Here is a 118,397-nt window from a genome sequence, read left to right on the forward strand (position 1 = left end):
TTTTTTGTAAATGATGGAAGGAATAATTTCAACTAAAATTATTATTTATCATTTAGCATAAATTAAAATTATATTTTGTGTGACGCAGACATATGAATGAAAATTTGACGTAGATAAGATGAATTGATAAAATTTAATTTAAGCATAGCAAAAATAAAAAGAATTACGTCACTGTTAATTCACACCCCAAAATTCTTACATAACCTACGCAATGAATGTAAATACTTATTCTACTATACCTCTATCTCCTTCTCTCTCTCTCTCTCTCTCTCTCTCTCTGTCTCCTTTCTCTTCTCTTATTTTTTTAACTCTTTCAATTTTATTCCAAACTATTTCAGCTAATACTTTCTCTCATTTATTTATTTATCTATCTATTCATCTGTCTATCTATCAATCTAACAAATGTATATGTCTGCATGCGTGCATATGCGTGTGCGTTTGCGTGTGCATCTGCGTGAATGGTAATTCTCACTGATAAGTTTACCTTTTTCTTCAATTTTTTTTCTATTCTTATTCCTAGGATTTATCATTCGTTTATTTTTTATTACATTATTTTTCATTGGCTTATTTTTATTAACGATATCAGTAGAATAACAATTCGTTTATTTCTTTTTTTTTTTTTCTTCATTTTTTCATTTATCTCTTTTTCTACAATGTTATTTTGCTTTTTTTTTTTTGATTTTATTGCACACCTTAAATTAAACTTAATTAGGCTTATTTGATTGATAGCTTATTGCGGATTACGCCCACCTAATAAGCGTAATTGCACTTACTTAACAGTTTAGTTTAACGTAATTATGTCAATCTAATATGTGATATTATGATTACACCCACCTATAATAGCTTAGCTTAATTGTGCTTACTTAACAGTTTAATTTAGCGTAATTAAGTTAATCTTATTTTGTGTTTATGCCCATTTAAGGGCTTATTGTGACACTATTTATTAGTAGAAGAAGTGTTAGTAATAATCATTTCTTAGTTATTGGATTTGAGTTAAACCTATGTCAGATATGATCATATTATATTTAACAAATTTTTCCAGTTAAATCTTAATTTTATGTTAATTTTATGAGAAAGGCAGAAATTCAGTTACAAAATTTTTCTTTTACTTATTTTAATTTAGCTAAATGAACTTTTTTTTCATTAATTTACTGAATATACTTGAATACTTTTTGACTTTTATTAAACTAAATCAGGCTTATATCATTTGTCATTTGCATGTTTCTTTTTTCTTTCACAATCTTTTACTGCTTCCTGTTTTCTGATGACGATTTTATCTTCTGCTACTTTATCGTTCTGTTCACAATATTTCAATAATTTTTATTTTCAGATTCCTCGTTTTTCAATATTATTTTGCGATTTCTTTGTTATTACTTCTTCCTTTACGAATGTAGCAATCACTAATGCAAACTGGATCGATAATCTCAAAGAGGTAAATAGAATTTAAAACTAAGGTTTGATTGGAATTCATTGAAATTCTTATGTATTAAAAAAGTGAAAAAAAAAAAGGCCTTGAAAAATCTACTCAAAGATATCAGATTATTTTAAAATATGAGATTAAAAATTTGGAAGCCATAAAAAGATTTTTATGGCTTCCAATTTTTAGCTTTCGGTTGCTAACATTACGCTAGTTTGAATATCATAAACCTATTGCAGTTGAAATAATTGTAAAAAATTTGCAGCTATCATTATGGAAAATCAACAGCAGTCCTATACGACAGCAACAGTAGAAGGTCCTTCAACAGCACCGTTCGGAATAGCATCAGATGCAATCGACGAAGAACGATTAGCCGTCCTTCAACAGGTATCTGTTTTTGTTTGTTAAGGTAAGCTCTAGTTAATAGGACAGTTTGCTTTTAGAGCCCTCTGTCTTACTCTGTGTCATTAAATTAGAAATTAAAATTCGATCATATTAATTGTTCAAATTAAAGCATTTAATATATTAATGATTATTCTTTGTTTTAGACGAATAACTTATACATCTATAATATTATTACTTTATCATTTAACACAGATAACATTTTGAAAAAGATGAGTTCCTCTTATTTTCATGTCATATTTTTTGCGTAATTCGATCATATTAATTGTTCGAATTAAAGCAATGAGTTAAACTTAATATATTAGTAATTATTCTATGTTTTAACGAATAACTTGTAAACTATAATATTATTAATCATTTATAATAGATAACATTTGTAGAGCTCCTATTCTTTTCATGTTATACTCTTTGCTTAGTTATAAATAAGAAAAATAAATATTTTTTTTTCTTTGTATAATAATTATTTCAATTTGAAATTCATTACTACCAAAGTTATCAGCTTTCTGTTTGCAAACTTACCAATAAATTTATTATTTGCAGATTTATCAACAAAAGCAAGTAGAACTCTTGTCACAATATCAGCAAGCACAAACAAACCTTGCCATGCAACACTTTACTTACTTTCAAGCTCTTCAAACATCTCAACAACAAAAGCAGCAGCAGCAACAACAACAACAGCAACAGAAGCAATCTTTGCATGACACCAAAACTTCAGAACAAACAAGTTCCATAAGCACTCTGGATATTTCAGAGGATAGTGATACACAGGTGTCACCTTCCACTAAAGATTGTGCAGGATTGAGAAATAAAAGGTAATTTTGTTATGATGAATTCAACTTGAATTTAACTAGTGGAAAAATGATAAAAAGATTCAAAGATTAATTACTTTCAAAGTGTTTTGAAAGTAAATCTTCAGATCCTATTCTGGTTCCGGACAAACAATTTCTCAGCTAACAAAGGAACGTTTAAAAACAATGATTACTAGTAAAATGAATCGTATTCGCTCTGAAAGTAGCAATGTATCACAAGCAACAACAACAGTTTGGACGACATCTGCTGCATCAAGCACTACAAATTCGGGTATAAAAATTTTTTTTCTTTTCAGTTCTCGTTTTTTTCTATTTTCAGAGGTTAAATGAATGAATGATTTCTTAACTAACATTATTTTTATTTTACTTCTCACTAACTTTTAACATATCTTTATTGGGTAAAATGAAACATGAATGTTGTGGTCATTATCTAGCGCCGGGATTTTGTGGATGTAAAAGAATAGTGCCCAAATGCAATATTTGGAAATGTTATGGTAAGTGAGCTTAAGAAAAAATTTAAAATGGATTATTTCTAAAAATGAATGATTTAATCCATGCATGCATCTTCATCTCATTATTTGGTAACTATTCAATTTTTTGTTTGCTTCCATTTTTTGCTGTCGAAGAAAATTCATTAAATTTTTATTATATATCTTCAATTATATGTGTTACCTATCTATCACTATCTCATGAAATATGATTTATGAAGTAGTAACTAATTTCTTTAATAAAATCTAACCTTAAATTTCGGATCATAAGTGATTAATTTATGTTGGATGTTGTTTCAAGTAATGTAATACTTGCAAAGAAAAAAAAAATTCAGGTAATGTAATATTTGAAAAAATGAACAAATGCTTATAGAAAATATTTATCATCATACAGCATCATGGTCAAGTTGCATGGAAGGTCAAAGCTCACAACAAATGCATACTGCATCTTCAGTACAAACACCGATTGCACTTTCATCACTGCATTTTGAACCGTATTACATTCCTTCAACAATGCATGCGGTGCACGGAACGTTACAACCATCGGATTATCAATTACGTAAAGTAAGCAGTGAACCAAATTTGAAAATGCGAATTCGTGCAAAACTTCTTAATAAAAGTGCTGGTCCATTGCAGTCACAAAGTAGTGCTTTTGCATTCACACAGCGAACCTCTCAAAGGTATTTTTTCTTTAAAACATACATTTTTTTTTTTTTTTTTTTTTTTTTTAAAGCTTGTTTTATTTCATTATAATTTAGTTTGCTTAATTTAAAAAATGATAAAATAATTAGATTGTAGTTGAAATACATCCTTACTATTCATTCTTCCTAATCTATTCAAAATTCTGTTTTAATTTTAAAAGATTGTATAAAATTATTAAAAAGAATTAATATTCATATTATCTGTTTGAAGTATATTTAATTAATTTATAGCGGTGATGCACCAATGGATACTGATCTTGGTGGTAGTACATCATCTGCTGATTCACCTACAACACTATTGGCTGCTTCACCTCATTTAATAATTCCATCGCCATCATTACCAAATCTTACTTCACCAGCCCAAATACCAATGGATATGTCAGCTTTACTTGCACAAGCTTTATATTCCCCATTTTTTTCAATGCCATCACTTATTGCAAGTAATCCATTGCAACCATCATTCTCAATGGTTGATTCAGGACTTAATTCAAATAATACATTAAGTGGTAAGTTAATATTATCATTTTTTCTTTTTTCTAGTAATACTTTTTTGGTTCTTCTGCTCTGTACTTTTTCTTATATTATTCTGTTTCTTTTTTATTTACTTTTTTAAAAACATTTCCTTTTATTTTTGGAGCTAATAAGCTATGTTGTGATTATTTCTTCTCTTTTTATCAGAATATGAAGTTTATATTTTAGAAGGTGCATCACGTAATTTGATGAAATTTGATACTCGAAATCAAAATACACTGTTATCACTCGGTGGTTATCCATCACTGCTGAAACAACAGTTGCGTGATTTGGTACTCAGACGTAAATCTTTAGTTCGTGAAGAACCGGAAGATGATGCAGCGCTTGAGGCGCAACTTTTATCACGCTTACAAAGTGGATCAGTTTTAAGTACACAGTTGAAAACAGGTATTTTGAAAAGGTTAAAAGTTTTACTGTTTATAATTAACAAGTTTTATTGGTATGGAAGACTTATTGTAATTTTAAAAAGTATGTTTTTTTTTTTTTTTTTTAAACTTATATTAAGTTATTATAATTTTAAAAAGTGAGATGTTGGCTAGTGCATTATAGAAGTTACATTACATTAGCGATATTCTAAGTTTGGTTTACTAAAACGAGCAAACTCAGTTCTTCATTCCAGATGATTATAATTTGATTTAAGTGAGTGATTAATATGTAAAAGTGGTAAAGTTTCTCACTTGAATGCTTTAATATCTCAAAAAAATTACAAGAACGCTTTACTTTTGATGTTTAATCCTAATTATTAAAACGTGAGGTGAAAACAATCTATAGGAATTCTTAATTTAACAGTAGTCTGATTTGTATTTGAGTAATTTAATCTGAATTTAAATCTAATAGAAGTTAAATAGCACTCCTAACAACAATTTCCAAGTAGAAAGATTATTTTGCTGAATTATGATAATGTTAATTTTAGGTTTGGTATATGATCTTAAATAGCACTCCTAACAACAGTTTCCAAGTAGAAAGATTATTTTGCTGAATTATGATAATGTTAATTTTAGGTTTGGTATATGATCCTGCAATGGCAAGGCATCAGTGTTTCTGTGGTAATAACAGGAATCACGTGGAACACGGTGAACGTGTGCAATCAATTTGGTCACGATTACAGGAACGTGGTTTGGTTGAAAAGTGTGAACGAGTATTTGCTCGTAAAGCGCCATTGGAAATGTTGAGAACCGTTCATGCTGCAACATATGTTACCTTCTTTGCTGTATCGCCAACGGCTTGCCTCAAGGTAACATATTTTATTCAGCATTTTATTGATCTAAATTCTAAGTAAGATGAAATTAACAAAATCTTATAGTAAGCATACTCTTAATGAGTTCTTTTCTTTTTTTCTTTTTTTTTTTTTGCATTGTCAACTTTACATGTGAAGTTCTATATTCAATTGTTTATGATGACATAATTAAAAAAATATATCTAAACTAGAAGTAATTTCATCCTAAAATAGTATCATTCTAAAATTAAAAGAAAAAAGAGGTATCGTTCTATTTATAGATGGAACCATCACAGTTGCCTGTAAAAAGTTTTGTACAACTTTCTTGTGGTGGTATTGGAGTCGATTCGGATACATATTTCAACGATGCTTCAACACAATTAGCAGCACGTATTGCTGTTGGTTCTTTAGCTGAACTAGCACTGCAGGTGTTTTTTCTTTAAAAATATTTTAATGCATATATATACATTTATGTTTTTAACACTTTATATTCATATATATTCATAATTAAAATAAGTAAATAAGATTAGAAAATTCAATTTTATTTTTATTTCTTAATAGGAGGCCATAAAAGTCATTATTTCTTATTAACATAAAATTCATAAATATATATATTTTTTTCATTTGTCGACATAAATAAAATATAATTTGTAAATTACTAACTAATACAGGTAGCAGAATCAAGACTGCGAAATGGTTTTGCATGCATAAGACCTCCAGGGCATCATGCTGAATATAATCAAGCAATGGGTTTTTGCTTCTTGAATAATGTTGCAATTACAGTCAAATATTTACAGCAGGTATTTAAGAGTAATTCTTTTTTTTTTTTGTATTATAATTAATATAATAATTTTTATATTAATTTTAATTATTTTGAAATCATTAATTTGGCCTTAAAAATTCAAATTTTAGTCACCGTCATACGATCGATGACTTACTACTGGCTTATGAAAGTACTTTTTATTAATGTTGTTTATATATATATATGTATCTATTAATATACGGAGAAGAGTTTTTAAGCGATGTGCCGAACAGTGTTCACGAATAGCAATAATTGATTGGGATGTTCATCATGGCAATGGTACGCAAATTTGCTTTGAAGCTGATCCTTCGGTGCTATATTTATCTCTTCATCGTCATGATAATGGCAATTTTTTTCCGGGTACAGGAGCTGTTACAGAGGTTAGTGATTTTATCATTAAGATTAGTAGGATGAATTTGTTTTGGAATTTCAGTAGAATAATTTTTGCATGGATATTTTGATAGTCATTTCGTTATGTCAGTTTTTTCTTTTTTGGTTTTTTATTATTTTATAGTGAAAAATGAATTTGCAAGCGTACCTACTAAATGTTATTTGTAATAAAGTAGTTATTAATTTTTTTCATACATTTAAATTTCTATAAAGCTAATTATTTTATAGGTAGGTGTTGGATCGGGTAAAGGTTATACGGTGAATATACCATTTTCGGGTGAAATGATGGATGATGCTGACTATTTAGCGGCATGGCGTGTTATTGTTGCGCCTATATTAAATCAATTTAAACCAACATTTATTATTGTTTCAGCTGGCTTTGATGCCGCATGTGGACATCCTCAGGCTCTTGGAGGGTATAATTTTGAAAAAATTTTTTCAAACATTTTATTTGTTAAAAGAAATAAATCTGTGAAACAACGTTGCTAAATAGTTCTAAATAGAATGTTTTACTATTATGCTAAATGCTGTTCAAACTATTTTAGTTTCTTTTTGCAGCTATAATTTATCACCACAGCTGTTTGGTTATTTTACGCTCCAGCTTATGAATTACGCTGGTGGACGTGTTGTACTTGCTTTGGAAGGTGGTTACGATCTTGATACTATATCAGATTCAGCTGAAGAATGTGTTAAGGTAGCTTTTATTTCACCTATTTCGATTTTTAGTTAAAAAAATATTTTGCTCATTCGAATTTAGTATTAAAAAAAAAAAAAAAAAAAAACTTCTGGTTCATTTTTCGCTTCCTCTTGGTATATATGTATAATATATTATATATTCTTCTAGTAAGTTTTGGAGAGAGCAGAATTTTTTATTACTGGGATTTTTTTTTATTTTCTTTTTCAATTAAATTAAAATTTTCTTATATATATATTAAAGTTGTTTCTTAATATTAAAGGCATTATGTGGTGAAAGTCCTGAGACAGCCGGCAAATTAAGTGATGAAGCTTTGAATGCATTTCCTAAACAAAGTGCACAGGAAACAATACAAAAGGTTTAGTAACTTATGAGCTTTATTTATTTTTTTCTTTGTATTTTTACCAAAAGAAGTTTTTTTGTTATCATTGTGATAAAACTGATTACTTGTGTATACTTAAAATATATTGTATATTGAAACTAGTATGAAAATGTTTTTGCATGCTCTTTTTTGATTTAATATTAGATACATCCATTTTCTATTTGCATATTTAAGGTAATCGCTATTCATAAAAAGTATTGGCCATCGCTAACAGCAGCACAGGGCATTAGTAGCAGTGAACTTCAGTGGCAAGCAGTGGCACAAAAATTTGCTTCACTGTCTGTTTGAGTGAAGAAGTGTTTCTTTCGATATGTTGTTCAGGTTTCATTTTTCAAATTTTCAGAAGTATGTTCAATTTTTTTTTCTTTTTGTCATCTGTAATGTGACTTTCACTATTTGAATATATTTAGCAAAATCATTTATTTAAAATAAAACTGCAAATCAAACTTAAAGATTGACATGGAAGGAAAAATTCAGGTTTTTGTAGTAATTAAACTGTAACCAAATGCATTCTTGACTTTTCATTAACACTTCTTAGGAATATAGAGGAATTAAAAAAAAAAAAAAAAATAGGGAACGCATAACCCATGCTCTTCATTTATCAGGACATTTTTTCTTTGTTCAAAAAAATTGCGCTCAAGTCATCAATTAATTTAAGAATTTACAATTTTTTAAAATTTAATTTAAAACTCTATTTATTTTTCTAAAATAAATTATTGCGAATGATAGTTCTAATAGATCTCACGTAAATGAGGGTTATACTGAAAGCCGATATGGCTTAATGGTATTTGATAGCGCTGTTTATCTATCATAAACTTTCTAACTTTTGTCTCATTTTTGTAACAGTTTTTGGTTTTTGTATTGTTGAGATGGATATTTCTGTGCATTTATTTTTCCAGTAAAAAACATCTTTTTTTTCAACTTTTGCCTAAATTTTGCTTCACTATAAACTCACAATCGAAATTTGTAATTTTTTTTTTGAAATAACATTTATTATTTGAGGTTAAAGAAATCGAAACTTGTCAGTAATTTGAAAAAAAAAGTGTGCATTTTAATGTAATCCCACTTTCTTTGTATATGTTTTCCATCTGATTACAAAACGTTATTTTTGTTATGGTGTTGGTTGCACAACGAATGTTGTTAACGAGAAAAGGAGGAAATGTCTTTCACTCCTGTTTCGGTAATCATTAATTTTTCGATAATCATTGATCATTAATTGCTATAAAAAAAATTTTTTTTTCTTTTTTTAAAAAAAAAATGAGTTAAGCGTTAAAACTAATCGAGAAAAGTGGTATTATAATTGATTGTTTATTTAAATTTGATAGCTAATTTGTAATTTCATTTTTAATGAGATGAGTAGGGAAAAAAACTGACAAATTTGTGATAACTTTTAGTCTCTTTGTCCACGGATGATAAGCGGGTGTATGTCTATTCACATAACAGTTATAATAATGCATTTATTTGGATACTATTACTTGTTTGAAAATTGCTTTTCTGTTTTATTTCTCACTAATAATATGAATAATATGACTGAATTATAAAAATTTTCATTTGTAATCAGTGATAAAAGTAATGCTAAAGTTTCGTATTGATAAGCAATGATGATTTGTTTTCTTAGTTCAATTATGATAGAACATTGGAACTTTTTATTCTCCTTCCATTCCAGAACAAAATGATAATAAATAAAGCACTGTATGTTAAAAACAATTTTATAATTGGTCAATAACTGTAACCAAAGAACAAATTTATACATTCTTTAGCGAAACTTTACCAAAAAAAAAAGTACTAAATGCAACATTTTTCTTTTTTTTTTCCTGATAGAAAGTGCTAATTTAAGTTAAAAGAAACTTTAAAAGCAAGAGTTTACTTCTTTCTAACTCTTTCAATCCCTATGAAATCTAGAACATAACAAATTTATATCAAAATTATACACTTATAATGCTTCAATCAAAATATAAGAAGTTATCAATTATTTTCTATTGTGACATTAAGTGATTATTGTAAATTTATGAATAAGAAGGTATACGGAAATGAAGTAGTTGATACAAATTTTTTCCTCTTGATCAATTTTTGATGTTTGTTAAACAAAGCAAAATTTTTTTATTAATGTTTTGCTGTCGAAAAATAAAGGTAGAACAAAAAGTAATTATAATTATGTAGAAAATGATAACTGACCCAGAAAAAAAAATTTTTTTAGAATTATTCAACTGCTCCAAATTTAATTTTCAGTTAGGAAATTAGGAAAAAAAAGTTGGCATCGACTTTTATGCTTTAAAAATTGTTTTTCTCCGAACTGAAGTGAGAATATAGTAAAAATCATTGATAGATGTGAATGAACAATGAGATATTAGTGACAAGATAGCAATATCAGTAAATGTTAAAGAGAATGAAACAATAACTAATGAAATCAGATTATTAACTAAGGTAGTATGATTAACTATTTAATAATTGCATTGATTATTTAATACCATAACTTATATTTCACTAAATGATAATATTATTAATTCTAATTGACATTTTTATTTAACTTTCTGAATCATAATTCATTTGGGAGCTAATGAATATTTTCATGTAATAATTATATTAATGAAGATAATGATTTAAAATACATTTTGCTATATTAATGAAAGGAATGATTTAAAATGCATTTTTTAGGATGATTTAAAATACATAGTAATTATATTAGTGACGAAAATGATTTAAAATGTATTATATATGTATATAAATCAGAATGCTTGAAAAACAGAACTGCTTTGAAGAAATAATTAATTTACCTACCTAGTAGGTAAATTATATAAAATTTTTCTCCAGCTCATTCATTTACAATGAAATATTTTAAACTTAAAAGTTAATATTCGAGAGTTTAAAAATCAAAAATGACGAAATACAGTTTTTTGCAGCTGCTCTATCACTGAATCAGTGGAAATTATTTTTATATTCAATTTATCGAGCTGATAAGATTGATTAATAGTGATAATAAAGTAATGGTGGTAATTATGGCAAAAAATAATTTAAAGTACTGTGAATTGCAGGTTTTTTTCCTTTTTATAATAAATAAAAAGATAGAAAAGAAATCAGATATTGGTTGATTGCTCAATTATCAATCACATTAATGCAATATAAGGTATTCTGTGACAAAATGTAGTTTCGTGATGAAAGAAATCGCATAATCAAAGCTACAGAATTATAATTCATACAGAAAACACGACGGAAATGACAGTTTTAAAGAAATAATGTTTCCATAATTTGAAAAAAGCTTTAAAAAAGAAAACAAAAAAAACAAAATATTCATTAAAGTTTACAAAGCCCAAAAAATGTTAATTACCAAAAAAAATATGTTTAATAATAGGAATACTTGCTGATTCTCCCATACCTTCCTGTAATTTGCCGGTCTTGCATGTAAAAATAAAGAAAGACATCTTGTCGGTAGAAATATATTTTACCCGCAGAAATATTTCATAGATGATTCTATTCTCATATGATTTTTTTAGTTCAATCTATGCGCAACTTCAAACGTTTACTTTTTTTTCCGATTAATTTTACGATTAATTATATGTTTCGGATGCTGCCAAATTGGTCATTATTTCATTTAATCTAACAAAGAGTTTATGCTATGAAACATCGGCTAAAAATGATTGAGGAAAAAACTTATCTGAAAATTTAAAATTTTAAAGAAATTTTATTTTGAAAAGCAATTATTTACTCAAAATTTTTTATCAATATTATGAGAAATAAGAAAAAGACGTTAAAAAAATTGAAATAATTTTACTACATTAATATATTGTTGTAATTACGAAATTTTTTTAAGAAAAAAATGAGGATATAAATTATTGAGTAGAAGATAATAAATGATGAATTGAACTTGAAAAGCTATCAATAAAATAATTAATCTTTGTTTATCCAAATTAAACAATGACAATTGTTTTGTGATAATTTTGAAATTCTTTTAGTCAAATGACAATGATTTATTTGTAATAGTTTAAAATACTGCGAACATCTTTCGATCAAATTGCAAAATTTGTTTATAATTACAAATTATCGCAAACAATTGCACCGCCTAAAGGAAGAACATTTTGATAATAATTATTATTATCAATAACACTAACTTTCACTCTTCCTCTCTCTATCTCCCTCTCTCTCTCTCTTTCTTTGTCTCTTGATTAACAACAATTATTTGTTGCAGTCATTTAATAACAATTTTAATTGACCCAAATCCAATTCATTTGCGGAACTACAAAAAGACAATGAACTTACTCACTAATTATCTCTAACAAGGATATTCTTTAATTTTGCTCAATAAATAAATCTTATAATGAATAAATCTTTCTTTATTTTTTTCATTTTAAATATCAGAAAATTTTCAAATTCAATGAAAAAAAAGTTTTCAATGAAAATTTTCGTTTAAACAAAAAAAAAAAAAAAAGAATTCCATTATAAAACATTTTATGTTTTACTAAATTTTTCTTTGCAATCATTGAGCAAATATTTTTTTTTATTTGTCTTTTTTTAATTTCTTTTTTAAAAATTAAATTATATTTGGCAAAATTCTGCAATATTCATTGGGAATTTTCTAAAAATTATTCCTCAACATTGGATAATTTAAAAATTTTTCCCAAAATTCATGTTATAGTGCTACTGTAATATTTATAATTAAATTTATGTAAAATCTTTGAATCGTAATTTGAAAAAAATATATTGCTGATAAAATACGAGCAAATTATTACTATTATTATTATTTATTATTTATTATTATTATTAATATTATTATTATACATTTATGCTATTAATAGCATATTTTTTATAGCTTATATTGTAAAACTTTTTCATATTGAAATCATACGACAACGCTTATTTATAAAACTTTATGAGAAATCTAAAAGAAAAGAAAAAATAAAAAATAAAATACAAATAAATAAATAAATGCTTTTTAAAAAATATTCTTAAAATATGAATATCATTTGTTTACATTTTTCCCTTTAATTCATATTTTCTTATTGATATAACATAAGAAATTATTCATTTTGCTTTAAAATGCTTCCTTCTAACATTTAGCTTCAAAATAACTTTTAACATTCATTGTCCTGATATTATTAATTTTAAAAATTTTCTTATCAAAAATTATAACAAATTACTATTCATATTATTTGTATCTTATCGGCAATTGATTTCAGTTTTAATACTATTTCGAAAAATTAAAATAATTTCCATTATTTTGATTAATCAGATACAAATGAACTTATATTAATATAATCTAGCATTAAATTTTATTATTAGTTGTACAATATTCTAAATGTTGTAATTCGAAATTATTTTTGAAAAAATAATATATTTCATTATTCATTTATTAAATGTAACACTTTTTATCAACTTCCATTTCGTTAAATTAATAAAATAAGAAAGCAACGATTTTTTTTGATAAATAAAGAATTCATTTCATTTGTTGCCTTATTTTTGATTATCAATGATCAGAAACTTATGCTTTAAGAAAAAAAAAAACTTATCAAATAGGTTCAACATAATTTCGGCCTTCTACAAATGATAATATAATGTTTTAAAATAACAATTTCTTAAAATTAATGCTACAAATAGATGAAACATTGTAATTTGTTTTTTTTTTTCCTTGTTAGATAAAAATAAATGCTAAAGTAATAAGCAAAATACTTCGTTCTATTTTGCTATTGCATAAAACTCTAGGTTAGATAATTATCAATGATCTTGCTTTAGTTGAAAAATGAAATTATTTCATTAGTCGTTAAATTTTTAGACTAATAATTAGAGATTAAAATAGAATATAATTGTACTTTAAAATTAGAGATTGAAGTAGAATATAACTAATAATTAAAGATTGAAATGATAATTAAATTTTAATTGAATATGATTGTTTTTAGTTGTGATAATTTTTTGCTGTACAAAAATGAATTTGAACATTATTCTTATATTTTCCATCATTTTTATTATAAGTCTAAATGCTTGTGGACCATCTGCATTATTAGATCCTAATGGTAAGTTTTTCTTTTTTTTTCTTTTTATGTTTGAGATTCTGATTAATTTATTTTTCAAATAATTTTTATATAATATTTACTAAATAAATCATTGATCTTATCATTTTTTATCTTTCATTTCTTTTTTTCAAATTATATTTTATAAAAAAATCATTAATTTGTCACTAATCTTTTACTAATCACATTATCACTATCATCATTTTATTCTATTTATTATACTTGCAATTAGTGAAAAAAGAAAAACAAAACCTAAAAAATACAGAAGCAAAATGAAAAAAAATTCAAAACAATTATTTTGCATTTTAAAAATTGTGTTCCTCTTTTTTTATTTAAGAAATCTTTTAAATTTTTAAAAAGAATTTTTTTTTCCAAATTTTGTTTAATAATCCTTTGAAATATAACAAAGCCAATTTTTTTCTCACACAATACTGCTTTTGTTTACGATTTTTCTTCTCTTTTCTTTTCACTTAGGTTTTTTCAAAAAAAAATTTTTAACCATTTATGCAAATTGCTATTTTGCAGCGTGTCGAAAATGCAAACAATTCGAAACAAATTTAATAATAAAGAACTCTACTAGTATATTTGTGGAAAATATTACCCTGTCATATGGGCAAAATAATGATGGATGTAATTTTGCAGTGCTACAATGCTCAAATCCTACAGCAAGAGAAATTACAATACAGGTAAATTCGAGTGAATAAATTAATTATATTTAGATGTAAACATATATAACTGTAAGTATTGATGAATTTAATTAAATAAAGATTTAAGTTTTAATTATTTTTAGTGGTATGGTCCATCTGGTACAAATATTGGAGCAACTGGTGCAGTGCAAAATACTCAACAAGCAATTGGTTTAATTACTTGTAATGAAAATTCACAATGGATTTCGACAGAAATTGGTGTCATACGAATTGTTGAAACAGCAACATGTGAATATACACGATAATTAAATGTTTATTATTATGTTTTTTTTTTTAAAAAAAATGTTATAATTTGAAATTTTTAAATGATTGAAAGATGACATTGCTATTTTTAAAAAATTTACATTTAAATTAAGAATGATATGTTTTTAATTTAAGGATGATAATTTTAATGCGTGACAATTTCATTTAAAGACTAATTATCAACTTTCACCGTTATTCTTTTTCTTTTTTTTCCTTTCTTTAAAAAGAAGCAATATTGATGTTATTTTAAAATGAATTTAAACCTATATTTGTGAGTAAAATATATAAAACTATAAAATTCACTCATACACACTTATTTGAAAGTAACGAATAAAAAAATTTTTTTAAAGTAACCGTGAAAAAAAAAAAAAAAAACTCGTAAATATAGATTTAGATTAAATTTGAACAAAATTGATTGAATTCAACTTGAAGGAAACAACACTACAAGAATTTAAGCAAGCGCAGTTTTCATTGTAAATACTTGTCAATGTGAATAACCTAATGTATGCAGATAATTGTTGTGAAATTTCTACTGGAAATGATAAATCACAATACAATATATTATTGAGCAGGAATATTATCATTCATCTTAATTTTCATTTTATTTATAGCTAACGAATTTACGTAGCATTTAATTACTATAATCAATTTTGTCAAAAATACTCAAAATACTATTAACTGTTTATAAATTTATTTCAACAATTCATTTTTCATTTTCTTTTTTTTTTTTTTTTTTTTTTTTTTTTCGTATTTTCTTTAAATTGTTGCAGTAATTACAAATATAATAATATCCAAAAAATTAGATGCAAAATTTTTTTTATTAAATTTTAATCAAATGATTGTTATCACTTTGCAATTGCTATCCTTGATTTACCTATTGTTACTCTGCTCACTTCGTTCATTTCCATACGATCGTCCGTTTTGCATTGATCTTTATCGTCGCTAATGTGAATTCCTATAATTATGAACAAAATATTTAAGAAAATATTAATTCTATGCATAAAATAATCACATAATCAAAGACAGTAGTAGTTAATAATTATTAATCAACAATGATTAATTATTTTACATTATATAATAAAAGTTTAAACATTTGAATAACAAGTTGGTAAGTTCTGGTATAATAATCGATAATGATTGATCAGCAATGGTCGATTGTTTTACATCATATAACAGATCTTCAGATATATGAACAACAGTTATTGACAAATTATTGATAAGTTGTCGATATTTCAGTAACTTATTTAAACATAAATAAATATAATAAACATAAAATAATGAAATAAAATTATAAATAATAAGTTGATTAGTTATTCTGATATAATAGTCGAGCGTTATCATATCAGCAGTGATCGATTATTTTACATTATATAATTATAACATATTACTAATCTTAATCATTTATTCGCAGCTACATTTCTAGTTATGAAATTTGTTTTGTTTTCTTTTATCTGATTTAATTTTATCATGAGAACATCTCTGTTTAGAACTTTTATCATTTTGAGATGATAAAATGTTAGTTATATTAAACATAAAGCATCCAATTTACCCATTACATAATTTAAAAAAGTTGCGTTTTTATAAATAAATAATGAATGAGTACCAAGTGATAAATGGTAGAACCAAGCACCAAATGCTGCGCCAGCAAATGGAACAAAGATTGGTATCAAAAACCATTTATAATTTCGATAGCTGAAATGAAAGTAAAAAGTAAAAAAGATAGCTGAAACTAAAAAAAGGAATGAATTAGAATTTAAATGTAAGTTTAAAAAAAAGTAGAATTTAAATGGAGAAAAGAGAAGAAAAAAAAACGAAGGCACTTATATTTGGATTTCTTAAATTTGTTATAAAAAAAGTTTCATATAGATTAAAATTTTTTTCTTTTGTAATGGAAATGTTTTTTATGTTCTTGCCTGTGCAATTGTAGAAAACAATGAGAAAATCATGAATCACTGTTAAGTTATCTTTCATGAAATACAATATTACTTATTACTAAATGTTACTAAAATCTAAGTATTGATTAATCTGAAATTTTACATTTTTTTGGTAAATTAAAAAACAAACCTGAAAACATCCCAACCATAACCAACAGTGAATGCTACAAGTTTCGGCCCGAGATCTCTTGCCGGATTAATTTCGCCACCTGCATTTGCCGTAACACATACAGCAATTAAAATAATTGAAAAGATCAGAACTACCGGTTGCACCGCTGGTGGAATTTTATTTCGTGGATCAGTAAACATTATCACACAGAATGCTAAGAGTGCTGTGCCAACAAACTACAAATATTCATATAAAAATGACAATTTTTTAATTTATATTTCAAAATTCAAAAAAAAAAAATTGAAAAAAACTTTTGCATTTTTTGAAAAAAATAAATTGCAGAAAATGATAGAAGTACCAAAAAATTACATAATTTTATAAAAATAAAACAATAATAAAAAAAAAATAGAATAGTGCTAATATGCATTTGCTTTTCAATATGATAAATATTGCTGATGAAATATGACTAATAGGAAAGAATTTAATCCATATTCTTGGAAAAATAGTACAAAAATTAAAATAATAACAACATTGATAATAACATTGCTTTATATTTGATATGAAAATTGGATGATATGAATATGATATATTAGTACTTCATAAGTTTATATTTTGTTTGATTCGAAATAATAATAGGAAAAAGAGAAGAATAAAGAATTAAGAAGGAACCTGATCAAAGATGCAACCAGAAATGCTCAAATAATCTTGTGGCCATGGAACAAATATTCCAATTGTTGCTCGTGGACCAATAATTTGACGCTCACCGCCGTCAAAATGATTTATTCCATCTTAAAAAAAGGAAAGAAGGAAAAAGTCAAATAACTTTTAAATAACAAATAGTAAATTTTTAATTATTTTACAAATCACAATTATTAAAATTACTATTGATTATTACTATTATAAGCACTATTAAAATTAAAATGAAATAATTGATATAATTAATATTATTAAAACTAATGGGGAACAACTGATATAATTTTTAAGAAGAAAGTAAAAAAAAAAAAAAAAAACACGAATTTCCAAAAAAAAGTTCTATAATATTAAATTTTTTTAAAAAAAATTGACGATTTTGAAAAAGAATGGAAAATTCTAGTATGAAATATTTGAAATTCTAGTATTTTTAATACAAATTATTATTAAGAACTGTTTTTTCCCTCTTTAACTTGCTTTTGCTAAATAAATTAAAACATAATATGATATTAAAAAGATTTATAAAACTCTTTATTTAGTTGTTTTTTAGTTGATTAATTCTATTTAACATTCAGTATGATCAAAATGATTGATTTTATCTTTAAAAAAAATTTTCCACAATTACTTCTTTTTTTAAAAAATTATAAATAAAAAAATTATCATTAAAATTTCTTGTTAAAAAATATAAAAAATATAAACTAAATATATAAGAAAAACAATGTATAAACATTTCAATGTATAAACAAGTCTTTAGGTAATAATTTTTTTTTAATGTTACCATCTGCTTATTATTTTGATATCTCATTACTTTAATGTTTATCATTTGCTTATCATCGTGATGTTACATTTTATATGATCCTATAATCACTGCAATATAATGATTTTATTATCAGTAAATCATAAAATGATAATTACCATAATAGAGGAAAAAAGTGACCAAACTACCAGCAAATGCGCCAGATATTTGAGCAATTGAATACATTATGAATCTAAACACTGATATATGGCCACAAAGATAAAATGCAAACGATATTGCTGGATTCATATGACCACCTGCAATAATTTCAAAAATTTAATTGCCATCAAATTCTATTACAATTATTAAATGATAAAAATAACCCAATATTACATTCAAATAAAATTAATCACTAAGAGTACAAAATTATTTATTATTTTCTCTTATAGAAGCTATGTAAATAATTTAACATATGTATTTAAAAGAAATTAATTATATGAAGTAAAATTAAAGTTTACTATAATTAATATTAACCTAATAAAATCAATTTAAAAAAATCAAATTAAAAGTAAAAAAAAAATAAATTTCTAACAAATAAATTTTATAATTGTTATTTGGAATTAATTTTTGAAATTTATTAAAGTCAACAAAATTATTTATTATACTTATTTATTATACGATTTGATATATTTAAAATGAGACATAAAAGATATCAGAATATGTCTAAATTTTACTACATTAATTAAAATGTTTAAATTGTAATATTTTATGAAACTGTACCTGATAAATGACCAGCTGCATATGCACCAAGGCCAATTGCTAAAGCCCATCCAAGGACTACGCAAATTTTGCAATTAGCACCTTCGAGTAGATTAACTGCATTTGTCGATGTCCCAGCAAACTAAATAACAATTACTATTGTAATAATAATAATAATAATAATAATAATAATGTTAATAATAATAATGATAATAATAACAGTATTAATAATAATGATAATAATAGGAAGAAGAAGATGAAGCATAAGATTAATAGTGATAATAATAATAAAGTAATAATCAACAATTGGTAATAGAAATGTAATAATAACAAAATAATTTTTTAATTGTTTATGACTAGTTAATTTATTACTGTAGTAACAACAGTAATAATAAAGTAATAATCAATGATTGACGAAAATTTTGAATGAAATAAATGAAAGATTAGGTATTATAATTGAAATTTATTTCAATTATATTTATTAAATTATTCAAAATTAAAGAAATTTATTTATCTGCTAAGAAAAAATGATAATAAATATAAACGAACCGTCGTAGGATTCATTTCAATTATAATTTGATTTGGATTATTTATGAAAAGAAAGAAATGATATAAAAGACAAATGATAGAATTTGTAATTTTTTTCTGATTTTTTTAATGACTAAGTTTTGAGCATAATATTATAAAATAGATTGCTGGAATATTTTTGAAAATAAATTTTGAAGTTTTTTCTTCGTTTTTTTTTTTTTTTTTTAAAGGTGAGATTTTCATTTTGTTTTTTAATCTTATTGCTATATCAAAAGCGAAAAAGAAAGAAGGAAAAAAGAAAGAAACAAACTTAGACATAAACGAAATACTATTGATGAAATGAAAAAAATAGGTTTCTAGAAAATTTATTTTTTAGAAAATAACTTTTTTTTCTTTGAAAGCGTGAAATAAGACATTTCTACTTCTAAAAGAGTTATCGTGCCTCACAAAATTTTATCATCCAAATATAAGTATTTTTTTGATTTTTTTTTTTTTTTTGGAAAGATGTGAAATTTAAAGTTATATTAAATAATTGGAATAACAAAAAAAAAAAGAGGAAAAATAAGTAACAGATGGATTAATAGCAATCATTTAATATAAGAAATTTACGATTCACTGAACAAACAAAATACAAATACAATATATTAACAATTCATGTTAATATATAAATGTATGACAATTTTTTCTTTTGCGTTGTTTGTTAAAAAAAAAAAAAAAAAAAAATTCGTTAATAATTTATTAAAAATAGTCAGATGGAAAATTTCTACCACAAAAAAAGCAGTACTGGTGAATTCCGACAGAATACATCGCATCAAATCATTGCGAATTCGTAATTTATTTCGTACTATGGTAACATTATCCATTATAATTAGTATTCAAAATTATAGTGGTTTAATTTTGTTTTATTCTGAAAATCAAAAATTATTTCCTCTTAATTTCCAGGAAAAAAAAATTAACACTAAAAATTAAATTTACTCTTAGGAGATATGAATTTGATTTAATTTGTTAAAACAAATTAAATTTTTTTTTTGGTATGATATCACATACAAGAAGATTTCCTCTCTCTATCTTCCTCTTTCTCTCCCTTTCTGCCTTTCCTCTCTTTACCTTTCTATTGTTAATGGAATCAAAAATGTAATTTCTATTAATGACAATTAAACAAACTTCTCAACTTAATATATATATTATAAAATTCTTTTGTGATTCAAATTAATTTATAACCAAAATTTTTCACAAGTTTTTTTAGTGATATTAAATAAATAATGTAAAAATTAATAAACGCGCTTTTCTATTTTCTGCAAATTAAATGCCACTAAAAGAAACGAAGAAAATAAACAAACAAATAAGCAACATTATAAATAAGAAACATAAATTTTAAAAAATAACAAAACAAAACAAAAAAAGTTTCTTTCTTTAAAATAACGCTGCAAAAAATATATACCTTTTATAGCCAACAAAAAAATAGAAAAAAAAGCAAAAAAAAAAAGAAGGAAAAAGTTGTTTCGAAAGATAATAATTAATTATGACCGGTTATTAGCAGAAATGTTTTAAAATTGTTACTTAATGTTACAGAACGACGAAGATGAAATGAATAAATAAATAAACTAAACAGGTAATGTTGTCATCTCTTTTTTTATTTTTCATTTCTTTTCATTTTTATTATTTAAAAAAAAAATTGGAAACTGATTACTGTTCTGTTCGAACTGGTTTAATTTCTTTCAACGTTCCATTCATTCCTGTTCATCCCATCAATCCATAATTTTTCTTTTTTTTTTTTCTATTTATTAAATCAGCTGCTGTGTAATGAACAAAAAAAAAAGAAAAACGAAAAAAAATTCCCGATAACTTTTTTCTTTTTATATCAAAAAAATAAAAAAAGTGAAATTAAAATATTAATAATATCTTAAAAATTATCATTGATGTTTTTTAACACAATTTCTATTTCTATTATGTTTTTATTGATAATAACTGATAAATACAAAATAAAAATTAAAATTTCGGGTAATTAATTACTTGTTCGTAATATAGAATATTTATGATTATTTGTTTGATTGTTTATTTGTTTGTCGGTCATTAGTCAACTTTAGATTTATTGTCTTATTTTTGCTTTTCCGAATTCATTATTAACACTGTTCAAAGAATGGTAATTTACTAAATTTCGAGGAGATTAATAACCACAAGAAAAAATATTAATTAAATTACCTTTGTTTTTCTTTTTTTTTTAATTTTCTTTTCTCCATCACTAATAGATTTATCATTATTGGAATTTATCACAAAATTAGTTAATCAAGTTGTATCCAGCATTAGCATAGTTCATCATAATGAAATATTCAATAATTAATAGAATATAGGAAAAATTATGAAAAGTCATTTTAAGTAAATTTACCTGGATTTTTTTTAGTTTTGTAAATAAGCACGATATCTTTTTTTTTTTTAAAAAAAAAGCTTTTTTAAAAAAGCCAAGTTGCTTGTTCTTTGGATATCGACCGATAAATCACCATGTATTTTTATTCATGATAATTGTTTATCAGCTGCTGATAAGACAAGTAATATGCTCCTAATGTCTATAAGTTATTGATAAGATAAACAATAAGTTTTGAATGGAGGAACTGATGAGTATTTTCTTTTTTATAATTGAGATTAAGATTTTACAAAATTAATTTAAGAAATATATTTGAAATATTTTTTGATATTTCTCGAAAAAAACAAGAATTACAGTATACAATGATAAATTTATCTCTTATCATTGTCGTTCATTGTTTCTTAAACAATTGCAATTGACCACTTGTTTTATTAATTGCTCTCTCTGAAGCAAAACATTCAGTTCCGAATATTTTATTAATTATAATAATTGAAGAGAAAAGAGAAAAATAAATGAGCTATTTTATATAATATTATTAGATCATTTTTAATTCATTATAATTTTTTTTTTTTTTTTTTTTTATAGAATTCTAATTTATCCACAGGTGGAAGCTATCTTTTAGCATGTTTATGCTGTCGCATCACTGTATGAACATTTTTCATTTTAAATTTTAAAAGAAAAAGAGGTGACAAAACGAAACGAACATGAAATAACTAAAAAATGAAATAAACCACAGAAATAAAAAGAAATAAATAAATGAATAAAAAATATTGTATGGCGAATGTTTATTACAATAAAAGGAAGGCGAAAATTGCTTATATTTTTTTAGTATATTTGAATATAACTTTTTTTTTAACATAAAAATTTAAAAAACATTTCATTTTAACATTTATTGTTGTCATCAAATATTTGTTGACTAAATAATAAGTGCAATTAAATTTAAAAATTGTATTTACCTATAAAAAATCAATCCTTTCTGCCTTTTCGCTTTTTTTTATGTAAAAATATTAAAAAGAGTAAGAGCAAATTTTTTTTTTAATTATTGCAAGATTTAAATTAGTGATGAGTATTCTAGTGATAATCTTTTTCTCAATGATAATTTCATTTTTGTTGATTTCGCTTTGTTAATTTGAATTTTTACCACTATTTTGTTTTTTTTAAATGATATTTTTTTCTTAATGAAAAATTCACTTCACTAATTTAAGTTTTTATCACTAATTTGTTTGTTTTTTTTTTTCTTTTTTTTTGAGACAGCAATATATGCTATACAATCTTTATGCATTTTGCTGCTTCCAATAATGATTATTTCAACATACACCGCTTATGGCTTACAATTAATGCCTTATCAAATTTAATACATATTATCATTCTGCTTGTGTGGATATTTTAGCATTTTTTGCAATAATGAAACAGTGGGACTTTTCTCTATTTCAGTTGTAAGTTTAAATTTTGTAAATTGATTGTAAGTTTAATTTTAATAAAATTCAGCTTAAAATTATTAAATTAGTTTAGAATTGAAGCTGAAGAAAAAAAAAAGACTAGTTAATAATGCAAAAAAAAAAAAAAATATTAACTTGATATTTAATATATTCTTGATGTCTAATATATATATATATATATATATGTATATATATATATATCAAATATTCAACATATGTTAAAATATTTAATACATATCAATTTTTTACTTTATGCAAAAATGTGATAATTACTTATTAATTAACTTTTATTTATATAATGTTTAATATACGTAAAATGCTAAATTTATTCATTAAATAACTTTTACTAATCTAGTATTTGACATGTATCAATATAATACATTAAAGTATGAAATTAATTCACTAATTAAAGAATGAAAATTTTTACTTTACAAGATTTTAAATTAAGATTAATTTTTTTTTCTAGTTTTTATCTTCTCAAAAATAGCAGATTCTTCTGAATCATTTTTCATTAACAATATGTCAATCATGCATTTATTACAAAATTGCACAAAATGTAATTTGTGATGACGAATGGATTTGGTGTTTGAAAATGTTGGGAGTACGAGATGATATACGTGAGATGTTTACTTCAATGACAATCGAATGTACTGGAAGGAATGCATAACTTCATGAAATATTCTCGTAATTCGTTCTAAAACGAAAAAATGGAACAAAAAAAGAAATCATTTTATAACAAAGTAGCAAAATAATAAAATCATCTATGATAATTGATAATTTTGATCAAAAAGGATAAATCAGTTTGACATTATCGTTTCTTTTTTTTACATTCAGTTCTACAAACAACTTTTTAGCAGTTTACATTGATAAATAATTTACAACAATAAAACAGTACTTTTTCAATGATAAATATAATTAGCACAAAAATATAAACGAAAAGAATAAAGGTATTTGAAAAAAAAAAAGACTAAATATGAAATTTTTTTTGAAATTTAGACATCCAGTATCGGATTACCAATTCTTCTATTTCGTCTTCATCTGTTTTCGTGATGGTGAAAGTATGTTTTATTCATGTTTACATTTTTGACAATATTCATTAATGAAACAATTATGAAAATTACCTAAAACTTTAAATGTCTTTTTAAATTTTAGAAATTGTCATTGTAAAATTTTTCTGGTTAACTAAAAATTTCGTTTTTCTTTAAGCTTTTTTTTTTTTACTTTTTTTTTTACTTTTTTTTTTTTTTTTTGAAAAATTACTATAATTTAATAAAACAACTTATTTATGTTTTACTATATTATCAAATAGTCTAATTATGATTATTTATATACTTGCGCTGGTTATTTCAGTACGATGGTGAAAATATATGATTGGTTTAAAGAAAGTAAAATTTTGATGAATAACTTGCAATTACTATAAAGAATTTTTAATTTATTCTATTATATTTGAGGTTTTTTAATTTCTCTCTCTCTCTTTTCTTAATTCACTTTTATAGGATAAAAAATTAAAACCCCACTAAATTGCTATAAAATTAATGAACTGAAATTTAATTGGTTATTGTAGCCTCAAAGATCAAAAAATTAATGTTTAAACGTTCTTTCATCAATTGAATTAATTGATGACAGTAATTAAATTTTGTTTAATGTTTCAAAACCTGAAATAATCTGTTTACATATTTCGTAATATATCGTTATTGAATGCAATGCAATTTTTTTTCATAATTAAAATTAATTTTTCAAACATTTTCTTTTTTTTTCTCAACCTTTCTATTGTTAATTCAGCATATTTGATTTAAAAAAAAAAAAAAGTAAATAAATAAAAATATGATATAAATAATCTAGCTATTAGTTACATTATAGTAATCCGTTGATAAACAATAATTATTTCTATAACAAATATTTTTATTTGAATAAAGATTTCCAAATTACCTAATTTAAGAAAAAATATTTTAAATGAAATATTTTAAATAAAAGATATCGATAAGTTATTAACATTTACAGTTTCATAGTTAGTGATATAAGAAAAGTATATAAGTAAAATTATTATATTTAATGGAGTAATTTAAGACAAAAAATGGTCGTAATTTTTTCAAATTATTAGTGGATTAGGATAAGATAAAATAAGCAAAATTATTTAAAAACTATCCCAAACAATTTATTAATTGACAAACAATTTAGGAATATTTGATTGTAACAGTAATTAAAATGAATTCATTATCTGAATTGATTTTGAAAAAAGATTTTTCAGTTTTATTTCGATTTAAAAAAAAAAAAAAATTGAAACAATCAAGACTTAATCGTTCTAATCCTTCATATATTTTCAAATGATATATCATAAATTTCATTCAATATATTTTTTTTTTTTTCATGTCACATTTTCTTCAACTTTTGTTATCAATGGATTTATTGATTCGCTTTATTTTATAATCTGTAACAATTTTTATTTATTCCAATTTATACCACTTTAGTTTCTTTCACAACATATTACTACAAAAAAAAAAAAAAATTTTTTTTCCATTCTTTCTCTCTCTTTCTATCTCATTTACTCATCGAAATAATTCATCACAATTTAACATAATGTGTTGATAAAAAATAAAAAAAAAATGTTCCGCTGGTAATACAATTTTACTTTTAATGACTAATTAAATTAATAATACAGTAAAGTAAATGTACTGTTACCAAAATGTTTCACTTCATTTGCTCAATTTACAATTCATCATTTTAAAAGGAATAATTTAAAAAAAGAAAAAAAAAAAGTCATTACAATCGATGACAGTATTTAGTAGAAGAGAGAGGAAGAGAGAAAGAGGGAGAGAGGAAAAAATGAAAAAAAGAAAGTCATTTTTCAAATCAAATATTCATCATCAAAATTTATTTAATGATCAGTAAAAAAGAAAAAAAATATCGGACAATCATTTGTGCAATTTTAATTTAGAATGGATAATAATAAACCCTTATATTCCTAAAACATTAAATTATATTTTCTGCTTTCAAATAATATGATTAAATATACAATCTTTTTTCTTCTTTCAGTTATTTTATTTTTAAAGCTTTCAGTTTTTTTTTTTTTCTAAATTAGTTTATAATTTTGATGTATATAATGTAATTTCTTTTATAACGCAATTTCTTTTGTTTTTTAAATTAGTACAATAATGTAATAATGATGAATGGTAATACGTATCATTGAAATATATTATTTGAAGGAAATTGATGAAAATACTTCGATATTATCAATTATTATTGTTTTCTTATATCAAAATAATGACTCTTTAACTGATATCAGTAACTTTTGATGAAACTACAAATATTGCTGCATTTATTAATTAGCATATGATCATATGTTAATTTAAGATGAATGATGTAATAACATATTCAATACTCATTAATTTTAACGAAAAATATTTCATTTATTTGATTACTTTTGTTTCTAAGACTAATTAATTAATTACGATATTATTTGTAATATATTTATATTAAATTTAAATTTATACAAACTACAAACACTTATGAACTCATACTTTTAAAAAATAAAAAAAAAATACAAAGTATCTAATGCATGTAGTAATTGTAATATATAAAATGAATTTATTTTGAACGAATTAAACGATAACCAATCACCCTAAATGATATTAAAATAAAACCTCAAAACAAAAAAAAAAGCATAGGAAATGCAAGTTATTTATAGTTATACATGTTGCTTTCTGAAGTTTTCAAGACTTTTTAAAGAATTTTATATTGATCCAAAAAAGCATAACCATTACTTGTAATTTTAATATGATTCTGAAGTTATTTAATATTATACAAATTCAAGTAAACTATTAATCCTTTTTTATTTTTTTTAAAAAAAGATAACCATAAGAATAATTTTTAATGTGTAAGTGTAATTTCCTTAAAAAAAGCTAAAATAAATTCTTATTTTTCCATTTATTGTTATATGTAGAGCTTTTCTATTAAACAATTCATAAATTCTTTATTCCAAATAAAAAACAAAAATAAATCTGAACAAATTAAATTCTATTTAGAAATGCATTCAATAATACAAGTGTTACTTATGTTAACAATTTCATTAAAAAAAAAAAAAAAAAAAAACGAAATGAATCCTATAGAATTGAATAATTTTCTAATTAAATAAAATATCGAATAAGACAAATACTGCTAAGGAAATAAGGACTACATTATACGATCAAAATCATATACCATTCATATAGTATTTAATACAGAACGGTACATATTTTTTAATTTTTTATTTTTATCCAATGTAAGAAGAACGAGAACTGTTAATTAATAAAATAATTATCTAATCAACAAACAAGGTATTTTTGCACAATAATTTTATTTCTTTAGACTATTTCTTCATAATTTTCTCTTGCTAATTTATCATCAATTACATATATTTTAAGCTACAATGAAATTAAAAAAATTGAAAGAAATACAATATCTGTGATAAAATATGCAAAGAATATATGCATCCATTGAAAGTCAAACTGAAGAAAGGAGAAAAAATAAGATTAAGAATCATTTTCAAAAATGAGTATTTCCTACATAATAATTATATAACCATTAATGATATATCAATATTTGACACTATCAAAGAGTATGCTTATTTTAATTCTAAAAAACAAGATTTTTGAACATCAAAAGTTGAGATTTTTTTCTCAATACTATATCAAAATGTGTAACTCTTTGCATAAGATATACTCCACTTTTTTTAAAAGACCTTTCCAGATTAGTGAAAAAGCTGAATATTTAATTTCAATCAATAATATCGATAAATCTGTTAATCCTTATTACTACAGTTTTTTAACCAAACCTTCATATTTTTTGCATCGTTGCAACCACATATGCTTCAATAAGTATACTGCCACTGTAAAAATTATCATTTAATTAATATCATCTAAACAATAGCAGTTTTTTTTTTTTGAAAAAGAATCATAGACAAAATAATTTCAGCTCACTATGATATAAAATTTAAATTAAATAATAAGTTTCATGTCGAAGAGCTTAAATCTGTCATAAATTAATAGTGAACTTTTGCGTATATTCAACACTTTGGAAAACATTTTTAGTGCTGTAAAGAGATGAGATAATAAATGAAATGCGTTTGAAATTGATCAAATATGAATAAACATTGAATAAACAAGAAAGAACTAACAAATCATTAATGATTAATAATAATTTACAACAAATTCGAGCTTTTGAAAGTTACGAGTTATATTATTATTATTATTAATTACAAAGTAATCTAAGACTGTTAGCACTATTTTTGATTAAAATAACAAATTTCAATTGCTAATTTTCACCAGTTTGGTAGCAAATACAGCTTCCTTTGAATAATTATGATTAATGCAAAAGAAAACGTACCAAAAGGAAACACAAGTAGAAAAAAGATGCCAAGAGCAAAACTAAAATTAAAGCCAATATTTGTAGCATTAGGTAGTTTAATACTATATTTTCCAGTTTCATAATAATAAGGAATAGATCGATACATCGTTACACCTGAAAAAATGATGAAATTCATTAGACATTATTTATTTTTCATTTTACTATTTGCTTTTTCTGTTGACACAAAGAAGAAAAAACTTTCCAATAATATAAAATAAACTGAAGTTTGGAATATCTCAAAAACATTGTTCAACACTCTGATTTGTTAATAACAAATGTCAAAGTGTAGGAATTTGAAGCTACTATATCTTTAAAAAATTTCTTCAGCAAATAGAAAAAAAAAAAAAAAAATCAAAAAATCTGAACGATTTATGCTATTCTCATTGTATCCAACCATATTCTGCGGCTAATTTACTAATATGCCAGAAAAAATTAAATTCAATGTTTTCACCTACGATACCTATAAACAAACATCCCAAAAATGTTCGGTGAAGGATAAACATAATAAAGAAGCTTTTAGAGACGGTTTTACAAAATGCCGAGATTAAATACTGTAAACTAGTCAATAACAATAATCGAATCAATGATATGCAATCAAAGATAGAAATGCTGAATTGATTGCAAGCTTATGATAAATTAATGAAATATAAAATTACCTTCAAGAAGTAAACCAACTGGATAAAGTAATATCCATGCATTGTATCGTAACCATGTAAGCAATGGAATTTCAATTTTTAAACTGCTTGCCGCATAGTATGGATATCTAAAAAGTAAACATTTGTTTAGTTGAATCAAAAAATTCTTCTATTAACATTAAAAAAAATGGATGTCTATGTCGAGAAATTTTAGTATCGCAAAACTCTGAAATATTGAAAATAAAAATATAAATGAAAATTAAAAAAAAAAAAAGTTGGGGGTAGGAAATACGGTTAGTGAATCCTTCGAAAATAATACTTATACATAAACTCTTTGTTTTAAGCATGTTTATACGTACACTCTTTGTTTTACAGTAAACTTTTTATACATTGTTTCCAACAATGTTTATAGTTTCTACCTAATGTTTCTACGAAAATCATTTTATGATTTCGGCTGTTAATAAGGAATTTTGATACTTAAATCTTTTTAAATTTCCTAATTGATATTTAAGCCTTACATTAATTCCTCCATTCCGTGTTTACGTTATGACTGTTACTATCCTTGAAGACTAAGAAAGAATAAATTTTATTATACTGCTATTTCTGTTAATAAAGAATTTACTTCATATCAAAAAAATCTCTCTAAAGTAAGCAATTCTTTCCCAAATAATATAAAATTCATACAGTATTACTGTTTTGCCCGCTTAATCTTACTAAGATCGACAATTTTTTAATTAATTTTTAATTTGTGTTTAACAGTGAAAACTTTCCTGACATATCGTAAACGTCCCAGGTATGTAATAGATAAAATCCCTTATACTTTTAAAAAAAATCATGAAAAAACTTAGAAGAAAATAGACAAAGAACCAAAATATTCATACTGAAACATAATGTCTACTCATAGGATAGAATTTTCTTTTTTTATAAAAGAAACAAACCGGAAAATTTCAATCGAAAAATATGCAATTATTAAAATGAAAGTTGTTGATGAAGTTTGCACATCTGGACAGCCATCAATAATATATATGAATACTAAACGTCCACAAACCTATCAGAATTAAAAATACACATATTAAGAATTAAGTATTGAAGAAAATATTTAAGAAAAATATTAAGAAATAAAATTTTCATTTTAGTAATAACAATAGTATTATTTCATCTATAGTAATTTTGACTATTCCTTAAAATAAGAAAATATTAGTAATAAATATAAAGCGTATTTTAACCTGTATAAGTCCAACTCGATAACTACCTTTTGTATAGCCCATCAGTGCATGTGCAACATCCATTAGCTGTAAAACTGTTGCAATTTTTATAATGTTGGCATTATTTTGCCAGAATGAATTGTAATATGCTGAAAATAAATTTTTTAAAATTTCATACTTATGCATTAACAAAAAAGTACTATATTGAGATGAAGATAACTTTGTATAGCAATAGGTATTTATATAATTCATCGAAAAATTTTTATAAATCATCAAAATTTTTAATAAAAAAATATCACACCTAAGTTTTAATATATATTTCTTTGAACATATTTCTCTACTAATTGATGTAAAAAATAGGTTTACCATTTCCAATAGTGAAGAAACTGAAGACTAAAGTGAACAATAAGTATACATGAAGTATAAATAATGTTATGTTATATGCACAAAGGTACTGAATCAGCAAATGATTGCATTTTTTAGCGAATTGTTTTACTGAAATGAAATTCATAAATTTTTGATGAAATTTTTCTTTTCTTTAGCTATATAATAACAAAAAATAAACATTCTTTTAAACTAATGATAATAGAATCACAATAAGCAAAAAATTATGACCATCATTGATAAAATCCGTTTTCGTTTTTGACTTAGTGCGGCATTCATTTAAAATACGCTGTGTTATTGCATCCATCTGCGCTTCCGGTGTGCGCTATAAATACTTGAATTTGCAACAAAAATCTGAAGTTCATGACTTAATAAAAAATAATGGAATCAATTTCCTAATACATCACAATAAAGAATAAATACATACTGCATTCATACTTATCATTTCATACTCGTCTTCTGTATCACTTCCATCTGGATCTTGGAATCGATCAAAATCGATCTTAAAAAAATTACACTACCAGTATATAGCACTCAATAAAGTAGAAAATTTAAAGAAAGCAAATTTTCTACTTTTTCCGCTTCCTTTGTAATTAATTTAGAATTAATTCAAAGCTGTAATTTGAACTGAAATACAAAAGAAAAAACTTAACGCTTAACTTCTTTCCTTTAACCAAAATTCCACTGAAACTTTAAAATATATTTTTTACAATTCTGTATGTTCCATACGAAAACAAAGTATAAAGCATACTAGAGTACAAAAAATAATATACAAAAGCACAAAAAAATACAAAATTTGCCTACTCGAAGCCAAGAATATCGACTACCATCATTAAGAATAGTAGGCCACCACATAACATTCGTTTTTTTCAAAACATACAACAATTTGTTTCCACCTCCTTGACCAGCCTAAAATTTGCAAATAAGATTGCTGTTAGAGAACTAAGCTATCAAATTGCAATTAATAATATTTTCTTTTACTTTTTCCTTTGTCAAATAATATAGGAATAAATAAATGATATAATAAATACAAGAAAAATCTCAGGTTTTAAGAATTATAAGGATTATTTTAAATTTTAAGAATTTTGAGAATAAAAAAAAATTACTTTTTCCAGCTCAACATCTGCAAATAATGATAACTGAAATGAATATTCACATCGACCATGTGCACCAACTCCAGTAGCACGAAATTCAAAAGAGTTGCCCGTTATTGCATAACTAACATCCTGAAAATAATTTTGATAAATAATTCCACCCAAATTATAAATAAAAATGATTTCATAATTTGAAAAAAGATTATGAAAAAAAGATGCGAATCAAGTATTAATCTATCATATCTTAAATAAAATAAAATAAAAAAGAAGGAAAACATGTTTCTGTCTCATCGAATCATATAATGTTCACTTCTTCAAATTAATAATAAATCAAAGAGATCAAATCTAGCATAAATGATAATCTGTTGATATTTGAAAAAAAGAATAGAAAAAAGAAAAAAAGATGATTGATCATATAAGATTTTGTATTTAAAGGTAAAAAAGAAATGAAAAGATAAAATCTAACCCATGAATCTTTTAAATCAATCGTTAGGAAAAGTAATCTTTCGTCTTGTGCCCAATAAACAAACGGACGTCGCGTCGTCATTGTCATTGATTCAGCGGTGAAAATATCTGAATATAAAACGAAAATAAACTGAAAATAAGCGAAAAGACCAAAACACTTGTACATTTTTGTAAAATTCTAATAAACTTTTATTTAAATCATAAACTGAAATATAATGGAAAAATGAATAAAACTTATCATACAATTAAGAATCGATTACCAAACGCATAATTAAGCAAATTTTTAGAAATCATTTTAAAACACACAGTGATATTTTAAAACAAAACCAAAAAAAACTCCCAACAGGAACGACGAATGAAATTCATGGATTTTGCTGATTTTAGCAATTTAAACGTTAACCGTTCACGTGAACCTTTCCCACCGTTTCTATTTTCATTTATTTTTTTAACTTAATGCTATTTTACGTTTTTCATTTTATTTCATTTTTTTTTTCTCATAAATGAATTCCATTAATTTGACGCTATTTCTCAAATTTGATAATTTTAATCATTATTATTTGTAAAATATACTCTTTGATTCAGTTTGATTGATAAATTATTCGCTAAATAGATCATTTTGTTATGATATTTATTATTTAGTTAATTTATATAAATTTCTTAAACATTACAGCATTTCTTATCTTTAATAGATCATTTTTGTTTTTTTCTTTCTTTTTTTTTTTTTTTTTACTGGTAACTTTTTCGTTGTTACCGCAATTATTATTTTCAATTTTCATGCAAATATTTCATTTGCATGATTTGATCAGATTTTTAAAGCATTATATCTTAGACAAAAAATCATTTATATCATTTATCATATATTTTCATACAGTGGTAATTTAATTGATAATGCAGTAGTATGTCTTATGTAATTTATATATACATATGAAATTATTACACCTAATTTTTTTAAACTGAAAAACGTTAAAAGAATTCCTTCGAGTTATAAGGCAATTATTTCACTGATGTATATTATCAATTTTTAAGCTGTTAAAAATTCGAAAAAAAAAATTTTAAACAAAAAAAAAAAATTAAACAAATTTAAAAAATTTGTTTAAAGCTTTTATCACTTTGACTGATGAAAAGAATAAAAATTTTCACAGTAAAAAAATTAGTATTCTTTTTTCTCTTTCTGACTAGATGCCTTTTCCATTGTAACTAGATGATTTGATTAATTATTGGATTATTTCACATTGATAAATTTAACTGATAAAAATTAAAACAATTCATTCCTAACTATAATGGAATTATTTCACTAATATTTCAATTCTTGTAAATACTTGTAATTATTTCAGTTATGAATGTTATCATTTAATACTATGATTGATTATACTATGTAATTTCATTTCATTTATCCGAAGGTTTTTATCTAAAGCCTTCTTCGCTTAACATAACGTCAATAATAATTACCACTTCTCAATTACGTTTATGCTTGCAATCACGTTTTAAAAAAATTCAAATCGATTGATAATGGAATATTTGAATAAGTATTTTTTTTTTATTGTGAAGCTAAAGAATTTGGTAAACAAAACTAAATTCTTTAACTTCATAAAAAGTTTTCCAGCCAAAAAAAGATTAATAAAAAATTAATCTTTTTTTGGCTGGAAAACTTTTTATTTTGCAAAATATATAAGCACTTAAAGTCTTTATTTTGTTTTTTTTTTTCTTTTCCTATAATTAAAACATTTAGTTTATATTAAAAAATTTTTTCCTTTTATTTACAGTACTTTCTTAAAAAATATTCGATGAATTTCGAAATTCGTCTTTTTTTTGGCGGAAAGATTAGCTCGAAAATTTTAGTATGAATGAATAATTTTGCGATAATTAATATTAGATAAGTCTTCAAATTCCTTTCCTGATTTGTCACTTTACTTAGGTCTTTTTGTTAAAGAATTTACAAGAAATGAATGGATGATGTTTTATTTAAAATATTATGTAATCTTCAAATTATTGCATACAATTCTAGATAACACTATTCTGGTTAATGATGATTAAACTATTGATTATTTTAAGTCATTTCTTACTTATACATACATATATCAATATTTATGAATACAATTCATTACGTAACTCAATATGATAAGCACGAATGTAAACTTTTAATGATTTTATTGATGAAATTATTTATTACTGTTTAAAATCAAATTTTAATCTTGAATTTTTTGAAATTTAAAAGAAATATTTCAATCCTAACTTAGAAATGTTAATATTAACAATTATTCTCACTCTTTTCACTTCGCCCGTTTTTTTTCTCTTTCTGTTATTGATTAATATACCATACAAATAATAGCAATATGTTAGATATTATGCATACTTTTTTGTATTTCACATTTAATTTACATTACAAAATTTACAAGCGATTCAATACAAATGCTATTTTTCGAAAATTTTTGCTGTTTATATAGAATTTAAAGAATTTAATTACTAGTTTTCAGGTACAGATCTTTTGAGTTTTCGAGAAATTATTGTAAATGCTTTAGCAGCAAAAAAAAAACAAAAGAAAAAAACAAATAAATAAAAATAAAATCATGTCGATTAAAAAAACTTGAAAAGATCATCGAGTAAAATAGATAGCGATAATTTATCATTCTAATATTTATATCATTTCATGTTATTTTATGATAATGCATGTTACAAAAAACTTTATTTTATCTTTTCTTTTTCATTAAATTATTGAATAAATAAACTGTATTAAATTATAAGCTTAAGAGTTTTACATTTATTAATATAATATTGATATTATATAAAAGATAGAAGCATTTTCCATTTTTTTTTTTTTTTTTTTTTATTTAAATGAAATTCATCTTTTCTGAAATATTTTAATGATTGCATACAGTGATTGCAACAAATGAACGATAAATTTTACTAATTACATTGGTGAATAGGATGGATGAGTATTTCGATAATAATTAATAACAATAACAATAATAATAATAATAAATAATGTCAATTATGGCTGCAAAGAATTAACGATTAAAATTGAAATTTTTGCAGAAGCACAATTGAGAATAGATTAATGAAGATGTGAATTTTATGAGTGTTAAAGAATTGTAAATTACAGCTATAAAATTAACACCTAAAGTTGAAATTAAATTAAATTGAAATTTTTGCAGGGATATAAATGAAAATAGTAAATGCATAGATGATAAATGTTAAAGTTGAAGAAGAATTTAGTGAATTATATGTATAATTTACTTCAAATAAATATATCTGTGCGTGAAGTAATAATATCATACTGGGAAGGTTACTTGGAGCATTTTTTGAGCTATTTTGTTTACCCTTACGGACAATATAAAAGTGTAGGAAATGAGTAGTATGGTGGAAAGGCATAAAACTGAGATAGCACTTATTGGTTGTTGTGTGAGTCTTATTTTAAAGATATGTTAGGCGCTTATATTGGGTTATGTTTTTGGAACTCTTTTCAGGTTACTGTAGAACTACTATTATAAATGGATTCTACCTGTATGTCGCTTGTTTAATGACTTTACACGTTTTTGCAACTTGGCCCGTTTCACCTATTTTGCAGCTTTACCTATTTTGTATTTGACGTGTCTTTTGCGTGATATGTCATAAAGTTCGGGTGATTTTATTATAGTTTTTCTTAATTTTTTTTTTTTTTTTTTTGAATTTGAGTGATATTTGGTTTTTTTTTAATTGAAACGTTTTTTTGTCTTCTTTAAAATATAATTTTTTGAGTGATATGTTGATATTTGGTTTTTTTTTTAATTGAAACGTTTTTTTGTCTTCTTTAAAATATAATTTCAGAATTAAAGTAGTACAATTTTTAAGGGACAATTACAAATTGCGAGTGGAAATAGCATAGTTTGCAAGGAATAATTGTGAAGGGTTTACAAGAGAAATTGCTAACTCATCTTAATATTAACTTCTGAAATAGATCAAGTTTGTATATATTTTTGTATATATCTTTTTTGATTTTGTATATGTTTTAATTATGAATTTAGAGTAGTACCTTTAACATGTTTCTAGAAAGTGTTCTTCGTTATGCTGTGAATTGTATAAGACAGGTAGTACTGTGAAGTGATTAAATTATTTGTAGAATTTAATTTATGGAATTAAACACGGAATTTTTTTTTCTTTTTGGAATTAGACTGTATTAAGCCTTCTAATGTGATTGACACTTTGCTGAATGATTTGCTAACCTTTTCCATACCACGAAGATTTGATTCCATTAATAAACTAAAAAGATAAATGATATTATGCATTTAAACAATTCGAATTTGATATTTTCAAATTAAAATAACAAAATGGAGTAGTGGGAATTGTTTCAACTATAAGTGATGGAAGCATTACGATGAAAATGGTAGTATTTGGCTGTAAAAAGAGATAGAGGAATCGATTGCAACTAACTGACATTTTCTGTTGTGGAATTGATTCTTTCTTTTCTCTTTATTTGCATATTTTATTCAACATTTTTTTATCATATCTTTTGATGTTTTTAGAATTTTTAGCAAAAAGTTGTTACTAAATTAGCTGATATTCGATATCATTTGGATGATTTTTTTTTTATCATTTTGAAGCACAATTTGAATTTTTTTTCTTTGCTACTAATTATGGATATTGTAAATAAATTTGAATTAAAAAGTTCTGATTGCATTAGTGTTTTTTTTTTCTTTAAAAAAAAAGAAATATATATATATATATAGGTTAAAAATACGACAATGATTATAAAAAAATATTGATTTGTTAGAATTATAAATAATAGTTTTCAGACATAAATCTCGACATTTTCTGATACACTTTGTAATGGTTAAATTCATGTTAGTTTTCGATTTGAACGGTGATACGAAGGACAAAAGAATGCAGTTATTGTAGAGAAGCATTTCACTCGTAAAAATATGATTTTTTTTTTTCTTTTTTTATTGAAGGCGTGATTGTGAATTGTGTGATTGGTAGTGTGCATACGGTCGATGGGGATGGATGATAATGGCTGTAGTGCTTGAAGGAAGGAATTCTTCCTTCTTTCATTTCATTTGTTCATAAAGTTTCTTCTTTTTTATGTTAATAAATAATATAATTATTACTGTAAGATTTGAAAAATTGGCTTGTTTATAACTCAGAAGATTTTCTTTGTTTTTTCTTCGCTTTGCAAAATATACCCATTAAATTATAGTTCGTTTTTTAGATGAAAAATGATTTTATTCTGTTTACACTTTTTTTTTCGATTTTGCTATACATTGTATTATCAAAAAATCTTGTTAAAAAATAAGCGGAAATATTCCTTGAGGATTATTTTTCTGAGAATTAGTTTGCTTTTTTAGGAAAAAAAGGGAAGGTTTTTTTTTAGTAGAAAAAAAGAAATTAAGAAGTCAAATTAACAGTGTTATGAAATTTAACTTTAAACATGCCTTAGTTATAGAATAAGGTCCGTTTTTAAGCTGAAGACATTACAAGAATGTTGTCTTTAAATTATATACTTTTTTGTAAGTGAAGTATGAAGGAAAAAGGAGTGAAGATTGATAGAAAAGAGGATAACTATTGGAGATATTTGTACTAGAAATTTTGTTATCTTTTCTTTTTTTATTTGTTATGTCTTCCTCAGCCTTTTATTGAGATATTTGTTTGTTAGCTTCCCCGAAAAAATTAAATCTTTTTTAAACTTGTCAAAATCATCTTCTTGTTCTTATTTAGTATTTAATAGTATTTGCAAAGCAATGCTTATTTGCTTTTTAATGTATTTTTGAATTCAGTTTGTTGTATGACTCATTCTTTATTTTTTAATTTAATATTCGGATGATAAATAACTATTAAATAGTATTATAATACTTTGATATTGTAAGTTTTAACTTTATCTGTTAATTTTATTAGGTAAAAGATTAGGCTAATTTTTTTGAATAGGAAATGTCTTTTTTTTTTTTTTTTTTTTTGTAATTGTCCAAGGTTTTTATTTCCTGTATTTAAAATGTTCAAACATATCACACTAATGTATTGAGATATCTGTATGTTAATCTCCTTAAAAGCTGTCGATCATTTCCAAGTTCTAACAGTTTTCTGTTATTATTTTTTTCAGTAAACCAGTCTAAGTGCTGATGATTTTATTATTTGAAATACCATTTCAGAAAAATAATATTTTGGTGTTGTGGTAGAATAGAACTATAAGAATTCGTCTATTTTTTGAGTTTTATAAGTAGTGAAGTTTTATTGCATTGATCAAATAGTGTATGTAGTTCTGCAATAATGAAAATATGGCTCTTTCTAAATTTTTTAAAAGAATATTGTGTTCTTTGAAATATTGCTGTATTTGTTGACGCGATCTTTTATACTGTTGCTTTACTACTTGTTTATTTTAGCTACAGTTCAGGTGAGACAAATTAGATTTGTCGTGAAGACTGAGGAAGCGAGAGTGTAACTTGGAAATTGGCTGAACGCTGAAAACGATGACAGCATTTCCAGGGCAATCGGCAGGTTTTTTTGGCATTTTTTTTTTTTTGATATAGGTTATCATTTGGCCATAATTAATTGGGTTTGTATTTACATATTTTATATAGTTAAATTTCTTTTTCTATACAGAAGAATATGGATTTACTCAGTAAGTATATTGATGAATTTATGGAACAACTTTTATCTTTTTTATCCTTTTATTTCAAAAAAGCTTAGAGAATAGTTATCAAATTTTTATTTTGTTGTCTGCATATGTGTCTTCTTATGAATAAGTATTACGAACTAGCTTTCTGTGATGTTTCTATCTAGTAGTATATATATACTACTAGATAGAACATATATATATATATATATATGTCTGAAAGTAAAAGATAAAAATATTAAAGGTACATATAATTAGTCCATAATTCTTCAATGCATTTTTCGGCTTGGAACTTTGCATGCCTTTTTTTTTTGGTGTATTTTTTTGCGCTGATATTCGATTAGAGCTTTAATTTTTCTAATTTTTTGGCTTTCTAATTTTCTTGCGCTACTGTTAATTTATTTTTGGTCAGGAAATTGAAAACTGTTTAATATTATGAAGGAATTGCTATGTTTATAGTAATTCGTAAGGCTTTATTCTTGGTCGGTTTTTTAATAGTTACTGAAAGATAATTTGATATGTTCGGTAGACAAATTCAAATTCTTAAATCCGAATGCTTCAACTAATACAGTTACTTTCTTGCTATAGGATTAGTTGGCTGTTGAGCAATTAAGACGTAATTTTGAATATATATCTGGAAATGAGGAAAACATGTGGAATGTTGAATAAGAGACGTAACAAGAAAACATATACTACATTTTTTTTTTTTTTTTTTAGAAAAACATATATTTATTGGAATATTAAATTTACGGACAAATTAAAATTCATCTATTTTTTCAAGTATCCTTAAATTAAGATTGCCTAAATTTTTTGGTTGTTAAATAAACAGTATATATACTTCGTGTGAGAATATGTAAAAGAGATAATTTCATAATATTGTCGCAAAATCATGGACAAAGTGTACATTATTTTTCCGTTAATTTTAAGGACTGAACTAATTTTGAAAAATTAAAGAATTTTTTTTTTACTAATTTATTATTTGCTTTTTTTTATTATGAGTTATGTTATATTCTTTTTAGTATGACTGCGATACTAGAGCACTTCAACTTCACATATAAACGTTTATATGTGACTAATATGAATTTGTTAAATTTGTCCTTATATACCTTTTCACTTTCAATACAGAAAAGAAGGAAAACCCATCATCACCTCTCAGGTATGAAAGAAATGTACACTCTATGATGTAATACTAGAAAATGAAAGAAAAAATATATACATATTAGTTAACTAGGAATTTACAAGGTATACGAAATTTGGGTCGAAATTGTGGCATTTAATTTTGTCAGTTTATCATAGCTTACCATATAGTTGAATCATGCTCCATCATGATATAGACAAATAAATTTGGAATGTAACAATTTATTTTAACATTCTTTTTTTTTTTATTTTTATTGAATTGACAAAAATTTAAAAGATGATAGCGTAGCAATCGTTTGCTAATGACTGTGTGTGTGTGTTCATATCAATTTACTGCCTTTTTTTTTTTTATTTAATCAAATAGCAGTCATATTAATCATTTATTTACTTATTTGTCTATTTATCCGTTGAGAAAATGGTGCCAAAATTCTCTGGTACTGTTTTTGATTTTTTTTTTTTTTTTTTTTTTTTTTGTTTTTTTACATTTAATATAGCATTTACGAAAGAAAAAAAGCGATAAGAAGGACAAAGTAACATCTTTTAATGTCGTTTTTATTGTTGGTAAGCTGAGCAAAATTAAACGAATGTGAAAAACTTTGAACTTATTTCGTTCAATAGGACAAAAAAGTGTTTCAAAAAGTAGTCATAATAAATAAAGGATTTTAATCATCCTATTGATATATATAAGTATATATAAAAAATTAAATTTTGAAGTATTTAGAAATAATGATGAGTAAATTGCAAAATGTAATTGTAAATTGGTTGCACATTTAAAAGAATTGACTCCCATCTGTCATTGATTTGAAAATTAAAAAAAGAAAAGAAGCTTTAAAGTTCTTTTATCTACTATTCTTGAAACTTTGCAGATACACAATTTAAATCGAAAAAGAAAATAATTTGTGTTTGCATTTTTGTTCACTCACTGACTCCTCTATTATGTCGTTTATTGTCATTTATAGCTAAAAAAGACTCTCTGTTCTTTGGTACTCGCATTAGCTAATATTACTTATTAGTTTTTTTTTTGCTTATTAGTACTTAATATTAATTATTAGTTTTCATGATTGATGAAGAGAAAGAAACTCGAGCCATGTATATGATGTGCTCTAGCATGAAATTTGTCTTCATAGAGATATCAGTGATAATAAAGACTAAAGATTTTAATTCCTCGTAGAATGTACTTTTTTAATGAAGTTTAATCAATACTAGAGAATTACACATAGTTTTTTTTTTCTTTTTGGAAAAATGAAATTTGCGTTAGATTAGATTTTTCTTATAAATTACGTGAAAGTTGTGTTTCATTATGTGCAACAAACTAAAATTTATAAATCATTTTTGAGTTTATGTACAAGTTTAGTGAAAAAAAAAAAAAAAAAAAACCATGAAGAATATTTGTTTTAATCTAATCTGACTGCTTATATTATTTGAAGCTATTATTTTCATATTATTGGGAAAGTCATATGCATAGCAATAAAATGAAAATGAATTTTTAGTGTTTGTTTTTTTCATCCTATGAAAAGATCAGACCGACATTAGAGCAGTTGATAAATTATTATTGATAACGGTATTAAAGTGATGAGAAGAGAAAAAGAAATACTTAATTGATATAACATTCTTAATTTTTGTAAATATACTACACATTTTGATAAATCAAACTTTGTTCTTCTCGATATAATTTTCGAAAATGAGAAGTATGGTATAGATAGTAGCAGTTGATAGTAGACTGTATAGAATATGTAAATTTTACTGGTTTGTTTTCTAAATTGTATTTAATTTTTTATTATTTTCATTTCTGACTTAAGCTTTTTCCTTCTCCCTCTGTCTCTTCTTTTTCAGTAAAAATCAATATAAAATTAAGAAATAAATATTGTTTTGGAGAGTGTCTTGCTGTGATTTGATTCTAAATTGGGAAAGATATTTTTTTAGTAAACACTGATAGTTGAGATGTATAAATAGTGAATAAATTTTGAAATAGTAGAAGCTGTGTAGTTAACATAGTATTAAATTCTTATGAGGAATTTTTGAGAGAATAGTGATATTTGAATTTCTGTGTCAGTAGAACATTTATTATCATTATGTGGTTGAGAACAAACAGTTAGTATTGGTGTTTATTAGCATTGTTTATTAAAAACCAAAGATCTTTCTTACCATAATTAAATTTTAATTCCAATTGGAAATATTTAAAGCATGTATTCTGGGCATTTATCTCAATTCAATGATGTTATTGTTTCTTTTAGACTTTTCTATTTTGAAAAACTGCTCATTAAAAATTTAGCTGAAATATCTTGTTTCTGCTCATATATTGTTTCATACATTTGAAAATTGGATATGTGTTTGCTAAAACAAAATTAACTGAGTAAATTAATTTGCCGAAATGATGAGTTTAGGAGCGGAGGTTTTTTTTTTTTTTTCATTTTCATCCTTTTTAAATAAATATAATATTCTTTTGACATCTTTCACAGCATTTTCAATTTTTGAATTTATTTGCTTATTACATTGTTGCTATCATGAATTTGCGCAACTTTCCCGAAATACTCTTCGTTATTTTTTTGCTTATGCTAATATTCTAAATGTAAGAAGCTAATTAACCCATGTTATTTCTATTTGCATCTATTTTTGATTTAATTGAAATTCTATAGGAACTTTTGCTAAATTTAAGCGTAACAGGTTGATACTTGAGTACAATTTATGTTTAAATCAATTTTAAGTTTAATACAAAAACCTGCAATTCATTTGCTCTCTCTTTCTCTCTCCCTCTCCTGCAGTAAGTATTTGTGAATTCTAATCGCTTCATTTTTTCAATCTTTTTGATTGTTACCTTTTCAAAGTGTCACTTATTGCATTTCTCCTTTTATTTATTTATATTTCATTAGCTACTATTATCAATAGCAATAGTATATATTATGCAGATGATTCAAAGTATTTCGAAAGGAAGTGAATCCGTCATATTTGTTTACATTCCATAACTTCGTCACTGTTGTGTTGACTTGATTTGTTAGACATCAAATTACAAATCTCTTCGCCATTTACTATCTTTTATATCTCAACTTTTTCTTTTTTCTTTGAGAATATTAAGATTCGCCTGGGTTGTTTTTTTTTTTTTTTTTTCGTTAAGTTTTTTAAATAAATTCGAGTGTACTTGAAAAAAATGAATGCAACAATTTATAAGTTTGAAACATACAATAAATATTAAATTAAGTATTTTTACTTGATGTTTTCCGGAATGCTGAATCAAATTATATAATTATTGCAGCGAAATGTATTGCAATCATATGCGGAGTACAATAAATGGGATTGAGTTGCACCACCTGTATTCATAAATCTTTTAAAGTCTGTTTATCTAATTCTCTTTTCCTCATTTGACATTTTTGTTGATGATAGCCATAAAATTTGTCCTATAATCTGATCGAATTTGTAACACTGCTCAAAGCCTTAACTTAATACCTATTATTAATATATTTGAACAACACTAACTGATGGATATGCATTTCAGTCTTTTTTTTTTTTTTTTTTTTTGATTTATTCTTTTATTTATACTCCAATTATATTCGTTATATAATCGTATATTCAAGTATATTTAAGATTTACGATATGATTTAAAAGAATGTAGGTATCTTTTTTTTTACTCTTCATAAAAGAAGTTTGTTAAATCTTCGTACAAAAAAGAACTGCGTAGTTTTAAGTGTTATGATGTTTGATTGCAGACCATTCCGAAATTAGACATTTGTCAAAATATATTTTTAAAAATATGCTTGAAAATTGAACACCACTTTCAAATATGCAAAAATGAGGAAGTGATAGAAGTGCTCATTTATTTTCTTTTAGTTTGTAAATAGCTATAATTTTTTGAATGAATGAAATAACTGGCTTTTAACCGTATGAAATGTAGCTGCGATAGTTTTTTTTCTGATGACTCTACCGATTAAAGAAATTATTCAAATTGATAAAAAAAGATTATATTAAATTTATATTTTTAAATTTTCATTTGTTTGATAACAAAATGAAGTTCATTATTGCAGAAACTTGATCCCGAATATTTGTTTACACGTCAGGAAAAAATTGGACGTGGCTCATTTGGCGAAGTTTTCAAAGGAATTGATAATCGTACTGGACAGGTCTGTAAAATTTATTATGTTTTTAAATTGATATATTTGTGGTATAGTTCAACATTTCCTAGCTGCTAAGAGATAGTCGAAGGTTAGGGAAATTTGAAAGAATTTGAGTCAATATTGTTAAGTAAGTATTAATTTAAGTCAGTATATGAGCTCTGGGTTTTATCTTGCAGGTAGTTGCAATAAAAATAATTGACTTGGAGAAAGCTGAAGATGAAATTGAGGACATACAACAAGAAATTATGGTACTTAGTCAATGTGATTCACCATATGTCACGAAATACTACGGATCGTATTTGAAAGTTGGTTCGATTATTTCTTTCCGTGGGAAAGATCTACTTCAATTTCCTGAATTTTTTCTTTTGACCGATGATATTCGTAAATGATATCAGTGCAAAAGTACTACTAAAATAGTAAAAGATTCTGGGAAATTAGTGCCGTAGTTGAGGTTAACTTTGAAAATTAGACTGAATTTATGTGGTGTCAAGGAATATTTTATTCTCTTAATGTTTTCTTTTCTAATGAACGTTTATCAGTTGTTGCCATAGATATGAAAAGGTTTCATATTTTAAGTCTGAGATATTTTTAACATTAAACTTTAAAGTACAATGCAGTGTTAATAGACTCTGTTGCATTGATAAAAAAGATGAACTTACCTTGGTATCATTATTATAACATTTTATTTGACTGCAGATGATAAAAGTTTATTGTAGGAATCCAAACTATGGATAATAATGGAATATTTGGGTGGTGGTTCAGCATTAGATTTAACAAAATGTGGTAAATTAGAAGAAGGTCATATTGCTGTAATTCTGCGCGAAATATTGAAAGGTTTAGAGTATCTCCATTCTGAACGGAAAATTCATCGTGATATTAAAGGTTCGATTTTTCATTAATTTATTTTTTTTTAAGCCTTTTTTTTTTCTTTCTGATATAAAAATACTATAATGCAAGCTTTGGAAGTAATTATTTGGTGCTACACTGTAAATAATTTAGAGTCGTTTTCGTGGAGTGAAGCTTAAGAATCCTGTGAAATAGTAAATAACTACGTTTATATCAAAGTGTACGGACATGTATGAATTACTCATAACTGTAACACTGCTAACTCCATTCACTTTTGTGTGATACTTTGTTCTCTGACGAAAAAAAATTTCTGAAATCTTTTCAGAAAAATCTTTCCAAAAAAAACGAAAACTTTTTTCTGAAATTTGTATAACTTTGATTATCTAGAGCTTATCTTTTTTATTCATTCATTCCATATTGAGATTATAATTCATTGATGTCATCATTGTACAAATGATGAATTGCTTTTTTTTATCACTATAAAACTTTAAGATTGTAAATTTTTGAGAAAAAAAAAAATGGATAGCATGGAAATTTGGGGTAAAAAAATTGAGGATTTTACGAGGAACAGCTAACTTTTTATTATATTTGTACGTTATGTTAATCATTTTTTTTTTTTTTTGAATTAAAGAAAAATTCCCTATGAATATTAGTAGTAATTTAAGCAACTGGAACTGAAAAACTGTGAACATCTCTTTGAACATTTTTTCTTTTCACGTAATAGTAAATGCACTTTTAACACGAAATAACTTGAATTAGGTAAGTAACCTTTAATCATTTACCATGAAATGATCTTATGGGTGTGTATTTATTTATTTATTTTTTTAATGATGTTTCATTTTAGTAGGATAGTTTAGCAAATATCTATTTAATTGTACGCAATGATGAGATTATTTTATTGGTACTTTTAATATAGCCAAATTTGTCAGGACCAATACAACATTAGGAATCATCCAACAAATTCCATTCTGATAACCTTAGAAAAGCATTTTAATAGTTTTCATAAAATAATTTCTCTGCAGTTAATGTTCGGATCCCATATCATTCAGAATATATAGTTTTTGTTTTTATAGAACAAAAATCGACGTCACTTTCAGATCCGTTAATATATCAATGAAATAAATCTTTTTTAGCAATTTGAACTTTTTCCAAAAATCATTTAAACATCAGTACTTATTCTTCATGATTATTTGTTCATTATCTCATAAAAATAAATTTGCTCAGGGACAGGAGGAGATAATTGAGGTAACTAACTTACTTTTGGTATACCGATTTTCATGTATCTCTTTATAAGTAACCTTGTCATTATGTGCAATGTTCTTGGTAAAGCAAATTTTAAAAAGTTTTAGTTGAAAAAGCTTACTTTTCTTTTTCCAGCTGCAAATGTTTTACTGTCCGAAAATGGTGATGTAAAAGTAGCAGATTTTGGTGTCGCAGGGCAGCTAACAGAAACGGTGAAAAAACGAATTACATTTGTGGGGACACCATTTTGGATGGCACCTGAAGTGATCCGGCAAGCTTCTTATGATTTCAAGGTTTAGTTTTTAGCTTACCATTCGTCCAGTTTTCTTTCTTTTCTGACCGCTTTTTCATTTTGTTGTAATGGATCGATTTTTATTATTATGAAATGGGGTTTTAAAAAAATCTTTTCACATCTAATTTCTTGCCTTCTAGTTTTAGTATTCTTGAAGATTTAGGATTTGGTTAGTGTCCTTTTTATGTTAGTTGTTTGACAGATGTAATATCTTGTAAATCATTTCGGGTCATTCTCGAGTTTATTTAACTAAAGTTAAATTAAATTTTGCTAATTAATGTCTTATTTTTAGGCAGATATTTGGAGTTTAGGCATTACAGCCATAGAACTAGCGAATGGTGAACCACCACATTCAGACTTGCATCCAATGCGTGTATTATTTTTGATACCCAAAAATCCTCCACCACAACTAAATGGATCTCACTGGTCTCGTCTGTTCAAGGATTTCGTCGAATTATGTTTGAATAAAGATCCAGAAAATGTTAGTTGCTGTTGTGCATGTCATAATTAATCTTGTATAGGAAAAATAATGATAGTTGATGACATTATCCATTTATTCAGTGGTGGTTTGTTGTAGAATCTCATATACTTTAAAAATCCATTTAATTTATGGTAGTTAAGTAGAAATGTTAGTTCAATAATATAAAATTTATTTTACTTGAATTTGCAGATTTTCAAAGTTTATTTTAGAGACCTTCTGCAAAAGAGTTACTGAAGCATCCATTCATTCGAAGAGCAAAGAAAAATTCAATTCTAATGGATTTGATTGAGCGGAGTGCGGACTATAAAGCAAGACTTGGACCAAGTAGCGATTCAGACCAAGATGAAGAAGTTGATAGTAGTGGCGGGTACATGATTTAGAACTTTTTTTTTCTTTTTTTGAACTTTCTTTTTCTTATCTCAATTTAAGAGAGTTCTTTTGAAGATATCAGTTATTGTTATCTTCTGTTTGTCTTTTTTTTATCGCTGTTTCTTTTTGAACATAGAATAATGTTATGACGATCAAGTCTTAATAGCAAAGAGAATTTTATTCTTAATATTAAAATTTCAAATTCAATCATTTTTCGGTTTTTTTTTTTATGCATAACATTTGATTATTAATTTTTAAAGAACCGATTGGGTGTTTAATACGATAAAAACACCACAATGTACAAATGATGTTATGGATGACCAAAATACTGTACGACTGAAGAGTGATACTACAAGACCATCCTTACCATTATCTTATTTATCGCGAACTCAAGAAATAAGCCCAAATTCTACAATTATTAATAGAAATAATGATTCTGTACGTTATTCTCATTTTAATCTGATTGATCATATTGGAGCTTTTATTTTTTATGTTTTATCTCTAAATTTTATAATTTTTATTGTGAATAATATGCATTTGTATAAGAATTACTAGAGCTCTTAATTAGTAATTTCGCTTCTATTCGTTGCATATCATCGTTCAGGTTCTTTCTTGGAAGATTATGATATTAATTACCAAATATTTTCTTTTATTATTGTTTTCTCTCACAGCATTATTTGGAAAAGTTTGTTTACCAATTTTATTTTTCTATTTCATATAGTAATGGTTTTTTTTTTCTTTTTTTTTTTATAGAGTGTAGCGCAAGTAGCACATGAACTTCGCCAGACATCATTACGTCCAACAAGTTCTTCTACTTCTTACACTAACTATTCATCACCAGTTTATGCTAATACGGGTTCATTCACAAATGATGTCAAAGTGGCACATAATGGTAATGCTACAACGATAGCCGTTTCATCACCAACAAGTTCACCTGTTTGTTTTATTTTAATTTTCAAACTTTTTTCAAGCGGTTAAAAAAATCTTTCCTTATAGTTTCAATTATATATATCTTGTTTTGATAGGTATTGCTTTTACTGATTATGTTTTGATTTGGGGGGGGGGGGGGGGCGGATAAGATATTGGATAGCAGTTGTAATTACTAGTTTCATAACTTCTGTTTCTTATTTAAGTAAGTACCTAGTTTGGTGGATTATATATATATATATATATGAAACAATAATTTGAGTACTTTAGACCTCATCATTAATTCGCCATTCGTTTGCAATCAATGATACTTCGAATATGCAAGGAGCAGTACAACGTGGTCGTGATATGTCCTCACATACTAGCAATGCATCAAACATTCGTACTGCTTACCGAACATCATCAGTTCATCAGAGTAATCATCTTTCAACACAAATGAATGAACCATTATATGAGCAACCAAAGAGAAAGGTATTTGCTTTAATATTTTACCAGTTTATTTATTTTTTTTTTTCTGATATTTAGAATTTATAGCTTGTTTAAGATAATTAGAAAAACTGTCGTTCACCCAGATAATGTGATTTGTAGAATATAAAGTTATTTGCATTAATGAATAAGCTGCAAATTAAGGAATACATTTATAATTGTATTTATTTTTTAATTATCTAAATAATTCAGATTATTTTGTTTCATTAAAACAATGCTACTAAGCACAGTTTTGAAGGGTGTCTTGGAATATACATTACTGCCAGCTTTGGATAGATTAGCACGTACTCGTCATTCGGGTACTGATTTGAATGCTGTAGCTGCAGCTTTCAAAGAAGCTGAAAAGAATTGTCCTGGTATATGTGACGAATTTTTGGTTGAATTACTAACTGCTGTTGCATATCCTCAGGCAACTGAATCTGAATTGCAAGCAGCTGTTGATCGTTTAACTGCGTAAGTTCATTTTATACTTAATTCTTTCTATAGAGTTGATGAAAATAATTGTCATAAAGTTTTAAAATTTTTTCAATTATTATCAAACTGGCAAGCATAAATTTTAGATCTGACTAACTTTCAAGGACAGAGAGCGTTAATTTTAAACTACTTGATATCTCTACTTTTTTTATGTGATGAAATTTATTTTAGAACATATTGGAATGAGATTTAATATATATATCTTGTACTAAGCTCACAGAATATTGTACTAAGTATATCTTGTACTAAGCTCACAGAAGATTATAACATTATAGATGTATGTTTTAATTTGTTTATTTTAGGCGATCACTGTGAAGATCTCCGTTGATTAATTGGAGTGTTAATTGTTGGTCTTACTAAATAATGCATTAGCGTGTAATTATATTAATTTTCAATTTGTGTTAATTTAGGCGCCACCACTTTGTTCTTTCTATAATTGTTATCTTTCTTTTTATTCATGATGATCAGACTTATGCTTTTGATGAATAAATTTAATCTATAAATTCGTTACAGCGATTTGTATACTTCTGTTGGAATTAAAAATATTACCATGCCGCTAATAAATCAAAATCATTGATAAATATTCCTTTCATCAAATTGAAAAAAAAAAAAAAAAAAGTTAAAGGAAATGATGCTTGATAGAGAATTATAGAAAAAGACTGAAGTCTTGATGATTTCATACCTAAAAGCCGAAAAAAAAAAAATTGGTTGTCATACGATTTTTCTTTTTTTTTGCTGAAGTAGTGTTTGTTTCACAATTTCTAATTCTAAAATACGTGCCATGAAAATTTTTACTATTCTGAAAAATTTATCTCAATTTGTAAAGAAAGTTATGTCCATAATTATTCTTAATTATTACTTTCATTAAGAAGTGCGATATTGTCCAATATTCCGTTTTCATATTTGCTAAAGTCGGTGCCCATTTAATCAAACACTTTTTATTTGGCTGAATCTATTAACAGCCTATTTTACCTTTCTGTTTGTTACTGAAATGTTTTGAAACACACAAGAAATACCCTAAAACAAAAAAGTACGAAAAGCTTATAGGTGGAGTCTTTTAAATTTCTTAATTTACTCAAAAAAAGTTCTTTCAAACTCGATTTTTGCATTCACTTCGTAAAGCTGTGATGAAATTTCTACAAAAAGAACCAAACTTTCTTCAGCTTCTTTTCACTCCCAAATCCGAATTTTACTGTTCGTTATATTTATGTGAATTTTTTGTTTCTCATATGACACACAGTATTTATTTTTTGCATTTTAAATGGTATCATTTTTATTAAAAATGAATAGTTATATGTTATTCAAAGATTATGACAAGAATTAAATACTGTTATGCAAATTCAAGAAGTTACATTGATAAGGAATCCAGATTTAATTTATTTAAAGTTATTATTTTAGATCATTTCAGAGCCAAATATTCCGATTTTCTGAAAGTAATAATACTTCAATGAATAATCTCTATTTAAACTGTTTGCATAATAAGTGTTTCTTTACTACAAAGTACTTTGGAAATAAGATTTTATTATGGAAATCTCTTAAAATTTTGGAAAGTTATAGCAGATAATAAAATGTAATGAATTCGTAAAAAATATTCAGGTTGTAGAAGTGGGATATTATACCTAATTTATGCTCTAAAATTAATTTTAACATCGAAAAACATGTCAAAATATTCCACAATTTAACTGTAGTACTGCAAAACATTTTATTGGGGAGAAAGTATTTGCTATGGAATATATACCCGACAACAATGAACATACGAATAGGAACAGAAAAATTTCTTAATATTTCTAGAAAGAAAAACCAGAATATATTATAAAATATGAATGGATAATAATAGTAAGAGTAATATAGTAGTCACAATAATAATGATAATGGTAATAATTAATCTAACAATGATAATAATAAAATAATGGTAATAATATAATAATAATAATCTGCTTATAAAATAATTTTTTTGTTTATTAAAAAAAACAAAAAGGATTAAATAGATGAAAAAGACATGAAATTGTTTCTTTTTCCACAGAAATTTAATAACAAAAAATTTACATTCACGTTTTCAATTTGCTTCTTCCTAATGCAGCATAAAAGTACTATTTGTAAAATGTTCCTAATTTGTATTAAATATCAGTATGATTTATTTGCTTCCTCTTATTCCTTTGATTTATTTGCTTTCTCATTTCTCAAAATATTCTAACATCAAATAATTTAGACTTAAATATAAAACCTTATTTAAAACCCGCAAAATTTGTGCTAAAATATTTGGAAGTATAAAATTAAAAAAGAAAGATTAAATTCTTAGACCGCCAACATCATCATTATAATGCTCAATACGATGAATATTACGTGTCCGAAATAAACTGCACAATTCATCTACCAATGTTTCATGACGAAATGATACACGAATATCAGGTACGTTAGTACGTGAAATATCATTTCCCAATACACCTTCCTCTTTATAATTTGGTCCTAACCAGTGTACTTTCACCTAAAATTCATTTTTTTTTTTTGTTTTTTTTTTTTTTTTTATGACCAGAAATCATAAATTATTCAAATGATGGAAATAACAAAATTAAAATGTAAAAAAAAAAAAGAAAACTTGGAAATATCTAGGATGACAAGCTTGCCTTATCCTCAAAACCACTTTGTAATACACTATTTCGAGCTAATTCACACATATCACAACTGCTGAGTTTCCAAACTTGCGCAGCAATGCTATATTCTTCCATTAGCGCTTCCTAAATGAATAACTGACAGTCATTTTTATAATATCATTTAAAATGATAAAATTATTTCTTAGAATTTTAGGCTGTAATTTAACTCCATATCGTTTTGCATTCATTTAATAAAGAAAGAAGAAAAAGAGGTAAAAAGGAAATTATAAAATTTGAAATAAATATTTGCCTTGGTAAAATGAAACTGCAAAGGATCATCTGTTGATAGTGATACATTTAGGCCTTTCATATGAAATTCTGGTAATGGATTTCGATGATAACTGATAAATAATGAATTATTACTAAGTGGTGACATTGCAATTCCAATTTGCGATAGATAAAATAAATACTGTAAAACAGGTACCTGGAATTTTTTTTTTTTTTCGAAACAAAGTGAGTTATGAACAAAAAAATCAATTTTGAATTCTAAAACTTAAAAATATGAAGCAATAGCTAACTTTACGAAGTAATAGACCATGTGCAATGCTTTCAGATGTCAAATAACCCGTGACAAGATGGCTTACGTGTCCAGCTTCACCACAATGTGGTCGTAGTGAAAAGGTATTTAAGCCACGTTCTCTAAAATAGCTCATTCTTAGATTAAAACTTTGATTAACTCAGTTTATTGAGCTAAAAAAGTACGAAAAATTCTGTATGATGAGGATAGAAAAAATACACCACCATTCAATAGAAAGAAAGAGAGGGGAGAGAGAGAAAAGAAGCCAAGAATAAATGAAATAAGAGCTAATCTGAAGAATAAATGAAATAAATAGCTTAAATTAGTAATAGCTGAAATTTTGGAAAGGATAATTTGAGCTTTTGAAAACTATTAAAATGAAAAAAAATCCCACTTGAAGAATTATGGCAGAAATAAGAATATATATATATACTAACGTTTTGGTTTACAATAGAAATAAAATAAATTAACAAGAAAAAAAGTAGCTTACCGTCTTAATGCATTGAGTGCTACTAAATTTGCATACATATAAAATAAATAATAGTCATATGATGGATTTTCAGCATCGCAGTAATCTTTCGGCTCCGGTGTTAAGCGATCAAACTGCAATATTAGAAAACACTTTAACCCAATTTTACATATTTCAATAATTTTGTTTCTTATAACATTCCTATTTCATCCCATCGTTTCTTTAGGTTCAAATGAAAGAGGTTGTAATTAGCTGGAAAAAAAAACTGCAATTATAGTTATGTTTAATTACAGAAAATTAAACAACAAATAAAATAGTAATAAAGAAAGACAATGACAAATATCAAATGTACATTTCATATGACTTCATTGAGATGAATTTTAAAATTAAGTAATTAATATTTATCGCATTCTCATTAAAGAAATAAAACATAACATTAAAAGATATTATTTTATGACAAAATAAGTTAGGCATAGAATAAATAGCACTATAAATTGGTTTTTGATTATCAATTTTTTTTCCAACGTATCGTTTACTTACTTTTATATGTTCAAGTTTACTTTCATCATCGACAGAATCAATGCCAGAAATTTGCTGCAAAAATCGGAAAAGATGTGGATGAGACTCTGGATTATTAGTCACTTCAAAAAGTGGTGTAAAAATATTATCCAACATTTCATCGAAATTTCTGACCATTTTCTTTGAGCGATAAACATCACTAAAATATGTTTAAGCACTAAGAATTTAATCCAGAATTTTGCAAAAAAACTAGAAAATACAGAAGATTATAAGTTAAGTTTTTTTTTTTTTTTTGTGATTTAATTTTTGAATATCTGCTCCTCTAATTTATTATAATAAAAGTTAGAATATGCTTTATTTAAATTAATAAGATAATAAGAAGCAGTAAAAACAAACTATAAACGAGGTATCTGAATTAACCATCGTGCATTCACTGAATAAACATCATTTTCAATTGCCCATTTAGCCAACTTATCCCATTCCTCTTTATTATGTCCATAAATTGACAAGCGTGGTTCAGCATGTTGATACTTACTATCTTCCAAATCAGATAAAACCTCCTCAAACAATATTTAAACTCATACCTTTATAGACCAAAAATTTGAAAAACAATTTCTTTTTTTTTTTAAGAAAACATAAATTAAATTAAGATGTAAATTACTTAAAGCAAATTTCATGAATTACAAATATGAGAAAAAAAACTATGACAATTAACTTCATTGAATAACATTGAAAAATTATTAGGGTAAAATGGAAAATAACTCACTTTTAAAACATCAGCAAAATATTTCCCACCAACGTAGTTATCAGTTTTGATGAAAATTTCACGTAACGTACTTTCACCAACAGGATTATATTTGGTGTTAAATTTATCAAAACGATGAAAAGTATTTCGATCTGCATGCACATCTAACATATCAACTGATAAATCATAAGCACTAATGCCAAGACCTGATAAAAAATAAATAAATAGTGAAATGCGGAAAAGAAAAATGGATGATATTGTATCAATCTTATGAAAAAATACTTAGCATTTTAAAATACCATGCCTACTTCTTCATTATGTATAAAGATGAGACCAATAAATGTAAGCAAAAAATACTACTAAAAAAAAAAAAAAAAAATGGCTTCAAAAAGGGGAAAAAATTAACACTGAAATTACTGTTGTTTTTATTTAATATATAAATAAAAGAAAAATTATATCCTTAAATAAATATCTAAAGACTTAAAAGAGTATCAAATTAAAATTAAAAAAACCGCCAAATTTATGATAAGCAAGAATGTAAGCAACTAAAATCAAATTTGAAAGTAGTCAGAAGATTTTCCAAAAACAAACCCTCGAAAACTTGCTCCAAAGTAATTTTCATACCATTCTGAAAAAAAAGAGAAAAACTATTCTTCATAATGCAAACAAAGCAAAGAAATTTTAAAATCTCAGTTGCTTTAACTAAATCTTAACTTCATATCCCCTAAGTAATTTTAATTTGAAACCTTCCAGTTCAAAATATCATCTTAATTAAACTAAATGACCACGTATTAGCATATCAGTAATAGCTAACAAGAACTAGAGAAAAAAAATGAACCCTTTCCAAAACTACTGTATCCTTTTCTGTTTTCATCTTTTTTTTAATAAAACGTAGCAAATGTTTTTGATTCATCGAACTAGCAGCATGTATATGTGTATCAACCTGCAATTTTATTAAATTAAATTCATTAGTATTGATTAAGAAAGGTATAAGAAAGGTAAAAATTATAACTTTATGTGTTTATGACTTAATTTTCTAAACACTTGCCTTTCTAATATTATAAAAATCACGATGTGGCACAGATTTCTGTTCATGTTGCTCTCGAAGTTCATTCATCAATGTGTGTAATTGGAACTTATTTTGCAAGAAGCACAATCGTCGATAGCAAAAACTTTTTCTAAAAATGATAACTCTACATGAGATTATCATGGCTATCACTTATCAGATCGATTACAGCTTAGTAAAACCATAAGTGATAAGTAAATACAAATAATTATAGAATTATAATAGGAAGTAACAATTTATTATATTATTAATTGAAGCAGCTTTAATTCAAAAATAGAATGCCATTTATGAAAATCCTTTGAAAACTTTTTTTTTTTTTTTAAGAAAGAAATAGACTAATAATTAAAAAAGAAAACTGAGCCAATATTTTAATCCTTTAATTTCTTAAGTATCACATGATAATGAAATTTATAGCACTGTCTAATAAAATCAATCTGACAAAAATACCTTTTTTTTTAGGACACAAGAAAAAATCGTCGTTTTAAATGAGAGATAAAAAAAGAATTAAGAAATTTTAAGAACAGAATGTCTAAACAAAACGAAATTAGTTTTTACTTACAGCGGTCCATTTACAATCATTACTGAAAGCCTTTCTAAATCTCTTAAAAATTTCTCCTTTGAAATATATGCATGTCGAAACTGATGTGGTACTTCTTCATCTTTATCTAGAATTTCCACCTGCAATTTTCTTTTTTTCGTTGTTGTTGAAATCTTCAATTCTTCAAATATACCATTAATTAATTTGGCAGCAAAATTATACCTATTAAAAAAACCAAATAACTATTAATAATTTAAAGAAAAACAACTTACCATGCCACGATTTCGTTTCAATATATAAGTTTTTTCATATTTTGGTAATGGTATATTTAAACCCCAATGGTCTTCTGGTGGAAGAGGTGGATTATATGATGTTTGTGCAGCTGAAAATTAGAAAATTATTTCATTAGTTTCTTCACTGAATCAAACTTTTATCTTCAAAATGCATTAGTTAAAATAATTCAAATTAAATGCATGCAAGCAAAAGATAGGATTTCATCTAAATTTAGACGCCCAAATGAATAGTAAACGTGTAAAATATCTTGAATAATATTCCAAAAAATAAAAAAAAAAAGCCACAATAACCAGAAAATAAATTAATCGATGATTTGCATATTATGAAATGATTATTCAACATTTATGAATATTGCTATCATATAGCTCAATTAAATTTGCATATGAAATAAAAACATACTAGTTCATTCGGACATCTGAATAATAAGCTTAGGAAACCATCGCTTTAAGAATGATATATCTAACAGAAATGCATTCCAGTGAAGAAAAAGTAAAATTACAACAAACTGTTAATATAAAAGGAAATAAAACATTACTCGCCACTGGTCAATAGTATTTGGTCAAATTTAGCATATTCTTTTATATCAATAATTTGTTTTTTAAACATTTTGTAATTTATCAATCAGTCTTCATGGCATATAAATAACAAAAGTTGGCTAATATCAAAATATGAAGATGACGCATTTCTAAATTCAAAATTATTTTAGACAAATATACCATCAAAAGTATTACTGCTATTGTACCACGAAAAATGGTAAATCTAAGTTCCTAGTTTCTTTAAAATTTTTTTTTATTACATCCTAGTTTCTTTAAATTTAAACAAACTAAGGTAAGCAATATAACATCAAAAAGTGCACACTGAATTCACCAGACAAGAGTCATTGTGAGTGTAATTTAAAAAAAAATTAATATTATAAAACAGGAAAAGTTGAATGAGATAAAGGACAAAAAGCAATTTCAAAATTTTAGATGAAAAAAAGAATCAAAGAAAAAAGATAAAATTTGAAAAAAAACAAAAACAATTATTATTAAAAGATTTGCTAAACTATAAACTGTAATAAGTCAAATTTAATGAGAAGAAAAACAGCGAGTTAGTTCAAAAATACTACTCTAAAACACACTTTTCTAGTACAAAACTCTAAATGTTATCCTAACATATTAAAACTTTAATGTTATGATATCATATAAATAACTCACTTTTTTTCTTCCTTTCCTTCTTCAATCTTTCCTTTTATTTTTCTTGCTATTTTTGTTAGGTAATTTTATTTGTTTTAATTTAGATACATAATAATCCATTCCTATATTGTTTTCGTTAAAAATACAAGAAAAATAATATTTGACGTTTTGTTCTCAAGAAAATAATAATCTATATTTATAGATATAAATCGACTGAACAAAGGATTTGATCCGAAATTTAAAAAAAAAAAAAAAAAGAAAAGAAAAAGAAAAAAAGATTGCAATTTATATGTTAGCCAAAAAAAAACCCCAATTCATGCTGTTACTTCTTATAAATCACTAAAATCTTTTTTATTTTTCTAACCTAAATTATATTTATTACCTTCCGGATGCCTCTCCTTATCCAATGCTGCTGACATAGCATCTTTTGAGACGTCATGTGAAGACTCTTAAAATTTGCAAAAACTTAAAAAAAAAAAAGAAAAGGAAAAGAAAAAATTTAATAGTGCTAATCATATTAATAGCAGTAACAAGAAAACAATTATAAAAAATGATAAGAAAGTACATTACAACCAATAATTAAGAAATTCAATTGTAAAGCAACTATATTATAAGAAAAAAAAAAAGAAAGAAAAATTAAAAGCAATATCGAAATAAAGAACAAGATGAGGGAGAAAGGAAAAGAGAATGAAATAAGATCTAAACTAATTAAAAAAAACCTACATAAAATTCCAGCTGAATTTTGCAATTGAACATGACAGCATAAATTGTAATGCATTTGAAAAAAAAAAAAAAAAAAAAAGAACTGAATCATTATCTTTTTAAAAAGAAAAGAATAAGTAGTTGATGCAATTGAAGTGTTTTTTAAAAATTGACTAAAGCTTTGGTTTATTAGTTGCATCATTTTCCCTCACTCTTAAATATCTAATTATGATATAATGAAAGCTCTACAATTTAAAACTTAAAACTATGTGATTTGCTGTTAAACGATTATACATAAACAGCTGACTTGTATGAACTTCAAAAAAGAAAAACTTTTTTATAAATTACAGCGTATGAAATAAATCTAAACGCAGGGAAATTACAAAGCTTAAAAAGTAAACGGTGTGCTCTTAACAAAATGAATTTATATGCGTCTTAGGTTTGAAAAAAAAGTATGTATATATAATAATATTATTACAAAACAAACTCATTTCGATGTTTTTTCGTCGATATTTTGGCAAATTTTTCGGATAGTAACCAGCGAGAAAATTTTTGGTTGTTAACGGAAATTGATTTCCAATACGCTCCATATATTCCTTACGTAGCATCAGTGCTTCAGTTAATTCCCGGGCCGATTCTTTTAAATCTTCCAGTGGTACCTGAAAAAAGAAATTCAAGTTCATCCATTAATTTATACAGAAGCAAACTTCAACATTACAAGTAAATACACCTTACATTGCTAAATTTTCATTCTTCTTTCATATTTCATTCGCTTAAAACTGTCAACAACAACAAAAAAATCAAATATGGAAAATGAAATTTTGATAAGTAAAAAATAAAAAAATAGAGTTCTTTCTTTTTTTTAAATTTTAATCAAACCCCAGAAAGCTCTTCTCCGGTTACGGCCATTCGTTGATAATTAACATCAACAGCATCTCGGAATGTATACATTTCAACATGTTGTGGTGATCGAGCACGAAGCTCCAGATTTTCATCCATTCCATTTAACAATCCGAGTGAATTAATTTGTAGAAGTGAAGAATCACCATCATGTTGCGCTGATTCCATTCGAGCTCTACAAAATAAGAAACGAAAATAGTGATCATTAGTTTGATTTCTATTTCAAAGATGCATAGAAAATTTTACCCTCCATTTAAATTTTCAACATTATCAATTACTAATTTCAGATGTACAAGAAAAGCATTTTTGCTCTCATCTAAATAATTCATATTTCAATTGCAAATCTCAAGTTAATATTTTCATGTGTTTTAGTATATTTCAAATAATACTGCAACTACTATTAACGATTAGGTTTATATATACTAGTTAAGTATATAAAAAAGTATACTAATAATAATTATGTTAATAATATAATATTGATACTATAAAAAGAATGGTTATCAAGATAAAATCAGTAAAAATAGCAGTAATGATAATTAGATAGTATTAATAAGAAAAAATTCTATGTATGAATTCTGAATTGAGGATATTAAAATGACAAAATTTCAACAGCTTAAAATCTCCACTAGATTGTACATGAATTAATGCAAATTAGTGATGATCGAATTATCTTATTCTTTTCGTTTATCTTTTAGAAAAAGATATATATTATACTAACTCTCAAATTATGATTCAAAATGATCGTAATGGATAGAAGTGAAATGTTTAACGGTAATAATAAAATATCTATGAACAAGCATTCGAAATAATAAAGAAGCAAAAAATGGTAACAACGAGCAAAATGCACGATTAATATTAGATGATGGAAAAACGAAGAAACAGAAATGATGACGCAAATATATATAATTTAAACAGGTATAATTCATTCAACTCCTATAAAATGGTCAATTTATTTATTTGGGATATTATTTTAATCTAAGCATATTTTAGTTTAGAATGAATAATAAATTTAATCATTAAATATTTTTTCGGTGCAAAATTATTGAACACTTTGCATAAAATGTATGCAATTAAGAAATATATACATATAATAAAACATTTCAGATAAAACTAGATCAAAATTAATTAGATTAAAATAACAGTCATGCAATGCGCTAACAATGAATAGTGATTAGCAAATGGTTGACCTTAAAGATAATAAAAACATAAATTATTTAAAATAAGAAGGCACCATTTTGTACGATTGCATCTAGCATGCATATCACAACAATTGTAAGATGCAGTTGCACTAAACGATCGAAAAGTATCGCATTTTGTCCCATACAATATTTCACATTCATCGAAATATCATATAATAAAATCAAATTTAGTGCATTCATTCGTTTATTACACTATTATTGGCAATATCAGTTGAACAATGAAATAAAATTAAAAAAAAAAATTAACGAGTAAATTATGACTCACTGCAAAGAATGACGACGTAATTTTCCAGAATTTCGACACCTGTAAATTTAATTAACAAAGAGGTTAGTTTTGTTATTGTAACAAATATATGAATAATGATTACCTGCATGTTATCCACTTTACTTAATTTGTACAGTATATGGAAAAAAAAAAGCGAAAGGTTAATGAAGTTTAGAAAAAAGTGTAGCAGAATCTATATACTGATTTTTTCTTTTTTTTTTTTTTTTGCTCTTTGTTTTTATCAGCTTAAAAAAATTTGATGCTTTGAACAGATTATCAAACGAAGTTTAAGTTAACAGTTTTTAAATCATATTGATTATCAATAAGTATGCAGTTTCATGATACTATTAATAACAAAATGTCGCCATATTGAGGTCATTCAGAAAGATGTCCTATTGAAGCAATAATTGAGGTTAACCTGCTTAACTTACAATAATTTCTAGCAAATAAATTTCTTACAGATTGGAAAGTTGTAAAAATGGTAAATTAGTAATTAAATGACCGCCTTTTATTGAACCTTTTCTTGCATTCGATTGTAAAATTCGATACTAGCCTTTTGCTTCTTCAATACAAAGCTAGAACTAAAAACAAAACAATTCCAAGGTGATTTGAAAAGAAGTAAACTATATCGTTTAAAAACTAGTTTTTAGATTGCTTAAATTAGTTAAATTAGTGAGCTCTATTCATCTCTGACTTTATTAAATCCATCGTCTGGATTAAGTAGAAGCATTTTTTCCATCATCATTTGTTTGAGAAGTTTGTTCATTTGTATAAAGTTCCAAATAAAGTTAAAAATAAATAAGATACAAACAAGCAAAAAGAAAATGAACGAAATTTTCTTGCCATATTGATGAAATACTTTTAAACTGGTGAACTTAATTAGAGAAGCAAAAGTAACATATATTTCTGGACAGAAAAAGTGAACTTCTTAATGAAAGCATCACAAGAATAATTAATTCATAAGTATGCTAAGAGCTAGAAATACCTATTTGTAAGCTGTCGATGAATTGCATCTTTACTTTCTTTTACTTCAATCGGATATTGCGAAATTTCAAAAGGAGGTGAAACCATATGATGATCGGAATCTTCCATAAATCCTACTTGAAATGGACCACAATCGAGGACATCTGAATCGACTGTTTCTGTAAAAAAACTGTCTCTAGAAACAAAATCCGCAAAAATAAAATTTATCAAGCAAAGATATTATTTAAGACATTTGAATTATTGTTTAATAAATAAAGCTATATGCATATATAGAATAACTACTCACTAATTCGGCATTCTAATTTAATCATTCATTTATCAACTAATCTATCATTTACATACAGGTTATAATGTAGTAGAATTTTTGCTATGTTAATTAAAGAAAAAAAATTAACTAACTAGGTTAGACTGGATATCTAAGATTTATTTTTTTAATGTGCTAGAAAAAAAAGGACACACATACAGATTTCATTCTCATTAAAAAAAAATAAACAAAATACCATAATTTAACTACAATAAATAATACTTTCCTTAATGTAGCAAAATGAATAAAATAATTAATAACGATAATCTTAATGTTTCAAAAAAAAAAAAAAAAAAAACAGTAGTTGTAATATGAAGAAAATGAAAAAAAAAAAATAAACTTTTTTTTTCCTTCTGATAAAAATATATGAATGAAAATGAAATGAAATTAAAAACAAAAAATAAATAAATAAATAAAAAATAAACTTACTTAATGTATTAGCCAGAAATGATGTTAACTGTCCATCCATTGTTTGTGATAATTTTGAAATATCTTGTGATGACTGTTGTTGTTGCTGTTGTGTGCTAACAATCTCTTCCGAGAATTGATCACAAATTGTTGCTTTTTCTTCTGCTACTATTGTTGTTGTTACTGCTGTTGCTGCTACTGCTACACTATCATCATTATCAACAACAACATTATCAATATTATCACTATCATCATCAACATTACTATCATCATTACTACTATTATTATCAATAATAGTATTATTTGCAATAAGAAATATATTAGTATCAGCTGTAGAAGGCGAGAAAAAATTGACTGATGGTGGTGTGCCAAATAAACCACTTAGGGGACATTTCCGATGTGCTGATGACATTTATCAACCACTGTCTATTGATCAATAATAATCACAGAATATTCAATCGTTTAATATGCCTTTGCTGTAATAATAAATTACAAATGTAATTTTAATTTAGTTAACGAATGCATATTACATCAATGAATTTTAAGCGTTAATTTCGCTATCAATCGATTTGTAGCAAAAATGAACGAGGTCGAACATTACATTAATGGTAATAGTGCAATTAAAGGAAAAATTATTGATTAAATAATTTGCTGAATAATTTACCTGTATACTCCATCTTAATTATTGTATTACTTTCACTCTCTTTTTTTTGCTCAGAAGAATTGATGAAATTAAAAATGGAGGGACACTGCGACATGCCTAAATATGATTGAAAGAATGAGAGAGAGAGAAAGAAAGAAGGAGAGAGAGAATGGAAATAATGGAGAGAGTGGAAAAGCGAGGGAGAAAGAGGGAGAAAGAGAGAGAAAGAATTATAGAAATTAATGATGAAAACGACAAAAACAACAATAACAACGGTGACAATAACGAAGATGAAATTTGAAAAATGGAAAGAAGACAAATCTGCTATAATGAACCGAAAGTAATATTATTCGCTTATTCCTTCTTTACTGGTTAAATCTTTTTCACTTAGACTAATTGTGAAAATACTTTTTTTCGATTGTGAAAAATAGTATTTTCGATGAGAAAATTAAGTATGAATGTACAAATAATGAAATTATCTTCCTCCGATCAAATTACTAAGAAGTAAGTTAAGCAAGCAAACCTGATCTGATTAATATTCGCTACACGAATTAAGCAAGCAGGTCTGATCTGATTTAAAACAAGCAAGCAGATGTGATTTGATTGATATTTGATGAAACTATTATGCAAGATAAGCAAGCAGATGTGATCTGGCTGGTATCTGGTCAAATTACTACGGGAATCCGTGACTAATTGTTATTGCATATTTCTTTATCGTAACAATGAGCTGTATAACTGTCACTCATGTCAATGACCCTATTTTCAATGATGATCTGTTCCAGAAGTACACATCAATCCATTATCCTGTCAATCATTAGTCATCACCGATGCTGTTTTATTCGTACACATTGAATTAGATCAATTTCATAAGTTAACATTAGCTGACAAATACATTTGTAAACATTTCTTCTTAGTCCAAAATTATTAATTTTTTCTTTTTAAACTGTGCAATGTGATGGCTAATTACTTTTGTTATAAAAATTTATCAGCCATTTCTTATCATCTTATTAAAATCATTTCAATTAAAATATTTAGAACGATGACATGTGATAATTTGTCAAGTATTATATTATGTTAAAGAAAGCTATAACTTTAAAATAAAATATTGCTTAGCTAAAATCTATAATACTGGAATCACTAATATGTGTTCTTGTCCTTACTTTAATTTCTTTGAAATTTTTATAATGTAGCCTAGTTTACTCTAGTCCAGTTTTGTCTAATTTATTAACTATTTATTTATTTATAGTTATCATATAATAAGTATATATATAACTAGTGGGTATTAAACATTTTCTGATTTAAAATTTACTCTACTAAGATGTTGGTTGATTTTTACAGATGAATAAGATGAATATTGGACATATTTCCCTGATGAATTTTCATCATTTGTCCTATGACTTCTTGACACTGCTTTTATCATTATTTATACCTATAGCACTTCATTATTAAATATTATTTGGATTATTGCAAAAAGAGAATAAAAACAAGAAAAGATTGATTATAATATATCAGCATCAGCAAAAATGAAACTTCATAAAATGAAAAAACGAAATTAAAATCTGATGCAAAACATTTCAAAGTTTTCAATTCAGTCGAAAATTACAGTTTTATCGATTTACAATGTTTTATTTCGTTTTTTTTTTTTTTTTTTTTTTTTTAATGACGGCTTTTTATGGCATGCGCTAAAATTATAAATATATGGAAAAAAATTATGCAATGTCTTAGAATTGGAAAGTTAATTAGATGTTATAATATTGAAAAGTCATATTTTAGAATTTTAATTATTTACTATTTGCATTTAAGCGATAAAATTACTGTTAATAATAAAAGTAGGCCTTATAACAAATGAGTAAGTTTAAAGCAAATTCCATGGAAAATCAAACATAGTAAAAAAGTTTATTAAACAAATTAATTTGAAAACAAAGTTACAATTAATCATTATAGCTCTTAATCATTTCTAATTACACTAAAAACCACTGAAAAAAATTTTCACAAATAAATACAAACTAAATTAAAATTGGAAAAAAGAAAAAACGGAAATTTCAAACAACAAAAAATCGTTCAACAACTGCCACACAACAAATTTACCAAAAAAAAGGAACGATAAAAAGCATTTTGTAGAAAAAATGATGGAACAATTCTTTTGCAAATTCGGACGCAAAAAAAAAAAGTTGTGAAATTACATTTTGCAAAAAAAAAAGAGTTTTCATTCTGTCCCTCGTTTCTTTTTCGCTTTTCTTTTACCGTTTCTTTCATCCTTCCTGTTATCAAATCATTGATAAATTAAATTTTGCAAATGATAATCGTTAGATCAAAAAGAAAAAATCTTTAATTGATAGGAAATAACATTTTATTAAATTAAATTGTAGGTTATATCAATTAAATTATTGGAAATAAATTTTTTTGGAAAGAAAATCCTGAATGTTTTTAATTATTAATATAAAATTATGATATAAATTAATTTCTGTTTAAAATTATTGAAAACTAACAATTATTTTATAAATAAGTGATTTATACTATATGTTTCAATTTATTTTACTGAAATATCAGATTTGGCTTATTTTAATTTTTTCTATTTCTGCGTTTTTCCAATAAAAATTAGTTCTTTTTTTTTTAATTTTATCAATTTATTGTTACTGAATTGTTTTTTTTATTGTAAACAAAATTGCTATTAGTTATAGCATATTGCGCTATTGCATCAAATTTTTAAATAAATTTTACTCTTCAAATCAGTGATTAATAATAATCCTTCGTTCCTGTAATTTTAGATCAATCGAAATAACTGCATAAAAAGAGACAGATGGAAAGGAAGACGGAGATAGGAAAATACTGTTTTTTTTTTTTTAAGAAAAGGCCTAAAGTTTAAAAAAAACATTAAAAAAAACTTTCGATATGTTTTGAAAAGAAAAATTAGATTTAAACAAAATTGCTGAGTTGTGCAGAAATGATATTAGACGACAATAAAATGCAATTGAAGGAGTAGAAAGACGAAAGAAGAAAGAAAATTAAAAGGAAAAGGAAAAAGATAAAAAAAGCGAAAGGATTTGTCTTTGATGTAACAATCACATTGGAAATAAAAGTTCATTTTCCTTTAGCAGTTTATCCCAACTATAAATTGTCCTTGTTGTCATCGTTGTTCCCTAGCAACAATGAATAGCATGTTATGATAATAATAATATATGAATGTGAAGACAAATGCATATTATTCTCATATGACAAGTGATTTAGAATTTTGTTTTAAATGGTGATTATTTTATTGATAATAATAGTATTTTTATATGTAATAACAACAATAATTATGATAATTTATTAATGTTATATTTAATATTATTGATAAATTGGAGTGAAATTTTTTTTTCGAAAAAAATATAATTATATGTAATAATCAATTAAACTAATATAAAATTATCACTAGACCTTAAGCTTGCCTTTAAATGATTAGAAATTTTGAATTAATAATGAATGAGAATAATGTTATAATTTTAATTTGAGGGAATATTACTTGTTAAATGTTAAATATTAAAATTAAGCAATAAACGGAAAAATCGCGTTGAAAAAAAGAATTTGAAATGAAATAAATTTATTTGACTATCTTTGTAAGTGCAGTATTTTTCCCATTTTTTCATTGCCCTATAAATTTTCCTTCTTTTTCCTCTTTTTTCTACCTTAATGAAGTTCATTAATTATCAATGGCATTTCAGAAAATGAAAGTGAAATTCCAATACTTCTTAAATATCGAACTTTTGCACAAACGAAGAATAATCTATAAGTACATAAATGATTAAATAAAATGTAAATAGTTATTTCGAAAAAAAAAAATTATTTGTGAAGGAGAAAGAGGAGATTGTGAAAAATGAAAAATGGATGAAATCTGAAGATCTTAGAGAAGAGATGACACAAAAAAAGAAAAAAGCAAAAAATAAATAAGGAAAGAAAGAAAAAAGAAGCGAAACAAAACAAGACGAAATGAAACAAAAAAAAAAAAAAAATCGAAGTGGTAGATGTTCGGATAAATTTTGATAAACAATTTAAGCATTGTGGAATTCTCTCAGTCTTTTCTATCAATGTATTGTAAATAAAATGAATGTAAAATATGCAAAAATCTTTAAAATATAAAAATAATTCTATCAATAAAATTAAACAAAAGAAAATTAATAATATAAAAGCTAACATTTATGCATTAAATTTTAATCAGCACTTTGAATTGATCAAATTAAGTGTTTGTTTCTTTTTTCTTTTTTTTTTTTCTCTTTCCTTTCACAAATATTATTCATTTATTATTTGCATTATTTATTTCCTCGATATTTTTAGCAAATTAAAAAAAAAAAAAAAAATGATATTATTTAAAATATCATCAATTTGATAAATTATATGGTATTAAATTGCATGATCTGGAAATAAATAATTTATCGATTTGCATTGAAATAGATTGGAAAAGCTATCACCAAATAAATATTGTCTTTTACTTATTCTTTTATTTTTTTAAGCTTTTATTTAAGCATTTATTTTTTACACGCATAATCTTAAGCTTTTATAGAAGCTTTTATTGTCTTCTGCTAATCACTTCATTACAATTATTATATTTTGCTTATTCAAATGATTGAAGTGCGCAATTTCATCTATTAATTTCCAATATTTTGGATTAAAAAACATTCCTTACATTTCATTAAAATGTCTTGGTTTCAGGCAGAAAACAAAATAAAATAAGAAAAGAAAAAGAAAAGGGGAAAAGGAAACGATGAAAAATATTGCTATCTTCTACTTTCATATAATTTTTTTACTAAGCGTAAGTTTAAATGAAAAATTTTCTTACAATCAAAAAATTATCAAAATTTGTTCTCAAATAATTAATTAATCTTAAATAATTACATTATTGATGATACATGCATAATCGGATTAAAAGTTAGGTATAATAAATTTTACAATGAAATTATTAATTAAGAACTATCAAAAGATTTAAAAATTTTTCATTGTTCATTTTTTTAAGAAATAACTTTTTATTAGAATTCAGTTCATTTTATAGTTTAAAAAAATCTTAAAATTAATTATAACGAAAATCTCTCGAATTCTACAGCAAAAAATGATACCTTAATTTATTCTTTTAACATTATTAACATAAGTGCACGTGTTGTTCCATAATTAATTTTAGTAAACATAAAATTTACCAATGAATTTTGCCCATTACTTTCTTTCATTCTTTCTCTCTTCCTTTCACTCTTCCTTTTCCCCATTCTCTGTATGCATTCTCTTTTTTTGAGAGAAAGAGAGAAGTGAATTCACCTGTTTTAAAGATCTCATATGCCGTCAAATATATCAAAGGTCCTAAAGGTCCACGAGGCGATCCTGGGCCACCAGGTAAACCAGGTGTTGTAGGACCTAAAGGTCCTCAAGGAATGACCGGAAAACCGGGCATGAAAGGCCCTCGAGGTCCAAAGGGCAATCCCGACAAGGTGAACTGATCTTAAGGTAAGCATACTTTCACTGATCCTCATAATCCTCTTAATCACTGATGAAAAAAAAAAAACAATAATAAAAGAAAAAACAATTTCAGGAAATGAAATTTTCATCCTCCTTTCAAAAAATAAAGAATAAAAAAAGGAGAAACTTCTATTTGATTTTTCACAAGAAATGCACAAAAATCGGTTTCCATTTTTTTTCTGATCATCATAAAGTAAAGTATTGACTGCTAATTTAGTAATGTTATCAGTGTTATCAAACATACATCGTTAATTATTTTTTTCTTCAAAAAATCTTTTTTTTTTTTTTTTTCAGGAACAGAAAGAAATAAGCTAATAACAGCCAATGGAAATAGAATTTTAATAAGTTTTATGATATTATTGTCAGCATTTATTCATATCTTTTGCTAATAATTTTTTTTTCTATTATTATGAAATAATGGTTATCCACAAATAAAAATTCATCTAATCGTTGTAATCTAATTAATGAAGCCAGAAAAGAGCGAAATTTTAGTAATTTCGTAATACTTATATAATTTTTCTTTTTTTTTTAATAACTCTTATTTTCTTAATATAGTTATTTCTTTCACTTTAACAATTTTAATAACTTTTATGCTATTATCAATTAATATCAATTTCTTCTTCTTTTGCTTCCAATTTTTTCTTTTTTTTTGTCATCAAATATTATCGATTGATAAGGAACCGCTACAACAGATCATAATAATTACTTGACTCCTTTCCCATGATGATTGCTTTTCCTTTCTCAATGTCACTACTCACTCAAAAAATCGGTCATTTCAACTTGTTGTTCCAAACATCTTTGTTCTGTTAAAGGATCAGTTCGAATTTACTCATCATTTTTTCAAATACTTTTATTGCACAAATTAAATTAATTCATTCGTGTATTGTAACAGTAATGTTAGCTGTCCTAGCACATGTGTTAAAAACGGAAAAACGGAACCAAATCAGTTTTCATAATTTTAATACAAACCGTTTCCCACTGAACAACTTTTATTAGTTTAATAAGCAAATGTCGTAGGAAAAAAAATTATGCATCGATAATACAGCAAGAAGTTTCCTTCAAACATTCTCATCTTTTTCGATAACAAGAAATTTGCATTCCGGTATTCACTTGTTACCTTCCTCTCTCTCAAACAATCGTTTTTTTTTTTTTTTTTTTTCAATTTTTATTTTATCGTTAATTATTATCATATCATAACATTATATGACTTAATACCCAACAGCAAAAGTTGATAATTTTAAAATTAATAAGCAATCAAGTGATTCAGACGAATAATCATTTCACAAAGATCAAACGAATGAAATTGACCCGAGATGAATAATAAGTAAAAGTGATACCACCATTGTGAATACACCTGAAATATTGATGTTTTCTACAAATTGTACTTTAATAACGCAGCAATAATTTCAGACTATTCGGCTCTCTAATTTTCAGTTTTTTAATGGGATCGAATGAAACCATCAACAGATGAAAGGCAAAATTGTTATTTTTCTGCTTTTGTAAAGTTTAGACAAACCATATGATAGTGGTATAGAGTGATCACCAGGAGGACCGGGATCACCTCTAGGCCCTTGTTTTCCACGTAGCCCAGGATCACCTCGAGGACCCTGAGGACCGCGTGGCCCAGGTGATCCTGGTGGTCCAACGTCACCATCATCTCCAATGAATTCTTTTGGTACAGAAGGAATACCTTCTGTAATGTTCGTTTGACCGGTTCCATTGCTGGGAATTACAAAATCTAGCGATCCGCTGATCTTCTCGGTGGTTTCTGGTGCAACATTAGTCACCACAATTTCAGATTCCATTAATTCGGTAACCCCTTCTGTAGTTACCCGATTCACCCAGGTGTTCTGACACGACGTCGGTTAATCGAATTATGTAATCTTCGGATTCACTGATCCGTTTTGTTGTTTCGGATGAGGTTTTGGTGGTCTGAGTTATAAAACCTTCTGGTTTTGTTGTTTCGGATGAGGTTTTGGTGGTCGATTTTTTCTGTTAGTTACCGGTTTTTTGTCGAAATTTTGGTTTCCCGTGCTTACTGGTGTATTGGTGTCTGCGATTTCAGATTCTACCGATTTGGTAATCTTTTTTCTAGTATCTGATTCGCCAACCTTTCCCGCTTCTGGAGATTCGATAACCGTTTCTGTGGTTTTTGAGGTTTCACTGATCTTTACTTCAGAGCGTTTATACCTCGAAATTTGCCGCTTCGTATCGAAAGCATTAAATTGCATAAAATGCTCAATAAGCATTGACATTTTATGAAAAGTTGTACGAGTGCAAAAGACAAAAGCAATACCAAATGAATTTGTATAGATGGTGTCTGTCAAAAGGTAATGTAATTATCTCCATAGTCAACTATTTCTATAGTTCGTACAACTTTTCATAAAATTTTATATATAGGACTTTGTTGAACAAAAATTTAAGAAATTAAATAGGAAATTTATTGGTTTCTTTATCAATTACCACTTGTATTTTTCAAAACCATCTTTATTGGAGGGGGAAATGGTCGAACTTTTAATTAAATGTTCTTTTAGGAACTTTGATGCAGAAGTTTGGAAGGAATGGTTTGGAGGAATTGTTGGGAAGATTTTTTCAACTGCCAGCTAAATTAAATGTAATTCATACCTGATGTGAGAGTATCAGTGATATCAGCCTACAAAATATCACTTATCAGTTGAAACAAAAATAAATGATAAATTTGAATAATAAATGATAGTGAAATCATTTTGAAACGAATTCTCACCTTTACCATCATCGCTATTAAAAGAGCGGTTATAATAATGGCAGAAGTTTGTTTCGTATCCTTTATTATTCTGCAATTTATTTCTGGTAAAATTGTTTAAAAAGAAAACTGAAATTAAAAAAAAGCTTGCAGAAAGCAAGTCCAATTTGAGAAAATCTCAGACGTATTCCTCATTTGACCATATGGCGCTTTCTGGAATTAACTTTTCGGATAACGGAAAGTTGAGATTTTGTCTAACTTTACTTATACAAGTCCTTGGCAACTAATGAAAAGGGAAAATATGTTGAAAATTTTAACAACCAGAATAGAAATTTTAAACTTTTACTGACTCGCACATTTCACAGGTAAAAAGCAATTTGGAAGATATTGGTTCCAGCAATAATATGCTGTAAATAAACATGTTTTCAATTAAAAGACTTAAACTCTTTCAAAAGATAAAGACAAGAGAAAATAGGAGATTTAATCTCACGGAATATCATGTTATGTCAAGTTCACTTTCCCCTTTATTTTTCCCCATCACTCTTACTTAATCTATCAAATAGGATTAGAATTTCATAGATTCAACAAATCCAACCTTTTGGCTTTACGTGAAAGCATCAAAATGATGTGCGATAGCATTTAGCATTGACTTAAAATGTCTGTTGCATGTTTAATGCAAAATGATGAATGCATGCCATGCAACAGTGATGTTTATAATTTTTTTCTTGCATTTGCAAATTTATCATTGTATATACGCTTAAATAGTAATACATTTTGCATGCATTTGTGCAAATTATTTTATTAATTATTTTATCAAAAAATATTTTTCCTTTTTTTCTTATATCACAGATATCAATCAAGTTTTCATACTTCATCTACGCATAGCTCATCTTATGCTTATATAATTGTTAAACATTATGATTTACTAACAGACGGATGCTTTTCACTAATTGCGCTTAATCATTCACTTTGCACTAATTAAGCTTAGTTATTATTCACAGCTCAGTAATTAATTCTGAATAATTAAAAAAGTTGTAAAAATGAATTATTGAATAAACTATACCGCTTAAAAGATAGTAGTCTGTTCTATCCTTGGATTATCTCCAGTTTTAGTGCTGTTACTTTTGCTGGAACTTTCAAACCGCTTACAGTATGCGTAGTATAATCCTAAAGGGTTGAAGTGTTGGTATTGCGAAGAGATTTCTGGTGCGTTGGGGTGGGTGTTGTGCCATTCCTGGGGGTGATTCGCTTTGAGTTTATTGCATTTGCTGGAAATATTTCGGATATGGGATAGTTTCAGAAGTTGAACTGTCATAACTGTATGAGAATATGAATAAGTGCATTCAATTCGAGGTGTGATTTGTCTTTTATTAATCTTTCAGCTGATCGTTTCAAGTTTGGAAGTGTTTTTATTTAAGGGTCCTTTAAGGGTCGAGTAAAGTAAAGAGTATAAAATATGGCTCGTGGACCAAAGCGACATTTAAAGCGCCTTGCAGCACCGAAACATTGGATGTTAGATAAGCTTGGAGGTATGGTGTCTTCTTTTAATCATTTTTTTTCTTCAAAACCTTTTCTTCATACATAAATGTTTTGTCATTAAGTATGTTATGCAGAAGAAAGTAATAGTTAAGTCCAGATATTACTGGACATTAAATGACCTGCATGTTGAACTACTTTCTAATGATCTATGTGGATTGCGCTTAGACATGTCAAAAATAATGTGAATCAGTCTAGCAGAAAAGACTCAACTATGCGTAGATATAGATGCACATAGTTGAGTCTTTCCTGCTAGGTTGTTTTATTACCATCGAGCTGAAATGACGTTGAATATTCAGTCATATTCCGATGACCCATGTTAATTGTGCAGTTTTATCATGATCTGGGAATGTGCAAGTAATTGTACTTATAATGATATATAAATCGTTACTTTCACTATTAATAAGTCAAGAGAATTAATCGCATTTCCATTTAGTGTAAAATCCTCTCGAAAACTTTTCAATGATATTAGTATGTGGTTGTAATATATTGTTTCGTAACGGTAATTCGATGGGATATCTAAAGTGTTGATGGTCGATTGTCAGTCTCTCTGTTTGGAGGGCAAATCGTTCAGGTTCAGTTCCGTTGTGAAAAAATGAGAAAAAATTGAAATGCAGCAGTTAGTGATGAAGTTAATGGAATTACCGTTTGATACAAGCATGATAAATATTTCGCGGCACTTTCTGAAATTGCTGCCTTGGAAATTTCACAGGTTTTATCCTCAAATAATCGTATGACTTGAAATGTGAAAAAGCTACTTGGACAAGGAAAGAGTCAGACAAGTTCTCATTTGCAATGTAATCTAAGAGATACATTGGAAACTGATGATCATTTGCTTGAAGAATTAGTCTTTATACTGAAATGAATTTTTACAGGTGTTTTTGCTCCCAGACCAAGGTGTGGACCACATAAATTGCGTGAATCGCTCCCGTTGATATTGTTTTTGCGTAATCGACTAAAGTATGCACTGACATATAATGAAGCGCGCATGATTTGCAAACAGCGTTTAATCAAAGTCGATGGAAAGGTGCGAACAGATATGCGCTTTCCTGCAGGATTCATGGGTATATATTTATCCTAGTATTTAGTTTTCATTACAGAACATTTATTTTAGATTCTTATATTAAGACTGGATGAGTGTCACATTATATAATGTGGGATATGTTCAGATGGCACATTACTGTTTAATCATTTCAGATGCTTGATTAAGAGTGACAGATTTATCTTGTTTTGTTGAATATTTTTAGATGTAATCAGGATCGAGAAGACAAACGAGACTTTTCGCTTGTTGTATGACGCAAAAGGACGATATGCTACCCATCGTATCACAGAACAGGAAGGAAATATTAAACTGTGCAAAATAGTGAAAAAATGCGTTGGGCCAAAAGGCGTACCTTTTATTGTTACCCACGATGCTCGAACCATTCGTTATCCAGATCCTCATGTTAAGGTTAGCTGTCTTATTTTGCGGTTTCAAAAAAAAAAAAAGAAAAAATACATGCTATTAGCAATATTGCATTAATAATTAAGTTTTGTAAATACATTATCCGTGCTTGTTAAGCGATGGAACATTAGCTTAAATTTAGCTTTGGGAATCAAAAGATTTGTGATCTTTTTGTGCAATTTTTATCGGTTTCCTAATTATTCAGGCGGCCTTGCCATTGAAATTGTCTCTTTGATCTTCTGTGGTATTATTAAGGTTGCTGGTAATTAGATTTTACACATTTTTTCATCCTTTTATCCCTAAAACTTTTTGTTTAGCGTTTTGCCACTTTTCCAAAATTTCAGGTAAATGACACAATAGTGGTGGATATTGCAACCGGTAAAATGAGTGATTACGTTAAATTCGACCAAGGTAATTTGTGCATGGTAACAGGTGGACGTAACATGGGTCGTGTAGGCATTGTTGGACATCGTGAGAAGCATCCGGGCTCATTTGATATTGTGCACATTAAAGATGCTGCTGATCATTCGTTTGCCACTCGGTAAGTGTAGGAGGACAATCCGGAAAAAATTACTTGTGTCTTTTGAATGAAATAGCTAAGAAAATTTTGAGGTTACAAAAAAAATGGAATTTCTAAAATTCTCTAAGTTCATCACACGCTTTGTTTGCGAAGCACAACATATCCCTCCATAGAGCTGATTAAAGAAGGCCGGGGCCTGGTTGGCATAACCACCGGTCCAGGTTAGTTTTTTTTTTCTTAATAATAGTATGCTTGCGAACAGTATTTCTATTAGGAAATAGACTTCCTTTTGCTGAAGTAGTTTTTAAAATTGATTTCATAATGTTCTGCTAGTTTTCTTTGAACTACTAGTTTGGTTCAGTTTTGTTTTCCAGTTATGCTTGCAAATAATGTTTGCTTCTGCGTACTTTACGCATTATCATACCTCGTGTTTATTTACTTATTTTTTAGGTTAAATAACGTGTTTATTATTGGAAAAGGAACTAAATCTATAGTAAGCTTACCAGGGCCGACGAAAGGTGTCCGTTTGACTATTGCCGAAGAACGGGATCGTCGGCTTGCACAGAAAAGAGCTGCTTAGATCAATTTTGTTGACACTTATGTGATTTAATTGTACTGTTCAATTCGTGATTAAAATACATGTTTGAAATTTCTGCTTCATACAGTTTTATAGCTTTGTCCTACCACTAGTATATTTAATTCCGAGGAGTTGCGCCTTCTAGGCTGAATAAAAACATGTTAGTGTTTATGAAAATAGGAAAATCAAAACAGAAGTACCATAAGAGTTGCATATTGCAATTAATGGAATAGTGGAGTTTGCAGTGTGGTGTATTTCTTAAGATATTCGGAGTTTTCATCCACTTATTCGGTGCGATTCCTCCCAATAATCGTGATGGTACCTTATATGTTGCCGTGATTTTCTTGCGAATAACTTTTGCATTCCATACATTTATATACAATTGGTAACTGTTAAGAAAGCGATCAAAAAAAGTGAGAAAGAAATTATAGTTGAGGAAAGCTGTTCGTGGGGTTGTGGCCTATAATTCCACGCTTGTAAAATGCGCGTAGGTGCAACAGTAACTGATATCTGGAGATCACTACATGGTATTGTCTGTGTACATAAACCACGTGACATGTCACTTACGGCGTTGAGATTACGTCTTATCAATGCAATTTGTGAAGATGCCAACAAGCGTTGCTTACCAATAGAAATACCGGAAATTGAAATGCCAGTTGTTGAGCCTCATCCAATATCACAGGCACCTATTATTGTTGGCTTACGAAAACAACCAAATTATGAGTAAGTGAAGGAAAACATTTTGTTCGTTTATTTAAATTAGTAAATATAATTATTAAATGTTTTCATATAGATAATTAAATAATTTATTAAAGCTATATTTAATTATTTGCATTCTGTAATTTATTTTCTTTCATCATTAATAATGTTATAAAAAATTTATCAGGTCCGATTATCACTCACTCGTTTTATGAGTTATTCGTTATAAATTGTTATAATTTAAAATATGACTCAATTTAATTGCACTATCTCATGTTTATTATGGATTTTTATATTCTTAGTAAGTAATAATAAAAAATTGTGTATTTAAAATTTGATGGAAATTGACAAAATTGAAACAAGTTTACACGCTAATACATTCAAAAACATATTCCATTTTATATCAAAATCTCATTATTTTTGTTTTGCTTTCACAATATTATTAATTTGTTTCAGCTGATTAAACTTTATCAAATGATATTAGTTGTATGTATATGAATAAAATATGTTAAATGAAATTGCTTCAGTTCTTAATATTATCTTTGAAATTTATGACAATTGTAGTATGCTTACATATTACATTTTTAATATTGTTTCAGCTTTCATCCTCTTGTTGTTGGGAAACCATTTCGAAAAGAGGATATTCAAATTGAAGAGTTAGATTATCAGCAACCTGCAAGTTCTGGTCTATGCTGTATGCTTTTATTTCTTTTACATCCTTAGTAAATTGAAAATTGCGAATATCTCTGGAAGTTTCTAATAGCTATATTTTACTTGTTATAAAGAAATTAAATTTTTCACGATAAACATTAAGCATGTTGAAAGTTAATGGATAAGAGATAGAGTTAATTTTTTTTTTAATTACTGTTTGATATATCAATGAACTATCATAGCCTGATTCATTTTGCTTTTTTTTTTATTCCTACCTAATATGTTTTGCAGTGTTTGGCATTAATGACGGCCGCGATATGTTAGAAAGCTTACGTGATCGTATTTGGGTGAACGAATATGTTTTGAAAGGTCAACTAGGTCGTGGAACAGTTCAAAATAAGATTCGAGGAAAAGTAAATCGGGAATGTGACTATGGTCGGGTTTCTTAATGCATTTTTTGTAGTTTTTTTATTCCCAAAAATATTATAAATTATTCCTAAAAAAGCGTTAATGCTTGTTTATAAAGTAATAAGCTATCGTCAGTGCTTATTTGTAGGTAATAAGCTATCGTTAGTGCTTATTTGTAGAGTAATTAGCTATCGTCAGTGCTTATTTGTAAAGTAATTAGCTATTGGTAGATTAGTAAAATAGATAAAACGATAAATTACATTTTGAGCTTTTTTTTTTTTTTTTTTGGAAAATTGTGTGTGACGATGCAGACGTTTGTGACACATATTATGTCGCAATGACTTATTAAGGGTGAACATTTTCAATTTCAGGAAAAATTACTGCTTACCTCTGTTGGATTAGGTTTGAAAAATATTTACCTTTAAATTTTGACCTATTTTAGAGCATATTACTCATCAACACATGTCAAGATTTCTAATGCGATTACAAGCTCATTACAAAAAGTTAGCTTTTGAGCTAGCAAATGTAGATTTAGAAAGCCAAGAAGCATTTGAATTGGCTCGAAAGGTGATTTTTTTTTTTTCGTAATTTATCAAATTTTGTTTTGTTCAATCTCTTTTTGCTTCCTGTTGCAGTTCTTATGAAAAAAAAAAAAAAAAAAAAAAAAATGAAAATGAAATCATATGTTTTTTTAGGGTTTACCAAGGCCTAAAGTTCTTGGTGCACCTGTAATATATTTTATCAAATTGATATACTTTAATTTGCCACATTTTACAATCAATTTGCACTGTGTTTGCAAAGACGACAATTTTTTACAGGATTTCATTAATGAAATTGCATTATCTCTAGGTAAATTTGTTTTTCCTTTCTGAATTTTTAAAAAGAATTCTGCTAATTTCATTTAATTGATTTACAGAAGCATTAAAAGTAATTTTATTTTTGTCACTTTGTTTTGTTGGTCAGATTAAGTGATTTGAAGTTACAGAAACATTAACTTTTAATTACCACTAGATTCTTTAGCTATCAAATGTAGAGTATCTTTTAATGAGCCTATTAATCATTATTACTTGACGTCAAATTTAAAATTTTTCTTTTATATATGCGTAAATTAAGATGTACGGATTTCATTAAGCAATATGTTACATTTTCTATTTACTTTTTATGTTATTTAATATTTAAACATTATATTAGTTAATATTTAAACATGTATTTAAACATAATAGCTAATAATTTAAATTGATATTTAAACATGGTATATATGTTAGTTGAAGATATATGTTAGTTAATATTTAAAACAATCATTTCTGCATTATGATCAAAATTTATAATTCAATATTCTTGCTGTTTTTTTTTCCCTTTTTAACTTTAAACAGTCAAAATTTACAAAAAAAAAAAAAAAAAAAAAAAAAAAAAAGAAACAATTGTTTCTAACAAAGATATTATTAATTAAGGTTCTGTGGCATCATGTCGTCAGTTATTACGAATACAATTAGGACCATTTAATTGTACGCATTCATTACTGGATAAGCATTTTACACTGAAAAATATTTTAAGAAATATGCAACTTTGTGAAAAAATTATCAAATATGATGAGAAAACACCAGATAAAGGGATTGTAAAAGCTACAGCTCAGTCATCTGTTGATGATATACTCAATGATGAATTTATCGAAACGCTTGATGATGAAGAGGAAAATGAAACTATCGATGACTGTTTACGAATTCCATGGGGTAGAACTTATGAGTAATTTTTTTTTTTTTTTTTTTGTTATAAAATGTATGAAATGTTATATTAAGTTATTACTAATTACAATGCTATTTAGTTTATTTACAATTTATCTTAATTTTACATTTATTTGTTAAGTTCATTTTTTTCTTTTTTGTTAATTTTGTTTATATAGCTAATATATTCCGATGATCATATTGTAATGCATAAATTTTCTCATTGTTTTTAATAATGATCGTATGAAATTTTTGAAACGTTATAAACTACGACTTATGATATGTTTTTTATAATCATATAAATAAAGTTTTATTGAAGTGAGTACACTTTTTTGAGACCAATTATATCTTACTGTTTTCCTTTACTAATTAAAAAGCACATAGTTTATTTGAATTTTAAAATAGGTGAGAAATGTTCACATCTAGGCAAATATTATTTGGATTTCTAAAATTTTAGGTATATTGAATAAAGATGCTATTCTTATTGTTGATTACGCATATCACTGGCATAAATAATTGCTATTTTAAATGGAATTAATTTTTGCTAAAAATTATTCAGTCAAATATTGTCTAATTTGTGGATTGTTTTGGATTATCACTTATTATGAATACAGCTTTACTTGCCAATTAAATATTGAATTTTATAGATACAAAAAATTGTTACTTGAATCTTTTTATGCTTTCAGTATTTGAATTCTATAAAATTACCTCTATCACCCATATGCACAGCGCTAATTTTAACTCATAAACAATAAATACATACGATAATCATCTTACAACATTTTGAAAATTAACCTCAAGCTTTTTTTTTTTCTTCTATGGTTATATTATTATTAAATGATTATCATTATCATCAAGAAACGATCGAAAATGTTAGCAGAAAAGGAAGACGAAGTGAAATCTTGAAGCAGTGAAATTTTTCCACAATTTTAAAATATGATCAGTGTAGAAGTAATAATTACTGAATGTATCAACAGAAAACTATTCAGAATCTTTTATATCATTTTTTTTTTTTGTTTTAAAAAAAAACTTTTTGAACAAAGTCAAGATGATATAATACGGTATTTACTTTGTTTTAAAACGAATAATTTTAAAAAATTGCCATTATTTTTTTTTTTTGAAACTTAAAAAAAAACACAACATACCATTTGTAAGTACATAAAAAAGAAAATTCCTAACATTTATATTCATTTATTCATGCAAAATATTTTCAAATACATTTTAGTCTTCCATTAGCAGCCTGCTTTCTATGAATTATCAATTGAAATAAATTAAATTACTGTTGACTTTCAAATATCGATTTTAATTTCGGTATATTTTTCAAGTAATCGGATTTGTGTCATTCAAATGTTTACTTTTTATATCCCTCTATTTACATAATTAGCTTAGAATGGAGAACTTTTTGCTTTTTTCTCTAGAAGCATGCTTTCCTTAAAAAGAACTTATGGCACAAAAATTTGTTGCATCTTTTCTTTACTTCTACTTTTTCTGGAATTATAAACAAATTCCAAACATATTTTAAAATAAATTAAAATTTGCCTATTAATTTAGTGGAAAAAAAAAGTAACAAAGGGAGATCTTATGTTGACAGTTAGTATCATTTCCAGAAAAAAAGATATTACAGTACGGATAGTCGTCAATAAAAAAAAATTGTAGTGGAAAGAGGTAGTATGACGACAGATTAAGGGGAAGAAAAATGATTTGTTAATTTGATTGGTTTCAATTAACTAAATTTTAAACAAGTTTTTTTTTTTTTTTTAATTTAACAGATATTATTCGTTTCTTCTTTCCCATTCGTTGTAACTATTTCAATAAAAACATTTGATATTGTTGCTGGTGTGTGTATATATTCTGTGAATAATGAATATTAATGTATGTTAAATTTCAATTTGAACAGTACAAAATAGATTGTACTGAAATATTTTGAAAGCTCACTCATAATTATGGCAAATAAAATTTGAAATTAAATATATTAAACTTTAACTGCAATTTACTGTCCTCATAATAATCAAATCAAATCAGAAGTTACACTTTCAAATGTTACCAAAATTATATTCTGACTTTTTATAAAATTTCCACCAATGTAAAAAACATTTCATATTTTAGAAAAAAATAACAATGAAAAATGAATGATCCTTACTTCATGTTACTAAAATCAAAAGAAAATAAATACAATTATTTGATCAAAAAATTGTAGTAATTATTAGATAATAATAAAGAAATCTTTTCAATCTTTAAAACTTCAGGAAACAACAGTAAAGATGAATAGTGATAAGATTTTATTAATTAAATTCTGAGCAATCACAAAAAGGAATATGCAAATTTGACACTGATAGAATTTCAAAGCAAAAAAAAATGATTGAACTAGTGTAACATTTAGGGAATGAAAACAAATTCGAGTTATGTTAATATAAATACTGAATGTAAATGATTGAACTACAAAAATAACGAAAATCATAATCATAGGAATATAATATTCAACAAGAAAAACAAGAGGAAAAATGAATGAATGGATTTACCATTATTCTTAAAATGACACACAAATTGGGGCTTTTAGAAAATGGAATTTAAACTATAAAGAATGCAAGAGGCAAGTTTAACTTGAAATATATAATAGTAGAGAAAGCAATTTAACTGAAAGTTTTTTTCTTCTTTTTTTTTGAGCAAGACAGTAACAAATTTTTTAAATTGATTACCTCAAACAATAAAAGCAAAAAAAGAGAAGAAAAAAGCAAAGTTTAATTAAAACGAATACATTCAAAGAGAAAAAGCAACATCATTAGAAATTACCTCAAAAGCAACAACACAGACCATATTATGAAGCTTTATTTAAGGTAATATTAGCTTAGTTTATTTGAAATTTGTAAATCTTATAAATTTAAATTTTAACAAATTAAAGAGGAGCACTACAACTTAGCATGCTTAATTTCACTTTTTTTTACAGTTCATTAATTCATAATTGTACAAATACTAAAATAAATTAAAAAAAAAAAATATTCCCTTTTTTTTAATACTTAGCAAAAGAACAGTAATAAAAAAAGTAATTTATAGACCTAAATTAATTTTAGGTTGATACATTTTAATAATACATTATAACTGGTCTATGGACTAGTGGTTTTCTTCTGAATATTTGTTTCCCCAATTCAAAATGAAATTGAAGCCAAGACAAAGAAATAGAAAAAAAGAAGGAAAATGAATACAAACGAATTCAATGAATGGCAAAAGAATTGACAAAAATTATAGGAACAGTAAAAAATTACACATTAAAAAAACGCTTAAGACCAAAATGAAACATAGTTTTTTCTGAAAAAAAAAAAAAAAAAAAATTAGTGACAATGAAAAAACAAATTCTCTTTGCTGACTAATTCTAAGATAAAAAAGAAAAAAAAAAGACATAATATGGTCGGAAGCATGACCTAATGTCTATTATTCTAATCAACCTTAGCACTGAGTTAAATATTAAGTAAAATCTTGGATCAAATATTGTGATCGAAACTAAACCGATCAATAAATTAGGAGGGATAAATTGCATAAATTTTGAAACATGAACATCTTCCAGAAAAAAAAAAAAAGAAATTTTAGATGAAATGATAGAGCCATATAAAAATCTAAAAATGCTTTAGAAATAATTTTGATTATCTTATTTTTGTGCAAATATCTTAAAGCTATTTTTTTAATAATAATAAAGTGATGCTTAAAAATTATATGCTAAAACTCTATGGATATGTTTAGAGTAAAAAATAACTATTGAGAAAACAATAAGTGGCAGATGCACAAACATTCATAGAATGCAGCACCAAAAGCAACATTTACAATAAGACACCTAAAAATATTCGTTCAAAGTGCTGACAATTAAAGCATACAGAAAAAAAAAAAAAAAAAAGCATAAACAGAAGGTAGTATTTTAGAGTTTTTACTGATTATAAAAAAAAAGAAAAAACATCACCACAAAATAGTTATTAATCGATTTTTAAGCAACTTTAAGGATTTTAGTTTTAGAATATTGCGTAAATTATACAATGCTAACTTATTAAAATTTACTTTATAAATACAATAGAGACAGAAGATACAAAATGTACTACGTTAAATTTTAGTGAACATAAGTTGAGGGAATAAAAATTTTGGTAACCTCTATTAGCTAATGTAATTAATTTGCAAATTATTTTAGATGTAATAGTTAAATAATCCAAACTATCTTTTGTATTTCTAATTGATGCTAAAATGAATGAAGAAAGTCTCCGCACACTATTTTGAAAAAAAATACAGAAGAGAAGAACTGGAAAAACAATAAAATCAAGTCATCACTGGACTGAAAATTTTTGAAATTTAAAAAAAGCTAATATACTACAAATTCTTACTAGACATCTAAATATAAGTAATCACTTCAAAAAAAAAAAAGAGAAAAAAAAAGAAAAGACAAACTAAAATCATAAATTCGTATTTATAAGGCTTCTTTCATTTGGAATTATTACCAGTAAATAGCAATTACTCTATTTTCTTCGTCCTTTTTGTATTATTCTTTACGATTGCATCGATATTTTCAGATGATGCTGCAGAGGATATTTCATTATCTGATTCCTCCCTGATATCATCAATATTACCTTTTACTGATTTAAGTGCTATTTTCATGATTATAATTGTCCAATAAATGTGTAAAATCAGTAAAGAGAGCAACATCAGAGCAAATAATCGTGGGACTATTGGAGGTTGTCGTATATTTTCCCATCGATAATCTGCCTGAAAAGTTTAATCATTGTGCAAATATCATTTCGAATTTATTTAAGTTTACCACATGATTATTACTATATTTGAAATATTTTATTAACACAATGGTTATGACAAATCACACTATAATTCTTCATTTGTTACCGAAAAATTTGTGTGTCAAGAAAATATATGAAAATTTTGCATTCTGTTTGACAAAAAAAAAATCAAATAGAGACTAAATTTATGTGCAAATACATGAAATAAACTACTTATAGAATCAATAACATTAAAAAAAAGTAATTATTTTTACCTGTATTAAAGCAGGAGCGTCGAATAATACCGATCGAATAATGAAAAACGGAAAGTAAATGAGCCGTGTGACAATCCATACCGTCATGAATGTTGCAAAAACACATGTTAAAACCGTTTTCCAACCAGCATATCGACAAAGTTTACCCAATTCACTAAAAAAAAAGTGCTAAGCTGCTTAAGAAATATTAGTTGATGAGTGAATCCTTATCCTGAAGAGAGTTAAAACTTAATTACTTTCATGAACTCAAGTTTTTAAGATATGATTAATAAAAATCAAGTATAGTCATTAGAATATAACCTAGCATTGCAAATTACATCGCGTATTGGTAGTCGATCATCCCTTAGTTGTCATTATTACCGATAAATAATCATTAAGTAAATTTTGTGAATAAATAAAAACTTACAGAAAAACATCAGCGATATCATGGCTAAAAAGAATCAGTGTACCAATTCGAACCATATTCATTACAAAACTTAATGTAAGAAGTAGAATGGTGATTATATGATGAAATGTCATCTGAATAAAATCAGCTCTTCGAATGTCAAATAATACTGAACTAAAAATAGATAGTACGAAGATATTTTTTAAAAAACATTTTGGTGAATATATTTCCAATTCAGAAGCCATTATTAAGGTAGTATGAAAATGCAAAATAAGTGTTTATCATGATTAAGCTGCTAATAATTAAACTTTTACCTTATAATAAGTGAACAGTAAAATGATGTTTCAATTACGTAGTACCACCAAACGTTATTCGTCAACGGATGACGAGGCCAATAACGCCAACATTCCGCGACATCATAAAGCTGAGGCTGATCAGATAAAACATAGAGACCTAAAAAGAAAATCTAAACTGTATATAATTGCATAATATATGGATTAAGATAAAACGCTAATATTCAAAACAAGAATATGAAATTACAAATTGGTAAAATAAGTAACCAACAAATTCGTTTTCAAAATAAGAAAATAATCCATTTTTTCTTTCCCACAGTTGTATATGGTGTTATTACAGCGCAAGTAAATGCAAAAGACAAAATAAAAAAAAAATAATAGAAGGAAAAAAAAGACATGCCGTATAACCAAATACATAAGTAAAACAGAAATCGCCACGCAGATTCTGATACCCGTTTGAATTTTCCTTTATTAGCTTGACAAAAATTTAGATGTGCTTTGATACGTAACCCAAATGGTTCTTTAATCATACCAAATAAACAACCAATTGGTAAAAATACGAAGCATTCAACAGCAAATCTAAGCAATAACAGTAATACACTATATCTGAAAATTTTATTGTTTGTAAACTGCTAGAATAAGATGTAGAGAGTGGTCAGAGTGTAAGTTGAAATGACCATTATAGTGAAAAAATCACTAAATTTGATACCGCAAATGAAATTTGTTAATAGCGTATGTTGTCTTTGCATAAACAGGTATTAAATTAAGAAAATTCTTCCATTGATTTCTTTACACTAAAGAAAAGAAAAAACTGGTAGAATCTTAACAACAGCCTTTAAACTTCAAATATAATAAGATTACGAAAATCTTTAGTTATCAAAGTGAAGTCGTTAGCTTTGACAGGATCTAATATTATTAATAAAAGTCGTTTTAAGACTTCTTTTTCAAACTAAACGTGAGTACGATTTACGGTTTCGAGATTTACGAGAGATACGACTTCAATATTATTAAAGCATTTAAGAGCAAAAAGTGTAGGAAGTTCGACGGACATAAGTCAATTAGTTCGAACAGCAGATGAAGAAAAACAAATGGACAGCAGGTTTTTTTTTTTTTCTTTCTTGAGTATTACATGCTTATGTTATATTAAAGAATTTTAAAGCAAACTTTATTGTATTTAGAAAATTCAAAAGCAAACTTCATAGCATAAGTTAATTGCCAAATATCCGGATAATGAACAGTATCATTAGATTTAAGGTCATTCCAGGTGAAACCTCGTGGAAGCCAATACTTTTCATCCCAAAACATTACTCCGTTCGCCTGAACCGCACTTGATCTACACCAATATTACCTGAAAAATGATTTAACAACCAAAGGACACTAGAAGAAAAACAAAACAAAAAAAAAAGAAAAAAGGGAGGCGTGAAAACGCAACCTGTCAACACTTTCATCCACACTAAACAATTAATTTTAAATGCACATGAATATTACAAAAATTTTAAGTTAAAATTACATTATAATTATAAAAATCTTAACGAAAGAAAAAATTAACTGCGAATAATTGTGAACTAATCTATTAAAACTGTTAATCACTACTGACATGTCCGTGGTAAACAATTTTGATTACATAAGCAGCTGGGTAAAAATGTTCAGAATAAAAAACAAAAACAATACCAACACCGTTTCGTCAATCAAAAACATAAATAACACAAAAACAAGTTTTTTTCTTAAAAAAATACGAAAAACATTCCACATTCCTAATTTTTTTAAAAAAAAAAAAAATGATTAAATCATCCTTATAATTATGACGCATCAATAATGAGCAATCGTTGAAAATAAATGCTATTACAAGGAAACAAAATCGTTCGATAAACATATCAAACTAATGGATTGAGAAGGAATGCACACGTGTAATTCATGAATTATCGCATAATCATCCATCATCAAATTGAATGATTATTTATAAATTTTTCCTCTCTTTTATTTATTCGACCATCATGTTTCCTAAAATCAGTGATGATTCATTAATGATTTATAACTGTTGGCACAAAAGTAGAATTACATTTTATACTAATAAATAGAGAGATCTAACTAAAGCAATTACATGATAATAAATTAGGTATAAAGTTACTAATATTACTATTATTCACATAAAGTTATTATTCTTGAACACAGTAAAAAAAAACATCAAGGTTAGATATAGCAAAATGAAACGTAATCATTACATTAACATAAATTCTTAATGATGCCAGAACTCAATGTAGAAAAATTATGGAAGATCTGTAAAAATGATTTTATACTGAAATTTCTATTTCTAGAATTAAAAGTTATCTAAAATAATTGGACATTACCAGTGTCTTATCATAATATTTGATAGTAAGAAATACTTTTGTGAAATCGATGAAATTAAAATTAACGGTTTAAAGAAGAAATGAAAATTTTTATAAAACTTTAATGGAACTATCATTGATTTCTACCGGATTTAACAATGGAGCAATGTTAGGCTAATAAGGTCATTAATCAGGTGGTAGTAAACATTTTCATAAAACCTAGTCGAAGTGACATAACAGACCATACAGTAGCCCAAAGGGATTGCTACGAATGTTCTCTAAATTGGTAGTGGGAAGTTGCAGTAGGGTCAAGTTTTGTCTGAGGTTTCTCGAAGTGTGGAGGCAGTTATGATTGGTTTCTTATCAAATTTTTGTGATATTGTCGTATTAATAGCTTTTAAGACCATATTTAATTGTCTTTACTACAGTATAATTTATTTTTCTTATGTGTATTTGTATATTTTACATAGGTAATGCCATTGAATGTTTGAAAAAGCTATTATCAGTAACTAATTAATGAAGAATAATTATTTGATTGTCTCTCTCTCTCCCTCTCCTTCCTTCTGCAATAACGAAATAATTGCAGGAGTCTAGACAATTATTATACATTCGACCGGAAATATGGCTGATGTTGCAGTACAAATGAAGGACGAAGAGCAGAAGAAGGTTTTCTTTTTAATGTTTGAATTGCGGAAGTTTAAATTCCTCAATTTATAGGTTATTAAGATTGTTAACCTGGTAAAAGCTTGAGTATTTTACAATAGATATTAAAATTATATTGAATACGATATTTTTTCTATAACTGAAATATTACTGTTGAGGTAGTCAGATGTGAAAGAAAAAAAACTATATATTTGAATAAAGTATCCAGTTTTACTTCTTAATTTTATTTGTCATAAAAATTGTGGTAGATTGATACTATAAACGGAAAATGCAAATTATCATTTGCTAATAATCACGAGATAGCGTAAATGCGGAGATTAGAATTAAGTCCAAAAAACAGTTTGGATTGTTGTGAGTTATTTCTTCTTGTCGCTGCTAACCTATTATATATATATCGTTTTTTAAATTATCATGTAATGGTGAAATGATGAAACAGTTTCTTATTAACACCAGCTATTAGAAGTTTATTTATCACATCATTTACAACATATTGGTTCAGGTAGCAACTGATGACACGTCTTCTGGTTCTTCTGGAAATGAGGCTGGTGATGAAAACGAGCTGAAGGGTTCGGATAATGAAAATGATGAAAATGAGGGCGAAGTTACGGAAGCTCAGAAGAAGGTTGCAGAAGCTGCCGGATTAGCTGATCAGGTCTTTTTTTTTTTTTTGTTTTTCACATTGCCGTTATAGTTTATTCTCATCGTTTCCCTACTCATTTGTTTCGAAACAGTTTAGAATGAAAAATTATTAAGATCTATTTATTCGGTTTCCATATGTTTTTGTAGGTGTCTGGGGACAAAATGAGCAAGCAGTCACGATCAGAAAAGAAGGCGCGTAAATTGTTCAGCAAATTGGGTCTGAAACCGGTCCACAATGTCTCTCGTGTTTGCATTCGAAAATCAAAAAATATTCTTTTTGTTATAAATAAACCGGATGTGTACAAGAGCCCCGGCTCCGATACCTATATTGTTTTTGGTGAAGCTAAGGTGTTATTTAAAAATACTTTAAGATGATTTTTAATCTCTATTTTTAAATTTGATTCCATAATTATTCCACATGACTGCCAAATGTGCTTTAGCTATGAAATAGTACAGATTTGATCTGCATACTTTCTATGCTTCCATAATTGTACAGCTGACAATATTCTGATTAATGTCGTATGTCCTTTGTTTTCAATTTTATTTTTTTTAAAGCTGTTTCAAATACTAGGTCTGAAACCATTATTCATACCGTTTTTATGATTTAAATTTTTCACAGCTCATGATTTCTAGATTGAGGATTTAAGTGAACATGCGCGATTTGCTGCGGCAGAAAGGCTAAAGCCAAATGATACACAGTTAGGTGGTCAAGGTGGACGTATGAATGTTACTCGAGCCCAACAAGAAGAAGAAAGTGGTGATGATGGTGAAGTCGATGCAACTGGTATTGAAGAGAAAGACATTGAACTAGTATGTTTTTTTGCTATTCATTGAAAACTGAATTATCGAGTACGTCAGACAGGGCGGTTTAAAGGTTCTTATTCAAAAGTACCGATTCGTAAGTACGAATTCTATTCGAAAATTTATGTATGATTGAGACTGCCCATTCATTCAGTTTAGCGAATGGTCCTGTAGTTTTACATTGATACTGTTCATAAAAGTATCTGCTTTTCTTCACACTCAGAAAAATGGAGGTGAATATAGCCAGGAATGCATTTGCATTCGTTTGAATGAAATACTGATTTAAAAAATTTTTTGATTCTTTTTTCGACTTAAACATTGTTCCTGTTATTTTCAGGTATGTTCCCAAGCCAATGTATCACGTAATCGAGCTATCAAAGCATTGAAGGAAGCTAACAATGATATTGTCAATGCGATAATGGAGCTAACCATGTAGTATGGTATTGTTCGGGTATTGTATTGATGAAAATATAAATCGATAATTAATGTCCTTCTGTGCCCATGCTTTTCTAAACTATACTTTTCAATCTGAAAATAAAATCTCAATGAATTCCTCCTTTTACTTCTTCATGATACTTAAAAAATTATAGAAAAAAAAAAAAAAAAACGTCACACTCCTATTTAGTAATTTTTTCCATCCATTTGGAGAAATCCCTCAATTATACTGTTGATTTTGAGATTATGCGTGACCAAATTAGGATTAATTGGTCACTAACCATTACCATTGCAGTGCAAACAGTAACATTAGCATACCGACCAGGCTTTAAAAAAATCGTAGACGCGTCCCAAAATCACGCAATTTGATTTTCATTCGAAAAAAAGAGAAATACACCCGAGGTCGAAATCCGCACAGCAGGGAAGAAATCAGTTGTATTGAGAAAAATCAATGCAAGACAAACGTTTAATTCCCAACTTTCATTAAAATGTCAGACACAGAAGTCTTCATATGCATTAAAGATTCCTATTGAAATTTCATCTAAATGAATACAGTCCATGAAATTCCGTGCTAATAAAGACCTTCCTTTCTAACATCACAAGTCACCATACACAGTTCTTACCCTAAACGTTATGGCATAATGTGTCCTCCGATTTTAACGTTCGATATGGAACCTGACAACAAGCCGTAGTTCACTTCCCATGAACATCATGCATCCCGACTGTGAAAACGTGGTCTTACCATACTGGGCTACAAAAATGTGAAACAAAGAGCTTTGTCTATGCTTAACTTTTATAACAACAAATATAGAACAAAAAAAGGAAAGATTTAATAATCGCCACGAGCCAAAATACGACGCTGCTTCTTTTTGGATTCTTTCTTCACTTTACCAATATCATCTGTTGGCTTTGTCACCACTTCCTCTTTCTCTGACAAAATTACTTCCACATGGCATGGCGATGACATATACGCTGGAAATCGACAAATTTAATAAGCATGAATCTCAGTCATTTTGTAATTTGTTAAACTGAATCAGTTACAAAAGCCGCTTTCTAACTGGAATAACATATTAGAGTATTAAAGTAAGTAGTAATTTTGTTGAATTTAATCAGCCATTGTCATTTCAAAACTTGATATCATTTTAGAGCAGTCAAAACGCAGCGAATAAACATTGGATAACATGAAATACGAAATCAATTACTAGAGGGAGAATATTAAAAACATTCAATACTATTCTATTTTTTAAAAAGGAAAATGACTGAAACAGCAAGGAAAAAGAGAATTTAATCGTACAAATTTCACTTTTTTTTTTTTTTTTTGGAAGTCCAGATTTGCATAACTAGTCCCAAAAACACCTTTACTACCAACTAGCCCATAACTACGAAAGGCCATTTTGAGATTTTTTGATAAATATATCAACCAAATTCCATACTAAATTAAAGTTGTTGAAATCTAAGAAAACGAAAGCTAACGATTGATTCTGCCATGGGCACGATATGTTCGTCGACGTACTTTTGGAGCACGCTGCACCTGAATGTGCTCAATTACAAGATGGTCTGTATCCAATCCTTTATACTCAGCATTACTTTCCGCATTTCTAGAAAGAAGTAATTACAAACAGAGTAAAGACTGCACAACAATTTTCCATATAGAACTGTTGATATAGGTAGTATATTTTCCCTGGTAATATATTGTAATCTAACTCTCGGAGTAAATCTACATCACCAAGCTTGATAATTTTATAATTTGATTCTCACTCAAAAGCACCATTTATCCGCATAGCTAAATAAATTGTGAATTACAATCTGTCACTGGAGTATATAAACTTGCTGAAAATATTTCAAAAAAAAAAAAAAACACTGAAAAAGATCTAAAAAAACTACTAACCTCAAAAGTTGCAACAAAAATTCAGCTGATTTCTTAGGCCATCTACCTTGCGTATGTCCCCAGGCTTTCGCTTGTGCTTTACGACCAACACGATGATTAAATTTCCGGAATGGAACAATCTCTTTCTTCTCTTTCACATTCTCCAGGAAACGTATTGCACGTTTTAGGGGCATATGTTTGATAGCTTGAGCCGTTTCATGTGTATTCTTGAAATGTACTCGAAGATCGGAACCACGTGCTTTACACGACTTTGTGCTATTTTCTGGTTGCTTCGAGTAATGTATCTTTCCCATTTCCACTAAATACAACCCACTTCACTTACCTATAATAAATCATTCTTTATAACATGATAATGAGAAAAAAAAACCAGAAATATTAATAATACATTGTCGGACATATAAATTGAAAGAACGACTGCAAAATGTAACTATTCGGAAAGCATCCCTAATTTGACTACAAAAGAAAAAAAGCATATACTATGACAAGCTGGCAATGAAATCGGGAAACTCTTCCACCACTTAAATATATACCAGCCTATACTTCTTGCATGTTTATCACTCTGCTAGCCCGGAATGCAATTTCTTGTCTCTCTGTTGGTGTTGATTGTGAAGATCATTAAATTTGGAGCGATGGATATTTTCTTGACTGAATGGTTGAGTTGAGATGGATTCCGCGGAATTGGATCTGGTTAAGTTGGATTGAATTTAGCTGAGTTGAATTGAATCTGGCTGGTTTGAATTGAATTTGGTTAAGTTGAATTAATTCTGGTTGAGTTGGATTGAATTTAGTTGTGTTGGATTGGATTAAATTGAGTTAGATACGTGTAAAAGCTTTGTTCTCTTATTTGTCATATTGCATGTAAACACTCATGAGACAATGCAATTTATAGGATTGAAAATGAGTCGTATAAATCATCAAAGTAATAGTACCATTACAACTACAGTAGTCGAAGAACCCATCAATACAACGGTTAGTTTCATCATAACTTTTGTTTCTAAATTAAATTCTAAGTTTCCAGTGTTTGTGGAATCAGCATACAGTTTACATTTTTTTTTTAATTTTTGTAAGACTGTAAGAATGGGGATAAGATTGAAGGAATATGTAAGTAATTCTGTTCATGATATGTTATAAATATATTTACATAATTATAGTTTTTTGCATTGATATAATTATAGTTTATAATTTTAGAGACGGTACTATTTGATGGTGCAATGTCTTTTTATTTTTCACTATTTTTGCTGTCTTTTTTTTTTTCTTTTGCTGCATTAAAGTTGTTGTTGGATTACAAGTTACTATAGTAAGTAATTAAGCATCACTCAAAAGATTTGCATTATTTTTCAAAAGATTGAAATTTGTGCTTCTCGGGTCTAAATAGTTTGAAACAGCTGATGGTACAGTTAGACGAATGCGAGTATTGAAGTTCTTATTAGATTATGATTTATTATTTGATCTTTGCTAGGTTATGTTATTGTAGAACACTTTATAATTTTTAATATGAAATAATTGAGTACTGTGTTTTATACTTTTTTATCATTTTTATGACACACATTTATTTTAGATTGCAGTACAACACCTTACTCTCTCTCCAGAATTATCACGTGAACCACGGTAATTTTTCTGTCTCAAAAGATTAGTAGGCTTCAAAAATGAACTTTGAGATCAAATTCAACTAATAGATAAAAGGTAATTTAATCAATTTCATTGTCATATGCTTTTAATTTCAAGCATATCTACAACACGAACGTAATTCTTTGTTGTTGAAAATAATTTATCTTTATAGCGTGCGTTGGTCTGCAGATACAATAGATAATGAATTCTTGGGTAGGTATAAATCGAAATGTTGTTGTATTTACAAGAAACCAAAGAAATGGAATGAAAGTTCTGACAGCGATTCTGATTCTGTATGTTTCTTTCACATTTGCTTACTTACTGTAAGGCTGTTTAAATTTATAATATCATTTGTAAGAACGGTTATTTTTGGTGGTTGAGTGATTATTATAATTAAAATTATTTATGAATCCCTCTCTCAAATGCTCAGTAAATGTATGAATAGCATTTATTGAAAACGATATTTGTTTTTAATCTCTCTTTGCATTTCAATATATTAATCTCTTTCAAAATTCTCATCGCAGAATATTTTGTTAATAGAGAGCCACACTAAAAATTGATATTGAAAAAACTTTTTCCAAAATAAATAAATAATATTTTTTGAAAGATATATATATATATATCATGAGTGCATATGTTTGAACAACACAAATGTTTGATATTTTAGGATTGTGAAACGGAACATTGTCGAGGGCATGTTGAGCAACGTTTTCATCCATTAGGTGGTGGTGATGGAGGAAAATAAATTGGTTTTTAACAAAGAATTTTTCTATTCCAAAATGGGGTCACATCTTATTAATTTACAAATTCTTCTTTTTCGGGATTAAATTTAATGTTAGTTAAGAGAAATTATAGCAGTTCAACTATAAAAGTTTCATAGAACCGGAAAAACGAACAAAAAATATTTTTTGATTTGTGAGGACGTGATTTGGAATTACTGCTTAAGGTGTGAGATGAAATTGAGAGTATGATTAGCTTTTGAAAAGTGATATATCAAATGCTATGTCAGAAATTATTTTAATGACTACTTTAAGGAACTATTGATATAGCTGTTGTAAAAAAGTAGAGCGAAGGATGAGAGTTAAAAAAAATAGCTGTTTGAAGTTTCTCTAACTGTGGTTCACTTGTATGTAATGTATATCATCCCTTTAATAACATTTATTCTGAGAATGATTCAAAAATTATGCAAAATCAGTTCTTTAAATTGCTGTTCGTAATAATCTATAAAATTTTTGATTGCTTTTTAGTTTAACTATAAATTGTTTGGTTATTAAAAAACTTTCTACTACTTCTTGTATGGTAATGATGAAATTTATGTTGTGTAAATCGTTTTTATTTGAAAGCACTCTTCTTTTTGTGCTAATATAAATTCAACAAATATTTCATTATTACTTAATAAGAAAAAAACTTATTTAACGTCAAATATTTCATGTAATATTTTTATGCAAATCATTATGTTGATGAAATGATAAGGATTTTCTTTTTTAACTTTTTTCTCCTTCTCTTTGTCTCTCTCTTCCTTTGTTATCCTTATTTTCTTATTTTTAAATTATTGTAAAGGAAAGTGAGATGTTTAATGCATGAAATATGCATTTATATAGTCATAAAAGAAAATGATAAAAATCCGAAGAGTAATGAATTAAAATTAGCAAATAATAGTGAGTAGTAAATCTTACTTTCCTAATTATAAAGCTTAAAAAAAATTATCAGTAAATTTTGTTTGCAATAAAGTGCAAATGAAATGGCTGAAAGGAATGATTCAAATATTAAATTCGTTTCTTTTTTTCCTTTTCATTACAATAAATTTTATGATTTCATTTTAAAAAACTGTATTATATTATTTTATCATATATTATATGTATATTTTTATTTTTTTTATCATATATTTTGTTATTTTATTTTTATATTGTCTGATTCAAATGTGAATTTTTTTTTAGTTTTAACTCTCATATAAAATCTGTAAGAAGTAAACATTTTCTTCCATGACAAATATTAGGTGCGATTTTAATTATGAAATTATTTGAATTTTGAAATGAATTATATATGACAAGAACTATTTTCTTAATGATTTTAGAATTTTGAAATGTTTAACTGAATTTTAAAATTTTTTGTTGAATAAATTTCTATGTTTTTTGTAAATTTTCCATTTTTTTAATAATTTTTCTCAGTTTTTTGTAAATTTTTATAGAATTTTATAAAACCAATAAGCAATGCAATATTTTTTTTTTTTTAATACAGATGCAAATGTATTTACTATTAATTTGATAATTTATCATTCTTTTTATCAATGAATGTGAAATTTTCACTAAGCAACTCAACTGTATTATTATTAAAATTGCAATAATATTGTTGTAAACAAAAAAAAAAATAATAATTTGCTAAGTAAAATTATGCTTTTTTTTACATGTAAACAATATATATAGCAAAATGCAAGTATATAACAAGTTGCAACTTATAAATGGAAGTATATAGCAAGTTACTGTAACTTGCAAAATACAATTTCCAAGTTGCAACAAAACATAAACAACAATCAAATGAAAATATAAATCGATAACAAACAACGTTACATAATTTAACATTTTCATTTCTCTATCAATAGGTGACACATATACAAGTGACAACCTTTTCTTTTTCATATAATATATTTATAAAAATATTTCAAAGTATATTTTTTTTATTTTATACTTTATTCATAAACAGTTAGATAATAAATATTTGTAAAATTTAATTATAGCAATTGTATAGTATAAATCAACATTATCTTAGCTATTTATAAGCAGTAGTCTAACATAGCTTAATTAAGCTTTTGCTTATATAATAAAATGATAGAAAAAATTTTCATCATTCTTCTAATATCACACATATATATTTGGAAAAAATATCAATTTCAAATGTTTGAAAAAATTTTTAGTAAAATTTTACCATAAAGGATCAATAGTTAATTCGTTGCTATTTTGCAAAAGCCTTAACCTGCATTATGCAGTCATTACTAATATTATGATTGTATAATAAAACCAAATTTTTTATTTTATTTCATTATCATTTTAATATGCTAATTAAAGATATTTTTTTTTTATAAAAAAGTAAAAAAAAATTTTTTTCTCTAAAAAACGAAATGTTATCGTAATTGCTATTTTTTGTAAATACAAATAATAATAATAATTATGGTAAAAATATTATCACAAATATGACAGTGATATAAAATGAATGAATATGACAGTTTTTAGAGAAAAATCTTAACAATGTCTAGCATTAATATGCTATACATTTAATTTATAATTGATTTAGTATTAATTCAGAAATTTAATTTATCATTGATGCCATTTTTCTACATCTACAAATTCAAATTTTATTTCATTCAATTATTACATTCCATTTTTTATTTTGTGCATAATAAAATACGTGAAAAAAGGTATAATAATAATAATAATATTAATAATAACATTCGATTATTAAACCGTGTTATTTTATTACATAATAAGAAAATATATGCATAAAAAAATACATTTATGTTTATTTATTTATAAATTTTTGTTTGTTTTATTTGAAATTAATGAAATGTCACGTAAAATGATCTCTGTAATTGAGGATTAGCATTGATGGAATTAAATTGAATTTCACCATTTTCCTGTTTGATACGTCGATTCTTCCTTATATGAGTATGCTTGTAGCATAAATAAATTTGTGTAATAATAAAACAAGAAATAAACATTAGTAGACCACAGGTCATAAACATGACCACTGCAATAATAATTGATTCAATATCAATACCTATGGAAGTTAATGGTAGTCTTGAATTCATTTCTGAAAAAAAGGTAATGAAATAAAGTGAATTAACAATTAAAATTCGTTTTTCTTTCCTTTTTTTATTTACTGATTATTTCTATTAATGAAAAAAAAAAATTTTTTTTTTCTTTTAAAGTTAAGTATAACAATATTATAGTTTGGTTTATATTTATAAATAGCCTTCATTTGTTAATTACTTGTATTAATGCAAAAGGAAGAAAAATCTTTTTTTAAATTAAGTATAAAAATATTATGGTTTAGCTTATATTTACAAATAATTAATATTTCCGTAATTCAAAAAGAAGAAGGAAGAAATTTTAGATGAAATTTTAGTAAATATTTATTTTTGGAAATTTATTCTAATACTTAAATATGCATTTTGAGATTGTAAAATTATAATCCACTAAATGAAAAATTATAAAACTATATGTATAAATTGTAGTTTATTTAATATCATATTGCACATAACCTATATAATTAAGTGTAATTTTTTTCTTCTTACGTAAAATAATTTCATAAAACTTACTTTACGTGAGAAAAGCGTCAAATCACAATTTGTGCAATAAATACTTTTATGTTTGAGAAGAAATGAGCTGCTGAAAATGTCGTGAAATTTGATGTTTTTTGTATAGCAAAAAAAAAAAGGAAAACTGGTAGTCAACTAATCTCCAATTTTTTTTCTTTTTTTTCACTAATTCATCAAACAAAGCTGTTTGAAAAGAATTCATTTATTTATTTCTGTTAATTTTGTCTATTCCTTAAAAAAGTCATTGATATCATAATAACGATATGCTAATTTCATTGATCAGATTTAAATATAGAAAAAAATTAGTGAAATTCAAAAAATTTAACAAAGAAAAAAGGGTAAAATAATTGAATTATTTAAAGAATATGATTTATAATTGGAACACTGTAATTTAAACAATTTTCAAACAATTTATTGCAGTGTATCATTATGCTATCAAAATATTTTGATATGAATTTACTTGAGTGGTTTCTAAAATGCTTAATCTGATTTCATTTTAAATAAATTGTTTCAAAAAAATAGTAACTTTAAAAACAGCATTCTAAATTGGCATAAAATAAATGAAATATATACTGAAGATAAATTATGATATTTGATATTAATCAAATATATCAATGAATAGTTGAAACGATTCATTATAGATTTGATAGTGTATCAATGTTATTTTAAAATACAAAATTTGAACATGATATATATGATTTAAATTTGAAATTTAACAAGCTAAAAATATGTTTTGATCGAATATAGTTTTGTTATAATTTTAACAATAAATCAAATCAATTAATTAAATACACTTGCGTCATTTCACACGTGTGAAAGCAAGAAAAAAATAGTAAAATGATAATTTTTTTGAATAATGAAATGAAAATGACGAAAAATATAAGAAAATAGAAAATGAAAAGATAATCGAATTTTTTTTTGGATTTTAGTAACATGTCATTTTATGCCAAAATCATTAAGCCAGATTAATTTTTTTTTTTCAGTATAACAAATTTGCATTAGGCATTGTGAAATGATAATGTCATTGTAATTAGCATTTGAATTAATGCTCTTATTGACAAAAAAAAAAAGTTAATTCAATGGATATTCCAATAATTATTATAAAAAATGTCAGAAAAAAAAATAAGAAATAAATTTGTATTATAAATGGAAGAAAATTGGCGAAGTTAAAGTGGGTTTGTTGTGTTATCACTGGAATGACATATTATTTACTGTAATGAGTTTCAAATTAAGTTGAAATGATTTAAAATTTTTATTTTTGGACGCTTCTTAAACGAATTTTTTGCATGAAACATTGTGTATTATACACTGATTAAAATTATTATAAAATAAAATTAAATGATGCAATTTAGTCAGTTCAAAAAAAGGATTTTGTGCGTTTTATTACATATTTCAAACGATTATGACATTTCATTTATCACAAAAATTGTATGTTTCAGTTTACTTTTAGCGATTTTATAATAATATTTTATTTTAAGGAATGTAAAAGTGATTAGAGTAAGAGTAAATACAATGAACAAACATGCTATAAACTTAAACAACTATTATTATCAGCTTACTTTGTTGTGTTTCATTGATTATTTTGAAATCCTCAACAATAATAAATGGTAAGCAAAAACTTGTTTGAACAAAGAACAGTGATAAATAGGTTAAAGAGCAGTTTTTTGGGAGAGCAAAAAAAAAATCCAATTGAACTAAGGCATATCTATCTCCAGAAATACGTATGCTGATAATATTCCGCTGAAGAGAGGAAACCAAATAAACAACAGCGTAAACAACAACAAAAAAAGCAAGACGACAATAACAATAAAAACAATCACTAAAACTAAAAATTATAACATTGTATTATTGTAATAAGAAAGAAATAAATCATTAAAAAAATTACTGCTTAGGAAAAAAAAAATTTAAATTCCTTTTATATTTCTAAACATCATAATACAGTCCATTAAATTGTTTTAGAATATTCAGATAATTCAGTTTGTAATGGAAATATTCAGTTTCCACTTGAAACTCAATAATTTTATTGATGTTTGTAGAATTTTAAAAATTTCATATAAATGTAAAAAATAGTAATCGATTAGACAAATAGATAAATGCTTAGTAAAGTGAGAAAAAAAGAAAGCGAAAGGGAAAATTAAAGTAATGAATGAATGGTAGGATGTGTGATATGATAAGGGATAAGGTAGCTTGTTGAGGAATGAAATGATTTAATGTTGAAATGAAGAAATTTATGTTTTACTAGCTTTCAAGCAATTGCTCTTCCGCTTAAGGTCCACACCTAGTCACTCAATTGTACAGCTATGATAAACAGCTGATACTTTTCATTTCATCTATTTTGTTAGCATTTCACATTTACACAGCAATACTATTAGTAATTTATGTTAGCATAAATTACTAATGAATGAAAATGATTCAAAAAGTAATTAAAATGATCTGAAATGTAATTGAAATAATTCAAAATGTTTAAAATTATTTAAATTTTGAGATTTTTATTATTATTATTATTTTGGTTATTTTTTCTTTTTGTTTTTAGCGAAGTAAAGCAAACAATCAAACAAAGTATCTGTCTGAAAAAAATGAAAACATTTGTGATTAATTTGAATGAAATTAATTAATTACAGGATCAATTTGTTCAAAGTAAAACAATACTTGAAAGGAATCGAAAAAAAAAGTAATTAAAGGAAAATTTTTTCGAAAAATTTAATTTGTTTTTTGATAAAAATTTTAGTAGCTGGAAAAAATTAAACCAAAATTTTTTTAAATGCATGTTAAATTAAATGGTTTAAATGTTTAATCTTCAGCACTTAAATGAAGAGTGAGGAAGTTTACGAGAAAAATTGTCAAATTAAGGTTATAAAAAAAGCAATTAGTCAAAAACAAGCCGTAATTAATTACAGGATCAATATTTGTCTTTTTATTTTATTATTCTTTCAAAGTTATATTTTCAAAAAATATAATTTTAATACGTTTCAAACATTGTTTTTTTTTTTTCAAAAAAAAGTTAGCATTTTTAATTTTTGATAATTTTTTTGAGCAAAATATGAAAGTGAAAACAAAAACAAATTAAAAAAATGACAGAATTGGAAGAGCTCTTTAATTAATTATAATTTATTATGAAATCATTTCTTCATTGAATAACTTTTAATAAGAGACATAAAACTAGAATTGGAAAATTTTTAAATGAATTCTAAAATGAATATAAAATGCAAATGCATGAAATTCCTGGAATTGCTGCTGTAATCAACAAAAGATAAGATATATGATGAGGTTATTTTATCACTTCTCTTATGAAACTGCTTCTGTTTCAGCAGATTAAAGCACAGACGATTTTATATCAAAAGCACATTTAATGTTTTTAACTTCTGCTAAGAAAAAAATGCTTTAAATTTTGTTATTTCAAAATTTTGAATATATGATATAAAACATTTAATTATAAAAAAAAATCTTGCAGTCAAATTTGCTGAAAAACAAAATAGAAAAGAAAAATGAAAAGATAAGTAACAAAATAGATCAGAAAAAAAATTTTTTTAACTTTAACCCATTCATTCTTCTCTTTAACCGATTCCGGAAAAGATTTATAAAAAAGAAACAGGGATATAACATACATTCTCATTTTTTAATTTCCTATTTGATTTGCAAATTCGAAAACAAATCATTTATTCATATGTAAAAGAATAGAGTTACTTAAACATTATACGATTGTTAATTTATAATAAAGATAACAATCAATTAAATCATTTCTGAAATCTGTGCATTTAAAATGACTTAAAATATCCAAATCTGATATACATTACACATTATGCGATTGTAAATTTATTACATGACTTATAATCAAGTTATGGAAGTATTTTTAATTTTTAATTTCCTCTTTGATTTGCAAATTCAAAAACAAATAATTCATTCATATATAAAAGAATATAATTATTTAAACGGTTTATTTCCTATTGCTTTAGCATGAATAGGCTAATCAGGTTGATGAGTTGAAATTTTTTAATTTATGGTTTCTATTAATGGCATGGCAATGTAGTTTGTTTATCAGGAATTTGATGATTATTATTAATTTTAAATAATAAATAATTACTGTTGCTTATAATATTTCATTTACTTTACTTATTCTTTTACGCTTGTGCTTTGTTTTTTCCACTTATTTCTTAACGTACTTCTTCACTTGTTTGTTTAAAACTCTTTTTTATTATTAATCAGTTATTTATGTCTTATATTAATAAATCTATTTATGTTTATTTCGTTATGAACAAATGAATCTTTATGAATTTAAATAACTCTTTTAAAAAAAAAAAATTGCATCCATCCCTTTTTTTTTTTTCAAAAATTTTATTTATCAAAAATATTTGACAATGAAATTTGCATTGCTTTTAGGAAGTTTATTTGGAATCGTTTATCAAAGCTTGCCATCATACACATAATCATATCACTAAATTGTAATTTTTAACTTTAAAAAATTTTGCTGTAATCTTAATTGAATTCTTAATTTGTTTGAATTACTTAATCAATAATTTTCAAGTTTTAAAAATTGAGCTAAATTCTTAACCTGATTAAATTACTTAAGTACAATAACAGGGCAATTAGATGTATTCTGTAACTCTCAAACGAAGTAATATAACAAAAAATCTGGTACTAATATAATTTGTAGTTGCATTTTTCCGAGATATCTTAATGAGAATACTTTAATATTTCACTCATTCCACCGAGATATCTTGATGAGAAGAGCTAAAACTTATTTCAATAAAAAAAGAAAAAGAAATTTTTTTTTGGTAATTCGGAATAACTTAAGTATGGATAACAATTACATCTCATACAAATTCAAAATAACAACAAAGATTAAAAGAAAAATTTAGTGCAATTATGCTTGGAATGTAATTGCATTTAACAATGTCAAATATTTCAAACTGAAATGAAATAACCTTTGATGACCTTAAAAAGATCAAATAGAAGAATTGAGAGTAAAATAGTTAATAGTTGAGTAAATGCAATTTTTATATTAAAATGTTTGAAAGGTAAGTGTTTAAACTTTCTTTCTTTTTTTTTTTCGACAATTATTTTGTTGTTTAATTCTTACAGTTTTGACAATTTTCATTATTTATTATTGTTCTTTTGCGTCCATGATTAGTTATAATAATGATTTAAAATATTAATATTTTGTTTATTTGCATTAATTTGTTAAATGTTTTTTTTTTTTTTTTTTTTTTTTTTTACATTTTCCGACAATTTAGCTATTTCAGTTTAATGTTTAAAATTTCTAATTTTGTAGTTGAAAAACTCGTTCAGTTTGTGAAATTTCTTTTTTTTTTATTCTTTATTTTTCAATGTGTTTTTGTATTTTGTTTTTTTTTCTTGCTTTTCATTATTCTTGATGTGTTTATTTTTTGTCTTTTCAACACTTTTAATTTTTTTCCCGCATTATTCATCAATTTATTTTCATATCACAGAATTATTAAATGAATCAATTCAAATACTTCATATTTTCTCATTTTTTTTATGCTCTAGTCATATTAGCATACGATTGATTGATTGATTGATTTATTATTTGAAGATATCAAAAATTGTGATAGCAATGAAAATTTATGCCAAACGGGCATGCAGCAATCACCAATTATCATTGATGCAAATACAATGGAACGAAAAAATGATTCTAAAAGAATTTTTACTTTTATTGGTTTCAACCATCATAAAATAATTCGTTTTTATACACTCAATTTTGGTCCTACAGAATGTTAGTCTTTTTTATAAGTTATCAAATAAAAATTAACAATTCCTTTTGCACTGTTCGACATAAATTTCTTTTTCTTTTAATTTGATTCATTTACTTAATTTAAGTTATTTAATAAAATTAATAAAAGTTATGATTAGTAACAGTTTTCCATTTATTTTTGACTTTGAAATCAAGTTTAATTACAAATTTAAGCGTTGATTATTGTGAAAATCCCATAGTTTGTGTCAGTTCCTGTTTTAATTCAAATTATTTACTTAATGATATGAATTTTATACAAATTTCTTAATTGATAATAATAATAATATAAATCTGCTGCTTGCTATCTGTTTAATTTATCGATGATTTAAAACCATCCAATTGTAACATTTCTATTAATTTTTTTTCCTAAATTATCGCTGTTGGATGTTAATTTTGCATTACTCAGCAGCAGAGAAAAAAATCAATAAAATTTCATTAGAAAAAAGAGCTAACCAAATGTAATTGAATAACAACGAATAAATAGTAAAAATACATAATACCAAGTGCTTTGTTATCTTTTCAGTAAAAATTTCAAGTTGATAAATTATCATAAATAAAATCAAATATTCGCATATCATTTTTAGTTTATTATCAAAATGTTTTATTGATAGTTTTGCCAAGCATTTTAGTAAGTATCATTGTAAAACAAATGAAAAATATTCTAGAAATTAATAAGAAATAAAAATAAAAGATTTGCTACCTAAACAAATTTAAATTTTAAAATTTCAGTATCGATAACAAGTTTTGATCGTGGACCATGGTTAGAGTATAATGAAAAAACATTTGCTTTGTATAAAATCCGATTCATATTTAAATATGGCATAAAAGGTGGCTTACATCGTTTAATCAATTTTGGCGCAATGGAAAAACCTGTTGGAGAGGTTTGCATTAAATGAAATCTAAATTCATTTTTTATTAAAAATTGTAAAAAATTTTAAATGTTATATAATCTGATAAAATAAAAGAATTATTCTCTTTTGTTGTTTTAAATCATCAGTTTATTAAGATTACATTTCTTCTAACTAGAATTTAGCTTTAAATATAAATGTCTTGACTAGCTATTTACTTAATTTAAATTATTCTATCATTAAGAAGTGCGATTTATTTTGGAATAAATGAATTTAAATATTAATTCATGCTATCTTCTAAAAATATTTAATGATTCATAAGGATTTACTCATTAACTATACCAGATGTTTAGCATCATCAATTCTAACTTTATTTATTAATTAGATATTAATGGAATTTGAACAATGCCATAAAAATCCTAAGGAAAAGAAATATTTTTTCGTTTCAACCATTTTGATTCTTGCTAATCAAACAAAATTGAAAATGGATATCGATATGAGTGGCAAAGAAATAATTAATTTTAATTATATGTTTGATGGTATTCCAATACCAAAATATCCAATTGATAAAAGTTGTTCATTATTAAAAATACTCCTTTATTTTTTTCCATTTCTATTTACTTCTATGATAGAAAAAGAAAAAGAGAGAGGCAGAAAGGAAAAGAGAGATGGCAAAAATATATTAATAGAATCTATATGAATAAAGTAAACTTAAATCAAAAATAAATGAAATGGACTAAAATTGTTTTTTCAAAAAAAGAAAATTGAAAATAATACCTTGAGAAATTAATGATTATGAATTAAATGATTTCTTGGATGGCAAACATTTTCAAGGTTACTAAAAAACAAAACGATAAATGCATTACTGATAAACAAAAATAGAAATGTAAGAAAGTGGAAAGAAATAAATGGAATATTTAATGTATAAAAATTTTTACAAGTTTAGCTATAACTCATACTTTCATTATTATTATTATTATTATTATTATTATTATTATTCCTAATCATTTATTCAGAATTATCGTCCAAAAGGATTCAACTTTTGTTGGATTTAAAACATTTCATACCAAAATCATTTACTGGCGCAATGTCATATGTTGGCTCATTCTTTGAGGGAGATTGTCGAGAAGGAGTAACATATCTGATTTTTGATACTCCAATCGCCATAGAACCTGTTTGTTTATTTTTACTTTCTTTATTTTGATGAGAAATAAATTTAATTTTAACATCTGAAACTGTGGATTAAATTTTTTTTATCGTTTTGTTGACAGTAAACATAATAAAAAATTAAACTATAGTTTAGGTTGAGCATCTAAAAATTTCAAACATTTAAAAAGCTAACAAAATATTGCTGAATGTAGATTATTATTCCTCTGATCTTATTTCAATCAATACGTAAATTATTTATTTCATAATTAATCCTTCGAATTTTTTGAAAGGATAGAAATAAGAATGATTTAATATATTTTTAAAATATATTGAAGATATATTTAAATAATACAGTGATATCAAATGACTTTAGAAGAAGTAGTTATGATTTTTTACAGTTATTTTTTATTTTTTTTTTGAAGAATTTATGCAATACTAACATGACTCTTCTTTTTTTTTGTCTTTTTTCCACTTTCTTTTCACATAGATAATTAAATTTGATAAATCATATTACTGATAATTTTTAGGGATTACATTTGACAAACTTTTACTCTAAAAATATTAATTTAACACGATCAATACAAGATGAACGACAAGCACAGTATTATATGTCACCAAATATTGAATTTGTTGAACGTGACCATGAAAGTAAAAAACTTTGTGAAAGTGTTACAACTCAGATCAGTGATAAAGTTTCTGCAAATGCATATTCAGGTATAGCAAAAAAATAAAGTTTTTTTTGAAACTTATACATTATTAGCTAACAAATTAAATGCAAGTGATAATTATTATTAATTTGAGCAAATTAAAATGCAAATTAAATTAACCGTTTATCTTCAACTAATCACTTTTCTTATATTTTCGTTACATCTCTAAACAATTATCAGGTAATTTATTTCGTTAATCGATTAAACTGCATCATTTTCACTTCATAAATTAAGTAATCAAGAACTTTTTTTCCACACCGAAATGAAATCATAATCAAGAAACAATTAGTATTTAAATAGAAAAAAAAAAAAATCGACTGATTATCTTGCTTAATATATCCTTTATTGCTAACGGCATTAAAAGAAGAAAAAAACTGAAATTCATTAAGTTGAAATTTTCTTTTCTCTTTTCTAATGTTAAATAAGAATTTCGAAAATGGAAGTTTCAGATGACTTCCAAGACTTTTTCGATCAAAAGAGTCTGGATGAAACTATACAACCAAAATTACCAATTGTCGTAGGTGCGGGAAAAGAATCATTCATTTCATCATATTTATTATTACTCATTTTTGCTATTATCGTTTATTTTTTTTAATTTCTAAAATAAAGTAATGTTTCACTTTGTATTCTTGAAAAGAATGTCGACAAAAATTGAAAAATAAACAAAAAAAGGAAGAAAATGCTTATGCAAGGAAGATTATTTTAAGGAGAGGAGAAGAGAGGAGAGAATATAACTTTTTTTTTTCAGTCAATATGAAATGTACTCTAAAGTGTCGTAAGTATTTGATGACATTTTCCATCAAAAACAAATATACAACAAAATCATGTCAGTCTTCCAAATTCTATTTAATTACTATGCAAAACATAAAGGTGATTGAATTACTAATTTGCTGAGTTAATTTAAATAATTAATTAAAGCTAGATAAAATCACTAAACAAATTCATATTTAAGATAATCAAAAAAATTGCAAAAAAAGAAGACTTCTATTGAAATGTTAACAGCTGAAAAACTATCACAATATGCATGGATTAATTAAGTGCCACACGTGTCATCATCCGTTACCACTATCTGCCACCAGTTTTGCAACAAAGCATTTGCCGTACCATCTAGTAGTATAGTAGTAGCAGTGGCAGTAGCTCTTTGGTAATTTCCAGATGGACGGTGTTATGAAGTGATTTGTTTGCTAAAATTCCAATAGGATGTTGTATTGAGATTGAGAGTGTTACAACTGATCTATAGTCTAATTCTTTCTTTTCATCATTTAGGAAAAGTAAAAAATTGATTTCCTCTAAATAATTAAAATTTAAATTATGCAATTAAAATTGATAGGAATAAGGAAACGATTTCAGATATTTTCAGTTTTAATGATCGTATCATTTTATTTTATTATAAAATGCTGATTTGTTTTCTTTCTTTTTCTGCTCACTTGCAGTAGAAATTTTCTAATTTATGTTTTCAAGTTTTTGATGATGTAGAGTATAGTTTGTTATTTGAATTTGAATTTAGTATGATGTTCTTTTTTTTTTGAATTTTTTTTGAATTTTTTGATTAATTTTGATGGATTTTTTTGAATAATAGTATGCTTATATTGCATCACAATTTTATCGTACTACTTTTATCATTAAATTAAATTAGTAATATGGTCGTAACATTTTTTTTTTTCTGGATTATAGTTGTCTGTGTCTGATTTCCATTTTAAATGATGCTCAATTTCATTGAATTTTAATTTTATTTTCAAAGAAAAAATGGATGATTTGGGAAAAAGCGAAAATAACACTGTTGGAGATGTGGAGGCCAATGATCAGAATGATTGGAATGCAGACAGTGCGGGACTGTTTCAGAAATTGGTTTGGGAATACGAATTGAGCCGAGGAAGATGGATCAAATATGATAATGTAGTCAACAAAAAATTAAAGTAATCCTCCATATTACTTTTAGCATACAGATATATTGGATTTGTAGAATATTTAATGTTGACATTGCCATAGAATGTCAAGAGCAAGTATCATCCGCAGTACATTCCATCTGTGGAAATGTATAGTTTTTTGAAAATATCGAATGCAGTACGACTAAAATTGTTCCTTATTCCATAAGTTACCTCTTTTCGTTTCTTTCATTGCTTTTAAATTCTCTAAGAATCTCTGAAAGATGCCTCATCAGCAGCAGAAATATTTCGTTCGCACTTAATTATAACTCAGAAACTACTGTTCCATATCACTTTTCACTAAGATTTGTTTGAAATTAGCTATCATTTAAATTTATCGAAATTAGTAGTTTGTATTATAGTGATAACATAACACATGGTATTACGGAGTTTGAAATGGATGAGTCTAAATTACAAGTTGATTTCAATTCAATGAAACAAAAAAATTTGGATACCGGTTTTGTTCGGTCTATAAGATGCGCCATTCGAAATGACGAAGGTAAATGACCACCAAATCAGTGAAATTTTTCTCTCATAGCTCAAGTTTTAGCATATTTTTGAGAATATATTTATTCGAAAAGCATATTTTGTCGTAGATCTTTATCGTGTTTGGGAATATCTTGATCCGAAAAGACGTTGGCGAAGTGTGGATCCAGTATCTGCCGTTACATTAGAAAATGCCTTCGTTAATGAATCTGGAGATGTTAAAATACTGCTGTCAGGAATGAATTTTGTTGCTGATTTTAACACAAATCTAATCAGAAGTGACGACGGATCGACGGAATATAAAGTGAGTAGAAATCATCTTTTTTTTTTTTTGTTAAATCTTTGTGAAAAAAATTCTTTTATAGATCTATAGAGTTTTTTCTTAGTTAGGAAGTTTCATTAGTAATGTCAAATGCACTGTCAGATTCGTTCGCACATTTCGAATGCGGAGCCATCAATGTCATCAAAACCAGTCCCAAGAGTTGAACGCCTTCGAGCAGCAAAGCGTATTGCAGCACGAACCGATATACCTTCGCTTGAAAGTAAACAAAAGGTTAGCTATGAAGGATTTTAGTATTTGTCTTACAGCTAGTACCATAGACTGTGTAGTTGTACTGAACAAACCTGAAAATGGCACCTATGTACTGCCAAACGATAGTGCAAAAAAAAAAAAAAAATTTGAGTAAAATCGAAATACCTCTCTAAGGTACTACCCTATGATCGATTATTTTTTGCTTAAAAGTGATGCATTTGTTGCACTTTTCAATGCACTATTACATACTTTCCAGAAAGCTTTTTAGTATCATCAAGAAATTTTTTAAAAGGAAGAGTTTTTAGGAGTACGACAATCATTAAATGTGGTCAGTTGTACTCTAACTAAGTTATGAAATCAAAAAAATTTTTTCGAAGTAAAAAATTATTTTATATGTAATAAAATGCGTCCTCAAATGCCTCTATCTTCAGTTTGATGGATCATCGAAATTACAGCCAACAGGGAAGGAGGATGACAGAAATGATACCAATGGAGATGATGATAAGAGTAAGAAACAAAGAAAAAGTCGTAGAAAAGGAAATGCTAATTCTGAAAATCAAAAATCAAATGATTCGAGTACTGGTAGGATGTTTCTGAGGAGCATATCAAATCATTAAGCATTATTAATGATGTGATGAAAGATGTAGGCATATCGAGAAAAAATATGCCTGATTAGCTGTACTTTGAGCGCGATCGCATTGTAGGTGAAATGGAAATTCATTGCGGTTAAAACAGTGCTTAAATGCATATTCTTTTATTTCATTTCTTTAGTTTGTTTGGTTAATAAAATTATTTCAGATAACAAAAGCGATTTAAAAAAAGTTATACTAAAAGGGATTGCGGCTGTAGATCCTGAATGTCATGAGTTAGTTGGCACCACACATGTTTATACTGAATTCAACAATGTTTATGATGCCTTATTGAATCAGGTTGCATAATTGAATTGCTTCTACAATAATATATTGTGTTGGGTCTAGTTTTAAGGAATAAATGATGAAAATGTGAACTAAATTTTTCACTTTCTTAAAGGAATCATTAATTCTTCACTTACTTAGACGGAGCTAATACAGTTTTACAGTTTTTTGTTTCAGACCAGTGCACAATGCAATAAAAATAAATTTTTTATCATACAGTTGTTAGAATCTGATATAGAAAAGCGCTATTGGGTTTGGTTCCGTTGGGGGCGTGTTGGCTACAAAGTTTGTTTTTATGGATTACTTCCGTCATATATGTTTGATTTTCAATTCATGCTTATTTAGTGATATATCAGTGCAGGCGATATCCATTTCTTCATAAATTGATATCATAGTATCTTGAAGTTTCATATCGAGTGAGTTTCATATCACTCGTATCACTCAAAGTTTTTAAGAAAGCTTTGATTTTACACTTGGAATTATATAATTGCTTATTAAGTGATTTCGAAAATCTGGATGAATTTTTCTCTCAGACTGTATGTTCAGGGACAAACTAGTTTGAATCCATGTGGTACGAACTTAACATTAGCAAAGAAATTATTTTGTGACAAGTTCAAGAACAAAACGACAAATGAATGGGCCGAAAGAGCTAATTTTGATAAAATATCTGGCAAATACGACTACTTGCCTGTTTGTTTCTTTAAATAAAACTATGTTCAATGTTTTAAAATAAAGTTTTTAACAATTTGCAAAAGTTCTTTCTGGTTTTAAATAATGTACTGTACTTTTAAGAGTGATTATTCGAAAGTAATAGAGGAGGAAATGAATGAAAATGAAGATAAAGAGAAAAAAGTTAAGTCAAAATTGGATCCCTATTTGCTGCATTTATTAAATATTATTTGTGATATACGAACAATGGAGGAAACGATGACAGAATTGGAATATGATGCTACTAAAGCACCACTAGGTATAACACCTGATTATTTGACTTTTAAGAATTAAATTTTTTATTTTTTTGAATGCCATAGCAGAGCATCTCAATTTTCATTATTTTTCATTATATAACAAACAACATCATACTGTCATCATACTCCATTAATGAATTTGACTATTAACTATTTTTTGCTACATATACTAGTCTTGTAGCTATTGATCGCTTGGTAAGTAAAACAACTGTAAGTAATGTATGAACTGCAGAAATTATATTTTTAGGAAAAGTAACGGATGAACAAATTAAGGCTGGCTACGCAGCGCTAACAAAAATTGAAGAGTATATTAAGAAAAAGGATTTTTCGTCCAATTTTATTGAAACTGTCAATAATTATTACACAAAAATTCCTCATTTTTTTGGGTAATTATTCCATCAGAAATGATACTTCTAAAATTCAGTGCAACAAGTCTGTCAGTAATTTTCACTTACAACACGCATAAGCATTCCAGGACATTACCATCTTTTTTGATTATTTCATTTTCTTTAGACTATGATGGTATTAAAATTCAACATTGAATGTTCAGTGTACTATGAATTATTGAATTCTTCATCACATTTGCAGGATGCGTCAGCCACCAATGATTAAAACAATGGAACAGTTAAAAACTGAAATTAAATTGTTGGAGGCATTAAATGGAATTGGAGTAGCTGTACGAACCTTCAAGAAAGAGGGAGATGTGAATATTCATCCAATTGATCGTCATTACATAAATATGAAATGCGAAATATCACTCCTTAGTGTAAATGATCCTATTTATCAGGTATTTTTATTCAAGTGGCTTTAAAAAAAGATTCAAGACATTAAGTTTAAATCATATTCAACATGGAAGGTGAATGAATCTATATCACTTTCTCACTTAATGAACATCGAATCACCGAATATGTGAAATGGCTTTTCAATTGAAGAAGAAAACAACCCACGAGGACAATATCGCGGTCTTGTTATTTATCTAACAAATATGATATTACAATCTGTATGTCATTTTTTTTTTTCTTTTTATAATAATCCAGCTTGTGGATAATTATCTTCAATGGACACATGCTCCAACACATATTATGTATCAAATACGCATTCGTAATTTATATGCAGTAAATCGAAGCGGAGAACGAGAAGAATTTATGTTCGATATTGGTAACAGGTTTAAATATATATATATTTTAGTTTAGTGTTGAACTAGTCATAAGTTTCATTTTTTTTTCTTCGTTTTGTTATTTATGTTTTGTTATTCTTGCAGTTTTGGAATTCTTAATAGGTATTAAAGCACATTATTACGTTTTAAAATCGTTTGTTAATATGACATTATAACGGAAAAAGCAGCAAAACATTCTATTATTTAGTAATAATTTTCTGTCCATTGCTGTTTTTTTATCTTTTATTTTTTAAAATTTCAGTGCTTTCAAACGTTCCCAGTGAAACAGAAATGAGATTATTTTGCTATTTTCTATAGCTTTGTTGAAAAGCTTGTTTTTATTTTCGTTGAATAATATTTATAGCTCAGATAAAATGTTAGTTTTTTCAAAGGCGGAAATAATTTTTAGGAAGTTATTATGGCATGGATCTCGACTTACAAACTGGTATAGTATTTTATCTCAAGGTCTTCGAATTGCCCCGCTGGAAGCTCCTAAGGTAAACTTTTGAAATTATTTTCTAGAGTTCCATTATTTTTTCCTTCTATTATAACTTAAAGTACGTTTTTAACTTTTGTTTCAGACAGGCTACATGTTTGGTAAGGGTATTTACTTTGCTGATATGTCAACAAAATCAGCCAATTACTGCTATCCACAAGAAAATAAGCCTGGTTTTTTGGTATTGGCACAAGTTGCATTGGGAGAAATGAACGAATTATTACAAGCTGACTTTCAAGCCAGTAAACTTCCTGAAGGAAAGAATAGTACTAAAGGATTAGGTTTAATTGTCCCCGATCCGACTACATATGTCACTTTGTGAGTTTTTTGATTTCTTACCATTATTTTTACTGTTTTTCGCTACAACCCAATTCGGTATTTTTTAAGTTTTAAAATATGGTTTCAGTAGTTTATTTGGCAGTGCAATATGTGCATAATTTGTATAGTATTGTATTCACATCTTCCCCAAAAGTTCAGACTATTTTATGTGATTTGTCTTATGTTTGGACCGTATTTATAATAAATGATTTTACCACTAAATTCTAAATTTCATGATCTATTTGCAGAGACGATTGTGAAGTGCCATGTGGTAAGCCGATCACATTGCAACCAAAAGACACGATATTTTCCCTTGTTTATAACGAATACATTGTTTACGATGTGAAGCAAATTTGGATTCGTTATCTGGTTGAAATTGATTTCATTTTTAACTAGGTTTTGCGTATTTATTCACTTATTTGTTGCTGTCAACTTGTTTGTTTACACCCATTTTATTTAGGTATTATTTTGAAAATTGTTCCATTTATTTCTCGAGTTTTTAGGTATCTCATGTTTTTTGGTCATAGTTTTTTGTATTTCTTTATTTCAAATGGTGTTATTAATTCCAATATTAATGGCCGGATTAAGGAACTAGTGCTTCAATTTACTGATTGCTTAGCATGATTTCGAAAAGGGTCCATACCGAATAGAAAGATCCCATCAATACTAAGATTAAAGATTTATTATTTGAATCGGGGAAGAAAACTGTGTGATGATGACAACTAAAAAAGGTAAAGTTTGTTTCTTTTGAATAAGATATTTCAATAAAATTATAATTTAATGTTCAAATACGATCGATACGACGTCCCGTTTATCTGCTACTTAACTCAAGTGAAGTTCTTGGACAAGGAAATACTGAAAGATATAAATGTGTAATTAATCATCTTAAACATTATGCAAGAAAAGTCTTCATTTGTACTATAAATAATTGTTCAGAATCGTTTGTGTTTGAATAAATTCATTGAATCTTTCTATAGCCTAATTGATAAATGAATTGTTATTTCGAATGAATTTTTTAAATTACTTAGAATGATTTGATTCATTTCGTAGTTTTGGAAATTTCTCGAAACAAAACGAAAATGCTTATCTTACCCGTTATTTTGTTAGCATAAATGATTTCTCTTGCATTTTTCAAATTTCTTCTGTCATTTTATTGAATATAACATTAACTGCATATAATTGTTACGCTTTTTTTCTTTTTTTTTTAAATCACGTAAATATAAAATACCGTACGATCATACGACATGTGATATTGATTATTTCTATAAAGTTATTTTACTACGTCAACAATGCTACTTTCTTGTTTAGCTATTTCGTCTCATGCAGTTAATGAACAAAAATACTTTTTTGTTCAAATATTTTTCTGCTGTCTGAAATTTACAGTTTAACATTGATGAATTATTGAATTATACATATATGTTAATTTTTAGGTGAACTAATGGAAAAAGAAAAAGGAAATATGGCTGATTTTGATGATTTTGGTTTACTAGCACAAATGGCTCGTCGAGAATTAATTCATTTACTTGAATCGATACCTGAAGTAAAAGATTTAGCAGTGGAGTTAAGTTTAATGCGACCATTGGATAAAATAGCATCAATGTCTGTTTTACAAGAACATAACTGCGCTCATGTGCAACAATTTTTGCATCATTCAAATTTAAAATGGAGTGAAAATGCTATACATCGTGTATATATTATACGTCCAACGCTTGCTGCAGCAAAATGTATTGCTGAACATATTTTAGCTGAACCGGAACGAAATTATTCGGTAATATTTGTTCCACAACGTTTGTATATTTGTGAAGAAGAATTTGAGCGTTGTGGTATATATGGTATGATTGATATTCTAGAACTTGAATTACCACTAATCAATATTGATAAGCATTTATTCAGCTTGGAACATCATGAATTTACAATGGCAACATTAGTAGATCATAATTTTATTCATCTTCGTGCAGTTGCTAAATCATTATGGCAATTACAAACACTCTATGGATTAATACCAATTGTTTATGGTATTGGAGAAAATAGTATATATGTAAATAAATTAATGAAAAAATTACACAATGAATTTGGTGAGCCACGTTTATCATCGGATCAATCAATTGATTATCTATTTCTATTCGATCGAAGTTTAGATTTGCCAACTGTTTTTCTTACTGGTTTGACATACGAATCAATGGTACACGATACATTTGGAATAAGTTGTGGTAAAGTGATATTTGGCGATGAAGTAAATAAGCGTATAAAAAATGATAATATAAATCGTTCTAAAATTACCACATTGGATAATAATGATCCAATTTTTTCAGCTGTACGTAATATGCATATGACAGCAGTTTTTCCATTTTTAAGTGCTAAAGCAAAATCTCTTCAAGCAAGTTACGACAAAGGTTCAAATCTTGAACAAGTAAAAGATATGAAAGAATTTGTATCCAATGAATTACGAACACTGAAACAACAGCATAAATTACTAGAATTGCATATTTGCGCTTGTGAAGTGGTTTTGGAGAAATGTAAAGGAATTTCAAGTCGACTTACACTGGAGCATGCATTAATTTCAGGAAATTTTGATCCTAATGAAGTATTAGCATATTTGGAAGATTGTATATGTACTCAACACAATCAATGGCAAATCCTCTTATTAGCATGCTTATGGTCTCTTACACAAAATGGTATACCAACCAAATATTTCAATCAATTTCGAAATCAATATCTCTATGCTTTTGGCCATGAAAACCTTGCAATATTACATTTTCTTGGTATTCAAGGTCTTCTAATTGAGCGTTCTATTCCACAACTAACAACTGTACATAATGTTATACCTATCAAATCTCAGCCTGTATCATCATTTTCTAAGCCTACATTTCAATTTTTAACACGACGTATGGCACTTCTTCCAGGCAATACCGAAACAACAATAAATCTTCGAAATCCTGATCAAATGCGATATGTTTTTTCAGGTGTTTACACACCTATCTTATGTAAAATAGTTAATGATACAATAAATAATGGATGGAATATGGAAGAAATGAAGATAACTTTTGGTGATACAGTTTTCTGTGATCAAAATTGCTCGCCAAATGCAAATCGTCAAACTGATAATCGTATCCGAAAAGTAATTTTAGTATATTTTATTGGTGGTGTAACATATTCGGAAATTGCTGCATTAACTTTACTTGCACAATACAATAATTTACGTATTATTATTGCTACAACAAATATTATTCATCGTGAAAAATTCATTAAAGAACTTGCTAACGTATCTGTTACATCTTTTTCGGAAATGTAAGTGATTATGCTGCTTATATCGGTGATTATTTAATTATTTGTATAACTTCATGTTTTGCAAGTTTAATTACTAGTATTTGTGTTTTTAGATAGTTTAATTTGTTTTAAATTAAAATGAATGAATAATGGTGATTGGTTTGGAGAAAAAAAAAACATTTAAAATGAGGTTTTTACTGCATTTTGACGGTTATTTTGGAATTTTATGCACTGATTTTTTGCATTAATTTGTTTTATCGTATGGATTCATTTTTATTTTGATAAGTCAAGAATGTAGAATGTAAAATATGCGTAATGCTATGCTGATGTATTTTTTAATATAAAATATTTGCTCATTTAAGTTTTAATTCTTTAAAGATATTTGAAATTTACTGTTAATTTTACAACATAAAAAAAGGAATAAAAGTGTAAGAAACTAATTTCAAGTGAGAATTCTTTTTGTATTTTCAACCGTACTAATTTTTTTTTAAATAGGAATTTGGAATTTTAACCTTATTATGCATCATTTTTGTCCGTTTCCCAAATGTATTAGGCATGTTAATATTAAGCATAATTATAGAAAGTTAAGATATTTTGATATTATTCAGAATTGATGTTTGATATAACAAATTATTTCTTCCATGTGATTATTTTGGGAGAAATTAATTTGAATTGAAATTAATTTAAACATGCCAGAAGGATCGGATTTTAATTAATCATTTAATTAATTAATTAATCATGCAGTAAGCATTGATTATTTTATATTTGCTACTATTATGTCAGTGATTTGAATACATAAATTATTTTAAACAAATTATGTTAAAATTTGTATTTTAATTTATGTTTACTCTTCGTGTTTACACGCAATAGTACATCGTATTTTTTACAAATTTTAATTTTTTTTAAATTATTCATTTCAGCAGTTGTTCACTTTTTCTACAGTGTTGCAAAAATCATGTGTTACTAAAAAATCATGGAATTATTTTGGAAAGTGTAGATGAAATTATTTTTAAGAAAAAAAGGAAGCATGAAAATCAAATATGAAGGGAGGAAAATCCGTTTTTCCGTTTTTAGCGGTAGGAATTAATTATAATCCGGATCCGGAGCATTTTTATGGATCACTGGTAAACTGTTTTATTCTATGCAAACTACTAGATAATGAGTAATGATGCGAATTTGAAAGATTTCAAATTTATTAGTCATAAATTTTAGTCATACCAAGAAAAGAAAAGGAAGATTGAGGTCTATGATGTATTTACTTTATTTGTCTTTTAAACCATTCAAGCAGTTTTGATTTGAATTAAAATGCATGAATTTGGCGAGAATTATAAAATTCTTTGAAGTATTAACTTTTTCATTTCCTTCTTCAACTTAATTGAGAAAAAAAAGAATGATGTTAAAGACATTAACATATTTAAACTGTGCATATAGTAGTTAATTTTATACTTTATAATATATTTCTTGAAATAATAATAGACATTTTCATTGATAAAGGATTGGTGAATTTAATTATAGAATGAGGTAGTAAATTGAGATTAAAAGTATTTGCTTATTTAGCTTTATAATTAGATTTGTTTAGAGAAGAAAATAGCTAATGGATTATTAAAGTTAATAACGTTCATTAAATTTTAGATGATACAATTTTGAATATATTCCACATCGCTAAGTTTCTTTTTTTTTTTCTCCAAGAATTGGTAAATTATTAAGAAAAAAAAAAACTAAAAAATGTGTAAGTTGAAAAAAAAAGTGAAATTACTAGGAAGAATGTTATTTCTGTTAGAATAAATCGATCTTGTTTTTAATGGTAATTTTCTAATTTTTTTTTTTTGACAAATCTTATGTTTGAATGATGGTAGCCACACAGTATTTGATTGATCGACTGATTTGAAATTATTGATAGCAATTCTTCGATTTGATTCATTTCTGCCAGATGTTATCCGGTTAGTGTTGTTATCATTTGAAAAACAAAAGTATCAAAATGTTTTTATAAATGAATGTTGGGATTAATAATAGTAGTGGTGGTAGTAGTTAATAGTAGTAATATAAAAAGAAAAAGAAAATATATTTTAAATTTAAACCATTAACATATTTTGTATTTAGTATTTAAAATTTGAAAAAAAGACGATGTTTAAGCTGACTGATATCGCTGCATGTAATGTAAAGTAGCAATATCGTATCATTATTTTTAAGGGAGAATAAAATTATGCTAAAGTGTTTAAAATGTTTCAATTAAAAAAAATTTTTTTTTTTTTTTTGCTACTAAAATTGAACATTGTAAATAAAAACATTTAATTATCATTATAGTGGTGTTTTCTCATTAATAAAGGTAATTTGTTTTTTTTTTTTTATTTGCTTTATTTGGTATTTATTATTCATTTGTCAAATAGAAATGGAATAAAAAGATAATCAGAAATATTTCTTTTTTATATCGATTAATTTTAGAGAGCAGAAATTGTAATGCAATTCCAATTCGAATTATCGATCTCAAAAGTCGATGAAAAGTTGCGAAGGTCGTATCCTTCATTAAATAATTTGTCATTGTTTTTGAATCTTATTTTCTATTCATAGAAATGATCTATTTAATTTTATTTTACCAATTAAATTTTTTTCTTCTTTTTTTGTAAATACTAATGCAAGAAGTGCAATAAAGTTTTTCGTTTTCTTTTTTTTTTTTCTATATAAACTACTATGATAGAAGTTTATTCTGTATTTTAAATATATATATATATATATATTTTAATTCCATCTTATTTCTCATTAACATATTAGTTGACATCTACATTTCTTATAATTAATAATCTTTGAATTATTTAGAAATTCTTTTCATAGAATTCAAACAATAATTCTGTAAATTTTTGTCGAAAAACTACGCTGTAAGATTTTTCCTGATAAAAGTAAATCAATTAAAATTTTATTATTTGATAGTTCATACTTGCGAG

At 25.9% G+C, this 118,397-nt stretch overlaps 18 protein-coding genes and 2 non-coding genes across 25 annotated transcripts; 12 read left to right on the top strand and 8 right to left on the bottom strand.

Annotated features, from left to right (window-relative positions):
* Window positions 1-1,690: 1,690 nt before the first annotated feature.
* Window positions 1,691-8,120, top strand: Bma-hda-4 (Histone deacetylase family protein; the record flags this gene model as incomplete). Of its 2 annotated transcripts, none has more annotated exons than XM_043074755.1 (14): window positions 1,691-1,804; window positions 2,360-2,631; window positions 2,736-2,899; window positions 3,490-3,796; window positions 4,049-4,323; window positions 4,517-4,735; window positions 5,350-5,582; window positions 5,846-5,992; window positions 6,236-6,364; window positions 6,585-6,746; window positions 6,985-7,172; window positions 7,315-7,450; window positions 7,713-7,808; window positions 8,007-8,120. In XM_043074755.1, 14 exons carry the CDS (start codon window positions 1,691-1,693, stop codon window positions 8,118-8,120), a joined length of 2,556 nt encoding a protein of 851 aa, XP_042930689.1. The 2 variants fall into 2 exon arrangements, with proteins under 2 accessions (XP_042930689.1, XP_042930688.1); XM_043074754.1 differs by having other exon boundaries at window positions 3,511-3,796.
* A 5,626-nt stretch (window positions 8,121-13,746) lies between these two features.
* Window positions 13,747-14,783, top strand: Bm17992 (Uncharacterized protein; the record flags this gene model as incomplete). The annotated part of the gene is made up of 3 exons (XM_043074756.1): window positions 13,747-13,834; window positions 14,357-14,517; window positions 14,622-14,783. 3 exons carry the CDS (start codon window positions 13,747-13,749, stop codon window positions 14,781-14,783), a joined length of 411 nt encoding a protein of 136 aa, XP_042930690.1.
* Window positions 14,784-15,626: 843 nt separating this feature from the next.
* Window positions 15,627-20,400, bottom strand: Bma-aqp-3 (Uncharacterized protein; the record flags this gene model as incomplete). The annotated part of the gene is made up of 7 exons (XM_043074757.1): window positions 15,627-15,736; window positions 16,385-16,473; window positions 16,846-17,060; window positions 17,494-17,612; window positions 18,430-18,567; window positions 19,031-19,151; window positions 20,305-20,400. 7 exons carry the CDS (start codon window positions 20,398-20,400, stop codon window positions 15,627-15,629), a joined length of 888 nt encoding a protein of 295 aa, XP_042930691.1.
* Window positions 20,401-28,128: 7,728 nt separating this feature from the next.
* On the bottom strand, window positions 28,129-32,591 carry Bm16897 (Uncharacterized protein; the record flags this gene model as incomplete). Its single annotated transcript, XM_043074758.1, has 11 exons — window positions 28,129-28,202; window positions 28,700-28,834; window positions 29,377-29,483; window positions 30,294-30,403; window positions 30,582-30,709; window positions 30,927-31,055; window positions 31,176-31,269; window positions 31,372-31,446; window positions 31,749-31,853; window positions 32,051-32,170; window positions 32,505-32,591. 11 exons carry the CDS (start codon window positions 32,589-32,591, stop codon window positions 28,129-28,131), a joined length of 1,164 nt encoding a protein of 387 aa, XP_042930692.1.
* Window positions 32,592-38,937: 6,346 nt separating this feature from the next.
* Bma-gck-1 (Germinal center kinase family protein 1, putative) lies at window positions 38,938-49,758 on the top strand (the record flags this gene model as incomplete). Its single annotated transcript, XM_043074759.1, has 12 exons — window positions 38,938-38,961; window positions 44,237-44,332; window positions 44,503-44,631; window positions 45,043-45,208; window positions 46,550-46,707; window positions 46,999-47,187; window positions 47,397-47,554; window positions 47,817-47,994; window positions 48,310-48,492; window positions 48,754-48,954; window positions 49,208-49,422; window positions 49,746-49,758. The coding sequence occupies 12 exons, from the start codon at window positions 38,938-38,940 to the stop codon at window positions 49,756-49,758; spliced, it is 1,710 nt and encodes a 569-aa protein (XP_042930693.1).
* Window positions 49,759-51,730: 1,972 nt separating this feature from the next.
* On the bottom strand, window positions 51,731-62,591 carry Bma-ampd-1 (adenosine monophosphate deaminase, putative; the record flags this gene model as incomplete). 3 transcript variants are annotated; one of them, XM_043074762.1, is made up of 18 exons in its annotated part: window positions 51,731-51,928; window positions 52,068-52,178; window positions 52,345-52,518; window positions 52,613-52,733; window positions 53,102-53,214; window positions 53,621-53,798; window positions 53,996-54,159; window positions 54,366-54,550; window positions 54,936-54,972; window positions 55,183-55,287; window positions 55,393-55,522; window positions 55,970-56,088; window positions 56,221-56,330; window positions 57,800-57,865; window positions 58,607-58,778; window positions 58,999-59,194; window positions 61,469-61,625; window positions 62,201-62,591. In XM_043074762.1, 18 exons carry the CDS (start codon window positions 62,589-62,591, stop codon window positions 51,731-51,733), a joined length of 2,727 nt encoding a protein of 908 aa, XP_042930696.1. The 3 variants fall into 3 exon arrangements, with proteins under 3 accessions (XP_042930696.1, XP_042930695.1, XP_042930694.1); XM_043074761.1 differs by lacking the exon at window positions 57,800-57,865 and adding an exon at window positions 60,484-60,522; XM_043074760.1 differs by lacking the exon at window positions 57,800-57,865.
* Window positions 62,592-67,560: 4,969 nt separating this feature from the next.
* Bm9031 (Uncharacterized protein) lies at window positions 67,561-68,610 on the top strand (the record flags this gene model as incomplete). The annotated part of the gene is made up of 4 exons (XM_043074763.1): window positions 67,561-67,608; window positions 68,114-68,204; window positions 68,273-68,288; window positions 68,595-68,610. The coding sequence occupies 4 exons, from the start codon at window positions 67,561-67,563 to the stop codon at window positions 68,608-68,610; spliced, it is 171 nt and encodes a 56-aa protein (XP_042930697.1).
* A 979-nt stretch (window positions 68,611-69,589) lies between these two features.
* Window positions 69,590-70,555, bottom strand: Bm9030 (tail component encoded by cryptic prophage, putative; the record flags this gene model as incomplete). Its single annotated transcript, XM_043074764.1, has 3 exons — window positions 69,590-69,654; window positions 69,817-70,150; window positions 70,247-70,555. The coding sequence occupies 3 exons, from the start codon at window positions 70,553-70,555 to the stop codon at window positions 69,590-69,592; spliced, it is 708 nt and encodes a 235-aa protein (XP_042930698.1).
* A 353-nt stretch (window positions 70,556-70,908) lies between these two features.
* Bm9029 (Cell wall protein DAN4 precursor, putative) lies at window positions 70,909-71,640 on the bottom strand (the record flags this gene model as incomplete). Its single annotated transcript, XM_043074765.1, has 4 exons — window positions 70,909-70,953; window positions 71,044-71,113; window positions 71,373-71,429; window positions 71,618-71,640. The coding sequence occupies 4 exons, from the start codon at window positions 71,638-71,640 to the stop codon at window positions 70,909-70,911; spliced, it is 195 nt and encodes a 64-aa protein (XP_042930699.1).
* Window positions 71,641-72,478: 838 nt separating this feature from the next.
* Window positions 72,479-75,102, top strand: Bma-rps-4 (40S ribosomal protein S4, putative; the record flags this gene model as incomplete). The annotated part of the gene is made up of 5 exons (XM_001892757.2): window positions 72,479-72,551; window positions 73,434-73,622; window positions 73,806-74,008; window positions 74,347-74,543; window positions 74,973-75,102. 5 exons carry the CDS (start codon window positions 72,479-72,481, stop codon window positions 75,100-75,102), a joined length of 792 nt encoding a protein of 263 aa, XP_001892792.1.
* On the top strand, window positions 72,743-72,823 carry Bma-mir-5879.1. Its single transcript, XR_006228161.1, has one exon. It is a non-coding gene; the product is annotated as a pre-microRNA Bma-mir-5879.1 (primary transcript).
* On the bottom strand, window positions 72,746-72,821 carry Bma-mir-5879.2. The gene has a single exon (XR_006228162.1). It is a non-coding gene; the product is annotated as a pre-microRNA Bma-mir-5879.2 (primary transcript).
* Window positions 75,103-75,580: 478 nt separating the features above from the next.
* Bm6532 (CG7849-PB, putative) lies at window positions 75,581-78,604 on the top strand (the record flags this gene model as incomplete). The annotated part of the gene is made up of 6 exons (XM_001892759.2): window positions 75,581-75,822; window positions 76,398-76,492; window positions 76,741-76,884; window positions 77,300-77,424; window positions 77,553-77,706; window positions 78,309-78,604. 6 exons carry the CDS (start codon window positions 75,581-75,583, stop codon window positions 78,602-78,604), a joined length of 1,056 nt encoding a protein of 351 aa, XP_001892794.1.
* Window positions 78,605-83,063: 4,459 nt separating this feature from the next.
* Window positions 83,064-85,578, bottom strand: Bm4772 (uncharacterized protein; the record flags this gene model as incomplete). Its single annotated transcript, XM_043074766.1, has 6 exons — window positions 83,064-83,315; window positions 83,596-83,749; window positions 84,002-84,154; window positions 84,295-84,433; window positions 84,674-84,879; window positions 85,469-85,578. The coding sequence occupies 6 exons, from the start codon at window positions 85,576-85,578 to the stop codon at window positions 83,064-83,066; spliced, it is 1,014 nt and encodes a 337-aa protein (XP_042930700.1).
* A 1,643-nt stretch (window positions 85,579-87,221) lies between these two features.
* Window positions 87,222-89,139, top strand: Bma-icd-2 (NAC domain containing protein; the record flags this gene model as incomplete). 2 transcript variants are annotated; one of them, XM_001892761.2, is made up of 5 exons in its annotated part: window positions 87,222-87,266; window positions 87,763-87,915; window positions 88,050-88,250; window positions 88,536-88,712; window positions 89,041-89,139. In XM_001892761.2, 5 exons carry the CDS (start codon window positions 87,222-87,224, stop codon window positions 89,137-89,139), a joined length of 675 nt encoding a protein of 224 aa, XP_001892796.1. The 2 variants fall into 2 exon arrangements, with proteins under 2 accessions (XP_001892796.1, XP_042930701.1); XM_043074767.1 differs by lacking the exons at window positions 87,222-87,266; window positions 87,763-87,915; window positions 88,050-88,250 and having other exon boundaries at window positions 88,623-88,712.
* Window positions 89,140-89,967: 828 nt separating this feature from the next.
* Bma-rpl-17 (60S ribosomal protein L17, putative) lies at window positions 89,968-91,319 on the bottom strand (the record flags this gene model as incomplete). The annotated part of the gene is made up of 3 exons (XM_001892762.2): window positions 89,968-90,110; window positions 90,612-90,736; window positions 91,027-91,319. 3 exons carry the CDS (start codon window positions 91,317-91,319, stop codon window positions 89,968-89,970), a joined length of 561 nt encoding a protein of 186 aa, XP_001892797.1.
* Window positions 91,320-91,902: 583 nt separating this feature from the next.
* Bm9028 (Protein phosphatase inhibitor containing protein) lies at window positions 91,903-93,379 on the top strand (the record flags this gene model as incomplete). The annotated part of the gene is made up of 4 exons (XM_001892763.2): window positions 91,903-91,995; window positions 92,585-92,634; window positions 92,807-92,927; window positions 93,302-93,379. The coding sequence occupies 4 exons, from the start codon at window positions 91,903-91,905 to the stop codon at window positions 93,377-93,379; spliced, it is 342 nt and encodes a 113-aa protein (XP_001892798.2).
* Window positions 93,380-102,541: 9,162 nt separating this feature from the next.
* On the top strand, window positions 102,542-105,423 carry Bm1166 (Uncharacterized protein; the record flags this gene model as incomplete). Its single annotated transcript, XM_043074768.1, has 5 exons — window positions 102,542-102,677; window positions 103,425-103,576; window positions 103,929-104,115; window positions 104,560-104,717; window positions 105,220-105,423. 5 exons carry the CDS (start codon window positions 102,542-102,544, stop codon window positions 105,421-105,423), a joined length of 837 nt encoding a protein of 278 aa, XP_042930702.1.
* Window positions 105,424-107,145: 1,722 nt separating this feature from the next.
* Bm3097 lies at window positions 107,146-112,587 on the top strand (the record flags this gene model as incomplete). Of its 2 annotated transcripts, none has more annotated exons than XM_001893019.1 (15): window positions 107,146-107,315; window positions 107,687-107,823; window positions 107,921-108,114; window positions 108,235-108,363; window positions 108,774-108,924; window positions 109,141-109,271; window positions 109,434-109,541; window positions 109,803-109,946; window positions 110,049-110,223; window positions 110,469-110,607; window positions 110,810-111,008; window positions 111,259-111,386; window positions 111,787-111,874; window positions 111,959-112,191; window positions 112,440-112,587. In XM_001893019.1, the coding sequence occupies 15 exons, from the start codon at window positions 107,146-107,148 to the stop codon at window positions 112,585-112,587; spliced, it is 2,274 nt and encodes a 757-aa protein (XP_001893054.1). The 2 variants fall into 2 exon arrangements, with proteins under 2 accessions (XP_001893054.1, XP_042930703.1); XM_043074769.1 differs by having other exon boundaries at window positions 108,774-108,849.
* A 1,063-nt stretch (window positions 112,588-113,650) lies between these two features.
* On the top strand, window positions 113,651-115,483 carry Bma-vps-33.2 (conserved hypothetical protein,hypothetical protein; the record flags this gene model as incomplete). Its single annotated transcript, XM_001893018.2, has 1 exon — window positions 113,651-115,483. The coding sequence occupies one exon, from the start codon at window positions 113,651-113,653 to the stop codon at window positions 115,481-115,483; it is 1,833 nt and encodes a 610-aa protein (XP_001893053.2).
* Between the last annotated feature and the right edge of the window lie 2,914 nt (window positions 115,484-118,397).

This window comes from Brugia malayi, assembly GCF_000002995.4.
Source record: "Brugia malayi strain FR3 genome assembly, contig: Bm_v4_ChrX_scaffold_001, whole genome shotgun sequence".
Lineage (NCBI taxonomy): Eukaryota > Metazoa > Nematoda > Chromadorea > Rhabditida > Onchocercidae > Brugia > Brugia malayi.